Source organism: Dermacentor andersoni, chromosome 6, assembly GCF_023375885.2.
Source record: "Dermacentor andersoni chromosome 6, qqDerAnde1_hic_scaffold, whole genome shotgun sequence".
NCBI lineage: Eukaryota > Metazoa > Arthropoda > Arachnida > Ixodida > Ixodidae > Dermacentor > Dermacentor andersoni.
In genome coordinates this window covers 54062398-54170201 of record NC_092819.1, presented here as the reverse complement: position 1 = coordinate 54170201, position 107804 = coordinate 54062398, and the positions used below count along the sequence as shown (strand labels likewise).

The 107804-nt window shown below is 46.1% G+C and overlaps 1 protein-coding gene across 3 annotated transcripts; it reads right to left on the bottom strand.

Annotated features, from left to right (window-relative positions):
* Window positions 1-3200: 3200 nt before the first annotated feature.
* On the bottom strand, window positions 3201-58363 carry LOC126522872 (membrane-associated guanylate kinase, WW and PDZ domain-containing protein 1-like). Of its 3 annotated transcripts, none has more exons than XM_055066601.2 (26): window positions 57650-58356; window positions 56816-56929; window positions 48943-49062; window positions 47517-47799; window positions 46037-46110; window positions 45766-45823; window positions 45612-45676; window positions 44899-45186; window positions 44479-44784; window positions 40568-40777; window positions 37616-37848; window positions 36695-36982; window positions 35927-36145; window positions 34378-34456; window positions 32889-33155; window positions 29839-30058; window positions 26479-26764; window positions 25821-26003; window positions 24610-24826; window positions 21290-21418; window positions 20506-20673; window positions 20011-20045; window positions 14420-14641; window positions 13289-13430; window positions 11452-11672; window positions 3201-8594 (listed from the first exon to the last, which is right to left on the bottom strand). In XM_055066601.2, exons 1-25 carry the CDS (start codon window positions 57990-57992, stop codon window positions 11530-11532), a joined length of 4692 nt encoding a protein of 1563 aa, XP_054922576.2. In that variant the 5' UTR covers window positions 57993-58356; the 3' UTR covers window positions 3201-8594; window positions 11452-11529. The 3 variants fall into 3 exon arrangements, with proteins under 3 accessions (XP_054922576.2, XP_054922577.2, XP_054922578.2); XM_055066602.2 differs by having other exon boundaries at window positions 24610-24802; window positions 57650-58355; XM_055066603.2 differs by lacking the exons at window positions 3201-8594; window positions 11452-11672 and adding an exon at window positions 18325-18422 and having other exon boundaries at window positions 13343-13430; window positions 57650-58363.
* Between the last annotated feature and the right edge of the window lie 49441 nt (window positions 58364-107804).

The following is a 107804-nucleotide window of genomic DNA, read 5'->3' as shown; positions in this document are numbered from 1 at the left end:
AAAATAACGAACAGAAAAATTAAATCATGCACCAGTATCCCTTGTTCAGGCAGCTCATACATATTCTTGTAAAAGTCTACTTGTCTTTGTCATTCTGCCTCTTACATGCAAAAGCAAAATGTTGTTTTTCAAGAAAGCAATGCACTCAACAGCAACTACTAACCTAATTATGTTTAGCATGAGACCGCCCATCAGATATAAATGCTAGTATAACCTAATTATTAAGAGTGTTCAAATAGTACAATGCTTTCGTCCAGTACAAATATTTGAGAAACATGACTTTTGAATATCAAATTGGCAACCGAGTATTTCTGATTTATAAACAAAGTGTTTCCGTGGCGTCTGTCTGGTAGCAAAAAGCTCGTCGGGGATGGAAATACTGCACCAATTTCGCCATGTTGAAACTCTAGCAGATTGCTGCGCCAAATTGCGCCAAAAGAAGAAAAATGACCGAAATTGCACGAAGCTGCACCAGACCAACTTTGGCAGCTTACATTTTCGCAGGCAACAGCGAAAGATTGCCGGTGTGGTGCAGGCTGCTGTGTCGTTGGTTTCAAAGCGCTTGTAAAAATACATAAAGTTTCTCACTATATTACCTAGAGGGAAATCTGGCGCTGCTGAACTGTGGTATGCAAGGGAATGCCGGTATGATGTCACTTCGGATCGGCATCATTCATTTCCTACTGAAACAGCCCATAAAAAGCTGCTTGAGCCTTATTGTCACACAAAAACTTGTTTTGCTTAATTATGAGGACTTGTTATTGGATGTACAATTATATGAAACATAAAAAATATCAAAGGGCTGCTAAAGTTGGAGGACAGACGAGATTTGCGCTCACTTTGGAATAACTTGTCATTTGGTTTTGCTTCTGAAATTATGGGGCTTTACATGCCAAAACCACTTTCTGATTATGAGGCACGCCGTAGTGGAGGACTCCGGAAATTTCGACCACTTGGGGTTCTTTAACGTGCACCTAAATCTAAGCAGACGGGTGTTCTCGCATTTCACCCCCATCGAAATGCGGCCGCCATGGCTGGGATTCGATCCCGCGACCTCGTGCTCAGCAGCCCAACACCATAGCCACTGAGCAACCACGACGGGTTTGGTTTTGCTTGCTTTTCTTCGCTCAATTATGCATTGTAGGCGAGTAAACTTTATTGAGAGATGTAATATGGGTGAGTGAAAACCTTTTATGCAGATCTTATTCGAAGAATGCATTATTTGTGGAGCCATATGCTTGTTTTAGATGAAGCCTCGCACACCCATATACCCGCACTCTTTAGAAAACTCCCATAGATGGTGGCGCCAGATTTCCCCCTAGGTAATACAGTGAGAAACTCTATGTACAAGTAACTAATTAAGCCCCATCAATAAGACTTATAGATGTCATGTGCATGTGTTTAGGTGATTGCAGTTGCACAAACACCAAGTAAACACAATATAAACACAGATCTACAACCGGAATGGGATCAGAAACGTTGTGCGGTTGAGAAGCAGAGTCTTCTGACGCTACACGACGAGTGAATCCAACTCTCCTTCCACTGTCTGAACTTGCCAAGCTGCCGTCAGAGATGCTGGCTGTAGTTACAGGCACCGCACACGTTCGGCACAAATGCAGGGAAATGCAGACGGCGTCGGCGGTAGTTTTGTCCCATCTTTCGGTGTGCTGCCTCATTAATGCTGCTACAAACTAAAGGTAGTGGCATTCTTTTACCTTGCCACCCAAGTTAGTGAGGTAAGGCTAGTGAGGGAGGTTTAGAGGTTATCCATGCCTCACGGTTGGTGGAGCGGAGTCGTATATGGTTGTGCTGGTACCGTTTCTGCGAAAACGTATGCGAACCTCCGTGCGCTGCTAGCCGTTTCTTTAGTCCTTCAGTAGTTTGTTTCGACTTGCCCACCGGTGCCACGAGAGTCTCTCTTGACCGTGGTGTCGTGATCGCGAATCCTGATATTGCATAGATCAAATTGCTGCATAGCGCAATCACCGCAGTCAAAAAGTGCGGGCTGAGAGGGCGAGTCGTAGGGAAGGCGCATGCATTGAGGGGACTCTGAAAAGAAGAGGCGAAGAGAGGAGGAGCGGTGCTTCCTTTAGCTTATTCAGGGGCGCTTACACCCAATCACTCAATGAGAACTCAAGATGTCTAGGTGCTTCAAGCGAGTGGCGAGGCAAAGTCAGTCACGTGCAGAATCTTGGTTTAAGCTAGTTGGCGCGGTTACATTACCTAGTCTTTGGATAAACCACCGTGGCATTCACTAAATCCAACTTCTTCACTTTTGTTGGAAAACACCTCCAGTCAGTTCACCAGAAAATTAGTATGAGAAATGCCTTTATGCTGTTGTTCAACACTTCTGTTGCAGTAAGCAAGGCTTTGTTACACTACTTAATTATAACAATGCTCTAAATTAAAATTTGCACGCTTCAGACTTCTCCAATAAGATATATGTGCTACCGACTGCTTCAAAATTTGAACTTGTCAGCTGCAGAATAAAATTCCGTCTGCTCTAAAAATTGCTTCAAAATTACTTTGGGCATTCCCACTCTTAATCATTTATGTGATATGATAAATCTAGTGCTGTTACGAACTGAATCTCAGGTCAACTAGGAAGCTTGAAATCAAAAACGAAGAAAAAGTGATTATACCTGGTGAACCATGATGACAATAATGAAAAAAAAAAGTAATGTAACAGCATATCACTAGGAACACGTAATAGAGTGCAGTAGTTTGTTGAGAGGCCTAACCACCATACTGCAACAGCGCACGTAGGTTTTAAGTAATCCAGACACCGAGATTGTACAAATATAATTTGCCTAGACTTAAGAAATGCAATTCGCAGGCTCCCTAAACAGAGACAAGCTTATTTAATAATGAGAAAACACTGGGAAGAGGTGATCCCCTCCAGACATTCTTTCAAGAACTGGTTTGTCTACTTAAAAACTACAATTCCGTTCCAGCAGAATCATTCAGTATAGTCTCCACATGCATCGATCTTTCTCAATGTAGACTGCAACAATTGCTGTCCTTTACATTATTTGAATGGAAAGGATATTCAACAACTTTGAATCATGAATTCTCAAATCGAACAACAAAGACTACTGTCAAATTAATGTTCAAAATTTTGAATGTTGGCACACACCTAGTTATAAAAGCATAATAAACCTAGAAATGGCTGTAAATAGAAAGCGAAAAATGATGCAAGGTCTCTGCAGATAAAATTTATTTCCAGACTTGTCATAGATGGCACACTGTCAAACAGAGAAGAGCCGCACCAACACAAAAAAAAAGTCTGCGGCCAATCTCTCTAACCCTTCTCATGCGCCAAAAAAATGCTCACTGCACCAAAACACCAATCTCCTTTTCATTTTACACTTCTAATAGTTCTTTTCTTGCCTACAATAGACAGCGATAATAACACTTTTTGTATTTACTAGCTAAATTTACACAGTTCTCTCTCAGACACACTAAAGGCTTGTACAAAAAGGTACACGAGAACAAGAGAAAGAGAGAGAGAGAGGGGTGCGAAAAATCCCAAAGAACAAATACCAGTTCGGGATCCTTGTAGCACCGATAATACAGCGATAAAACTTGGCAATAAGAAAAAAACAAACATGCGTGTAGATTCTCCAGGAACAACAAGATCAGGTGGGGGAAAAATATATGCTCGAGAACATTCACCTGAGAGCTTGCTTTATTTTTTTAATCCTTTCTTGGCTGCTTTCCTTATATTACATCTAAGACAGACAAGCTGCTAATTTTGGCAGAAACATGGTTTCTGTGCAGCAATGCACAGGAGGCACTTGTCAAAAACATTTCTCCATCTCAGTCACTACTGCGCTTTTCAAGCAGAAAGCAGTAGCTAATGCCATGCTACTCTAACCAGCAATGGAAGATTCTGTAAACCTTAGGAGGAGGGTGAGGGGGGGGGGGGGGGTGCTTGCCTTATGTAAAGATCTGGTTTCGTTCAAAGCTCTCAAGCTCTTCCGGCAGTAAAGCCACGAATACTGCACCCCTTCAGCTGCCATCTCCTTCGTAATACAATGCTCAAAGCCAACGGCACAGGTTCATTTTGGCATCCACACCACATCATAAGCTTAAGATCACCGCACAATAACACCTATAACATTGTGCTCGTGCTACATGAATGGAAAATTAAAATTTCAGTCAATGAGACTTGAGAAAATGGCATACAGAAAAAAAAAATTAATAAAAGAGTAAATGATTTTATGGCTTACTGCCTAAACTGGAGCAGTACTTTCAACTGATCACTTTCCTTCCGACGTGCCGCTTTTTAGGAGACGGGGCGAGGAATGGTTGTAGGGTGCGGTGGGAAATCCCCTGCCAAGGACCTCGTAGTTCGCTCTCTCAAGATGAACGCTTGAACCATCTTTCTTTGAACCTTATAGCTGGCTGTCTGAAGGCAAACACTTGAACCATCTTTCTTAGAGAGGTAATGCAACAAAGTGGTGTTCTGCTGTCCGTGACATGCCGTCTGTTCAAATGTGAACAGAATGTTCACATTCAAGGAATTTAGTAGCAGTATGTTATATCCTCGCATAAAAGTGAAAGAATCGCTGTAAGTGACCAAATGAAAGCACAGCCCCTATACCAAAGCTGCAGGGGAAGATGATTGTTTGAGCACTGCTTAATTGAAAACCTTAAAAGCTGCTCCGTTAAGACTTGTCAAAGGTTGGAATGTGCTTGTTGCATTTCTTATGTTTTACTTGCACACATCCTATATATATCTTATTATCTTACCCTCCAGATTAGTTTTTACACCATAACAGAGACCACTTTCTTTAAATGTAGGAGTGTAACAGTACCTTTTAAGACAGCAATAGAAGACAGGTCAGATCACACCTATATCTACTCGACCCAGAGCCAATGTAAAATGTCACATATATGTACATGGGCCTTGCCTCATCTGCTCAACACATGTAATTCATGCAAAAAGATGTGAACAGTGGCAATGGTGAACAATTTCTAAGCAGTATCTGCTTTTTCTGGAGAAGGGGACATTGCACTAGCGCGTAAAGAGGGATGCGGACAGGAACATGAACATGACGGTGTGTCTTTTTTGATGTTCCTGTCCTTGCCCTTTTCTGGAAAAGCAATGAAGACAGAAATAATGACAAGATTGGAATGGTTCACAGAGCAACCCTGACAAGTTTTCACTATGGTATGCAGGCACGATCTCAAGAAGAGTGCTGTTTAACTGAATGAGATTTGATTGATGAACTCGCACGTTACCATTTGATGCGAGAAGCTAAAAATAAAGATTGTGCGAAGTAATGCGGGTGTGAAAATAATGGCAAGTTCTTATAAATAAGCAAGGAAAATTTCTAAACAAGACGTGAAAGATGTTTTGTTCCTCTTCCATTATGGTGGATAAATACATGAGAGTTAAAAACAGGTGTGTGTTAAAATCTGCAATTCGAGCCCAGATAGACAATATCTTTGTGGATTCTACATGAATAACAGAAACAGTCCTCCGCCTTATAAAACAACCTCATGTTAAAAGTCAGTGTGGGTGTACTACTAAAAGCTAGGCATGGTTAAGCACCATGAGGATATGTAGAAGGTCCAAAGCTAGGGCTACCCGTGCTTTTAAAGAGGCACTAAATATAAATTCTGATAAGCTAAAGCTTGCCTTAATACCCTTCTAGAGTGCAAAATACATATGAGTGGAGGCAGTGTAAGACGATGCAAGTTTGCAATTTCTGCTCTAATCCTTTGCACTGTAATAGATTTTCCAAGTATGTAATTATGGCCAGTTAATTTTATTATAGAATAAGCAATCTTACATTGCATTAAAAGGTAAGCAAGGGTTAAATATGGCAACTACTATAGGAAACATCCAGTGCACATATTCAGCTAGAATACTACATGAAAATACTGCAGTATTTGTGACATTTCACTGACCTTACCTGCACATAATCTAAAAAAAAAAAATCAGAGGTATGTATGGCCATAGCTTTCTCTACTTCAAATTCATTTTTGTCCTGAAAATAAAAATGAGTAAAAGGAATCCGTGCAAGTGTGTACGAGGTGCATACTATGAGCACAAATGCAAATAATTCTGAAACTGCTCCATCATGTTGTTCGGTTTCCAGTTTCACTCACATCTATAACAATGGTTCAATTTGGACTCCCAAAACGTACCCTTGGCACTAATTGATGCTTAGAAACCGGCTGAAGTGATTACACGTTGGACTTCCACGTAATTATGCGCAACAGCCATTGTTATCAGCTATTTCGTGTTTCAATTTATGCTGATGGCAAAACGCTTGTCAAACTGATGTCACCATCATGCTGTCTAAATCAACTCTATAGCAATCTCCGCGTAGCGCAGCGTGTGCATGCCTCTGTATGCAATCGTAATCAAAGCTGCAATGATCAGAGTGACAAGAACAAACTATACACAGACTCTACAATTGTGTGCACAGTTCAACAGCCACTTTCGTATGTGCACGACTTAACATTTTTCACAGCGAACTGACACATTGACACTTCTGCATGCAAGGTTTGAATTCTTGCATTACATGCAGGCACAACTGGCGTTTTGCTCCGAATCACGCAACAAAACCCCAATTTCTGTCAAGGGCAGATCGGTTCATTTTCCAGGACACAGATCGCTTAACGTGGTGCTGCTCTGTGGCACATTCTGCAAAATCAAGCAAAGTGACGGTGCAGGTAGTGTCAAAACTCATTAACTAACACATGTTATTTGATTCAATAGCTGTTCTTCCTTACCGTCCTTTCACACTAAGCCATTCAATGTGATTCTGAACCAAACGAATGCTTCTCGTGGAGGGAAAAGTTCGGCAATGAAGCCAAAATGGCAAGCGAGGACCCATCAAGAATGCAAACTGTGGAGGCACAAATTGCACCTAAAGGGAAAGACATCCAGTAGCTACCTGCTGACTAAAGCACCTTTCTTCTAAAAGCATCTAACGATCGCAAGTGCCCTTTATGAAAAGTAAGATGAAAGTAAGGCATGTCAATGCCGCAACAATAGAAACAGTTAATGCAAACTTGTGTTCAACTTAATGTTTCGCAACGTCTTCAATGAAGCTAACAACAATTTCAAGCACTCTGCCCATGCTACCTACAAAACAAGTGCCCAGAATTCCAAGCCATGAATGTGCGGTGCTTTCTACTCGTGCTCTATTCTGATCAGAATCTGTTCGTCGTCTGCTGTTGGCTCGAGTACCACTGGGTCATTCTTATCATCGGTATCAGGCGGCCACGGCGGCGATGATTAAAGAAAAATAAGATCAAATTAAATGCATTTGTATCGGCCACAATTGGAAACATCAATAGCCATGACTTAACTCCATCCAGCTACAGCAGCAAGTGAGCCTTCACTTTTTCACTATCATGGCCAGAACATTACAAGACTGGCACATGACAGCAAAACAAGGGCTCGTTCTGACAAAACACAAAAATGCCATAACAAAGGATGACGAATCTGATTGAACAGTATGCCACTGTGGCTTTTACGGGTACTACAGCCATATTGAGCAGCTTGCTCTGTTCCACCAGCCCTGCACATTAGTACCACCTGTGCCAAGAAGTTGTGAGGTTATAAATACTAAAATGCAATCAACATTACAGCCAAAATGGTAGTGATTACTAAAACACTCCCTAAAGGCAAACCTTGAAAATTAAAAACCGACAGTGCATTTACTAACAGTAGTCTTGGCCAACTCCTTTGGCAATAGGAGTGTGCCAGTACCCAGACAGGCCTCCCCAGTCATATTTAATATATTTGTGAATAAGTGTAACAATAGTTTTTTTTTCTTTTTAAGGAAAAGCAGAGAGGTCAGGTTGAGCAAGCGAGCTCCAGCCGTAACCGTTACCCTGCAACAGGAGGAAGGGAGTGTAGTCATTTAAGAGAAAGGAGTGCCAAAGGACATTCTTAGTCAACAACAGGTGCGAGTTTGATGCATTAAATTGGTTTATGTACAATCATAGTTACGACAAACGGATGCAGATGACGGGCGTGCAACAATATAAATGACGAAGAGCCAACACGGAACAAAGAATGCAAGCCCATTATATAACTTGTGCACTTGCATTCAACTTGCGTTAGGTTACTCAATGTAACAGCATAAAAAAAAATGGCGGGGGGAAGGGGAGGAAGCAGAGGCTGCATTTGTTGAATTTCATTCCGAACTTTGGCGAAGCCGCTGAGTTCGTGTGTGTGCACCGGATGCTGAACCCACGTGCAGCGTTGAAGCCTGTTGCAGAAGTGCCATGTTCAACATGACTGTGCGTGCACATTCAAACTGCATGGCGGATGTGGTACTCTGTGTGGCTTGGCATACACACACACATACACACACAAACACGCACAATACAGAGAGTCTAGCCAAAAAACGGCTCTCCAATCGGTACACGATGTGCAGAAAGACAGTCCTCCTGAGAACACAGCTCAGTCCACTTGTGCTGCCTGACCAGCTGTCGTCACCTCCCAAGAGCTGCCTACGCTAAAAATAATCTACACTTTTTTGAGAGAATGGACAGCAAATGTGAAGAAAGACATCCAGAAAAAATTGTCATAGCTTATTGACTCTTTACACAGTGGCAGGCATCTGAAAAAGAAAAAGAAGAAGGAGGAAGGCGTTACTTGCAGCTCTAAGTGCAACAACCCGTAAAGGCACAAAACTACGCACTAGTGTTTTGCATGCAGCTAAACCTCGATATAACAAACGTCAGTATAACAAAATTCTGATATAACGAAGTTTTTGACTTTTCATAGCCTCTTGTCCATAGAACACTATGTATTTAGAACCTCAATATAATGAAGTATGTTTGTATCTAATTTCAGTATAACGAAATTTCACTTCCGCAGCAGAGGGATGCCCATACAATAAATGAAAACTTCCACGGACCAGATGGTCTAACGATTGACTTACAAGCCACTGCACACCTCTCAAATGGGCGCACCTCTCAAATGGCCAGTGGTGCCACAAGAGCGACCCCCGAAGTGGAGCCGCATCATGTTCCATATAAAGTCCAAGTGCAACAAGATCCTATCGGGTCCTGCGCACTTTGTGCTTTAGGTGCAAGTGAAACTGTGCGAGGGTGAGAAAGAAAAATGCTTGCTTTATGAGTGCCGCCTCCCGGCACGAGCAAAGGGAAAGAGGGGGAAGGGAAGGAGCTCGCGGTAATGCTATCAAGCCCGGCCAGGAGAGGAGGGGGGGGGGGGGGGGGGTAAGTTGGGGCATGTCTGGCCCCAAATGGTGCTCTGCGTATTCTGTAGTAGCGCAATTTCTGGCGCACACCTGAGCTGTGCCTACGCATGGCTGTAAGCAAGCTTGGCTGAGCACGTACGCAGAAGCACACTTTGCCTTAGAGGTAATCGGCCACGTGGGCAAAGAGCGCGTGTGCCGAGACAGCGTGGCATCATGTTAGCCGTCTTCCCGTGCATTTTGTATTGAAGATTGCGTAATATAGAGTTTCGGTGAACCGTTGGAGCGAGAGCTGCCAGCGCTTTTGATGATGGCATCGTCCCAGTGTGGCCGACACTATCTGCCGCAGGGGCAGAGTGCATGCAACAGCATGGCTGGCTTTGCTTAATTGATACCGCAGATGTGAAGGTAGCGTCAACATGGCACGAAACCATATCATTCGTCACTGACTCCGAAGTTCATCGAAATGAATTGTTGTGTCATTCAAATTTGCTTTTAAAAGCGATAGCGTTAAGGGCACCGTGTAGCAGAAAATCCAGCGTCGGCGTCGTGCGTCACTGTCCAGCATTGGACGCCGTTTTGGCAAAAATAACTTAGAACCACGCATACTCAGGCCCTCTTTGTGGCACAAGCAAGCTACTGAAATAATTGCATTTATCAAGCTAAAATACGTAGAAAAAATGTAAAGTACGACTTACACACAACTTACACACTGATAGCGTCGAACTGTAATTTGATCATATGAGAAAACATAATTCTTTTACGCAAAAACTCAAAGAAACCCCTTTTCCAGTGCTCCGACCATTCACAGACCGGCCACGGCATCCACCATTTACGCGCGCCGCCATGCGAATATCTTGGAGGCCACGGAGCGGCGCGCCCAGTTTTTTTGCAACACATCAAGATGGTGCTCGCCTCTGCCGCATCACGGCTCACGCAAGAGTCGGCATTTCTACCAGAAAGCCTGCCTTCGTGCATAGAGTTCGCTGCCAGCTTTTGTTTCTCGGTAAACATTACGGTTACATACGCTACAGTTGCCAGGAAGTGCGAGAAGCAGTCAGGGATGGTTGAATGCTATCGGCGCTCCACTCTTAAAACCGAAGCTTAAGCGCCCCCAAATTTTTTTCGATTGCCCGATAAGTCCAAAAATTCTGCAGCCCCTTTCCGTGTAAGAAAACTTGATCAGTGACTATGCTTATTTGCATAAAAGGACGAATTCCAACAGAACAAAATTTCAATATAACGAAGCAAATTGCCAATTTTACCTACTTCATTATATCACAGTTTAACTGTATAAGGCTCGTGCATGTTCTACAAACTGTTATACACACGAACATCTTGCATCGTGCGACTCAACAAACACGTCTCCACAAAAATAGGATAAACCTCAGTATAATGAACTTCAATTAACTAAATTCTCAATATAATGAAGTACTTAGCTTTTTATAACTTCTTGTACATAAAACACTTTGTATCTTGAACTTCAATACGACATAGTTTGTTTATACATGATTTCAATATAATGAAACCTCACTGACACCCCGAAGGAATACAGAGACAATAAACTTAGGCGGATGCACATGGTAAACTTGTTGACTGACATGTGGCTGCTTGCGAACCCACCTTTCAAATCATGCACTACAAGACCGAGAGCGACCACTGAAGCAGAGCAGCATCATGTTCTGTAACACGACCATGCTATAAGAAGGGAAGAGAATTTCATTTCCACTGGTCGATTCGGACAACTTGCAGTGTGGTGGATCACTTCCTTTCACCCTGCGTCAATTCAGCCAGAGGTTCTCGATTGTGTTGCAATTTGTCCACTAGCTGTGTGTCATAATTTCTGGTGTGATCCGGCATGGAGCATTATGTTTTCCTCTGTAAAATTTGAATTTCCAGAATCCGAGCACAGTCACAGCATTAGCTAAAGAAGATTTTGCTCCCTCAAAACAAGTGGAGTTCACCACAAGCCACTACGTGGAACATAGAAGTGCACAGAGCGTTGTGGTCAGAACAATGTGAAAGGCATTGTCTCGAACTTCAAAAGTCACAGCATAATGTGCTATATTACCCAACTTCATTGTCTCTGATTCAACTCTGCGGGGGGCGTACACTTTTCAATGCAAATGGTATCTTTCTTTCTTTCTTTCCTTCCTTCTCAATGCAAAGCTGAAAAAGCGTCACAAGGCCAGGCTCAAGCATGGCCTAAGTTCAGCACAGTGCCAAGTGAAGCAAGAATGACAAATGCGCGGCTCACCCAGGCCAACCGTGGCGGCCCGAGGGCCGTCGTGAACCCTGCGCGCACGGGGAGGCAGGCTCCCCTGGTCCCCCTTGATCACGTGTCCATGTTCCAGTTGTACCAGTCCTTCTGCTGGGGAGGCGAGTTCACCTGGCTTGAACTCCGAGGTGAGCTCTGGCTCAGGGGACCGTTCAGGAGGCCAGACATACCAGGGTGTAGCAGGGACGGTGGGCTCTCCACTAGAAACACACGACGTGAAGCACCAGGAATTGCTATGAAGGCTGATGGCAAGTAAGAACAAATTCAGTAAAAGTGACCACGCACTGAACGGGCAGCATGCAGTCAAGACTGCTTGCAGCATCCACACGGTGAGCCCGAAATAGCAGACTACAGAGTGCGCTGACTGCATCTGTACTCTCAACAGTTCTTGACTTCAGGGACGCAGACGAAAGACCCACGTTCAGGCTTTTTGCGAGTGAGTTTGATGAACTGAAGCCACCATTTGTACAGTTGCTTTGAATCGATCACACGGCTATCTAAATTACAAGCGAGAGAAGGGAGAAAGATGGTGTTGTTGCCTGATTAACAACCGTGCCACACGGGCAGAGAAAATGACATTCACTTGCTAATGCCCTAAATTTTAGTGCCATTTGTGTGATGCCACATGACCAACCTAATGTCATTCATTACCTAATGCATTCGTCAGAACTCAATCGACTGAGAAATGCGTACTTTCAATGCCATAGCTAGCCCGGTGCAGCATAATTGAAGTTTTTGAAACAGTTCCTGTCATGTAAAAAGTGGTTTATGAATAACTTTCAACTACAACGCTCTTGTCGGGAGTTCTACTCGGTGAACTTCCTCAGGTTGCCACTGGAAACAGCTTTGACCGGGCAGGTGCCATTTTACTTTCAAGCTTCGGATCTGACATGCAATGGCTGAAGTTGCTATAATCGGTTGTAACGTTGTAAAATACAGCAACAAACTCAAGCTAACTGCACCATAGTATGCTTGTTACATTCCACGATTCATAAAGAATTAAACTTGTGAGCGCATTTATTTTTCATTTAGCACCTAAAAATTGTTTACTTCAGAAGATGCTGTCATCGAAATCCATTGTGTCAAATTTGGACGTGTGGCAGCGCCGTTGGAAAAAAATTTCGTTAGGGATCTTAAGGCATTCACGGGTGAAGGTCATTGTTTGCACCCATGTGGCACAGGTATAAGAGCCTTCAATCTCTCTAAAAGCCCACGAGGCCCTCAACCCCACGTGGCCTCTGCAAAACTGGAAATGCAGGTTCATACAACAAGAGAAAGTTCGCGGACCAGAACAGTAATTTGGCCCATTGGATCCAGCTTTAAAAGGCAGATGGTCAAGGCCTAGTGAAAGAAATGCTGCAGCATGAACGCACTCCAAGACTATCGCCCCTGTAGAAGCAATAAGAACACATGGTGTGACGTCTCCAAATAAGAGTTCAAGTGGCTCTAAGCTGATGTAGCTTTGTCAACACTTGCATGGCCAATGTAATGTTTTCCTCTAAACACCTCAAAGTTGATCTAGTTGGTTCAAAGTCAACACAATGACACAAACAATGCAAACATGATGACAAAGAAGGACAATGCCACAGTTCTGCCATTGCTTTCCAGTGCTCTTTAAAGTGTATCGGCAGCTGAGAGCTGGCACAATTTTGCACACATGTCAATCTGCAATTAACTTCCTCTTGCCAACAGTTAAATTAACAAACAGCAGACCCCCATGCTTATGGCCAATTGACATGCCAGGTTTCTGAAACATGGGGCACCATTGCACGGTTTAAGCACTTTGCTTTCCTGCCAAGCACTTTGCAGCACTCACCAACAAGTGGCGATGGCACTTTTCGCGTCCGCTTGACCAGGAGCCGTACAGTGTTGCCCCCTTGTCGGATGATGTTGATGGCATCGGCATGCGTCATGTTTTTCGTGTTGATGCCGTTCACTTCCAGGATCTGGTCCCCAACCTGGTCACAGGGAAAGGCAGGATTTATTCTCACATCCTTCATCAGCAGCATGTTCTAACTGGAAAGCACTCTATGAATGGGGCTTCTTCTCCGGCCTTCAAAGGAAAATGCCAGAGAACCACTATCTAATTTCTTAGCATGTAAACAAAGAACATGACATAGGAGAAATCAGATGCAAAAGCCCTAACTTACATGTCCTCGGCTTCCCAATGTGAAGGCAACAAGTTCAGCGCGTGTATTTTCAAAATCCCTCTTACATAAGAGCCATCTATAAATGGCAGTCACCATGGAGATAATCTTGTTATCAAGACAACCGCTATTACAAGTGGCAGGCATCTGAATGCCAGCCAATCAGTAAATGTTCGTACATAAAAGAAATTCCACAAATGTGGGCCCTGCACAGCCTTTGAAAAATGGTGCCTGCAGCAGTAAAAGTAAAACAGCAACACTACACTCTATTTCATACTTGGCAAACAACGTTATGGAAACTAGCAAGCGGTGTGGTCATACAAATCTCGCTCCGTGCATTTCGCAGTGCAAGTGTGTTTGACCTTTGATGCTTTCTGCTGAATTACTACTTCACATGCCACAACTATAACTTGTGGGTGTAAGGTTACGTCAAATCGCATATTATTTGTGCATCTTTATGCTGTGCACAGGTGACACACTATATTTTAGTTGTGAGCACAAGAGGCGTGCAGTTGCCACTGGTTGCAGAAAGATGTCACTCCAGCCGTTTGGTGGTAAATAGATTCAGATCTGTGAAGCATTTCATATAATAAATATGTCATATTTTTATATAAAAGCGCAAGACAGTGCATACCTGTGCTTCCTCTATCATACAAGACACACTATTCTTTAATTGTGAGCGATAACAGTGAGGAAAGTCTTTCAATCCTTCATGGTGTTCCCTGCTAAGTGTAAAACAGAGTACAGTACTCAGGCCAAAACTCCCCGCAATGTCCCACAGAGTGGCTGGTGGCCCTTACCTGCAGCTTTCCCGAGAGCTGGGCCGGGCCCTGGTCGGCGATCCTCAGCACGAAAAGGGGCATGCTGTGAAACTCCCGGCCCCCCCTGATGCTGAATCCAAAGCCCCGCACCCCCCGCTGCAGCTCCACGCTGTGGTACTCCCCCCCAGCGCCGTCGATGGGAGCCCCGCCGCCGCTGCCCCCAGGGGGCTCTGGACCACGGGTGCCCCCCACCTCCTCGCCCTACAAACACACACGAGCAAAGCGAATGGGACATTGCCTCACCATGCACCAACTGCTACTTCAGACTAATAACCTCATGACAGTATTCACTAACATGCATTCACTTCCTTCTTTTTTTCCCTCCATCACTGAGAAAGAAGCAGGTCATTGAACATAGTCAAAACAGAACAACATCTTGATATCAGTTCAGATCACTTGTTCACAATGGGAAGCCAGCTACGCAGAATACTTTTTTGTAAAATGTCTAAACTAATTGTTTGTGGTATGTTACAATTGACTTATCCATATTACTCCCAATGCTGCTTTCTCACAAATAAAAGGTTACGGTATTCTTCTCCATTCCTTCTTTCTTTCTTTTGTCAAATTTTCCACAATGCATGCGTGCCTCTCATTAAAATGTTTGAACCTATGTTTCTGTTATACCTTTTTGATCGTTTGTCTGTCCTCCACTGAGTTAAATTTGCCTGCCTGCCTGTAGTTAACAAATGCAGTACCAATAGGAAATGCCCCTCACAGTTAGGACGTCCTTCTGTAACTTGCATACCAATACACTTCTCTATCTTAAATGCTGGGTTAAAGGACTTCAAGTTCCAGCACAACACACTAGTAGAAGGTTTTCCGCAACATCACCTCGAAGAGGCCAGCCACTTGCTGACCATCGGCTGATGAGTGAATGCACTTCAACAATGCTGATCGGTGATTTGTTGAGCCATAATTTGGTAAAACAGGTATTCTCAGCACCTACTTGAAGACACTCTAGTGAATGGGCGTTCACTAAAGCAACGAAGCCCAGACACATCCACGCCCCAACCACCACTCCCACATCGGCTGAACTGCCGTGTTTGCCGGTTTCATAGACACCAGTGTCAGAGCTCGCCCTAGTAAATTTTGTAGAAAACACTATGGTTACAAGCATGCAGCGAGACTGTAGTCTTGCTGGGAAGACCAGAAAACTGGAGCTCCAGTGTAGCCTGGCAAACTCCGGCCAAGTTAAATTAAACCTGAGGTTTAACATCCCAAACCTGCACAGAGGCTCCGTAGTTTTGACCATCTGGCATTCTTTTGATGCCACACCCACTGCCCAGTAACACAAATATTCTTGCCTTCCACCCCCATTGAAATGCGGCTGCCAGGGCCGGGATTCGAACCCGCAACCTCGTGCTTGGCAGCAGAATGTTTTAGCCATTCAGCCACCGAGGCGGCCTGTGCACTCCAGGGACGAGAGCAATGACCTTCACAATTTTGAAACATTCATGTATGAACAAATGCAAAACGTTTTAGCCAAGCAAACCAAGATACAGTAAAATCTGGTTAATTCGAACTCCAAGGGGACCGGAAATTTATCACAGTAGAACGGAGTATGAACTAGGGAGTGCCCCTTAAAATATAGCGCCCAATCAATTGCGTGGTACCGCGGGCAACACCAAAACCATCACTGGGCTCACATTGAAAAAGCCTTTATTTTGCCTCCATTAGCACACGGCGACATGTGCTGGAAGAAGCCTAGGTTCTGTATGAAGTCCAAGTGGATAAGATCGCGCCTCGTTCACTGCTTGCTCAGGGTGCAAGGGAAAACATGCGAGGGGTAAGCTGAGAAGGATGGTGTCTTAACGCGTGCCCAGTGTTGGGGATGACGTGATCGAGTGCGAGCTAGGAGGGGCGTAAGCGAGCTCGCGGTAATGTGATCAAACACGCACTAGGAGGGAGGAGAGCTGGGGAAGTGAGCGGGCATTAATGTAATCAAGCATGCACTGGGGGCTCCTTCCTGCTCCTTTAAGGGGCAACATGAAAAAAGAAACGAAGAAATATATTTTTTTTTAAATTGTATTTGGATAGCTGCAGGCAGATTGATTACATCCCTGGTGGCTGCAGCTGTCTAGCAATGTAAATATTTAAATATTTTTTTTTGTAGTATTCATTTAAAATTTAGCTTTGTCACTTTTCTTGCATTTTCACAAAGCACTAATTTCTGGCTTTGTGCAATCTTTCGTGAGTGACGTCTCGGCCATCGGCGTACTTAGAATCATTTTTATTCCAGCACGTAGCCAAGTGCATAATGCACAAAGGAGCAGATTTTCAAATTCTGGTTCTAAGCTTTATTTTTTTTTCCTTGGTTGTACATTAAACGATGATAGCTACGTTTTGAACACAATAAGTATCGTATAATTGTTAATACTTGTTAGACCAAAAAAAAGTATTCCCACCATTGTGAACCTTATGCTTCCTAGTATTGAGCTATGTGCATAAAACAATATTTTGGTGAGCAGTCCTTGCTCCATTGCTCCTCAAAAGAACAACAATTTATTTCTAATTAACTTCGGAACTAACTCGCCTATTATAGAGATGATTGTATATTTTCAATTAGCACAAGAAACCGGACAATATTGTGAGTTTCACTAAATTTGGTAAAGGAGGCTTTAAACAAGGTTTTTAAAACCCACTTCCCCCATTATGAGAAAGGAGGGCTCGCCCCACCTCAGCTTGCTTCAGTTCACTCCCAGCTTCCTGTGCCTCTTTCCTCGTTATATTTACGGTGGCGACATTGCACTAGCTAGCAACGCATCGAACCTTTGTCTTTGGCTCGGGTTTGCCCGAAAAGCGGTCCGTCGGGATGTTTGCTCATAATAACCGTTCGTAACAACCGTTGCGTGATTTTTTGTGTTCGAATTCACGGGAGTATTTTTCTCTATTCAAGTACACAGGACATTGCCAGAACAAACGGAGCAGTCCGAATTGTCAGTCAATTCGAATTAAGAGGTTTCAAATTATTGGGATTTCACTGTAGCAACTCAACACACCTGAAATAAAATGTGAAAAGAAAACTGCCTTTTGATGCTCAGGAAATACAGCCGTGTTCGCCAAAGCTGTGCATTAAAAAGAAAGAGAAAAAGAAAAGAAAAAAAAAAGGAGGGAGGAGCAGAGACGGACAGAGAAAAGCAGAATCGGCTACGAATAATGCTCAACGGACCCTTTTCATAATTCGCAAGTGCGCTTCTCCACATGGCACATTAGCCCACGTAACAGTGGCATCTGTCATGGTTAAAAATGAAGACAAAGTGCTAACTGCACATGCTGAGGTTCGTCTCTCGGAAGTGGTTTCACAGCGAGAGCCATGTCTACATTTACGCTGGTTAGGTTACCCTGGTTAGGCCCAGCATGACGTTACGCTGGGACAACAGAAGGTAAACACGAACACCGCTGTCCTCCCTATGTAATGTTACGCTGCCCAAACCAGTCGTTTCGCACCAACTAGCCTAACAAATTATTGTGTTAACCAAATTGTCCATGTGAAAAGACCAGCAAGCTGTGCTTGTACGCACCGACTGCAAAAAGATGACTACACCACCATCCAGAGGGTTTACAGGAAGGCAGAGACTTGAAAGGCATCAACAGTGATCAACGAGAGATGTCACTGTAGCCAATGTTCCGACATGGGCTATTGTCTTCGTCGCCTTGTCAAAATTATGACTGCAGAGCCATCTTTTGGTCGACCACTGCTTATACACTGGCATTAGCTTGGCAAACTGCCTCTCAGGGAAAGGTGGCTTTACAGTTATGAAAAGGGTCCACTTAGGAAAAAACATTTTACGCAGAGGCAAGAGAGATGAAAATACTTCCAGCAGGTGCCAGCAAAAAAGAAAAAAAAAAAGGGCGAGAAGTGAGAGACAGTGGTGGCAGCAGACCTTGCCATAGCATGGTCCACACCGGGAGGAGGAGGAAGCGTCTGGCACCAGAAAGGCGTGGCCGCTGCCGGCAAGTTGGGCACAGAGACGCACGAACTCTGCAGCAGTGACAGCAGCAGCGGCAGTGAAGATGACAGGATGAAAGCGTGTCGAGGAAGGCGTCAAAGGCAGGCAAGGAATAAAGGAAAAGCGTGGTACACGCAGAAACCAGTTTCAAACAGAGTACAGGCGGCAGCTAATATACTGCGCCAGACTGGCACACAACATGAAGATGTTGGGAAGAGACACAGACAAAGCGTTGAACTTCCAACAAGTACGAACTTCAAATGTGACACATTTTATATTGAACATGTAACTGAAGCTTGCATAAGTGCCATGAGCACCTACGGTTCCGCGAATTCAGTTGTGACATAAATGGTAATTTCCTGCACCCGTCACTGGAGCATGTATCATTATTAATTTTGACGATCATTACTTTAATGTTAAGTAACCTTCATTAATTTGGACAAACCTTGAGGTTAATGATGACATTACCCCCAAGTTTAGATTATCGAGATTCGAATGTACGCAAGCAATCAATGTGGACTGCTACGACTCGGCACAGTATTCCGGTCATAGCCCATAACGCTTCTCCTGTGCTGTCTCCTGTCCTGTGTTGTTACCCATCTTTAAAGGGCTTGAATTGGTTACTTTAAATTTAGAAAAATCTAATTGAAAAGTGAGAAAAGAAGAAGATGCCAGCAGAAAACATATACTTGCTATCGCAATAAACGAAAATTAACACCTTTTTTTTTATGTTTGCAAGTGATAACTCATTTTCGATACAGTAGCAACTAGTAGTTAATCATACCGGACACAGAATTTTACCATTTCTAATATGTGTCATCGCAGTCTAGCATAGAAAAGTCCTAGAGAACAAGAAAACTGAATCTGGACCAGCCTTAAATAGTAACTTAGGGTCATTCTCACAAAGACTACTACGCAGTCTACTCAAATTATTAGGTAACGAACAATAAGCTCGCGTTAGCCACAAAGATGCACATTAACCAGCTTTCATCATCCAATTACATAACTAACTTAAAAATTGCAGCACATGCAAATATACAATAACTGCACACCACCAATTTCACTTCTAAAAATTACTGCTTGAAAAAATGAAAGGTACACTTTTCAGCCTTGTGACCCTGGAGAACACCACTATTTCCACTAAAAGTGCAGAAAGCTCACAGGTTTCAATTGGAAGTAAAAAAGCTTTTCTTTTAGCTACATCAAGCCAATTTCAACCTTCTGTACCATTCTATTCCACTTTTATTTTGCGATACACTTAATTCACTGCGTCTTTATTTTCTTCCCCCTTCCTAAATTTTTGTGTTGATGTTCTTTCAGTTATCGAAATATTGTGCCTTTGGAGGTTTTCATTGCGAATGATTTATTCGCTGCCATATGCTGTATTTTAATCATTTGCTTTTATAATGTTTAATACAATTTTAGAGTTGCAAGTTTCGTGTAGTGTCACTGTTGCTTCATTAAAATGATTCTTGTCATGAGGGCACAGGCGGTCCCGATTCAGTTTCCAACAACAGGACCTTCTCTTGTATATATACAACTCTTGAAACTCCTACTTCAGTATGACATGAATAAACCGATTCTGATTCCGAGTGGTTGGCATGTTGCTATGAAACTTACCCTTTGTGAGACAGATGCATTGCTTGAGGTGTCATCTGTGAAGCGAAAAAGATTGCAAATACGTAAAATGTCAGAATGCCAGAAAGGAGCAGGCAGCACCACACAAACGAAAGCTAATCACAGAAGAAAGCAATTAGTTGCACAACTTTTTTCTTACTTTTGGAATGCCATACTTCTATGTCTTAGCGTATTCCAGTCAACACCCATTTAGTGACAGGTTTCAATGTGTGCCCAGGTTAACGAGGACAAGAACCAAGGTATGATGATTAATCACCAACTAGCCCAACTTTCCACATTACAGGACTGAAGTTTATTATACAGGAGGGGGCTGTGGCCTTCTGATGTACCCAGCCAATCAGAACTCCAGCAGAGAACGAATTGGACATGTCAACTAGCTGAACACCTCACTGGCACACCACAAACACACTGGCATTTCTAACACTAAGCAAACAAACAAACAAAAAATAATAACAATACTGAAGAAGTGATGCATACCTAAGGGTGGTCCTATGGTGAGGACAACAGACAGCCCAGACACTTTGATGAGGTTGACAATTTCGCCATGGTGCATGTCTAGGATGCTGACGCCATTGACAGCCAAGATTCGATCGCCTACATGCAGCTGACCACAGCGTTCCGCAGGGCTGTTCTCAATGATGCGGCCTGGAAAGAAGACAGTTGACTCGAAAGGATACTCGTCGACACTACACTTTTCCACAGTGCCGATGAGCCTTCGCTACAACATCAATACATTTCATCACAGAATTTGAGGACGTATTTCTCGAACCTGGCGTTAAGTACAGGATCTCTGCTAAATATATGCTTCATTACTGTTCAACTTCAAATTCAATTAATTTTGTTTTCAAATTCAAGATTTTTAAGAAATATACATAACAAATATGGGTGCGCAAACAAACAGAACATACAATTGCAGAATTGCAACATGTGCCCTGAAGTGAATAATTAAAAGTTAATACTTGTTAATTAGGTAATGCCACAGTGCAATGTTGTGGGAACAATGTCCACCACTTGAAGTAACCTGGCTAATATGACATAACTGCGCTGTGCTACAGGATTTCGGCAAGTCTATATGTGCTAAAGAAAGGATACCTGGATTAAACACTTGAACTTGCATAATCATCATTTGGTTTAAGCTTTAAAAGGGCAGACTTTGGTCTGCATTATTGAACTACCAAAAAAAAGAAAGATTATTATTTAGCACAGAATGTAAACTTGTTTAACTGAATGAATCCCAAAAAAGAAAGTATATGACACCAACCTATTGTGGATCCCGCTTTCCCAACTGATGAGATGATGACAAAGCCAAAGCCTTCGTTCTCATGACGCATTACAGTCACATTGTAGGGATATGTGACTTCGCAGTTGTTTAACCGATGAGGAGAGTCCACTGGAAAAAAATATAAAACAGTCCCATTTTTTTATCAAGGTGCCAATTATATGGCATAGTCACCTTACGATAGAATTTTGATAAAGTCACACATCAATGCATAACAGCTTAAACTAATGTGTTGGATCTGTCACTGAATGTCTGATTCAATTATCATTGAATGTTCAACAAGTTCAGCACAGAGGCTGTCAAAAAATGATCAAGGGCATGAACAATTAACTATTCTTAGCTTTTGTAAAATGATAAAGGACTTTGTGAGATGGTGTGCAATACACAATATCACCCTGAAGGAAGGTCGTCATCCATACGAACTATAAAGAGGCTCCTGTATTCACCTATGTAAAACTTAGCAAACACTTGCTTGCATACAGTGTGTCAGAATGAAATGTTTTTCATTCTGTTTTAGTTTTGTTCCAAAGCAAAAAATTCAGTTCCAATTCCGCTCCGGAAAAAAAAAAAAAAGACAAGATCCGCAACGGCTGATAACGGTATTGGTTCCCATGCAAAAATTTTCAAAGCAAAGTAACAATAAAAAGATAATATTTAATTTTCTCAAAAAGTCAATTATGGATTCTGAGATCATGTCTGGAGTATGGCAGCCCCCTCCTCCGAGCTCCTCCGAGCTGGAGAGCAAGGCCTCCCATCCCTCTTACGGTGTGGTTTCATTAATGTTTTCTTGAGGTGCCTGCGGCCCATTCCTACGTGATGTGGTTCAGCTAAAGCGTGAACCAAAGAGCTCATGCCAGCAGAGCCCCAGAATAGGGGCGCCGGCCAGCCTGAAGACCGGTCGTCATATATTGTACAATAATAAAAGTTTTATACTACTACTACTACTGAGATCATGCCCAGTGCCTTGAGTCAAGGCAACGAGCATGATCTCAGAAGCGGCACGTCATCGAGTGTACTCGCCGAAAAGCGAGACTGCTGTTCCGATAAAACAAACTTAAAATGAACGTAAACGAACAATAAAGCTTTTGGTAACAAAGTGTTGTGCACGTAGAAAATGAAACGATAAGCTCTTCAGAGCCGAAGCCCTGGGTTTTGCTACAATGCCAATCTGCTAGTGCACCAAGCGGTAGGCTTAGATAAGTGGAGGGCTCGACTGGCTATTGCTCGCACTATCCCTGCCTGACGTACGTGCTTATGCTGACATTGCCTGACGTCAGTTGGTTCAGATTGCGGACTTTCTCCTTGAACCAAAACCAATAAAAAAATATTTTGGTTTCACTCCGAAACAAAATAATAAATGATGTTTCAGCTACATTTTCGTTCCTGTCAAAAATACCCCACCCCCCCCCACCCCATTCCGTTCCGACACACTGCTTGCATGCAAAGGTTTTGCTGATGAGGTCTATATAAACAGACTGCCACTGCGAAAAAAAATACAAAAGCGTGCATTCAATTTAGATTAAAATGCTATTGACTTGGTATGTTAGCCATGATACAATACCAGTCGTAGGGGACAGAAGCGAAGAGACGAAGGGGTTGTGTTGTGTCACATTTGTCTTGACAGCAGTTTTGATGCAAAAGCATCAAATGGCTTACTGAGCGAAAAGGCCAGTGTCCAGCGTCTGCAGCAGCCTAAATTCCCATTGGCTGCGACGCCATGGAACGAGCGCGCCTTAACGGAGCAGAGGAGGCAAAACGGAACACCAACATGCCAGGTGTTGCATGAGGAGAGAGGGCATCACCACGGCACTACGCCACCCTCGCTCTCGCTCTCGCCTGCATTCTAACTGCATTCTGGTGAGGTCAGATTGAAACACACCAAGTGTGTCAACACACTTAAGAAGTTTGTAACTCAAACGACCGCTCAGCGGTGTTCAATTGGACATTAATGCTTTTGCACTTACAACTCATAAGAAGTGCTTAGGTGTCTTAAGATTTTTTTTAAGCACAGAGCATGACGATGCACACAGGCCTTGTCACGTACCATTACTCCCGTTCATTAACTACCCTATTAGCATTGCCCTTTTCCGCGTCTCTGGCTATGATGCTCTGCTGTGGAGCCCAAGGTGGCGGGTTATACCGTATTTACTCGCATAATGATCACACTTTCTTGTCAGAGAAATTGACGCAAATTCAGGGGGTGCGATCATTGCGCGGGTTAAATTTCTAGCGAAAAGAAAAAAATTCTTTTTTTCGACCCGCATTTGCTGCGGGATGCAGGTGCGGGACACCAAAACAAAAATGGCGACCGGCGGAGCAAGCCGAACGCATTCCTTTTTTCTTCTCGTGAGTACGTTACGTGCATTGAAACAGTTTCTTCCGTATCAGTGATGAATAATATCGTTAATATCGGCAAGTCTGCGGCAATAACGTAGCCATAACTTTGAGGGGACAGAAACAGATGGGAACGCTTAGCTGCCAATGACATAGAAACGCATGGCCGGTGTGCTGCTGAAACTGCGGCATCTGTCTTCACTACTGTCCTAATACGGCACGTTTCCGCTAAGGGCGGCGAATATCTTAGCTGTGTTACAAGCGTCGGCGTATGAATAGGGTACACTTCTAACGTATCAGTGGGAACGTGGCTACTGTCATTGCCGCGTGCTATTTGTTGCATCCCCATGAGTGCAGATGAAAAGAATCGAAAGGCGCCTTTTTTGTTTTTGTAAAGGCAAGTTTGGTTGTACCTCCTTTTGTCATGGGAGTGCGGAAAGTGATGAAAGTAATGAAATGAGGAATCTACTTAAGAATGTTTGGTGCGTGCAGACCACTTGGCTTGTCTTGAAGAGTCGTTCGCATAGCATTTGACAGATGGTAAGCGCGATCATCATTAGCTAGACTTGGCATACGACATATCGCTGCAGCAAGTTCGGGGTGCGATCATTACACGGTAAATAAAAAAAATCAAATTTTGACGACAAAATTCAGGGGAGCGATCATTACGCGAGTGCGATGATTATGCGAGTAAATACGGTATTATTGGCAGTTGCATTTTGATGGGGAAAAATGCAAGAACACCAGTGCACTTAGATTCAGATGCACGTTAATGCACAGATGCACAGTTGGTCAAAATTAATCCGGGACCCTCCACTACGGTGTCCCTCATAACCCCAGTGCAGTTCTGGGATGCTAAGCCCCATAACTTCATTTAATGAAGTTATGGGGCTTTCGCTGTTACAGAAATACCAACCCGCATTTCTCACTCTGAACCCAAACCAACGAGAAAGCAGTATCCTCCTCACCCAATGAGCGCGCTTTCCGCCTGAGGCCCAGCGTGACACATCCATTCAGAGAAGCGGCCCCCATGAGCTGGACCACGTGGTGGTGAGACGCATGCAGGACGTTCTGGCCATCCACAAAGACTATCTCGTCGCCCGTCATCAGCCGTCCGTCCAGGTCAGCAGCTCCACCAGGCACTATGTGACCAATGGAGACCTGCGCACGCAGCAAGCGCACAGGCTAGGCTTGTTTCATTTGCAGTTCCACTTTTGCAGTCAGTTGCAAAATGCCAAGTGAGCCGAAATTTCACTATGGCAAAACTGATCATAATTTAGTAGTACATATATAGACCACGGATTTCTTATAACGCAAGAGGCCGGAGTTGCAAATATCCGTGCTATAAGCGGTAAATCAATATAACTGAAACAATTTTCAAAGCCTGCACACGTGCTGCAACTGACAATGGCCTGCTCTGAACCGCCTTCAGTTGCACTTCACTCCTCAAAAAGGCAGGACATGTGAGCTCTGGCACAACACTTTCTAATGTGGTGAACACGGGTTAAATCATGGATCCAGAACCTCAAAGAGATACGACCTAATGATCCTCTAAGACATTTTTCTTGCATTTACTGCTAAATCACCACTGATTTTTCTTTTTTTTTTTTTTCTGCTCCTTTTTCATTGGCTACAAATATACTCTACCTCACCACCCTCAGCTCCACTGCCAATGCCTTGCTTGCTGCAGGATTTTCTGGCAGCCACATTATAATAAAACATTTCGTCTTGTGCGGTGGCACCGTGAACAGTATGCATATACATTTTGAGTTTTATAGCAGGGTGAACAGGAGTAAAAAAAAGAAACAGTGTTATATACGGTCGTGCACTATAAGCTGTAATAAGTGGCCTAAGTTGTACTACTGAAGCAATTCTGACAAAGCTGCAGGGCTGGTAATCGTAAAGATTCAGCATTTAAATAGCACCACAGCAAACGACACAGGCAGCAGCAGACATAATGCAAATCTGAGACCACGGTCTCCGCAATCTTCAGCATGCTGTAGGTGCCAACCGATCTCAAAGGTCAGGTGTGCCCTACGCACAATTCATGACTCTCAATTTGGGTCATGACTAGTCAGAAGCATGATTTGTCCCAGCAACACTGAAATGCCACTACAACGTAGCTCTCTTTCAAGCTTGCACTTGGAAAGAACATGAACGGCGGGGAAGCCAAACTCACCTGAGAACCCTCCTCCGTGCCTCCCACAATGCGGAAGCCGAACCCGCTTTCCTGCCGATGAAGCGTCACGACCAGGTCTACTGCGTCAGACGCATGGGTGTCGGCTCCCAGACGCATTGTTGCTGACGTTACAGGCTGCTCGTGCTCGAAGGAGGTCGAGTGCTTGCGGCCCGACAGACCATCCTGTGAAGTAGGCAGGGTGGGAGGGGGAACAGGTACTTTGCTCAATTCTCTAAGCAATGAGGTAATCAAAAGCAGCTGAACAACAAAAAAAAGAAAGCTTGGCCAAGAGCCAGTGTTTCGACAAGGAGACTTGTTAAAACGCTGGCTCCCAGCAAAGGCTGTTCTTGCTCTCTATATTCCTGTGGCTTTCTGTACCTTAGCTGGTCACTCTCTCACAATGGTGCCACTGTGGACATGACTACTATGTATGGTATACAGTAATTATAAACAAGAGAAAAACGACAAGTGTTTTTTCTGTCCTTCATTCACAGTCCGCAAGATCTGTACAGCACACATAATCATGTCCAACCAGCTAGCCTGCTAAAATATGCCAAAATATGCTTAAAAAGCCAATGAGGCCATTTCACTTTCTGCTTCATAACACCAGGATAAAATCAGCCTGCCGCTCAGTTTCTAAATGCAAGAGTCGGCGTACCTGTGCAAAGCTTGGCGATTCCAGTGCCGAAGAACCGTAGAGGCCGTAGTAGGGGCTGCCGCTGCTCACGTGACTGTTGTTCAGCTGCTGCGTAAGCGAGGACAGTGGAGACCGCAGACCTGGTGACTGGTGGCTGGGCAGTCTTGTGTAGCCATAGTCGGGAGAGCTGTAGCTCCAACCCCTGCCTTGTGGGAGGCCGTCCGTAGCCGGCAGGCCCGACCAGTCCTTCTGTGTCGGTGTCAACAGTGCCGGTCGCTCCTCGACGATTGGACTACTCAGCTGCGACCTGGTGGTGGCAATATACAGAAAGCACAAGCTATGGCTACGCAAACTTGGTGGAAGAGATAACAGAGAGTTTAAGCTTGTCTGTAATAGTATCACAGTTTGCAGAATACTGGAATATTGGAGCTGCGTCCAGCAGCATGGGTGGCGCCATCTTTTGATGCAAATAACCACTACACTCCAAGGAAAGTCTGCATCCTTTGAAGCTTATCTTGTCTCTAAACAATAATCGTCATCTATCTTGTGGGCACTTCCTTTTTCTGATACTGCACTCCCAGTACATTAAGTGACAAACGGCATGCACGTATCAGTGGGACATAGCATTCCTAACATGAAAGTTTCAGGCACGGAATGGTAAAAAGGAGTGTGTAAGCAGGATAGATGACAATTATTGCTTGTGGACAAGATAAACTTCAAAGGGTGTAAACCTTTTCTACAATTGTAGAGAGCACAGAACTATAACTAAAGATCACATCCTACCTATCTGCTGGAGCAGATGTATTGGCACCAACAATCAAAATAGTTAAACATTAACGTAATGAACAAGTCTATAACAAATTATCAGATATAACTAAATAAAGCTACACATTTTGGTTGGACAAGTTTTATTTCAATGAGTAATCCACTGCTATTATCGGACTGAGATTGCAAGACGTGAGATGCTATAGGTTACAGCAAAGTGAATAGCTCTTCGCTCGCAAATCAAAATACGTATTTTGGTAGCAAAAAATGTCAAACACTCGTCAGGAGCAACTTGAAATAGCCCATACTGAACACGCACAATGTTACTAAATTATTTTCAGTTGTCAAACTCCGCCGTAGCACCTGGCCCCTTTCTGTCGCGCGCGACACTGTCGGCCCGAAGGCGGACCGCGCAATCAACGTTTGTGCGGGCGGACAGAGACGCCGATGCGTGCAGCAGCGTGCCACGTTTTGCTCGTGTTTCTTACTTGTGTGCCAGGAAAATGCTGCTCACCTTGTGAGCAAACATGCCTGCTATGGAACAATTAAACGGCAATGAAAGGAGAAAAACCAAGAGAAAGAGACAAAATGTTAGCTAGGGAGGGTGGAGCGCCCTTCCTAACTATCACTTTGTCTGTTCTCACTCCTGTTTTTTTGTGTGTGTTATTAAAAACTTGTGAGCATTTTACGACGAAATAGTGTACCAGATCATCGCCTTTGAACTTCGTGCGCATATTCTAAGGGCTATAAACTTGTTACACTAATCATTCCAGGTCATCAAATATTTTTTGGAACTGCTAAACTTGACAGAACAGAATGCCATTCAAAAGAACCTGAAGCTCTTTGCATCACAACAAACGACAAAGTCGCTGCGAGTAACTCTGATGTCGACTTTAGACATTGTCGATGATGTGCCGTGTCCAGGCGCACTCTATGTTTCGACAGCCAAGTTAAATCAAGATCCACTGGAGGTAAGGCACACAGTTCACATTTGTTGTGACTGCATTCACATTGCACTGTTTGCTAGGAAATTCCCTCAATCATGTTTTTTCAGCAATACAATGGATTAGTGCGTTCCTTCGGTTGAGATGAGTCCCATCCTACGATAATCAACTTCATGCAGATATTCCGCCTTCTAAGCCTGTATACACCTGTTAAAACAGCGCTACGTGGTAGTGTGGAAGGTGTGCCAGGCCCTGTGCTCGTCGGCGTCAACGACACATTCAAGCAGACGAAAAAAGCCTGCAAGTAAAGAAAAAGTAGTATTGGCAATGCCATTGAGGCGACGTTGATAAGTTGCCTGGAGCCAAGCAGCTCATCAGAATGTGCTTGCAAGAGCACACTTATGCTCTAGAAAACGTAGGGGACAATGTTGTCTGTTATCTGTGTGGATATGTCATTCATAAAGTCAGAAAGGGCGCACCATGTGATCTATGCATAGCGGACATAAGCTTTGAAATCCAAGCAGTTGGCTGTGACAGTTACTTAATTGAGTGCAGAAGTCTCAAGCAAGGTTCCTTAAAGCACCCGACGCCAAAGACGCTGGGCTTTATGAAGACTGCTAACAAAAGTGAGTCAGCTTCCCTGGATGAGGCAGGCCTTTGCGGAGAGATATTTTGGAAGGTTTTAGATGATCTAGAGGGGTGCTGCCTCCCTCTTCTTGGTTGTGCAGAGCATATGTTTGCATTCACGTGCGAAATACTGAATTTCTTCATTGTTATGCGGATGCATTTTTACTCCAGAGATAAAAACTGTCAACTAGAAAGCAGTCAAAAGGTAGCTGTAGCAACCAAGAAAGCGTGTCTTTTGTGAATATCGATGTAGCATGCTTAGATTCATCAATCCGGCGTTGTACCGGTCCTATTCTTTTTTTCATGTGTACATAAAACAACATGCCACAAACGAAAAGCCTCACTATCCTCTTCATTCAACTATTAACTGCTTTTTACAGAGTGCACCAATGTAAAACGGCTATTCTTTGAATATTTAGCGCCACATAGAGCAGCAAAAAAAAAAAAAAAAAAAAAAAAATCTGGCATTGAGTCGGCGGCGTGCTGCTGCCTTGGGAAGCTTCCGTAGCCAACCGGGCCAACCAAGGCAGCAGCGCCACCTCGCGAGAGGAGACGGCAGAGGGTCACGTTCTCGCGCCGCTCCCAGGTGGAGTTTTACAACTGAAAAGTATCTAGTAGCGATGGAACACGCAGGCATGTTGTGGCCAATGGCTTGGCTTGGCTGGCCCACAGCCGACAAGCCAAAATGCCAATTCCACGTGATCACACGGATAACACCGCTGCAAATTAATGATGCAAACTGCATTTATAGTTTAACATTGTTCACATAACATGCATCGGCACTGCAAAGAGGCCGCAAAATCAACAGAACACCTTTGCTAGGTGGCCCAGCAGAGGCATCGTGTATGCTTGCATTTCTTTCGCAAGGACGTGGCTACAATTTTTTTTTTTCTCAGCCGACACCAATGTGTGCACCTATACAAATGTATTTTCAGGTAGGATATAGCTTTGTTACAACTAGATTTGATTGCAGTATTCAAAGGACACATTAAGAAAAGGAAATGCTCTACCCCTGGTCAAAAAGAAATATATAGTAAGTACTCACGCAGGACTGTTTGCCTTGGCACCATAGACGGACGTGGTGCCATAGTCAGCTTGCGCAGAAGAGTACCACCGGGGTGACTGCTGCTGCTGCTGTTGCTGGGACAGTGCCTGCGGCTGCTGCTGGCTCGGATTTGCAGGACGGATTGTTGTGTCCCGGAAGTTCTGACCAGCCCACTCCGGCTGGCGGGACGCTGGTTCAAAGTACCAGGCCCCATACTGGCCTAAAACGCAAGCAAATAAAGCGAAATTTGTATGCCGACTATTTCAGAAAGTGATCGGCACCTGAAAAATGACTGAGATGCAGAGCTGGGCGGATAATGTAATGCACAGGACAAATAACCAGTGGCCTTTATTGTGTTGAAGGAACATAGATGAAGAGGTTTACATGGTCTGATTAGGTTAGGCAATTGGCAGCACATTTGTAGACACATGTACAAACACAGAACCACACAAACGCTAGTGCTCAGCTGCAACTAAGGATTTGTTGAGAACACAGCTTCCGTGTTTGTACGCTGTGGGGATGCGCCACCGTCGCACGTCCCCTGATGTTTTTCCCGCATAGCGCGTCTCCTGCAGGGCGGCTTCGCCCGCCGCGCGGCCTGGCGCCCGCGGCGCTCGGGAGTGGTTGAAGCGCAGTGCGAGAGATGGCGCTCGTGTTGCGCTGCTAACGCCGCCGACAGGCGAGGTTACTTGGGCGCCGAAAGGAAGGCGCTTGCTCTCTCTGGGTTCGGGAAGCGAGCGCGACGGACGTGCCGCGCCGACCATGCTTCTGCGAGACCGTCTCGCGTGGCCGCCTTGGACACCGTTGGCGTGACTGTACACGCGAACGACCAGGCGTTGGGATCCAGCATGGGGCGAACATATTCGCTCGCAATGCGGTCGCGGTAAGTCGGACTTCTAGATTTGTCGCGCGCCCATCGGCATGTTTTGGGGATATGAACTCGGCTAGCAGGCATTGATCCATGAAAGGTGCAATAAACGCCCTTGTGACTGTTTGCACTACTGTGTTGTCGTTCCTTTGTCCCAAGAGTACGAAGGAGAACCCCGTATCTCCCACAACGCTTGCATAAAGGTGTCGTGCAACAACAAGAGCAATGGCCACCTTGCCCACCAATATCTCCTCAGTGAGATTAGAAAAATTTGCAGGCAATGAATGGGCTCAGCTGACAAAGAACAGGGGCAACAGGCTATCTTTGGCAGAGGCCTTAATCCTGCAGCTGACTTAACATGTTCACTGCAGTAGTACTTTCTATGAGGGTCCAATTTCACATGCTTAAAAGGACACTAAAGGCAAATACTAACTCGATGTGGACCGTTGAAATGGCATTCCAGAAACCTTGCAGCGCCAATTTCGTGCCAAGAAAAGACTGTTTACGATTAAATGGTGATGATGATGATAATGATGAATGCTGCCACAAGCAGGATCCCCACCAGTTCTGACAGCACCATAACTGGTGTTTAATATGCACCAAAATCTCAATGAGACAGCAATTTCAGAATTTGCTGTCACTGCATGTTGAGCCCAGTACCTCCCCCCCCCCCCCCCTAAGACAAACCAATACCCCCGCTAAATTACAGCGAACACCTCAGTTCTTGCTTACCAACCAATAAATCGCAACAAAGCCGGACAGCAAAGCAGCAGAGCAGAAAGCTTTTCCGAAATACGGCCACATGAAGTTAAAGGAGCCCTTAAACATTCTTTTAACTAATCATACAATGAGATCACTATCAAATTACTTCGCCTAACAAATCTCCTGTCGCAAACATTTTTCCACTCCTTCAAGCACAAGAGAAGTTAGACATAGTTATGGGACCAATGAGCTGGTTTCTTTCTTCTTTCATTTCCACTAGCACGCTGGAAGCTACACGGGGGAGAAGGCAAGGTAAAGGGAGACGGTAAGAGAGCAATGTCTCGCTGGCCCCACCCAAAGGTTGAACACCTTGGAGGTGGCCACGTACAGCAGATGCAGCAATGCACAATTGTTGTGCATTCATCGGCAGTGCAGAGATCAAATGGTTTTTCTGTCTTTTTGAGATCGCAGGCATACATATTTTTCATTTGTTTAACTCAAATGAGCAATACCATATATACTTGTGTATAAGCTGCACTTCTTTTTTTGTATAGCGCTCGGGCATGGGTCAACGCCAGTCACGTGTCACGGATCCAGGGTCTAGCCTTGAGTGGGAACAGAAAATTTTTACGGAGACTCCTGCAAAGGAACCATGATGATGATAAACATAATGATGTTACTTGTGATGGATGCCATGTGCCCCTAGCAGCTATAGCTGGAGAACTTTTTTTATTCTTTAAATTGCATGGCTTGCTACATCATAGAAATGCATGAAGAAGCTGCGTAAGTGGTCTGTGGAACCTATCGTACACAATTAACCGTTTGCAGTCTGTTGGTTGGTCTGCCTGTATCCTGGCACCTCTAAGCACTTTCTCTCTTGTGCCCCTTATGCTTAGACGCAGCCACAGCAGATGGCACACATCCGCGGGGCCAGATCACCTTGAGCCCTTCCAAGGATGTTTGTAGCAAGTACATTATTGCCAGAGTAATGCCCAATTCCCGTAATGCCCGTAAAGGCTACTCAACAATAGACCATATTCACACTATCAATCAGGTGATAGAGAAATGTGCGGAATATAACCAACCCTTATATATAGCTTTCATTGATTACGAGAAAGCGTTTGATTCAGTCGAAACCTCAGCAGTCATGGAGGCATTACGGAATCAGGGTGTAGACATATTAGTTGAAATCAAGAAAAAGAAATGGGCATGGGCAGGACATGTAATGAGGAATGAAGATAACCGATGGTCATTAAGGGTTACAAACTGGATACCAAGGGAAGGGATGCATAGCAGGGGGCGGCAGGAAGTTAGGTGGGCGGACGAGATTAAGAAGTTTGCAGGGACAACATGGCCACAATTAGTACATGACCGGGGTAGTTGGAGAAGTATGGGAGAGGCCTTTGCCCTGCAGTGGGCATAACCAGGCTGATGATGATGATGATGACGAATGCCCAATTCGACCCTGCCCCAGTCTTACCTGTCCTGGGTGGCTTGGCTGGACTAGAGCTGCCTGACGATGCACCGGCCACCGGTGTATCGTCCATACTTGGAGCAGACGTCTGCTGTTCCAACCTGGCACTGGTGTTACCCGAGGTGTCAGCGGACGGCGACGTCCAATGCCGAGTGTCTACCAATGGGGTCTTGGGACGGCTCACCACCACGGCTTCCTTCTCGCGTGTACTGTACAGCTCAGCAGTTGGCGTTTTGCTCCGGTAAGGGCCTTGGAATGCTGGTACATAACCGTCTAGGAAGAGTACACAAGGACAAGACTTAACCCAAGCAACAAGATGCCAAAATAAGTGTACCATCAAATTGTTCATCAGCAAAGGAGATGCAATGCTTGAATGTTACACGTGGAAGCCATATCAATCAGACAACAGTATCAGGTTTTTTTTCTTGTTCTGTTTTGTTTAGATACCTGTACAGTATGATCTCGGCATAACAAACATAGACAAAACAATACTTCAAATACAGTTAAACCTCGGTATAACAAACTTTAATACAACGAACTCCTCAATGTAACATAGCATTTAACTTTTTCTAGCTTCTTGTTTGTAGAACACAGTGTATTTTGAACCTCAATATAATGAAGTGTATTGGTACATGTTCCCCTTTCCCTCCCCAATACATGAAAATTTCGCTGCCACTGCAAAGGAACACCAACACAATAATGGAAGCTTTCGACACAGATGGTCAAATGGTTGAATTACATGCGGCTCCTTGCAAACACATCTCTCAGAATACGCACCGTGCTGTGTCGTCACTTCGGAAACTGCATGTAGGTTGCAAAAGAATTTTGCAAGCGCCATTTATCTAGCAGCAGAACACTGCTACCATGGTTGCGCATGGCTGTCAGCGTGGCTGAGTTCATACACAGCTCGTGCACCCTGTTTTGGAGGTGCCACAGGTGCAAAGACTGGGTAAGCTGAGATGGTGCAGCATCGTATGCCGTCTTCCCGCACATTTGGTGGTGCAGGTTGTGTCGTCTTGAGTTCCCGAGGCACATTGAAACAAGGGACAGACGAAGCATTTGCCCCCCCGCTGCCAGAACTTTTCATGATAGCGTTGTTCCACTGCGGGCGACACTATCAGCCGCAGGGACACCAAAACCTGTACATATAATAAATCTGCTACCAATCCTACGGAAAAAGTGCTCAACTGCAAATGAAGCTAAGACACAAAGCCGCCAGCTCACAACTTGAGCATGTCACAAACAACCTTCTGCCTTCAGAGCCAAACAGAGCGAGCTTTTTTTACGTAATGAAGAACAATGCCGAGTATGTGATAGTGATCCAGATGTGGCTGAGACTTTGGTGTTTGCTTCCAACCTCAGCCGACACACTGTTTTGACCAAGGCACTTCAGCGATTACTAGGCACAGCTCTAGCTGCACACAAACAGCTTTACAATTGCATCAAGGTTAGGTATCGTGTTTTCACACCATGGTCAGGAGTTCTTGGTTCTCACCTGAGTGGTAACTTTTGAGGGCGAAATGTGAGAAGGTCGAGTTGGATCCTTTCGAGAGGAAGTCCTCCGAGGGACGAACCTAAAGTAAGAAGGGAAATTAATACGTCTCACACTAAGCCACATCAGATAAAGCCAACAGACAAAGGAGCCAAGGAAAGCATTGGGAAAATCAGCTGTAGTTCAATTTGAAATGTCGAAAATAATGAAGAAACGGGAAATGAAAGTGGACGAAAAGGTAACTTGTCGCTGGTGGGGGGCCAAACCTACAACCTCCATGTTATGCGTGTGTTGCACTGCCAATTGTGCTACGGTGACGGCTATCAATCCGTCCACTAACTTGGCTATTTATGTTTACTAGACCTAGCTCTGGGAGTGTTAGCCAGCACTCGCCTAAGATCGTGCGTTATGTGGCGCCATCGGGCAAAAAAAGAATGTGCCATATCTGCCTGCCATGGCTCTGAGTGGTGCTCGTTAGCACTCCTAGGGCTAGATCTAGTAAACATAAATATCCAAGTTATCGGACAGATTGATAGCCGCCGACGTAGCTCAATTGGTAGTGCAACACACGCGTAATGCGGAGGTTGTGGGTTTGGCTCCCACTGGCGACAAGTTATCTTTTCGTCCATTTTCATTTGCCTTTTTTTTTCATTATTTTCTACATTTCAATTTGAACTACAGCTAATTTCTCCGATGCTTTCCTTGGCTTCATTGTCTGTTGGCTTATGCGGTCATGATTAACAAAATCGAGCCCCTCGATCCCCCTTCTTTCGTTAAGCCACATCAAGGAATATAAAATGCATTGGAAGAAACTCCACAGTTAAAGGGACACTAAAGTGAAAGATGATTTCTTCTGCATCAGTAAATTACCTTTCTACAACATCAAAAACACCACTCTTACAACGATAAGATGTTTGGTAAGCCAGAAAGAGCGTAAGATCGAAATATGGGTGGCGACGCCTACTTAAGTTCCCGCACCTGGTGGCTGTGACGCTTTGTATTTTGATGGCATTTTCTAGGGCCTACTAATTATATATAGCGGTACAGATTGACTACATTGTGTTCTAAAGAAACCAAATATTAAACATGGCAAGTTTCGGGAACCTTTACTCAGCCAACGCGGCCCAAATGCGAAAACATACTTTAGAATCTGTGACGTCACGCTGACGTACTGGCGCTGGGGTTTCGGCGCAAAATTAAAGTACTGATACTTGGACCTTCATTTTCTCATCTAATAATCAAAATATGTTTTTTAAATGACGGCCTGCAGGGTTTTCAAACAATCCTTCATTAGTCTAAACGGATTTATTGTTTCGCTTTAGTGTCCCTTTAAGCCGAGAAGCACTGCTTCTGTACAGCCTGGTCCGTGCACTGCCTAGTCGACCAAACTCGCACCTTCTTCGTAAGCGCAAAACACAAAGTCAACACATTCAGGACATACCAGCTACTTCACTTTACTGCTGAATGGTGCAGAGTACAGGTGGCACAGCACAAAACTGTGTTTTTCAACTGCTTACGAAATGTAAGAAAGCCTGAGAAAAGACCCACACACCTTGGCAGCACGAGCCTTGACTTTAGCCGGCGAGGAAGGCGCTGGCCGCAAGCCGCCTCGGTGCAGAGTGATGCGTGCCGCCTGTCCGACGGGGCAGTCCTTGAGAGCCTGCACCACCTCCGTGTGGGGGCGGCCTCGCACGTCCCGACCCTCAATCTCCACCAGCAGGTCCCCTTCCTGCAAGCCCCGGCAGCGCGGCTCGTCCAGAATCTTCTTCACCTGCATGGGGTTGGACACACAGGCTCAAGACACGGAGCAAGGTATGTAAACGAAGCCGTGTGTGCACTTGGGCTAGTTAGCAGGTTGTGGTTACAACAACAGTACAAGACTAAAGTGAAAAAAAATTTATTCCGAGGTATGATGTGCCAAAACCATGATCTGATCATTACGCATGCCGTTGATTAACTTTGACCACCCGGTGTTTTTTAAGATAGACCTAAATTTAAGTATAGGTGCGTGTTTGCATTTCCCCACAATCGAAATGTGGCCGCGGCGGCCGGGATCGAACCCGCGACTTTGAGCTGCACGATTCAGCCACTAAGCACGATGAATCGGATTCTGTAATGCAACCAACTACAAAGTGCAAAATTAGTCAGCAATGTGACTCCCCCCCATCTCTCTCTCTTGCTTTCACAAACACACACACAATCATTAAGTTTTCTTTTCTCCACATACTTATGGTTTAGCCAATCAGCACTCAGAGATTGAAGCCCCCGGAACTGGTCTTGCAAGGATAATTTGCACAAAAACTAGCTTGTAGTCACCCACCTTCTGGCCATAGGCGCTGTCTGCAATTGTGAAGCCAAAGCCCGAAGTTCCCTTGACGATCTCCACTGTCAGTGTCTGTGGCTTGGCGCCCACTGGGCCGGGGGAAGCGGGCCCAGAGAAATCGAGGATGTCTGGGGCTCCTCCACCGCCGACACTGAGCAGGTCGGCACTGTTGTGCCTTTGCGGCCGTGGCCTGTCCGGACCACTCAGATCTGGCATAGACTTTGCAGGCCGCGTCCGCGTCTCCGTGCTGTCCAGGTCCTCCAAGCTCTTGCTTGAGTAGATGTCCTGGCGAGCCGGTAAAAGTAACAAGGTGAGTGCGAGACAAGCTCCCTCAAGGACATCAGCACCAGTATGATAGATTCAGAGACAGAAAAATAATTATGGCGTTGCGACTCTGCTCTCTTGCACAGTGTGCCCAGCCTTCAGTTAATAAACAATGTAAGTGGGCATTAGATACTCAAATAAACATTTGAGAACAACTTTTAATATTTACATTTAAGTCTACAAGTCCATAGAGACAAATTATTATGGCATGCGACGAAGACACAAACATTTAAGGAAGTCATATGCCATCCCTATGATGACAAATTGACAGGTTTCACAAAGCACACAAGATAAACGCACGTACTGCGTTGCAGCTATGTTCCGCACTGCTGCTGCTTCCATTTTTTCTCTTGCTCCTTTTTTTCCAGCCCCAAAGTAAGGAAGTCTAGAAGTCCTACAGACGAGCAAAGCTAACCATGAAAGTCTGCTAGTCCTGGTTGTTTCACAGGAATCCTGCATTCCTCCGAGAGCTAACGTTGTCCTTTAGTTTGTGCTGTCTTGCAGTCATAAAAATTTCAAGGCAATTTCGATTCATCTTCGTGGCAAGCACACACAGGCAAGAATGCACACGAGTACACACAACAAACGTCGTACCTGGTAATCATCGGGGCGGGGTCGGTGGTGTGCCATGGGGTCGTCGGGAGACATGACCGCCATGGTGGTGACAATCTCGGTGTTCGGATCATCGGGGTCGAAAGGCAGGGCATAGCCTCTGCACACCTGCAGGTGCACCATCTCGCCCGGCGGTATGGACTGGAACAGGCTCACCACACCTTGGTGGGTGTAGCCCAGGACGCAGATGCTGTTGACGTACACCAGCACGTCGCCTGCATTGAGGGTGAACGAAGGAGGGAGTGATGCTGATGATAATGACGATACAGACGTTGCCCCCTCCGCAGCAGGCAATCACACCGCTGGGCCCCCGCTCCAGTGTTGCCACAGGTCATAAAAAGTTACTAGTAGTAGATTTTTGCATGAAAAAGCAGTAGAAATCAGTAATGTTTTTTTTATGCTGGTAAAAAAGGTAATTTAAACAGAGATTTTGCTGGCGTGGATCAATGCTTATTCTTAGTTTTACAATGTTCCATTGGCAATGCAGGAGAGCAATATATGGTGCACAGTGAATTTCAAACAACATGTAACTATTTAAAAATATACCTTGTTCCAAACTTGAAACCAGTTCTGGAAGGTCTTAAGATTACATTTGGTACATGGAGTCTGAAGTGTTCAGTCCATTTTGGACTACAGTAGAAAGTTTATACGTTTTGAAAAAGAAAATGAGAAAAAAAAAATGTACAAACTGGGAAAACATATGATCCGAAGTCACAAGAAGATTTCCAAACTCAACTCTAGTTGACATCCACATAATGTGAACCGTTGAACGAATCACTGCACCACAAGACGCTGATGCACGCCCAGTTGGTGGGGCCCAAGCGGCAAGACACGCGCATTGTCATTTTTTCGGCTTCGGCAAGCTTACATATGCGCTCCTCAAATTCGGCCTGGGCCAGTAACTTCTTCAAGCAGGGCATCTTGATAGGAAGTTATGGCGAGTGCACTTGGTGCGAATGGTTGCCGCATGAAACGCCGCCAACGCAACATGCGTCGAGCTGGTGGGGCCCAAGTGACCCCAAACGCACATTGTCGTTTCTGATTGCGTGGTGTTTCAAGACGGTGACGGGAAACCAAAAGGAAATCAAGCTGGTAGGCAGCGCCGGAACACGATGCCGCCAGAGCAAAACATGACACACACTTCAAGCTTCTTGCAGCGAGAAACGGCGGTGTGTTTGGGTTATCGCCTATTAAATGCGCGCAGTATGCTTCCAACCACATTACACCTGATGCACTGTGAGACAGATTGGTGAATATGCTCATCACAATAGGGTTGGCGCTGAGAGCTGTGAATGTGGTGTGCGGTCGCGCGGGAGGAGATTTGCTGTTACCAGAATAGGAAACTGAGTGCGTGCTGCCATTTTCACATGAGACAGGCGGGTGAGTATGTTGTGGGGAAGCTGCTGCAGCGGGTGGCTACTGTTTTCGATTGTGCACCCCTACCACTGCTTTTTGTTTACACGAGAGCTAGCGGCTGGGAAACATATGATATTATCCCCATTTAGCAATGTACTGAATGTTGGTGCTGAAAGATTGTGTTTTCCCGGAAGATATGTATGAAACAGTAAAAAAGATGCATAACAGTATTGGATCATATTTTGTGTTCTCAATCAAGAATGTTGGTGTTGGGAAATCATATGTAACAGGATCGCATAAACGAGGTTCTACTGTATATGCCTAAGCCTAGAAAAGAAAAAAAGGGTGCATACAGTTTGTCCCTCACGCAAAATACATGCTGATCATGTTTTAGCAGATATCTATTTAAAAAGTAGTATATTTCATAGAAATTAGTAGAAAATTTAAGACATATTTTTTAAATGTATAATTCACTACAGCCTTTTTTTTTAATGCACAAAAATTCAGTAGATTCCAACACTTTCTCAATGAATCACTAAAGATTTGAAAAAGCAGTACTGAGTAATCAGTAACTGGAGCAACACTGCCCCACTCTTTAACACCATTGGTTTTTCATAACTTGTTTTCATAGAACCGAGGGACCTTACAAGCTATCAATTAAGTGCTTGCTCCAACCATCCCACAACTGATGAATTTGATATACCAATGGCAAAGCTTATTCATTTTTTTGCCCGAACTCATCACTAACAGTAATGCCACAGTCGGCTAGTACCACAACAGAACAATCTTAAACCAAACACTTGCTTCATTGCATCCTAAACCAAGAAACTACTTTCTAAGTTGTCCACGTAGCAACAAAAGCTGGCAAATGGTAGGGGGAAAAAAGAATTCACTGCCCTTCCGCTCTGTGAAGAAGGATGACCAGCCAAGCTGTGTATGTGGGCCCCTTAATGGCAAACTGCACTTCTGCCATGAGTTGGCCCGGTATTGCACTATCTTCGGCAATGGCCCACGTATGGGGAGTGCTTCAAGCCTGCTTTACCTCCGCCGCGGATCAGCCCGGTATTGTACTATCTTCGGGATGGGCCCTAGTACGGGGAATACGTAACGCCTGCTTCGCCTCTGCTGCAGGTAAGCCCGGCATTGCACTATCTCCGGGATTTCTTTCTACATGCGGACATGACAGTGGGGAAAGTATCCTTCAACAGCTTCACCGTAAAATAAAGGACAAGCAAAGCTGACAGCTTCAATTAGTTTTGTTTAGGAGGAGTTCATGCGTATCATTACAATTGCTCAAACTGGTGAATGGGAGGGAAGTGGAGAATAAACTGGCAAGAAGCCACGGATGCACAACACAGATCAGTTATCACAGCCTCTCTGCAGTCACATCATAGCGCAGAGGGCAGGAACATGGTCGCTGAATGGACAGCCATACTTAGACATTGATGCTACCTCATTGCTTAATACAACACTGCATGCAGTAAATGCAGTATGCCAGTTCTATCATTCTGGTTGGAATCAATATATGTGTTTATGGTTCCTCTAAACAGCAGCAGGAGTGCTGGTGCGAGTTCTCACCCGTGCGCAGCTTCCCATCGGCCCAAGCAGGTCCGTTGGGAACAATGCTCTTGATCTGAAGAAACTCCTCGGAGTCGTTTTCGTCGGCACCCACGATAGTGAAGCCAAAGCCTCGGGCACTCTTCACGAGTGACGTATGGATGATGTCACCCTGAAGCTCTGCTGGATTCCGCGTAAACAGGTAAGGCAGGCGGCCGTGTGAGCCATGGTCTGTAGACGGACAACAGCAGTAGTGTCAGGCCATGCATTCATAAAACAGTGAAGCAGTCAACATGCACAACACATCGCTGTTAATGACAGGTGTGTTGTTTTCAAAAGCTGTGAGCCTTGTTCGCTTCGTATTTAACCCTGCTGCCTAACTGAATGATTCCCCACCAAGGAAATAAGATGATGGCTGAAAATAGAGAGAACCTCTCTAAGACTATAAAAACTGTGAACAACAGTTTGTGAGTGCACTGCTCTTAGGAGCACTTGAGCTCTGTATTCATGCAACCAAACACTCCTTGCATAACAATTTTATTGCAATAGCAATTACATGGACACTCCAGGCAAGTTTCAGCCATCGCCATCGCCGCGATACGCAGTATAACGTGCAAATGTGACGAGATCCCGACTGCGCGCCGTATTCTGTGGGCGCAAGTGAATGTGTGCAAGGATGAGCTGAGGAGAATAATGGCTTGAGCTCGTGCGCACCCAGGAGGAAGGCGGGTAGGAGGCACACTGCCTTCCATTGCACGTAGAGCAGCAGGAAGGTGGGGAAGAAGAGTTATACTCCGGCCATGGCTACATATGGTGCAGCTGAGGACAGCCCTGCAGGCCTACTTTGAAAGTAATCTAATTTGGTACAAGGTCTAGGCCTGCCAAGGGCTGATGGCTTCATGTGCAGTGTTCTCGCCGCTAAGTTCACGTTAAAGCAAGGAACAGTACGAAGGCAAATTCGCTCGCTGCTGCTGCCCTTCTTCCTCACACCAGCATTCTGATAGCGAGTGTCCACAATCATTCAGTGAGATGTGCTCATGTTTGCCTATGCTCATGCGACACCATGCTAGTTAGTGGCATCGTACTAACTAGTAAGCTGTTTCCTAGCTTACATAGCTGATAAAACTACTAACATCACTTTGTATAGCTGTCTGGAAATTTGCTATTGCAATTTATGCTTCGCCTTTCAGGCAGAACTGTGCCATTTTTCACAAATATCCCTTTGTCCCTTGAGGACTTCAGATAAAATGTTTCAATATTAAACATTTTTTTAAAAAAGATTAGAAATCCTTAAGCTGTCACTTCACTTCAGTCTCACTTACAAACAGCAACCAAGATCACAAACATGCTCACTCGAGTATTTTCTTGAAACACAACACCGCACAAAGAAACAAAAATTATGAAATCCACACACACTCCAACACATTCCCGTAACCATATGAGCATGAAACATCTCGCAGCATGCTTTAATAAAACGTTGACATCACTCATGCACATGCTTTCAGTGCAACTGTCCAAGTACGCCACACATTCCCTTCAGTCACGAATAATGACGCACTGTCAGTAAATGTGTCAAAGATACATAATTTTATTCTAAAGTGCTAAAGACATCACTGAAAAGAAAGTCAAGGCGGTAGGATGATGCTATGTGAATATCCTAGTGAGTCCTCATAATTACAGAGCATTTAAATCTGAATTTAGAGGATAGTTAGTCCTGTCTCACTTCTTCATCAAAAGAATAGGGTGTTTTAGAAATAGCATCCCCAAGTGACTTTGCAAACTCAGAAACCCAAGTTCCTTAGTACACCTTCCGCGTTCTTGTGAACACCTGGCCGACAGTGTCTCCTAACTTTTGGTCTCCTATTTATGAAGATCCCTATTATATCACTAGCTCAATACACATGAGTTAAAGATTTACTGATGGCATTACAGTAGCTTTATGTTAATTCAACTCCGGTCAATTTTATTTTTTATTTAATTTGATTCCGACCAAAAGTCTCAGCCAGTACACATGCATTTCAATGGCCCAAATTTTCATTATTTCGATCCTAAAAATTGGCCTTCACCACATAATTTGAACTTTACCAGTCAGCACGCACGCACCTAATGCCCTATGTGACCCCAATATCGATTGTTCTAGTGGCAGCATGTTTCAGAGGAGCTTAGAAAACAGTGAGTGCATTGAACACAAGTCATATCTCGCCAAAAATGCGCATTTTTGGCCTGCCCTAGGAAGAGTTTCAAGCAATAATGCTAGCACACCGTGTCTGATTGCAATATTTACCGTTCTGATGCCGTGGGTCTTTTCTTTCCCCCCGAGAAAATTGGGTAAAAAATTGCTCTAGAAACCAAAGCCGTGTGAACGGCATTCAGATGCTTTACCACATAACATGGTTCAGTAGCGGCAAAGCGGACTTCAAGAAAAACCATTCAGCGAAGCTGGTGTGAGGAAACCATCCACTATTGTCCAACACATACTGGACCCTTACCAATTCGTCTTGCTAAAAAACTACATGTACATTAGATTTCTACTTTGTTCAGAAACTTCAATGTCAGTTTTACATTATTTTTGTACTTTGGACACATAAAAAGTGGCCAAAAGTTTGATTCAGGGGCATGTTAGAATCCAGCAAATACTGTGAAATGAATCAGCGGTGTTTTTATTTACATTTTCTTTAATCTCGTTCAATTCGGCCAGCCGGATTATTTGATAAATCTTTTCAGTCCCGTCGGGGTCGGACTAACGGAAGTCGACTGCATCAGAAATGAAAAGTTGTTATTTCACCATTGCTGAGTAAACATAGAAAACCTCTTATAAAAAATTTTAGTGCTTTGAGCAAGGTAGTTGCGTATAGTAGCAATACTCAAACTGAAGTGGAGCCACATTGAACATGCAGGGGGTTCCATCTATCCTATAATCTATAAACGCAGGCAGCGCAACTGAAGGGATGTAGGCAATTCATGCACATTTTGTCTCCGGTAGCAAGTGTGCGTCATGCCGCATGCAGCAGAAAGGCCGTGCGACAAGTGCTCCTCTCAACGGGCCATCGCCAGCGAAGGATCGAGAAACAGCGGGAGAAAAATCCTCGACACCAGTGCATGTGGGCAACAGGGTGGGAGTCACAAAAATCTTAAAAGGCCGTGAAAACCATCTCAGACATTGTTTGAACACATTTTGAATAAACACATGAATCGCACGCAGAACGTTGTGACGATCACCTTCCATGAACATGACAGCATGACACGCGGCAGCGAAGCAGGAAATGTCACAAATGCTCAAAGCGCCAGCATGATGACGACGATTTCTGACATCATCCAAGTTGAACTGCGGTGGCAAGAAATCGGCCTGCAGCCTGTGTGACACTTATATGTCACCATATCGTAATCTAGAACTCTACCTATCTGCTTTAGCTCATAAAGTTACCCATGCCGGTGACGATCCCACCCGTCTTTCTTTTGCTTTTTTTGTCCCCCATTGCTCTAAACATTTTTTGCTTATTTCAACCACAGAACAGCTAACTTTACCATCTGCTTTGAACAACAGCACTTCTGGAAGATAGATGTTCCCTAAAGTTCTGGCTGGATGAACACCTTGGCATTCCATTACAATGTACTGAGTCACCTTCGCATTCTTGCTGCTGCAGACATATGCTTCACTGTGTATTGAATTGCAAGCACAGCATGCTGACACCATCTGGTGCTGATGGTGCCTGCACTGTGCTAGCTCATTGCTGCACTCGAAGCCCTTCTATGTAAAACGATGGCACCGGCCTATGCTCCCCCTTTCATACATCCTCTCCGCAATTTCTCCTCTGTGTGACATCACCCGGCAGCCCACATGCACCAGTCAGTAAATGGAGGCCCTTCCTCCAGCCCATCCTTGCGGCAGTGTCAAGATATAAAGCCAGTCAGCCAGCAGTGGCGCGGCCCACCTGAGGCCGGGAGGGCCGCCACCGCGCAAGGAGACGGGCTGTCCTGTGCGGTGGTGGGAGTGGCGGGGGGCGGCCGGTGGTGCGTGCGCAGTGCAGCGGCAGCGGCCGCGGCTGAGGTGGGGGTGGTCGTGATGGTGCCAGCAGGCCGGTGGTTGGCGGAGGGTTGCGGCTGCTGGGGGCTGCCTCCCAGCTGCATCAGCAACCCTCCTCCTCCCTGGCGGTGGTCGGCCGAAGGACCGGCTGGTGGCGGCAGCACCCTCTCGGAGCCAGGCGGCGGCGCAGCTGTCGTCGGGGGCGTGGCCCCTTCTTCAGAGGACGAGGGCGAGGAGGTGTTAGTCTGGGGCTGGTCTCGCAGGCAGGGCAGGCAGGGGAACAGCGGGGAGTGCCGCGAGGGGGGCGTGCGTGGTCGACGGCACTCACGGTTATTGTTCACAGCGGAGGAAGACGTGGAGGCGCCAGCGCTTGTCGGGGAGTGCTGCCGCTGGTGGTGGTGATGGTGGTGGGAGGGGCTTGCCGACGATGCACCGGGGATGGGGCTGGCCTCTCGGGGCTGAGATGCACTGCTGTTGCCCAGCAACTGCTGTTGGGATGACTGGGAGCCTTGCGGACTGGCCGCCGCCAGCTGGCCACTGCCCGGAGAGATGCAGCCGCCGCCCCCGCCGACACTGCCGTTACCTTGTACTGCACTCGCACCAGAGCCTGGTGAACCTGTAAATTACGTGCCGTCACATGAGTGCCACGCATGATAAACATTTGATAAACAAGACAGAAGAATGAAGCCTAGCATAGCACCCGGTGCCGGGGAGTTTGTGACTACCTAGTTTGAGTTAGCAAGATGAGAAAACAACTCTACAGCAAAAGTGCAAAACCATACTCGCAGTACTCATCTGTGCACATGAATGCACGGTATAGTCGCACACAATCTCAAACAGTTACTATTTAATGCTAATGCATAGCAAGATCAAACAAACAATTAACAAAACAAAGGTTAACAATTCATAAATACACCACAAACATGCAATAAAACATAGCGCTATTACACTGCACACATGGCAGCATTTGAACAATAAAACATGGAGATATAAAAACATGCACAAAAAGAAGTGCTAACATAGGTTTCATTCAATACTCACCAGGTGAGGTTTGCAGCTTCAGATGAGGGAGTGGGCTTTCGTACTGTGTTCTCCTGTTAACGTGGCTGCAAGGCATGGCAGTACATAAGGGACACTCCAACTTGGCACAATAACAAAATATGTGCTATAGTTTACAAACAGTAACCCAACTCACTCTATGTAATATGTCCCGTAGTGTGGGTCATCAATCCTCTCCCAACCATATGGTAACTCTGTGTGCAGAAAACAAAACAGAACGAGACACGTTAACCAGAGCCACTGACACGGGAGAGTGCAGCGCAGTGATGCAAGCCTTACGCACCTCAAGGCACTCACCTTTAATGAGAGGAATAGCGACACCATGCAAGTTAGAAGGAAGGTTATTTGCATAAGCACCAAGCCACTAGTACACCGGCGAGCAGGCTCCAGCTTCAAGAGTAACTCACCGTACTCCTCGTCATACGACACCCGAGACTTGCTTAACCTCGGGTCGTGCCACTGCGATGTGTTCGTGTTGTGGCTGAAACAAGAAGAGACACACAGCGACCGATACAAAATCTGCACAAGGACATCGAGATGCAAACAAACAAAAAATAGTATAATGCAGCATGAAAAGGGGCCCAACACAACTTTCAGCAAAGTTTAAACTAGCATGGTTTCTGTTGTTAAGACGATTGTTGTTCGGTGTATGTGAAGGCAATTTAATAATACAATAAAGCAGATCACAGGCATGAACCTAGCCTAACCAAATCAAGATGCTAGTTTTGCCTTATGCCTCTTCCCTCACGGACTATCAAGCAGAATGCTGAATCCTAACCAAGTGACTAAGCAAGTGACTAAGCAAGTGACTCTTTATGGGAAGCAAAGCTATCAATCAGTGCAATCACTAGAAGATACAGAGGGGTGTCCTGCCCCTGCATCCTCTTGAGACATGCCAGCACTTCACCTGACACACAAGATTTGGTCTTGGCACTTTGTAGCGCTGAAAATTTGTGCAATGATAAAATTTATCATGCAGTGAAGTGCGCCTATAAGTATGGTAAAAGTAGAACAGACTACTGCCAAATTGTCGCCCTCCTTTCTCCCCCACAACCTTTTGTTCTCTGTTCATTTTGATGAACCACACCACTCCGGTGCTACCCTGGATCTGCCCCTGCTTGCAATGCGAAAATGTACAGGCAGTGCAAAAGCTATAGAGCTAGCAGTACTTCACTGTGTTTGTGAAGCTATCAGGCAAAGGTGGAAAATGAGGTTTAGTAGTAATTATAACTGATAGAGTGCTAACATTCTAGAGCCATAGCTGGCCACCCGAGGCGATTTAATCTGCATGAAGATCTTAATTTCTGCATCCTGCCCCCAACAAAGTAGGACAACAAGGGCTCCCTTTCCAAATACGTATGCAGTGATATTTTAGACCACCTAAAGAGCCTCGTTTCATCTAGTGTAGATATATAGCAGCCTTGATGCAATAATTTACTTACAGAATACCGGGTGATGGACAACAAAAATGCTCGCAAGAATAGTCATTATTTATAACAAAACTTAAAACATGATGCCATTACCCCGAGCCGAAAATGACACAGAACACAGAGTGTTAAGAAATATTATGGCACCTGGGCACGGCCTCCAAGATAACGTGGCACCCACGGCATGCTAAAGATCTCGGAGGTCATGCTTTGGGTACTGCGTCACACCTGCTAACCACGAGGTGCTTGCATCATCTGCTAAGGTGAACTTAAAGGCCTTTGGCAAAAAAAAAAATTGACCATTACCAGCCCTGAAGCTTTCTAGTCCTTCTAGTAAATGCTATTCATTTATTACCAATTCAGCCAAAGTTAAATTTCATTACAGTTGGCCTTTTTAAACTGAGCCACTTAAAGCCAGTGCGCAAAAGGCAAGAGCTGCTCGAGGGCAAAGTCCACGCACTTGATGAAGTAGGGCTCGCCGTCCTCGGTGTAGGCCTTTTCCCAGCAGGCGGGAAGCGGCTCCAGGTCAAAGGCCCCGGGGCTGGCATCTCGGGGAGGACCGGCCCCATTGGCCTGCAGCCCCTGCAGCTGGGTCGGGCTGGGCGACGGGGCCGGCTCCTGGGACTTGGCCGTCATGGCCTCCACGTTGGAGCGGTTCCTGCGCCGCTTGCCTTCCGAGGACGGGTGCGCCCCGGGCAGCAGCAGGCCTTCCTCCTGCGGCTTGGGCGTACCGTAGTGGTTGCCTGCACGGACCGTGAGTGCACCCTCGCTGTTCATGACACTGAGGTCAACATCAAAAATTATGTGTAAGGTTTGACATTCCTAAGAAACACACTGGGCCCCATATTCACGTGAAAGTTTGCAGAGTGGAAATGTCCTCAGAACATAAGCCAGCCAATCCTGACGCTGGACGTATATAATTAATGAATGCTGTCCGATAGCAAAGAACACTTACAAATTAAAATCGTTGTGAATTCAACCCTTATATATATATATCTTTAATTGAATTACTGGGCTTAACGTCCCACAGCAACAGTGGAGATATCAGAGAGAACACAGTGCGGGTGGAGTTTCAGGGTGAATGTTGACCTTGACCGCCTGGGTATCTAACATGCACCTAAATCTGGTTACGTAAGCATTTCTGCAGTTTGCCCAACTTGGAATGTGGCTGCTAGAGCCTGAAATGAAACTTGTGATTTTATATTCGGCATCTGAAAGTTCTTCCACCTGGACAGAACTTTACGTCTCAAGGCAAAAGACAATGCCTGGGCTATGAAAGACACTGTACATGAAGGCTTCAAACCCAATTTAGCCACTTGCAGGTCATTAACATGCTCTAAAATTTCTACACGTAGGCATTTATGCATTCCATGTGCACTAGAATGCAGCCACTTTAGCTGGTAATCAAACCCACAAACTTGCGCTCGGTACCTCAAGGCCAAAAGCATTGAGGTAACCGCTTGGACAGAATCAGTGCCATAATTTTACTGACTGAAGAACATGCGATTACAGTGAAAGCCTAAATGAACAAATGACCACTGATGTTATAAAGCTTGAAAGGGAAATATTGACGAAGGTGACACCATAATGTTGCCATTTTTACACCACAAGAATGATCTTGCTCACTGCATAAGACAGTGTATCGTTCACTGCCTCAATAGAACAAGCATGCGATACAATAACTGCAAGAAAAAAAGAAATGATCTCAATGCTCCAATCAATGCGTTTCCGTCATGGCCATTTTATCAATAAAGAACTGAAGCACTCAACATTCAGACAGCAGACTGTGCATGTAAATTATGAATGTAAAACCGCCACTGCACATTCTCTTACATTAGACAAAATAAATAAAAAGAAAGATGCCCATGACAAAATCGTGCACTTGCCTTCATATATTCCACTCTCCAGAAGACTCCCGCTTCTTTCAAGGGCCACAAACTCCTCTAGTGTCAGGAAAGTGTAGTCCACACCATTCACTTCCCCCTCCCGGGGACTCCGTGTTGTGCCTGAAAAACAATCCAAGAAGGTAAACTGATTAGCCTCTCCGTGACACCGTCATTGCTGACGATGGCCAAACCGTACAATGCGTGCACTATCTCTCAGTAATGTAGCGTTCCCATACTCATTAACTCAACGCACTCGTCTTCCACTGCTGCTGATTAACGCATGGGCAGTGCATTAAATAATGTACCAAAATGGCTGTCTGGCTAGGCAGCAGACCACAAGTAGTCACAATAAGAAAATTCATATAGCCCTCCATGCTTAAAGGCACTGTCTACTGCTCAGAATGTGACATACTTTTGTTCCATAAACAAGGAATTACTATTTTTTTCAATTTGGCTCTGAAAGCAGTGCAACATGACATGTGGTGTTGCTTGACAATGAAACAGTATAAACCAAACTGTGTGCAGTGGCGTGACCTAAAACTCGTGCTGAGAGTTATTTTTTATTTTGCTTAGATACACAGATGCATTCCTTAAAACTGTATTTTATGTGCTTTTGCTAACTTTGCTTTATGCCACAGAGCAATTTCTTCTTTATTTCCAGTTAATGCACATTAAAAAGTGGCGCTGCCTTTGAGCAGACGAACAGAGCAGAACAGTGGCACGCCCGTGAGCAAAAGTACACGGACCACAGGGTCTCCGAAAAAACCAAATTTCTTTGCAATTAGCATGCATAAACTGAAATTGACGAGTAGACTGGAAAGTTCACAACGTCAAGTTTGGACTGCAGTTCTCAATTTCACGTTGCATTCACAGGCTGAGTAAAAAAAAATGGCGTTATTGCACAATCCCTGGTCCATATACTTTTGCTCGCGGGTGCACATCGGTGTGCCCTCTTGACATGGTGACACGCATTAGCGTGAGTGAGTCGCATTATGGGTGTGGCGCAAGGATCGCTGTTGTATTGAGGACGTTTAAAATGCATTCCATTAGTAAGGCCCGCCGGCGTAGTCACAATACCAGTGTAGGCATTCCTTATGACAATGTGGCTGCTCGAGCATCACACAGAAGGCTTGGATTTTGGCAGTAGTGCAAACACAAAGATGCAGATACACAGAATTCATTTGCAGAAAACATGCGAGGTTACAGGTTAGAAAGAAAGAGAAAACAAAGACTTATTTAACTGTACGACTTACTTAACCAATTTCAGTATTTAAGAAAAGGAACCATTTCTGTGAAGACCCTGTATGCACTTCCACTTCTCACTTTTACCGGCATGGCATTGCCATCTTGTTCAGAAATCAGCGTTGCGGGCTTCCGTACACAGCATTAAGAACAGACTACATGGATCGAAAAATTCTGTTTTAAAAATTTACATTCGCTTTCCGAAGAAGCTACTGCATGTTTAGCCACTTCGAATGGTAGGCTTTCTATTGCACTACAAAATTGCAGGTCCTTGAAAAACAGCAGACAGTCCCTTTGATAAAACATCCACCATGTCTGTAACCGAGTATAAAAAAATAAAATTGATAGCTTATAGCATTATCGTTGACCAAAGTAGCTGTGAAAGCAAGGGACACTTAGCCGGAAAATCTGGGGGGAACACAGGTACTGTGAAACACTGCAGCCTGCACGTGCATATTACAACCCAGAAGTGGGCCATTACAGAGGTTCATACCCAAATGCGGAGTGCATCTCACAATCCCAAAATGCATGTTCTGAATGGGGAAAATTACCTTGCTTGCAGGTGCTGTGTTTCCTAGACTTTTACAACAAACAGAACCTAGCATGACACGATTAAAGATTGCTGTCATTATAAATGAAGGCTTAAAGATTCTATTTGAGGGATGTTTCTCCATTGTTGCCATAAAATCAAGGAATATGGGCATTCCCATCACTTGGTGGTATTTCTGCATAATTTCAGGCACGTTCACATGTACACTTGATGATGCTTTTTCAAGTATGCTGATCTGCACTTGGCTTCAGTTTATTGCCAATTTCCTAACATTTTGAGTAATTTTGTGATAAAAGCAGTTTTACAGCTAAAGGTAAGATGCAGAGGTGTCAAGTGCTTCCCCCCAAACCCTCCATATCCTCCCTTTATTCTCCTGTGCACTTTCATTGGTGTCCTGACCTGACAGGTTTGTACTTATCATGCACAGTGATTGGCTTTGCCCATCAAAAGTCAACAGGTGCCACGCAGCAAACCACAACGAGATGCTAATGACAACAGTTTATGAAGATGCAATGCGCAGAACAAGCAGCATTCTGCTACAGTGACGCCAACAAATCCCAAGCGCTGCGCTTCCATACGCTTTGGCAGTTCGTGGGTGACACATTGTCTCGCCCACGCTTATGCTTGCATAAATTTCCGCAAGCGTTCTTGCAGTTTATTTTACTTGTTATGCTACTCTGCATTTGTTATGTCCAGCCGTTCCTCGGGGCATGAACACCCACAATTACTAAGATGCATTCTGCAGCACTATACCAATCATGGCTCTTACAACTCCGTGACTCAAATGTCATGCGCTAAATCCATTTCGGTACACACGTGGATGCTACGAGTCACCAGAATAGAACTGTTTATGACACATCCTAAGTGGCACGTGCATGTAGGAAGGCCGATTCAGAATTGCAGGAAGCCAACAGCATGACAGTGACAGCAAGCCTAGCCATGTTATGACCCAATTTTAGTTTTGTTTTTCTCTTGGCAGCCGTACTTCTTTTCCTCGAGGCAACCCTGTGTAAGATCGCATCTACTTGGGTCGATGTGTTGTGTATTTTAGTCTCTTAACTGAACTGATGTTCTTAAGCCACCTGCTGCAAAAGACAATGCATACTTGGCAACCTGCAAACTTTAAAAATTGTAAATATCCCCTAGACACAACAGAAGAAGGATGGGTTAATGCACACATTTCTTTTTCTACTTTAACAAAGAGGTGAGCAACATGATTGTCCAACTAACGAATCCCAAGTCATCAGAAACTAAATGAAGATGCCGCTGATGCTCTGCCAAACACACCAAAGTGTGCACAAAATTTGTAAGGACAATTTGTGAACTCTCAATGTGTGTAAAGTGCTTTGCATCTTTTCAATCAATGATGTGAGCTTATAAGCCCTATTGGCGGCGAGGAGTTACGGAGTCGCCATCTATCGGAAGCGCCTCGCTGGCGTAGTATGAGGGATCCCGCGGCGCGCTCCTCATAGGTTTTGCTGTCAGCGCTTACTGAAAACACCACGCGCGAGCTCTCCTGGACATTTCTGTAAGTACTTTCGAAACGAGAGAAGTTTCTTACTGTCTAAATAATAATCTTGGGCAAACTGAAAGCACACAATCGTTTACAGATGCTATCTCTTTACCGAATACGTACAGTGAACGCCACTGCGCGCGGTCGCCGCGATGGAGTCTCCCGAACCGGATTCTTGCGTGAAAGGTAGGTAAACGCTGAGAGCAAACTATGTGAAATATGTTCTTATAGTGTTTGTATAACTAAATGGAGCGTAATAGAACGAAGTCTCGATGCAGCGATCGCGCAGATTCGCAGCGACCGATTGCGCGTCTGCATGCTTGTCCGCGCACTGTTTCGCTTTCTCCGCGCGCGCGTTTTCGCACCGTGCCATGAGCTTTAGGCCGCAGAATATGAGCATTTGACAGTATAAAAGCAACCAATGTTGCGTGGGCGCTATCACAGCTGTTCAAAAATAATTTCATTGTAGGGACTTCGACACCTGCGGGGACTGTCTGTAATGTGCCGTCGCGACGATTCAATCTTTTTTTTCTTCTAAATTCTTTGACCTTTCAATATTATTTCTCGAGTTGCGTTGCACTGTATGTTTATCGGTGTTCTCAGCGAGCAATTTCCCGCTGCTCCTTTTTTGTAATCCAGTGCATTAATTCATAACACAAACGTGACCATATGCCATGCTTTTTTTAAATGTGCTTCTTACCGCTGCCTTTCCACTCCACTGAACTTGCCAGTATCTATAGCATCGGCAAGTTCATAGACCAAACCGTCATGACATTAGTCGGGCAGCGGGCTCGGGCGAACGTCTCAGTGCGCGTTTTCAGGGCGCCGTAGCAGAAATCTTCCTCGCGACTGTGCTTGCTGCATACCCGAGTTGTAGACGATTACTGTTTGCCGGTTTTATGTTTCGCGAGCTAAGCTTCACGCAGCTTCTTGTCCTGCGGCTACGTGTGAATAAGGCTGACACCGGCCTCCGTTAAGTGCGTCCGGACCTGCGGCACCGAGCAGTAGCCTACCCTGTTGCGCGCCTTCAAAGGCAGCCACTACCTATTGTAGAGCTTTGAAGCGTTGTAAAGGAGACACTCGAAGCGGGAAAATTTCGCCTCTAAATGAGGACCGCAGCGTACGAGGGAATTTAAACTCGTCTTCAGCTCGCTTCGGCGCGCCCGAAGCAGCCGACGCGGCCGCTATGTCCACGTGATCCCTCCTAGCACGTCACGCCGACGGTGGCGCCAGCTTTTCAAGTGGTAGAGCTCGAGGCCAATATAACTCCGGCTTGGTCATTGGGACATATGCTGTCCCACCTTCCTTAGTGACCCCTCGTACATAGTGGGACACACCATGACCCATCTTTCGCGCGAAAGGAGCTTGCCAGAAAAGAATAAAAGTTGGTCTCAACTTTTTTTCTGGCTCAATAAACAATTTTTACAAAAGAAAAAAAATTTACTGCGTGTGACCTGGCACTTTATAAAGAGTTCAAAGAACTTTTTTTTTTCATACTTTGAATGCAGGGGCTCAGATGGTTTCTGAAGCTTGCTAAGTTCAGCCTTCCAGTCTCTTTAGAACACAATGTAGCCCACCTATGCAGATAAAACATTAACTAGGCCCGAGCAAACACTGTCAAAACCCTTAACATTATGACTGGCTGGAGCAGGAACCTTAAGGCAGCGTTGCCAACAGTCCTGTGTTTTCTCATGGCACGAGCATCTTCTCATGGCATGAGTAGCTTCTTTCGGTATTGTAGAAGAATTATTTGCTAATACAGCTTAAATAATCTTTCCCTTCAGTAACTGTTTAAACTAGCCATTCCACACAGCTACCAAGGCATACTTTTTTTTTATGCAAGCGGTGTAATCTCACATATGTTTCCAGGCTTCAAAACCAAATGCAGAAGGGTCACAAAACCTCACAACGCTGTCGTTCCAACGAAACACAATGTTGTCAGGCGTGCATTGTGTTACTTTTTGGTGGTGATTGCTTTTTCACCTGATTATCACTGTTGTAAATTTATCACTCAGTGCAAGGAATGCAAACCTGTATCTAAGATTTCTTTAATGTTGTTGCTTATCCTATAGTTAAAGAGTCCTCTGCAATCAGAGTGCGCGCACAATGCAAATAGTGTTGTATATTCTCAAATGTATACAAGCACCATTGATTTTTCTAGAATGTATGGTGATAAGTGTATAAGTATAGTGGACCAACTCGATGCTATTGTTGGGATTCTACCTTAGCTTTTCTTTCTGGGCACAAGTTTGCCCAATAAAGAGTTAATTAATAACTCGCACTTTTGGTATTGTTTGTTTCTTTACTATTACTACAATGTGATACTTGGTGAAAGGTGCCAAGTCCCATGCAAAACGCAAGCATTTTGACAACTGTTGGCAATTGCTTACTTAGCAAAGTGATTTTTCGAGCTCAGGTACATTTAAAGAAATCCAGGTTTTTTCTTTTTTGGCTAAAGTTGACGACCACACGGCTAAAAGACAGAACACTGCTCTTGGTGACAATGTGTACTAATAAAATAAAAGCCAGAACTGAAACAGGCAAGAGACGTTTCCTTAGTATTGTGACACTGGCAGAGGCACCTTAGAACAGAAAGGTGTGCATAAAAATAACCTTATAACATCAATACAGTTGAACCCCAGTACACTGTAGTTATTCAGGACAAAGTATTGTTATATACAACATTTGTCAGAAAAGCAAGTGCCAAAATGGTCACTGCCTACTGCTTCCAATGTTGTGCGATGTGAAGCCACATCCGTTTCAAGAGTGCTCTGTCTGGTGTCACAGAGGGCCAAGCTCTCTCTCTTAAGATGAGCTCCGTTTGCTGTTCACAGATTGTGAAGGCGCATACGCAGATATTTACGTGCACTGAGAGATTCAACAGCACAGCACAATGTGCTAAACCAATATTTTTGAAAATATTTTGCCCTTTTGCAGGCAAATGAACTATTTTTAGCGACATGCAAAAAAAAAAAAATCATGTCACTGCAATCAACAGCATGTCGATGACCAGATTTGATATTTGCTTCACTAACGTCTGAAAGCAAGCTAGTTGGTGAGGCAACATCTTTGAAGGGAACAGCACAAAAATGGGAAAATCAAGCATGTGAGTTAGTTTGCCACTTGCTTGCCCCTTTTTGCACTGTTTGCTTTGAAGATGCTATATTTACTTCATTGTACATTGGATAATATATCATATTAATGCTTACTACATCAAGACTTGAGAACTCGTTAACACTCTGCAGCAGGAGCAGAGGTACTGACTCACAGTGAAAGTGAAGCAATCCCTTTACTTCTGCGGCTCCAAGCTTTCCTCAAGCATGCTACTGAAAATGCCTGCCTGTCTGTACAGAAACACTCAACAAATTTCCACAACAAATGTGTGCCACTTCTGCCAATAAATTGACTCCAGCCTGCAAGTGCAGCCACCACTTCTGAAGCCTGTTTCACATGGTACGACTTTACACCACTTTTTTTTTTGCAGCTACGATTTTCGCAAATGCAAACTTAGCTTTGTCGTTTCCCATGCACCAATTGCGGCAGCTGCAATGTTTACATTTGCGAGCAACCTAGTGGTTCAGTTTCAGTTTCACGAAAACAAATTGGAACAAGTTAGAAACTGACCTTGCGAAGCTTTTTTTGTGTTTGGGCTCGTTACTTTATAAAAAAGAAAATTAAGCATGTAAGCCACAACAATCAGTGTTGTGACTGGTTCCCCATTCTTGCCACTCATGCGTTTTTACAGACAGGTTCTGCACAGCAAACATTGAAAAATCACATGCATAAAGGGGTCAATGGCCCGTTTGATGCACCTGCGAATTCACAAGTAATTTCGCACCAAGTGACACAGGCTTAGCCCTGTTTTCTGTGCTATTCAAAGCCTCTGTGCAAACTGCACCACTAGTATGTCTGCACATAAATGCACCATAAATGCACCACTAGCATGTTTGCACATAAATATAAACTATAGTAAGTTTAAAAAATGCTGAATACTTCACTCCAATTACACGCATTTCAAATGTACTTTTAGAGCAGTTGTCATAGACTATGAGTCTAGTATACTTCAAATGCTATCAAATTCGACATACAACAACTTCCCTCAAATGATTCAGCTGAATGTTTGGGCCAACTCTAAAGTACCCAAAACCTTTTCAGCCATGGCCACTGCCACTAACACATTGAAAGTTCACTATTGCGTGCAAACAACCAGTTGTGCTAGCAGAAAAACACAGCAGGAAGTCAGCTTAGCTTTTAAGCATAACAAAATCTATGCTTAGCGGCTGCATACCCTGATGCCTGGCATAAGCACTAGCATAAAACAGTACATGTTCCTGTGGGTGGGCAGCGCAACCCGGACAAAAGACAAGAGGAAGTACACGATACGAGCGCTCGTATCGTGTACTTCCTCTTGTCTTTCGTCCGGGTTGAACTGCCCACCCACAGGAACATGTTCAATCACCAACTCGTCCAGCTTGCCATGTTAATTCAATAAAACAGTAGCCGATAGGGGCACAATGGCTAGCTCGCTTCTGATAATGCCTAGGTAAAGCACAAAAGTATCATCTTACAAGGCACTGTGCGCAGGTAGAGGTTGTCCCTGATGGTGTTCTGGAGATCATGGTCGATGGAACCTTTCTGGAAGCGGGTGTTCAGGTACTGCCTCAAGTCCTTGGTAAGGTGCCCTGCAAGATTCGACCGCCAAGAACGTTTCGGGTGAGCCTGTGGCCGTGCTGCCATTAGTTCAGGAGGAAGCGAATCGCAGCACTGAATCCATCGGCGGAATCTTCTCAAGATTAACGCACGGGCTTTCCGGTGTTTAGACAGGCCGTACAATGCGCGTCGTCTGTTATGCTTTGAACGTTTTTTCAAACCCAAGTCCTTGCATACAAGACATCGAACACACTCCGAGACGCGGGCAACGACGGGCGTCTTCCTTCCGCAGCCCGTCGGTCGGTCAGAGCGCGCGGACACGCGCGTGTGCCACATTCGCGAAGCGAAACGCTAGTGCGGGACAAAAACCAGGTTTCGATACGGTCGCCACCGGAAACATTTCTTCCCCTCCCATATCAACGGGGAAATAGAGGCTACACGATCGGTTATCGTAGCTTCGTGTTACTTTCTCGCGCACTTCCTCAAGCCGCGCCTACAAGCGGCTTCTGAACGCCGTACACTTCTCTGTTTGTTTACTGCTGCCGTTCTTTTTTAAACACTGGTTGACCTCCCGTGCGCCATTACAAGCGCCGCGACATCCAGGCGCACATACCAAGCGGAGTCTACCGCTTAGATCACCGCCCAAAGAAGGCGCGGAGAGGGTGTCGATTAAACGTTCAGCAAATTAAGGAATGTTTAGATGGTTTAGCGAGCGTGCTGCCGCCACCTTTTTTTCTTTCCGCAACACTCACCTGCTCTGACGCATCGCACTGACACGGCACTGTCGTTTCGTGCGCTGTAGTTCAGTAGCGACAGCACGTCGTTTCTCGTGTAACCAGCCACACGATGTCCTTGGATCTCCAAGATCGTGTCGCCGTCTTCGATTCGGCCGCTCAGGAAATTCACTTTATCGAAATTAACACAACTAAAGTAAGCGAACTCGCCCCGGTCGGAGCCACCGTCGACGGTCAAGTTCAAATTTCCGTTGTCATCGGCGGTCAGCACCGCGTCATAGATGGCCTGGCTCCACGAGCTGTACTCCTTTCTGACTTGGTTCGAGCCTGTGTGTGACTTTGACTCCTGCTTGGACATCATTTCGACGGCGGTGACGGCGCACACTTGTAGTATTTCTCCGGGGCACAACACAGCGAGGCGCTAGGCCTAATGTCGAAACGAGCACCGTCTCCGCGTCTCATGCTCTCTGGCGTCTACACACATCAAAACCAAGCACCGGTGCTGTCGCCGGACAACGCGCGGGTCGTTCGGCGATCCCGTCGAAAGTGATCTTCATCCAATTCCGAGTGGCACCGACCAAAAAAGAAAGAATTCCATCACTCGGGTCTACATAAACAAACCGGACACTCAGATTTCCCCGTCCGGAAAAGCAGGCGCGCCGCTTCTGCGCATGCGCCGTAACGTTTTCCGTCCGTTCCGTCGTCGGCTCCGGCTCCCGTGCTCGGCGATGTGCGGCGGCGTGTGTAGTGGGGGCTTTATTTCGCACCGTTTCGTGTCGCGGCTACGGCGAAAGGAAAGAGGATGCGTCGCTCGACAATGACATCGTTTCTCCCGTCTGACATTTGAACGCGCCGCTTTCCCGCGGCGAGACGCGTGCCACGTCGTAAAATCACCGCCACCGACGCACGGTTGTCTCGAAGCTCGGCGTACTTACTACGCTCCGCCGCCGGTCAGCATGTGCCATTCGCGGTCCTTGACCTCAAACCGCGTGCGAGATTTTTATAACCGCGTCGCATTTTCGCCCCGTCTCGATGCAGGCGGCCAAGGCGACGACAAAATGACTCTTGGGTCGCGCGGTGAGGAATATACAGTAGGCGATTTGGCGGCGTCGCGCTCTACTTACGGCCGGCCAAGGCCCGCTTTCCTCATGCCGCAAGCGACGTCAGCGCATTTATATAATGATGACGTAGCAAGTTTACGTAAGCAACTATATACGGTCATTGCGTGTTTCTGTCGAAAGGGAGTGTTTACGATACGCAGCACAGCGACTGCCACTGCGGAGGAAACCATAATTCGTTAAAGGCGATATTCGCAGTAACGGGACCCAGTGAGAAGATCTCTTTCCTAATTGGAGAATGACGAATATAACACCGTTTACCGGTTTCGCACTACATCATAATGTGAACAGCCACTCTCCTCTGTGCACTGCAAGTTTCTTTCATCTCCTTACGTGGTCATACATGCAACGCCATGGCACGCGCGCTTCGATCATTAGCACAAACATGCTCCTATAGCTTGGACGGCGGTGACAGACGCGAATGTGGCGTTAACTGCAACCCCCTAAAGCTCGACCGAGCTCTAACTGCCGCCAGGTCTGAGAACTTGACTCGATGCCAATGCCGCGCTACCCGTTTTTCTTTCTTTCTTTCTTTCTTTCTTTATCGGCACTTCCGACACGCCCAGGTCGCGATCGGCAGCCAAGACCCAACGAAGCGACAAACGGACGAGTCATTCGGTTCCCAGTTTGATTCCCGTAAGCAGGAAGCTGTCGGAAGTCTACGACGCGTGACGAGACGTACGTGAAGTCTGCCGACGAACCTTGATCGGGGCGGGCCGGCATTCCGCCTGTTTACACGCATCCTGAATTTCCCCGGGATACGCGCGACACCCCCTCCCCCCTCTCCACCCCGTGGCCCTGCTCTCAATCAATCTGCCTCGTCGAAACGATCTCCGACAAGAGAACAACCCTACAACTGCGTAGTTAAATGGTTACTATAGGGGTGTGCGAATATGCGAAACGTTCGAATTCGTAAATTCGAATACTTTTCAAATATCTCGAAGCATCACCTGCGCCCAAATAAACATAAAATTGGAGCAAAAGCACGTTTTTTTTTTCTTGCACCCCCCGTGGGCATAGCATACAAACATAAAATATGAGGCCTTGCGTAGTGGAGCAGGCCACGTCGCTTAGGTAGCCGTACTTTACAGGCTGTAGAGCAATCATTCGCTATCTCTGAAGGGCCCTGCGCATGTGAAGGAACTACTTGTTTGCCCCTAATGCCATATTTGTGCTTTTAATAAGCAAAGCTTCATAGCGCACTATGTAATGACAGAAACTTGCTAACTTTAAGAACACTGGGATGTGAGTATCGTTTTATATTAACTGTGATAACGGCTATTCATTATTCGAAAGCTATTCGAAAAGTATTCGATTCGCTTCTGGCGCTATTCGATTCGTATTCGATTCGGTCTCAAAATTGGTTTAGAGTGGCAAGGCAGTCTTTGAACATCATGTATACATTCACTTGACGGAAAAAGGGGCGCCTAACTTGTTGAGATAATGATGACCGAACATCCTGTATTGAATTTCGCGCCGTAATGTAGGCGTCACTGCGTCAGTGTGACGTCACCGATTTCGGTGCATTCTTTCGTATTTGGGCCGTTTCAGGCCCACGAGAAGTAGCTCAGTATATGCCGCGTCGAATCTTTGCTTCTAGTGTCAATAAGAGGACCGGCGTTTCACTTATATAAGACCCTGTATAGTTGATGCCTTGGACGTATACCATGGAAACCCGTCCTCCGTATAATAACCACTGCGTCTCTATACACCATGCAATGACCTTCGAAGACGGTGGTGTGAGCTGTGCAAACCGGCCGGTTTGGGGGTCGAAGGTACATGATGTGTTGGCTGTAAGAGGTCTATTAGACAACTTCTAGACGTGCTCACTATTGAGCGGCAAGCACACACACACACACGTGTGTGTGTGTGTGTGTGTGTGTGTGTGTGTGTGTGTGTGTGTGTGTGTGTGTGTGTGTGTGTGTGTGTGTGTGTTTGTGTGATGTTTAGGAGATGTTGGCGATGTTGGCGCCCTTAATTGGCATCCGCTCCTTCTCTTCACATAAAAACGCAACTAGTAACAGCCACACATATGGAAAAAGGAAACGTAAAAAACCACAAACTTATACATTACTGCAAAACTATGAAGGACAACTTGCGCCTTTCCAATTTCTCACCGAGACATGAGCAATTCCCGAACTTTGCTGAGAGCCGTTCCATTTACTTGTGTGCTTCAATGCACAAAACGACGTTTTGTTAAGAAAGTAACTGGAACGCCAATGCATTTCTCCGCAAAGTTCGGGAATTAAATATCTCGAAACTGGGGTCATCCTGAGAATTCGTTCCAAGTGGATCCACCTTGCGAACTCCACGGCTAGAATTTGTAAAATGCGATATGGCCCATAATATATATTTAGTTAAGGACTTAATTAGTGACTTTTTGTTAATTAGTCGATTCATGCATATCAATTTCTTGTGCAAGCAATGTACGCCTCTTCGAGTAGACCAGCTCATGAACTAGAACTGTGCTATCTGTCGCGGGCAACCTTCTAAAGTTTTTGAAAGCGTTCACTGAAACACACAGCATATTAATTCCTCAAATTGTTAAAATTTGGTATGGCAGATAGCAAATTTCTAACCATTGAGCTAAATTACTCGATGAAACGTCCATTACTTCTACAAGAAATGAAAATGCTTAATTGAATAATAGGCATATTCGCATCAATTAACTCTTAAATAATTCCTTTAAAGCACATGCATAAATTTACGAGTTGTAGCAGTGAGTTCGCAAGGCGTATCCCATTGGAACAAATTCCCAGAACTGTACCAGTTACGAGACATCACTTTTCAAAGGGTCCGACGAAAATGCTTTGGCGTTTCAGGTGCTTCCGTGCTTCAATGCGAGAAGCAGCATTTTCTTAAAAGAAAGTAAGTGGAAAAACAGTGCATGTTTATCATAAGTTCGACGCCACATATCTCGAAACCGGTGCCATTGTCAGAATTCGTTTCAAGTCGATATGCATTGCATACTCACCAACTGCAATTCGTAGATCGAAATATGTGCTGTAGTATAATCAATAAAAAAGTTAATTCGTGTAATTATGTTGATTATTCAATTAAGCATTTCGATTTCTCATAGAAGTAATGGCAGCCTCATCGACTACTTTAGCTCAAGGGTTTGAATTGTGCTATCTGCTACAGGCATGTCCAAAAAAATGTTGATGCAGCTATAAAAGAAAACGCTATATGTTTAGAGAGAGATATGGTCTATTTCGCACTGCACGATGCACAGTATATATTAGAAACCTTAAAGCACTAGTATTAGAGTACAACTATACAGCATTTGCCTGATACTTAGAGCGTGCTTGTCTTCCGAGATACTCATAATCAAATCCGACCAGTATATACGCTAACTTTGGATTCAGAGCCGGGAGTCTCGACTCAAAGACGAATGCATCAGAAACCGGGGAAAGCTGATAACAGCTGTGCTGCCTCCTTTCGGCCGGCGAAAAGACTAATTTCCCCCCTTTCCCCGGCAGTAAGCCACGCCATATGGTGAGTGAGGGAGTGAGTGAGTGGGTGAGTGAGTGAATCAACTTTTATTGGGCCCAGTAAAACGCGATAAAACGCGCACCTGGTTAATCCCACGACGGGACCGGACAGATCTAGCCTGCCGGCCCGATCGCGGGGGCGCTGGACGGCCATGATTTGGTCCTCAGAGACGGGACTTCGCAGGAGCACGTCCCACTCTTCCTCGGTGAACTTCGGACCCAGCGACCCGCTCTCCCAGAGCATATGAGGCAAAGTAGCAACCTCACCACTGGCCACGCAAGAACAATTCGGATAGATCTCGGGATATATGCTGTTAAGGGACGCCGGATTTGGGTAGGAGTTCGTTTGCAAGAGTCTGAGCGTGACCGCCTGTGGCCTGCTTAGCTTGGAGTGAGGCGGCGGGAAAAGCCTTCTAAGTAAAAGAATTTAGTAAGTTCATTGAGCGTGATGTTCGTTTCCTCTGTAGCATAAAAAATAGTCTAGAATGTCATTATAACGGCACTCTAGACTACACTGTCACACTAGTAGTAACACGCCTGGCTATGGTGCTGGGCTGCTAAGCACGAGGTCGCGGGATCGAATCCCGGTGCACGGCGGCCGCATTTCGATGGGGGCGAAATGCGAAAACACCCGTGCACTTAGATTCAGGTGCACGTTAAACAACCCCAGCTGGTCCAAATATCCAGAGTCACCCACTACGGCATGCCTCATAATCAGAAATTATTTTTGGCGCGTTAAACCCCATAATTTTTTTTTAGTAACGCGCCCATACATTTCTCACTCTATCGATATGCATATTAACACCTTTTTTTTTTTTACGCGCCGTGCAGGCCGACGGACGCGCCACTGGTGGCGGCCTTGCGCAGAACACGCGGGAGACGAGCCTGGCGCGCGCCGTAGTTTGTTGTGTCATTGATCGTGCTTCTCTGTCTTATTCACGTTTTCAGAGCAAGATAGGCAACACCATTCGCACGTGTGGGGTGGCCAAAGCTTCAGGGAATGTCGAAGAAGAATTGTTGCAGGGTGGGGGGCTCAAATACCGGTGAAAACGTGCCGGCGACACGGTTCTAATCATTCCCGGCGGGAGCATCATCAGCGGGAGCAACGGTGGCAAAAATGGATCGTCGCTTCGAAGGGAAATTTCTTGTTCTCATCCTTTCCTTTGTCTCGTCGGTGTTTTTTTCCACTCAATCATGGACGCGTGAGCAACGAAATTCGTCTGCAGTGCAGCATGAGATTTAAAGGCATTTCGCTAAAGTTCGAAATGCTGTTTGCTGCTTATATTGTTTTCCGCTTCCTTACCGCGTTGCGCTAGCTAGGCAGCACGACTGCACGAGCGCATTGCGTTGTATGTTAAAGCTACTGAAGTTTGCAAGAACTGAAATTGTTGGTTTCATGTGGCGCGGTAAATCCTCGCACCAGCTGTCGCGCACTTCATGTTTTTACATCTGTCTTATGCGTGGCTTTGCACATGTTTAACTGCTGCTAGTTGCTCCATGCATAACTCTTGTCGATTCTTTTGAGCTGCGAAGTTTTCACCCTGCCTTGTTTGTAAAGGGTATAAATCACGCTGTGTCTTATCGGAATGATACCAAGGAAGTGCTTCTTTACCAGCTTTATTCTTTTCGCCCGAGGGCATCTTAGATATTGTTTGCGTTTTTGGAAATGTGTTTAGAAAATAGGTAGTTCAGGGCGAGAATTGCTAATAGCTGCTGCATATGGTATTTTTGTTCCATTTCTCGCTGAAAAGTTCGCGTCCCGTTTGGGAAGTCATCACACCTCGATGCTGCCTGAGCAAACCTAACACGCCGAGTGATTTGTTTGTTTCACAACGGAGTCCCTTCTTGCATGTGAGTTTTGTACTCGACTGAATTCTTTCTTATACTTACGCTGCAGACGACTAAACCGGGCTTTGCCACCAGCGCTCATCTACTTTGACTGGCGCTGCTCTGCCTTTAAATATATCATGTGGCACCTCTCTCTAGTAATATAAAAAAGTACTGAAAAGTTAGTCAGTCTTTAGCTTTGTACGTTTCCAAGCAGCTCCCTTGGGGAAATTAAAATTGTACAAACTGCAGCAGGAACGGTAGTTCATCGGCGTATGCAGCAGAATAGCATCGGTGGTACAGCACTAACACGCGCTTTTATTAACCCGCGTGTTTGGTGACTTCGTTGGCTAGTGTACGCGTTTCCATCAATAAATTGGCAATTACTCTTCTTGAGGCGACTTCGACTGCACTTATTCGGCGATGTCATATGTATTCATCGGCAGAAAAATCACAACGGCATATGCGGAGATTGCACCGTGCGGATTTGTTTGATATAAGTCTGCACTTACGACGGGTGCTTATTATTCAGGTACAGAAGCAGCATTCCGGCAAGGGTAGAATAAAAAAAAAAACCATCGAGAGATCGCATCACTCAACAAAATTTATCGGCTAGTGAACATGAGCTCCACGTCATCTAAATGGGGTTCATGGCGTTTGTCTGCGGGACACACCTTGCACGTATGTGGACCATGTTGTCCCAAACACCGGTAACATCGTGTTCATACCCGCTCGCACAGAGGTCAGCATCTTCCCTACAGCTGTCACCGCAGAAGAAGCAGCCTGGCACCCGAACAAAGGAGAAATCGCAGCCGCGAACTTCAGCCATCCTTGCTGCAAAGGGTTGTCGTCTGCTACTGCTCCCGCGTGTACTGTTGGAAGCGTCCACTAGGTGGCTTTCAGTGGCGCCTCTATAGGCGGCGCACGAGGCGTATAAGAAGCGTATTTGTATACGTGTTTTCTTCTTTAAAGGGACATTAAAAAGAAACGCTATAGATCAGTTTGAACTAACAGGGTGACCTTCAGGAACTCAATTTTTCGCTAATTTCGCAGTAAGAACATTGATCTGAATGCTAAAGAGCAGAGGGTGTGCCTATGGGATTTGTTTTGACGACCAACTCGAATACAAATCGAATGTCGAATAGATTTCAAATAGTTTTTGAATAATGAACAGCCCATTTTACAATTATAATATTAAACTATGTTCAGTCACTGGTATTCGCAATGTTAGCGAGTTTCTTTTATTATTCATTGTACGTTACGAAGTGCTGCTTATTAAAAAGCGCAAATGCAGCATGATGATCAAATAGGAAGTTTGTTCGCACACACACAAGGTTAGTCGAATATAGTGCGAATGGTGGCTGTAAATCCCATAAACTCTGGCTCCATGGGCGAAGTAAAGCCTTCATGCTCCACTGCGCAGGCTCTAATGTTTTACGCCACATACCAGGGTTCCCCACACTGGGTTCCGTGAGCGGCATTTTGGGGTTCTCAGAACGATTGGTGCATCATTCCCCCTTTTTGGTGAACTGTTACATCAGAATTTGAATTTAGCAATAAAAGAAAACACCATATCCGCACTTCGGCAGTCTTCGCGAGAAAGTTTGATTCATTACAACAATCATCGCGAGACCGTGGATTAAAAAAAATAATAATATACTATGGGGTTTTACATGCCCAAAAGCACAATCTGATTATGAGGCACGCCGTAGTGGAGTAACTTAAGAATAATATTTTGACCAGCTGGGGTTCTTTAACGTGTACCTAAATTGAAGTATACATGGGTGTTTTCGCTCCCATCGAAATGCGGTATTCGATCCAGCGACCTCGTGCTTAGCAGCCCAACACGTACCATAGCCGCTAAGCAGCCACGTCGAGTGTGAGGCCGTGGATAAGAACATCGATCACCAAAAAAAATAAATAATAATAAAAAGAAATGGGGAGGGGGGAGGTGTTCCGCGGCATTCTGGGAAGGCAGGTGTGCCATGGTGTCTCAAGGTATGCAGAAAGCTTGAGAACCCCTGCCCTATATACTACACCCACTGAACTAAAATTTATCGCACTTTTCCTCCAATTTTATGTTTGACCGCACATATACCTGACGAGGCGCAGCGGTGGCGGAGAGGTAGAGCATCCGCCTCGCGTGCAAGAGGACCGTGGTTCGAATCCCGGTGCCGCGCAACTTTCCACCGGGTTAAAAAATTCGCATGTTGTTAAAATTGCACAACCAGGCCTGGAGTGCGGCCTGATCCCGGTGATCAGAACCGGTAACGCACTCTCTCACCAGATCAGGATTGGCCGCCCTGGTGCAGTACTTGGCCACAACCTCCTTTATGAATACAACAATCAAACCCCGGTCCTCAGTCCCCAACAGCTAGCTGCGAAGAAACTGACCACGGCGGCGGCTAGACATTCGACGCAGCAGAGGCTCCTAATCTCTGGGTCCGGACAGGACGCCATTGGAATCTGAACCTGGCAACGTTTAACGCTAGAACGTTATCTAGTGAGGCAAGCCTAGCTGTGCTAGTGGAGGAATTAGCGGGCAGTATATGGGATATAATAGGGCTCAGTGAGGCTAGGAGGACAAAAGGAGCATATACAGTGCTAAGAAGCGGGCACGTCCTGTGCTACCGGGGCTTAGCGGAGAGACGAGAACTAGGAGTCGGATATCCTGATTAATAAGGATATAGCTGGTAACATACATGAATTCTATAGCATTAGCGCTTGTCTTCGTCGTCCTTTTTTGTCCCTCACGAGAGGGTGGCAGGTCTTGTGAAACTTAATCAGAGGTACGAATTGAAGGTCGTACGGGTCTACGCCCCTACATCCAGTCATGATGACCAGGAAGTCGAAAGCTTCTATGAAGATCTAGAATCGGCGATGGGTAAAGTCAAAACAAAATACACTATACTGATGGGCAACTTCAATGCCAGGGTAGGCAAGAAGCAGGTTGGAGGCAAGTCAGTGGGGGAATATGGCATAGGCCCAAGGGGATTACTAGTAGAGTTTGCAGAACAGAATAATATGCGGATAATGAATACCTTCTTCCGCAAGCGGGATAGCCGAAAGTGGACGTGGAGGAGCCCGAATGGCGAGACTAGAAATGAAATAGACTTTATACTCTGCGCTAACCCTGGCATCATACAAGATGTGGACGTGCTCGGCAAGGTGCGCTGCAGTGACCATAAAATGGTAAGAAATCGAATTAGCCTAGGCTTGAGGAGGGAACGGAAGAAACTAGTACATAAGAAGCCGATCAATGAGTTAGCGGTAAGAGGGAAAATAGAGGAATTCCGGATCAAGCTACAGAACAAGTATTCGGCTTTAACTCAGGAAGAGTAGCTTAGTGTTGAAGCAATGAACGACAATCTTATGGGTATCATTAAGGAGCGTACAATAGTAGTCGGTGGTAACTCCGTTAGACAGGGTACCAGTAAGCTATCGCAGGAGACGAAAGATCTGATCAAGAAACGCCAGTGTATGAGAGCCTCTAACCCTAAGCTAGAATAGAACTGGCAGAACTTTCGAAGTTAATCAACAAGCGTAAGACAGCTGACATAAGGAAGTATAATATGGATAGAATTGAACATGCTCTCAGGAACGGAGGAAGCCTAAAAGCAGTGAAAAGGAAATTAGGAATAGGCAAGAATCAGATGTATGCGTTAAGAGACAAGGCACGTACCAGGTGTGTCTCCCCCCCTCCCCCCCCGCCGGCTACGTCACTGACTTCATGGAGTAGATCTGATATGGTGCTCGTGACTTCACAAATTCGCAACATTTATAAAAATTAAGACAGCGCCAGGAAACTGGAGAAGAAAGTTTCCTGGCGCTGTTTTAAATTTCGACACCATGTAGCAACTAGCAAACTTTCCTGAAGTGCAATATTTGTTAGTTATAATGCGTTCTTTGTCAAGTATACAACTTTCCCAATAGCGATATCGCTTTCTTTCTTTCTTTCTTTCTTTCTTTCTTTCTTTCTTTCTTTCTTTCTTTTTACTGCAGATTAATGCATTTGTAAATTTGGTGCCGCAGGTCCTACCGGTTTTATTTTCTAAAGTTTTCGTATTATTTTTACAATATTTTAATGTATATTTAAGGGATTCGATAAAGATTCGAAGACCTCAGCCACCGAAAATTTTTAGTGCAACAGCTGCGCACCTCCAGGTCCCATATTCTTCACTTTGATAGACAGTTTTCTCTCTCTCTCTCTCTCTCTTTTCTTTCTTGAGCGCATTCGTTCCTGTTCACGGAGGAAGGAAACTAAGGAGAGGCCCTGACGTCACTCTTTGTGAAGCAAAAGTGAAGCCGGAATTTGGCGTTGCTCATGGCGATGCTCCGCCTTTTGGGCCACCCTCCTCTCTTGTTTACATCTTTCGCGAAACCACGCCGCGCTGCGCGTGGTGTCGCGCGCGCTCGCGCAACATCTGGCAGAGCACGGTGCAGGTAACACAGCGCAACAAGACACGGTGACTAACGCAAACCCGCCCACTCAGCGCCTTTGCCACGGCCCGAAACCTACCAGAGCAACACGTGTGAGCGCTCAAAACCATAACAACGCCGCCATTGTGGCCCAAAAAGCGTGGCCATACAACAACAAAAAAAAAAAAAAAAAAAAAAGCAGCAAAAAAATGAGAACCTACTACGTCATTTCCGCCACACTTTTCTCCTAGCGCGCGGAGGGGGTAGGGCCTCTCCTTAGTTTCCTTCCTCCGTGTTCCTGTTTTAATATCGCGGACCACACACCTGACGGTTCAACGTCGCCTTTTAGCCTCGGGAGTCAACCGACAGATGGCGGGACAACCGCGATAGCCCTCTGAATGAAAAGCCAGGAAAGTATTTGAATTTCAGCAATGCTTTGATTTGGGCTAATTGGTAGATACTTAAAGTATTCGGCGTGACACACGAGTAGGGAAAGTCACCCGTGTCTCACGCTGTTAAGTAGCATTATGTACTTGAGATTCACACACAGCGGAATGGTAAAACATACGAGCTTGGTTTGCATGTGCAAGCGATTCCGTTTCGGAAAGGATGTTCATGTAATATCATCAGCAACAAATGCAACGTCGATAACTGTGTAAGCAATTCACGGAGCTAGCACAAAAAAACTGAAGTCTGCGTGAACATCACTGGCCGGACAGGGCAGGCAAACCATTCTGGAGCATTCAAAATTCGCGCATTAGGCTCGTATACGTTGTGGTCTATCTATTCTTCAACAGAGAGCGCCACAAGTCAACTTCCCAAGTGGTCAACGTGTTTTAGAACTCCAAATTTTATATTCTATTTGAGCACGCTACACCATCCTTCTCCCTGATAAAGTTGAAGAGCCGAAGTCCAGGGTGGCGTCAATGTGGCGGGTTCATTACGGCAAGTAGAAAAAACGGGATCTTATATATTTATCTCTCTGTCTGTACGTCTTGCAGTCTTTCATACGTCACCTGCGCTGTTAATGCTCTTGCGATGTACATGCGTTGATTGTAAATTAGGCTAATTAATTTCTACGCACCCACGCGTGATTTTCCCATGCACAGTAGCAGTAAATAAACTGCCGCTCCCTTGGCAGCGATGCTACACGTAGCAAAATATTCTGTCGAGGCGCAGGTTTCTGTCAATATTATTTAATACAAAAATGCAGTTGTGCAGGACGTTGACCAAAGTAGAACCCTCCGTTATCCCTCATTATTAATGACGCACGCGCTAGTCAGCGAGATGGTTGCAACGTGACGCGTGTAATCACGCACGCACTAGGCACACCTTTAGAAAGCCAGGACTGTGGAGCAGCAGAAAGGCGAAGCACCGATTGATAGCAAATTCGTAGATAGCTGTACGAAGTAAGGATAGTAGTTTTATCGGCCGTATAAACTTGTAAACATTCGCTTACTATAAATTAACAATAATAGCATAAGCGTGGCTCGACGAGGACGTAGAAACAGAGACAACACTGTTCTTGTGTGTCTGCTTCTTTCTAAGCCCTTGTTCAGTCGCGCTTACACATTCTATCATGGATTCAAACCAACAAGCCCGCCAACGTGTTTTAACTAAATTAACCAGCACCGTGTCACGCGCGCACAGGTAAACATGAACACATCTCGCTCGATGAGTGGGGAAACTCGCTGTCAAAATTCTGGAGCGAGGAATCGCGGCATCTCTCGCTTCAACGCGAACGAAACGCCTAAAGCACAGCGCACACGAAGCTACCGGCACTACGCGTACTCTGCAAACATCGCAGATCTCTTTGAAGATGAGGCCTGCGCAGGCGCGCACTTTGGTCACGCCGCAGATCGCTTTCAAGACACACGAGCGCCGGCAACGCGTCCCTACGGTGTCCGCCAAAGGCATCTACAACGGCGTCCGTGATTCGCGTGACCAACGCCGCAGTAGACGACGCAGTTGTCTCCACTCTGTACGGAGCGGAGGCGAGGAGGACATCGAGGCACAGTAGCCATCCGTAGAAGCCGCCGGAGAAGAAGGCCCCTCTTCCCTCATCTGACCCACCTGCCCCGTGCGCGACATGAGAGGGCACGCATCCGGGGCCGCGTTCCTCGTTCGAGCACGCGAGATTGAGCCACGTTCGCCGGCTCACCCTCACACCATGCTCACACGCTTTCACTCATATGGAAGTACGTGCTGCTGGGCTAGTAGGTTCATATTGCTGAGTAGACCGTAAATATGATCTCTTTGGCGCAAACAGGAAGGACGGAAGGGAACAAGGGGAGTGCCATTGATACGGAACCTCACGGCGACGCCGACGTCAACGGCAGAAATGCGCCTAGAGTGTCCATATAACTGCTATACTAAAACGTGTTGAAAAAGGTTGTTCGGTAATTTTGAAGGGGATTTCGAAAGAATGGAATTGCTAGTACGTCCGAAAAGACTGCAGCTCAGTTCGTAAATGAAAACGTTAACCTGCGTTGTTGCTCAAGTTTGTTCTGTCATTTTGTGAAAATTTTACGAAAGGAGTCTGAAGAATGCGAATGCATTTATAAAAAAATTGAGTAATTTCCTCCTAGCCATATACTTTCTGTTCTATAGTTTGCCAAAGGCAAGAAAATAGATAAAAAATAAAATAAATTAATCAGAGAATGATCCAATCGGAGGATGATCCAAAGTGGAGCGGTAGCTGCTTTATATATTCTCCGTAACAGGTTCAGAGCACACATGAAAGTAACACAAAAAGAAAAAAAAAGAAGAGAAAAAAACGAAGAAAAGAGAGAGAGAAAAGGAAAAGAAAGAAACAATTCAGTGGCGATTTAGCTGTAAATGTGAGAGAAATGCGTTAGCAATTACGTTGCACCTCTTTGAGGTCCCAGATGCATGATTGAAACCGCGTTCATCACATTGCAAAGTGTTGTTCAGGAGATCACTCGATACACGTGCTGCCTCTTCGAGAAGCGAAGTGCAACTGATTACGGTGGTCCAGAGGAGACCATCAATTGCACTATATGTATACAGATACCCCCCCCCCCCCCCTTCTAAGCTCTCCCATACTCTATCCAGTTCTACCACGTGATCGGCTCCCCCCCCCCCCCCCCACACACACACTTCTTTCCACATTGACACTCCTAATGCAGGACAGAGTGACAGCACTCTGTCCTGTCTCTTCTTGCATTTTGCGTATACCTCTGTGTGCTATGACAGTGTTACGAAGGATACATCACCAACTAGCCCGTCAAACATTGTTGCTCTATATACGCTCGTGTGCCTCTGGGACGACGCAGGGACATGTCGAAGTGCACTGGTAAGGTGTAGTAATCAGTCTCACCGTGAGACGAGACGAACTACACAGGCTGATGTATTCGTTTTCCCTGCATCTACCATCAGATATGCTATTGCCAGCGTATCGAGCTTGAAACCTTTCCCGTGCTTCAAAATTGTTTCTTTAATGAGAAAACATTCGACAAAAGGGTAGGGATGCTTCACGAATGAGGTATGCCGGAAAACCCACTGCGCCACCTCGATGTTGTGGAGAGGAGGGCGGACGCCCTGCGAAGAAGCGCGCAGCCGGGAAGGCGAGGGGTGCTCGAACGCCGCTGGTTAGTTGGAGGAATGAGCAGTGTATAGACAGGGCATTGCAGCGGCGCTGATTGGTTCGAACGCCACCACGAAGTTGCTACGTGGAACTTCGGTAAAACCTCGTTATAACGAAGTTGAAGGGGGAGAGATAATTAGTTCGTTATATTCATTATTGCCTGCATGAATCTTCATGGGGACTTCAAGGGCAATTTCACTTCGTTATATCCAGTATTTCGTTATGCATGTCGTTTCGTTATAACGAGGTTAGACCGTATGTGCTGACGCTGGTTGGTACGCTGCGTCGCGCATCGGGAAAATTTGGTGCTAGGGCAGCGAGGCAGAGGATGCAACAACGCTTCATGAGCGGTCCGCGCATGCTCCGTCGATAACAGGACAGCACGACGTTGGCGCCAGCGGTTACGGCGCGAACGTGTTCTATAATTGTTAACGCGAAAATTGACACTCGCTTTAGCATACGCCAAAGAGGGTGAAGGCCTGCGCGCTGAAAAGACACTCATTAAATTACTTGACATTCTCATTAGAATGCGTTGTTTCTTCTAATTATACTTGTTTGCTCCCACCAAAGGTCGTACGTTAGAGTGCCTTAATTTATGCTACTTTATCTAACTGTGCCTTAATTGACTTCGCCCTAATTAACACCAATGGTCGTGGGTTCGGCTCCCACCAAAGGTCGTTGGTTCGAATGACTTAATTAACTCTGTACTAATCAACAGTGACTTAATTAACTTCGCCCGAACACCAAAGGTCGTGGGCTCGACTCCCACATAAGCTGGAGGGTTCGACTCTCGCCGAAGGTCGTGGGTTCTACTGCCTGAATCATCTCTATCTTAATTAGCCTTGCCTCTCTTTTTCTTTTTTTTTCTTTTTGACACGATGAGCGGCATCGAAGCCAGCTGTGGAAGACGACGACGAACGCGCGAGTAGTGGCACAGGCGTTTCTCTGCGCCAGGCGAGTTCACGTGACTTTCTGTAACGCAAGCCGCGTTTCCAAAGCCACCGTATGATGTTCAGAAACTTCTCAGAAGACATAGACAATGCCCGTCAATGTAAGCAACGTTTTATCTTATGTTATGGCCGCACCATATTACCTGTCAATGTAAGCAAATAGCCGAATGCTTTGAAAACGTTTTACTAAAGGAAGAATGCGATTGACGATGTATGTTTGTTGCAAGGGATGCATTTAGGTTAAATTTGTTGTTTCATTGTGTTATTCTGTAGAGAACAAAGTTGTTAACCAGCACATCTGTGTCTGTTGTATAGGAAAACAAAAAAAAAAAAAGGCGTCTCGAAGCACGGCAGCGCCTGTTCTAAATATCAGCTGGTTGTCTTTCCAAACGCGTACCAGTTACGTCTGTGCTTCAATGCCTGAAAAAAAAAAAAGCCACCTGTTAACAAAGTAAGTGGAACAACAGTGCAATTTTTATGGCGAGTCTGACGGCGCCTATCTCCAAACCGCTGTCATTCTGGAAATTCATTCCAAGTGGTACGGTACGCCTTGCTTGCTCACCGGCTACAATTCGGGAATTGCAATATCTGCCGTAAACTAATTAATTAACAAGTTAATTAGTGGATTTGTTACCTAACTGAATATGTGTTTCGATTACTCGTGCGAGTAATGTCCGCCTCTGTGAATAGTCCAGCTGAAGCACTAGAATCTACAACAGGCAATTTTTAAGAAATTCCGGAAATCTTAAAAACAATCGCGCCCGTACGTTCGAATCTACTGCCTTCTGTTTCACTGCGGGTTCCGCAGAAGTCTGCCGGGGAACATAGATCCGTGCACATTGCTGCCTCTTTCAACAGACACTCGCCTCTCAACAGAAGGCAAAATCTGTGTAACTGTCATTTTCTCATTTTTTATATCGTTAAAAACGTGTTGTTTTCTCTCTTCCGACGCGGTTCATCTTAATTTCGATGTGATACGAATATTGAAAAAAAACAATCCCGGCCAAATTTTTGTTTTGGGATGACTCGAACGCTCTAGCAGGCCTCGACGACCTAACTAAGATTTGGAACTTGCTGAATGATAGCAAGAACCAGGTGACAGAGATATGAATTAAAGAAACAATGATCGCTGATTTGAAAAGCAAAGCACATTTTCATGCTTGCTTTTGTAGTGCGTTTTCGGGCTCCAGGTTTCGTGGAACGCCAAGTGCAGTAGTTTCACCCTCGTCACAAGTTAACTTCATTTCCTAACCCTGGTATCGTTTTGTTGCTTTTAAATATCAACACGAAAACGTTCCCTGGTCCTGAGGACCTACCAAATGTTTTTCTTTGGCGCTTTGCTGACAACGATTGCCAAAGTCCTTGTGATTTTTCGAAGTTCATTGCCTTGGGCAAACTACCGTCGGAATGGAAAACCCCACTAAAAGGGAGAGAGAGAAAAAAGAAAGGTAAGAGTCTATAATTACAAAACCGCCGCCCTACCTCTTTAATATGCGCATGTTGCAAGTTGTTGGAACACACTACAGCTAATCGTATAACCAAATTTCTGGGTCAAATCTCGACATTCACAAATTGACAGCATGGTTTCAGAAGGGGTTATTTCACAATAAAGCAGTTAGTAATAGTCGTTCATACATTTGCTAAAATATTAGAAAACAATAAACAGATTGACACAGTTTTCATGGACTCCAGTAAGGCATTTGATCGAGTTATTCACGAATAGCTTACACTCAAACTCACATAAAAAAAGCTACATTAGTTCAGAGAATTGTCTCTAATGCGTAGCATTCTTTGGCTCGGCTGTTACTTAGCTTTTTCTTTTGTTTCCCAAATTTAAGTTGGCCCACCCTCAAATTTAAGCTGGCCCGCACCCAAACTTAAGTTGGCCCAGCCCGAAATTCCAACTTGGCCCACCCCCACATCACCCACAATTTCAGGTTGGTCCACTCCCAAATTCAAGTTGGCCCGCCCCAAACCCATGTATTTTCTAGGTAGCCGTATGTATTCCCATGGGAAAGGTGTCATGCTTTCTTGCGTCACAGACACGATTTTGCTACCAAAATTGCTGGGGGGGGGAGGGGGGGGGGGCGGGGGGGGGGGTACTCGCCAAAGAATGCTACGGATTAATATTCTCACGGATCATTAACTTTGCGGATTAGAGATTATCTCACGAACCAGATTCAGTTTATTTCAGTTGACATGAACAGCTGTCTTCCTGTCAGGTCAGGTGTGCCTCAGGGCAGTGTTCTGGAGCCACTACTGTTTCTTTTGTATATTATTAACGACCTCATAAGTGTAGTTGCCCCCAAAATACAAACTCGTTTGTTTGCAGACGATTTTGTGTTGTTTCGCGAAATTAAATATCCGCTTGATAAAGGCAAACTGAATTTTAATACAGATAATGTCCCTCATTGGTGCAATGAATTCGGCATGAACATTAACTCTGGTAAAAACTGCTTGTTCGAGAATAGCCTGAAAAAAGAGTCCACTAGAGTATGAGTATATAAGTTGGGAGTATTACCATTGAGGCAGGTCAATAAATACAAGTACCTGGGCAGAACAATCACTAAAGATCTCTCCTAGAATGCACACGCATACAGCATAGATAACATTTGTTCTTCCACATTTCGCAAGCTGTGCTTTCTGAAGTATTAGCGTAGAATTTCTCTGAAAAACCTTTCTTACCTTAGATTCATCAACCCAGAACTCGAGTATATGCTTCTATAGTGTGTAACCCTTATGCTATAAACAGAACATTGACAAACTAGAACGCATTCAACGGAAAGCAGTCGGCTTTATTTGCCCTAAATTTAAAACAACCGATTCTCCTACAGAGCTTATGGAAACTAATAACATTGAAACACTTGAAGCCCGAAGGGAAAGATGTGCAGCTTTGAATTTCTTTGCTTATTTCTTAACCAATAGTTAGCGCTTGACCGCTCTTTATACCTCCAAAGTGCACACGATATTACAAGGCCCACTCACTAACACCTTATTTTGCATATACCGATGCCCATAACTTTTCTTTCTTTCCGTGTACAACAATCTAATCACCTCAGAGAACCCCCAATATTCAATACACCTCAGAATTACCTTCCTACCTTCCTTGTGTATTTATTTGTGTTCTTGTATCTTCTGTATCTTGAATGCCGATTGCACATTTCTATTGTACTGTTGATTGCATATTTCTATAATGTATTACTTCATTAATTGTATTCATTATTGTAATATTTTTACTGCACCTTTTTATATTCATTGTGTATTTTCCCCCTATTTGTTTATCATCTGTGTTGTTGTGGCTAATATCACCATTCTAATGTATCGTTAAATGTATTCATCTTTTTTTTTTTGCTATGATGCGTCCGTTTATACCTTGGATTGTTTATTGTAATATATTTACTAAGACGTGCCTGTCTTGCTTGGACCCTGTTGTGGTCTGCACTATGTACTAAATAAATTTTGAAAAATGTGGGTTTCAAAACCATTACGAGATCACCATCGCGGAGCCCGTGGCGTCAAGTTACGAAGTCAGTGAATGAAATCTCGCTCGTCTTACAATTAATCCTGGCGGAAACCTGCGCACTTGAAGAGCAGTGTATACGGCGGCGTGTAGTGTGATCTCGCTATGCAGATGAGTGAGCGAGCGCGAAGTTTTAACGCATTGCGGAAATTACTAGACGGCTTTTGGTGGAATAAAAGGTCCAGAACACGGTCAAATTAGTTCTTCAACCGAATGTAATAACCATAAATAAACAAGATCCAGGAAGTCTTACCTTCAGCTGGGTGCACTGATTATGGTTTGCTGATTATGATTACGATTATTTCAGATCAGGCTTCTTCAACTGAAAGTAATTACAATAGACTGCAAGACTGAAGAAGTCTTAATTGTCTTCACTTTCGTGCCGTGAGCATTTGTTGTTATAGATCACGCAAAGTTAGGTTCAAGGACTGCTCAACTGAAACTAATCACCATTATTTAACAAGAACGAAAAAGTATTGGTCCTACGCTCACTCCGGTGCTGTGAAATTGTTTTGTCATGGATAATACGAATTTCGGATAATGCAAAGATTGTTTCGAGGTCCCAGAGAAATCTGTGTTATCGAGATCATGTGGGTGTATACTTTTGGGATGTTTAGATCAGAAGATGTGCGTAGCCGACGTTCTTACATTTAAGAACGCCGTTAATCTGAGAACGTCGTGCTGAACATAGCCGTTGGAGCCACGAGTTCTTGTTTTTCATCCGCAACGTTCGCTATACGGACTCTATTTTTTTTCTCTCTACAACATCCCTGGGAATACTTCCTTCTTTCCGTGCGTGGCCACATCCGCCTAAACCCCGAAAAGGAAGCCCGCTCTTCAAGCACGCAACGGGTGCGGCCAGCGGCCCACGCTCAAGCAGACGACACGCGTCTGTCCAGTTTTGCAGACGACAGGCACGCCGCGCCGCTCTTTGTAGAGCAGGAACGATGGCGCCTTTGCGAAACCTCTGCCTTCCTGCTTGTCCATCGATCAAGGAACGGGAGGCCCATTATGGCTACCCACCAACCCGCTCTGCATGCCCGGGCGGCGTTCCCATCAGAACCTCTCTGAACTGGCTTGGCTCCTAGCCCCGCTAAACGTATACCGTATGTCCTGCTTCCGTTCTTTGAGCAGCCCTAAACGACCGGGAATCTCCTGCACTCCAGAGTGGCAGCGTGCTTAGAAATGTCGGCTGCTCGAGCAGCGTTTTGCGAACAGCGAGCGTGTCAGTTGCATTCAGGAGAAACGTCATGAATTCGGAGCTCCTGCATATACTCATTCTGCTGGCGGAGAGGCCAGTTTCACTCGTTCCGAGCTTCGTTGTGCTTTTTCCTCTCTACTGCACGTCTGGCGCGTGCGACAGGAGAAGAGCGTATTTTTGCGCTTCCGCCCATTGTTTGGTAATAGGCGTAGAATATACACGTCATTTGCTGGACATTTAAGAACCATTTTCGGACTCCACCCCTGTAGTGTAGTCATATATGCATGGCTCTTTTTTTACAGTTGTTCTCTCTCTTTCTTTTTAGTAATGATGATGATGAGATGAAGCAACGCAACCTTTGGAAAAACACTAGGTCTTGCATAACGCTATCACATCAGAAGTAAGACTTGCGTATTGCGCTTATTGTGCTCACGTAGGCACCGCGGGAAGCGTAATATGAGCCTAAGCCCTCAGACAATCGGCAATTCCGTGCCACGAGAAAAAAAGAAGGGGATAATAAAAAGTGACAAACACTTATGGCTGGAAATTTCCCTGTAGACAATATTAACACATGTGGCCTATAGTGTTCAATATAGTCATTCGGCAGAAATGACCATCCGAAATGTTGGCAAGGGAAGAAGAGCGGAACATGTCAGCAGTATAGTCATCTGCTCTTTCTTCCTGTATGTACCATACGCGTCCTTGTTTTCAAGTATGCAAATTTTGTTTTCAATACGTGAGCAGAAATTGGAACTTGTGGGCATCTTTACAGCCTGCAATCCGAAAGTCCCAAATACTACTCAGGAGAAAAAAAAAAAAAGGCGTAAGCAAGATGAAAACATATACTACACGCACCATCATAACAAAAGCCGTAAGCACAAGACTATTGTCGCCACAGCCAGCAGCACCGGAACGACGGTCTATAGTTTTTCGGCACAATCACCCCATCACTATATGAAAACACCACACGACTCTCGTCAAATATGAGTAACACCCAAATAAAAACGAGTGCACCTTGGAAGGCAAACTGTAACGTGCAACTTGTCTCTACGCAGTGTAAATAACCCAGCATTCGTTTCTCAAGAACGTCGTCGCGATCGAAGAGTTTGTTCGCACCATCCATTCCCCCCTTCAATTATGTACCTTCGCGATTGAAAGCCGCCTGCGACCGCGCGAAGGACCGATCGATCCCCTGCTATAAATACGGGAAGACGCCGTATTCTCGTATACAGTAAAGGGACCTCGACCTCTCGCAGCAGGAAGCGAGGACAACAGACGTACGACTAGGCGGCGCAGGGGAATCGCCGAAGAAAGCGAAAGTTGCATCACGCGCCGGAGACGAGCGCGAAGGACGTTGCCGACGCGTACATACACGCACCGCATGTATATATATACAGGCTACACACAACCGCCTCAATGACGGCCACCGCGGCACTTGCCCTTACGGGCGGAGAAAGCACAAAGCCTCTCATTAACGTGGGCAGTACATTATGTACGGCTCTCTCTTCCCCTCTCCCTCTCTCTCTCTCTTCCCTTCCATTCTTGGGGCGAAAGACAAGGGCGCGAAGCGATGATGAGTCGGGACATCACGCTACGCGGGCACGTTTCCGCTGTACGAGCACGTACGATGTGTTTGCCGCGTAATACATCTGTCCGAGCGTCCGCCAGAAGTCGAGGACAACAATTAACGTGCGCGCGTCGTATTCAGTCGTGGCGTTATTCGGCAGCGTATACGCAACCCTCCCTATATTGCAGCTTATATCGCGTCTCCCTCGTGGCACGGCGATGTATTTACGCCGCAACACAAGAAGAGATAGGTGATTACAGAAGAGAGGGAGAGAGAGAGAGGAAGGGAAAGGAAATGCAACACCTTGGGGTTCCCGACGGGGCTCCTCAATTGAATACATTGTATAGCCCTTCAGTAGGTCGAAAGACAACACTGCTTGACGTCGGCAGCACGCAGCATGGTGTCAGCCGACAGGTACCGCATAAAATCTGTCGTAAAACGCCTGTCTGCCCTTTCCTTTCTCCGGATTTCAGCACGTTGTACTTGCCGTCTTTACGGGTATACTAACCAAAGCCTTTTTTTTAATGTTTACGCGTCTTTCCTGGTCTCACGGGTCCAATAAACGAAGCGTTTTTCAGTTCAATTTGTCCGAGTTTTTGAATACGATTTATTTGAAACCTTGACATTACTTTAAACGAAGTGCAACCCTCGTGTTCGCTCATTTGTCGTTCCTTCTTATTTTTTTTTTTTTTTAGTTTCTTCTTACCTTCCTGTCCTCCCTTTACCGCTGTTCGGTATTACAACATGTCATAGTTGTATCACACTATATAGGATATATTTTATGTATATTTAGTGGCTTCAAGCTTGTCCCCCATACTTACACCCCCCCCCCCCCCCCCAAGTTCACATTATATCCGGGCTTCTACGGTATACACTGTTGTGCATGTGCATACAAACACGTCGCCGTCAATTCTATCTGGGAAGCCGCTTTCTTCTGACGTCACTGCACGGGAGCTGCATCTATAGTTTGCGGTTCGCCAAGACGACGCGTATACGAAGAAGCTACTCTCTGTCGCAGCCAAGAGGAAAGAATACAGAATGCGGCGGAAAAGGTCGCGCATCCAGCCGTCTCCGTCGCCTCTCGCGTGACGATGGAGGTCAAGGAACTTGAACGCCGCAAGAGTGAATAGTATATACACACTTTCGCAAGGAATAAGCGCCGACGAAGGAAGCGCTGTTGCTGCGAGTGGCCGAGCGATTTGGATGCGGCATACGTAACATGTCCGATTGCAATCGCCGCGGCTGTCTTTATTTACCGCCGCGTTACGCGCACAAGCTGCGTAGAAGCGTGTCCCGTGCGTACAAGCCGCAGACCATATATACGTACTTGTGGAGGAAGCCGGTGATAACACGTATAGTGTGTGGTGCGCGCAGGAGCTGCCGCAACCGGAAGATCAGCTCTGCGAAAAAAAAAAAAAAAAATCGAGGAAGCCGAGTTAACGTGATTGGTGATGGGGGCATATACCCTCCACACACAATCTGTACTTTTTTTTGTGGCGTTCATATGTTAGACAAGGTAATCAAAGACGTTACTTGTTTTCGTATTTAAAACATGCTGCGAATCTGTGCTTGCTTCCTCGGATAACATAAAGATGAACGGTGAGCTTAAATCATCCTATAGCGCCGTGCGCTCAAATTCAGTTCTCACTCATGCCGTGTATAAGAGGAAGATGGGTTTCAGTGAAGTTCCTATTCTGCTTAAGGATGGAGAGAGATAAATAGAGTTTAATGGAAACTTGAAGATGTCAGCCATGCCATATGTGTGTCGGGGTGGGGGGTGGGTGCTTGCTACTGCAGATGAGGCGTTTGAAATGACGCGAAGAGGAAAAGGATACAAGATGCGGAGAGTTGACAAAGAATTAAAAGAAATATAGCGAATAAATAAACAAATCAAGCTCAGTTGACTTAACGAAAGATCAAGGAATGTTCGTAAGCCCTGGCCGGTTTCAGTACTGCACGGACCATATGTGCTTTTAAGTGTATACAATGCATGCGCTGGAATTGTAGTGGACAACACTCATAGAGCCCCGCGGTGGAAGAACAGACTGGACTAGCGCCATCACGCATAGAGGCTCGACGATGGTAGCCGCAACATCAACGCAGTCATCTGTTGAATAAATGGCAATTCTTGTCACCAACTTGTAGGAACAGATGGCGCTAGCCCATTCTCTTCTTCCACCGCGGGCCTCCATGAGTTCTGTCCACTACAGAAAAACGGACGCTGGTCTGTATACGGCACACGTTCGCTTCCTTGCCTCACTCAGCAGCCTATAGGAGGCTTTTGTTTCGACCACTGCGGTTATAGTCGACATAGGCGATACGCACCACTGTCAGGCTCTTGCGTTATCACATAACAGTAACAGTAAGATATAGGAGAAGCATAGGTGCGACGCACCGGGAGAATCGAACAACAAACAGCCCGTACACACGTATACTCGAGCACGGGCACACAGCCAGCCAGCCAGCGAGCAGGCACACCAGCGAGGAAAAACAGAGGCCTTATGACGGGACGGAGAGGTCAAGGTGGTATGTGGCCAGCATGTAAGCACGCGCTGAAGTATACACTTGTGGGATAGGCCGAACGCGGACGGACACAATAGGGCCCTTCCGTTTCCGTCGCGGTTTGTCGGAAGCGATGAGTCAAGGCGTCCCCAGGGACCAATATAGCGGCAGCGTCCTTCCGAAACGCGTAGTATACGCGTTCGCGTGAGAGGAGCATGCGATTGGCTGAATTAACTGTTAATTGTGTAATGAATAGAGATATAATTTATCCCGTTAAGGACGACGCACACACGCACATACACACACACAAGCAATGTTTATTTCCCATCTAAATGCAAAATAAACCGAGAATAAGCACAATCAACGAAAAAAAATATATATAATGTGTGTGTGTGTGCGAGCGTGCGTGCGTGCGTGTATGTATGTATGTATGTATGTATGTATGTATGTATGTATGTATGTATGTATGTATGTATGTATGTATGTATGTATGTATGTATGTATGTATGTATGTATGTATGTATGTATGTATGTGTATTTTCGAGCAGTAGGGAGCGGCTACACCAGGCAGAAAACTGGAAGCGGGCTTCACCCCTACCCGCCTGTAGCTTTGTTTGGAACTTGTAGTGACAGTCTTCGTCATACGTGAACCACAGGTAAGACTTGCAATCGCTTCATATTACGTGTGTATTGCCACTGCAGTCGGAGATCTTGCATCGGTCTGTCTCCTCTGACTGTGCAGATGCATGTATAGATTCAGATGTAGGGCCTAGATGTTATGTTGAATTCCAATGGTAGATCGCGAGCGCTCGGCCGGATCGCGTCGGAGCGCGTCACTCCGACTGAGATCGCTCTCATGTGCGCACACCATATATATCTGCGAAGGGAATGCGTGCGCTCCCGCGGGGGCACTTAGTACAGGAAAATCAAGTAAGAGGGCGCTAAAATAGAGAAAGGAACAAGCGCTTGGAAGCGCAACCCATCACCCCATTTCACTGTCCGTGTCAGAAGAATCATCACTCGACTTGGAAATTGTACTGTCTGGTCGGAGCTGTCTAGGAGCGCGAACAAAATCGCACGGCGCGAAGCGGCGTCCACGTTTCCCATGTCGTCCATAGCTGCCCGCGACCGGAAACAGGCGACCGTGACAGGAAGCAGAGGCGGGTAAAGGAAATACGTCACGAGGACTTCCGGTCAAATCTGCCGATTTCGGCGGAGCAAATATTTTTGCTCCACGGAGCAATCCGGGATCAGCGGCTGGTCCCAATCTGCCATTGGAACACACAGCTCACGTTCCCATTCTGCCATTGGAATAGGATTGCTCCATACAGAGCAGAAAAACTTGATCTGGATCTGCCATTGGAATTCAACATTAGTGTCACATACTTCCCCTAGTGCAGGATAGCAAACCAGAGGTTTTAAGTCTGGTTAACCTCCCTGCCTTTCTCTCATTTGCATCTCTCTCTCTCGCTCTAGGAGAATGGCCAAGAACCGGGTAGTTCAATATAAAATATTTAAAAAAAAGTCATGTAAAAGAATCTAAACATTTGTGAATAGGTAGATGAGAATTAAGGGATAGATATTGTAGCTAACGATTTTATTTAGACGAAGGCTTAAATGTGCTTTCGAAAGAAAGCTAGTCGCGTGCCAAGCCTCTTTCTCGTCCTGTATTTTCGCTGTCAACAACAACAACAACAACAACGACGACGACGACGACAACAAATGACGCTCGCTTGCTGTCATTTAGTGTTGGCCGAAAACATTCAATTTCGAAACTCAGCATGAAAACAATTTTATTTTATTTTTTTCTGGTGTTGCTTGTAGGCAGCACTGGTCCAAGGGGTCAGTGAAAACTGAAGATGTGAAGTCTGACACAGAAAAGAGGAAAGAAAATGTAAACAAAAAATGCGATTGTTTGGTTGGCTCCGTCTTGCTTGACACGCCGCCTTGTTCCCGTCAGATTCAAATCAATTCAGTTTCATTTTTCTTTACAAGAAAAGAAGGGCCGCCCACTAAAGGATATTAAAATGAATAGCTCGACGAGGCGACTGCCCCCGCGACCCGATGGCAACGGACCGTTTCATAAATAAGCAATTACGTACAGACACGTCTCGCGTACATATGAAATCTTTAATTACATAAACAAAATCGAAGCATAGTTTCAATGACTCTCGCAGTTTTCTCGCAGGGCAACAAAGCACCTTGGCAAGCAACAGTCACACGAACGAACGAACGAACGAACGAACGAACGAACGAACGAACGAACGAACGAACGAACGAACGAACGAACGAACGAACGAACGAACGAGCGAGCGAGCGAGCGAGCGAACGAACGAACGAACGAACGAACGAACGAACGAACGAACGAACGAACGAACGAACGAACGAACGAACGAACGAACGAGCGAGCGAACGAACGAACGAACGAACGAACGAACGAACGAACGAACGAACTAACTAACTACCCGCCGTGGTTGCTCAGTGGCTATGGTGTTGGGCTGCTGAGCACGAGGTCGCGGGATCGAATCCCGCCACGGCGGCCGCATTTCGATGGGGGCGAAATGCGAAAACACCCGTATGCTTAGATTTAGGTGCACGTTAAGGAACCCCAGGTGGTCGAAATTTCCGGAGCCTTCCACGACGAATCAGAAAGTAGTTTTGGCACGTAAAACCCCATATTTAACGAACGAACGAACGAACGAACGAAGCCAGTTTCCACTACTCCAGACACCTCTGAACCCGGCGCGCTCAAATGAACAGGTGCGCACGCGGCATTTCTGCGCAACAGCCTCTTTTATTCCAAGACACGGGGTCTTCGCATTCGCTACGCCCTTGTACTATGCGTTCAAGTAGGGAGGTTAGGGATTAAATGGAGAGGCGTGTGAGCGACGCGTCATAGGGCGGACGTACAGAAAGCTCCGGTTGAATTATGCGTGCACGTTCACCTTTTGATGTCGGAACAATGCTCGGACGTTTGAAGCCCGTCTGTTGTGCTGCGGAGCACGGGCTACATGCTTGTCGAGACGACGCGCATGTACGGCACATTGTAATCCTCTTCACCTCCAACCCCCCTCCCCTAGCTCCGAATTGCAGCGAGCTTGCAGAAGTGCTTTTGACAGGCCAGATTACATGTATGCCCGGGCGGAAATGAAGACGATTGAAAAGTTTCCATTAGTGTATTTTTTTTTCTTCTTGTGTATCTAAGCGAACTATCGTTTTGTCCCACTTTCTCTCCTCGACTTGTGTTGTCTTGTGGCTCCAGAAACACAATGCTTGCGCGAAAAAGCGGCAGCATGAGAATCCGCGTTAGCTCGGCAGGGCTGCAATATGTGCCCACACAAGGAATATGACGTGCGCGGCTGTATCGTATGCGGGTGATTGTTGGAGAGGGGGGGGGGGGGGGGAGGGGGGGAGTGCGGGCGCGGGTGCGATACCGGTCATCCAACTGCGAGGAGTGCGTTAAGCTTCGCCAGATGAAGAAAGATATATTTATGATAGGACAACTACGGCGCCAATCCAACAGAGAACGTGTTTCCCGTCACCAAGTGACTCTCTGGGTGACGCAGTTGTAAACGCGGGTTCCTCATCAGCTGCTTTTGAATAGGAGTCTTAAGGCAATACATCTTTCCGCGTATCCCACAAGTTGGCTGCCTTGCAAAGCTCTGCAGACTCGCCCTCACAAAAAACTAATGTCCACAGATTACATTCCTATATACCTCAAGCGCGGAGTTGTCGAGGTAGATAAAGCTTACTGCGGCTTTATGATACCTCCGGTCATTATTTTGTTTTTATTAGTGTTCTATTCGGGGAAATTTCGCGAAGTTCGAAGCTGGACAAGGCAGCCAACGATGATTCAGAGCACAGTGCCTACCGGATTGTGCGACTGCTTTGGCTGTGCGACATTGTGCAGTGAATGATGCTGTATATGTACTCCTCTGCGTGGGCATTGTATGGACTGCATGAATGTGTGACACCTCGACAAACTGTACGCTACAGCGCTTACAGAGACCGAGTCTCAGACAGTTGCTTTTTTCCTTATTTCCTGCTCCTCCTTTTTCTCCTTCTTTCTTTCCAATATTTTCTGGCGACATTTTCTCCCGGTACAGGATAACTAACCAGACACGTCCTCTGGTTAACTTCACTGTCTTTTCTTTTATTTCTGTATCTTGAATCACTTTTGTCTGTCGTTGGATTCTCACGGATCAGGCAAGCTGGAGAGAGTAATGGTTGAAAAATGGCTGAATCACACATAACTAGCTCGATATCACACCTTCTCGCATATCTCGCATATGCAGGGGGTACTGAACAGTTCGATAGATCGTTAATACCCCAGTGACAATGAAAGACACGCTGAGGCGGAGCAATTCCGGGCCCTCTATCGCCAGGCTAAACCCGCCTGCAGCTGTAAAAGACAGGCCACCGCCACCATTTATATAAAATTTTAGCACCAGCGTTAGCGTCATACCATTACCAACTGCCGCCGGTCGCATATGCTCAGTTGGGGGAATCATCGGTATAGCGGTGACACTTAAATGGAGCGGCGGTAATGCTACGACAAAATACCTTATCGCCAAAGCCTGCGCGTATCAGTGATATCACCGACAAGATCTGAAAACCCTGCCCGTCCACTATTACATCCATTGCACATGTGCCAGGCTATAGAGCCTGCGTTCACTAGCCGAGTAGGAACGAAATAAAGAGAGACTAAAAAAAAATGAAATCCGTGGGCACAAACCGTCGTCGCCATGACCGCGATCGCTCTCGGACCGGCGCGGGGTTTGTGAGCCAGCTAGCTAGCCAGCAAGCCACGACTACTACGACGACGGACCCTTCTTTGGTCTCTCAAGGTCTCGGAACGCGCTCCGTCCGTGCTCCTTTTCAGAAGAACCATCGCGCACTGCGCGCGCAGCCACGCACAAGGGCACCTCGACGGTTCATCCGGATGGCCCGGCCCCGCCAACCGCTTGCCCATAGAACTCGCCGCCAACCCCCCTCCCTACGTGACTCCTGATGAAAAGCGACCAAGGAGTGCGGCCGCGCCGCGTCGAGGCGTCGAGAAGTCGACACCGAACCATTCGCTCCTCAACGGCGCGCTCTCTCGACGTGCGCTAATCACTGGAGTGCTTTCAACACATGTAAAAAGGGGCGCGAGGAGCGGAAATAAGAGAGACAGCAGCGCGCTCCGACAAAGGGCGATAGGCCGCTTGTGGCTCGGGGGGCTCGCAGAAGGATTGTGCAGGTCCGTTTCTTGCCTGCGGATTAATTCGGTGCAGCATTCGCGGAGGCGCGCGAGGAAGGCGCATGTTTTGACAGTGCGATGGCACTGTATACAGTACATATGCGTGTGCGTGAGTGTTTAGAAGCAGTTAATATATTTCTGTGGAACGATATGACGTACCGTCCAGCAGTCGGGGTTTAACAGCTCGGAACACTGCGCGGGTGCAATCAGAAACGTCTCTGACGCGTCGTTTTAAACACCCTTATTTTCGTGAGCGCTTTGGGTTTTCTTTTTAGGCGTGTTGTCAGCGCGTGCTGAGTTTGTGTGCAAGGGTGAAGTTACGCGTGTGTTCGGGTTCGGGTTTGCCTTCTGTGGTGGTCACGAAATGGGCCATCGATGTGAGTCCGGAGCAGAGGCATATACTTAACGTTAACTACATGTCTCTGCTCTCTGTACAGAGAGAGAGGCCACGGAACAGGAACGCGGAGCACAGCTCGAAAGTGCAGGGTAATTACTTCACCTCGTTCGCCTAATTTCTGCTGTAAACGGGTTTATCTATTGTTTATCACCGCCCCCGCCGTTAAGACGCCGTTCTTAACACAATCGATTCCGAAGCAGTCGACTAGAACAGGTGCGGAAGGAACACCAAAGAGAGACAATAATGCACACTAAACCGGTAAAATAGCCTTTCAAAACTTTCTATTCATTCATCTGACGGGAAAATGTTCATTACTACAGTGGATAAAACGACAAGGGCGGCAATTTGGGTCGGTTGGTAAAGTTGCATATTGAACATCCTATAACATGAACTTCGATTTTGATGATGAGGCGCGAAATCTAAGCGTCGGTACACGCTAGCGCGACGTAACTGATATCAAAGTATGTTCTCGTACATGTCCCGTTCTGGCACTAAAGGACACCTCCTGAAACTTGCTATAGTGAGCATTTCGATCCTTTGGAACGCAATGTATAGTATATACCTTACAGGTAAGCGTGTGACTATATATATCCGAGGGCATACCCTGACAAAATCGATGACGTCACGACTGTCTATCTGGTATACGGGAACGTCAGTGCGGCGTGGGCTATAGCGTCGTTTCTAGACAGCCTCCTTTCACGGCAAGTATACCGCCGCGCTTCGCTGTTCCAGAAAGCGTGATTTATTAAATACAGCTCGAATTAGCGTTCCTCGTTATCCGAGGCCTGGCTATAGGAGCGTTAAATTGTACTAATCGCACCAGTGAAACTTCAGCTGCTGCTTCATCAAACGCAGCACATATCTGCACGTAACTGAGTCAACCAGTCAAACGGCGACGGTTCCTGAATGGGGCTCCGGCGGCGGTGGCTGCACCGCGAACGCAAGACCATGACGCGCGCATGCCTGCATGCTTGCGCCGCGAACAGCGGGCGTCAAAGCCTCCGCACAAAGAGACACTGTGGCGTAGTGTACGTGTGTGTGTGTGTGTGTGTGCGTGTGTGCGTGTGTGCGTGTGTGTGTGTGTGTGTGTGTGTGTGTGTGTGTGCGCGTGCGTGCTTGCGTGCGTGCGTGTGTGTGTGTGTGTGTGTGTGTGTGTGTGTGTGTGTGTGTGTGTGTGTGTGTGTTTGTGTGTGTGTGTGTGTGTGTGTGTGTAGATGCTTCGGCTTTCACCGACCGCGCCGCTCGTTGTGCCCGACGTGGCCTTGAGGTGCGCAGCCGAGCGTGCGCCGTGCGCACCCAGCAACGACGTTCTCGGTTGTGCCACAGAAGAAGTGTCTCGCCGGATGTTTCTTTCGACGAATAATAGCGCGAGCGTGCATAAGTGCGAATAACGTAACGCCAAATGCACTCTCTCTCTCTTTTCTCGTCTTGTATAACGCCACGACTCTTTCGTTTTCTTTTTTAAATTCCGTTCGTGAGAGCGCGCTGCCCGTGCGTGCAAGCGCAGATTGAATTGCGGAAGGGGGGCGCCGAAATGCTCGCCTTTCTGTTGAACCAAACTACATGGCTGTTAAACCGTGCGTGTAAAGCGGCGCGGACGCTGAGCGCGAACGTCAAGTCACGCAACGCGCTTGTCTCACAACTTGCCTTTAACTAAAACTGTACCAGCCTCAACGGTTGATTTGAGGAAGACGGACGACCGCAGAGGAATTTCTCGAGCAGCCGCCTTTGACTTCTGGTCCACTTAATTTTGGCTCCGGTTACACTTCTTTATCTATATGGCAGTGATTGCTTGAGTCGACCGAATCAAGAGCTTCAAACAACAACTTGATCAATTCGTTTACAGAACCATAACGCTGAAATAGATACCAATCTATTTCAGCGTTATGGTTCTGTAAACGAATTGATCAAGTTCTTATCTGAAGCTCTTGATTCGGTCGACTGAAGCAATATTAATTCAATAAAAGCAAATACATCTTTAAAGAGAAAACTCAAAGCGCTAGAAAGCAGCCTCGGGTGCTGCTCTAACAATTAACCCACTTAATGATCCTCAAGCAGTCGCGCCTCGCCAACCGGCAGCTCTATACGTAACCCAACAGTGCCAGTGGGCGGGGCCGGGTGACAAACCCTATCGAGGAGCTCACTCTGCAAGCGAACTATATTAACAAAGTTTTACAATAGCAGCCCTGTTGTTTACATGTAGATATATAGCCCCTTTCTTTTCCTCCTCTTTTCTATCATGTCTCTCTGTCCTTTTACGGCCCGGTCGATCCCAGTCGGTCACTTTCGGGGGTATACAATCACTCACGCGATACTATAGCACCCGGACGCATCGGCGTCTGCGGGTTACATGTATGTGCAAGCGATTGTGTCCCCAAAAGCGAACGGCCGAAGATACGGCGGCCTAGACCAGCTGGCGAAAGTAATTGTATCAGACTGGAGATCTTGCTCTAATCATGTCCCTGTATAGTAGGGTATGATTCGTTAGATGACGCGTATTTTTTTTTTTTTTTGAGGGAGAGATGCGCCTGAGACCATCAACTGAATAACGTTTATAGACTGGTAACGTTACTTTGTCATCTTGCAGTCTCTTCCACCCTTTTCCCATGTCCGGGAATTTAGAGGACATTGCCGCTTCGAAAATCTGTTGAACTCCACTGCAGTTCACCGGCGTACCACACACACACACACACACACACACACACACACACACACACACACACACACACACACACACACACACACACACACACACACACACACACACACACACACACACACACACACACACACACACACACACACACACACACACACACATATACATAACTTACTAACTCACCTTAGATTCATCAGCCCAGAACTCGAGTATGCTTCTATAGTGTGGGACCCTTATACGTTGTTGCGAGGCATAATTTACGCCACTTTAACAGCACTATTCACGAGGTACTACAGAGATCACTGTCCCCAAGAAAATCGCGCAAGGCTGCTACGACCCTGCTATAATGCAGGACTAAGTGCCGATAAATACGTATGGTATGGTATGGTATGGTAATGCGCCGCCATGGTTCCTCAACACGACTCAATAGAGTATTGTACTCAAGCCACACCCAAGCGCTGAGTGATGCAAACTCCTTTGTGCCATTCTGTGCTCGCTTCGCATTAATTGGGCAGTTTGCCTGCCCCAACACTCAGGCACCCTAATCTAATAGGCCGATCCAGATCGAAATTCTCTACCGCGATTGGCTTCGTCCCGCAGATTGCTCAAAGGAGCCAATCGCGACCGATAAACTCGATCCCGATCATGGGCTCGATAGCGATCGAAAGTGCGCCGTGTGACACCCGCATTAATATTCTCTAATATCGTGAAATCGTAAAACTTAATTGCCACCCGCGCACGTGAGGTCTTCGAGAATTAATGACTCTCAAATACCTCGCACGAACGAAACTGTCCCAGCACTCTTTTTTATTTTCTCGTTCAGTCAGTGATTTGAAATCTTTGCCCTGTTCACGGTAGAGTGCATACTCCTGTTGATGATTTTGAACATTGTTTACTAACACCTTAACTCTCTCCTGCTTGGGCAGCTGTTGCTGCCTGTAAATAAATAAATAAATAAAGATAAGAAGAGTGTTCTTTCTTAATTATAACCTTTTACGCCACCAACACCTTCTCATTTTTCCTTACTGTAATATTGAGTTATTAGTCATTTCATATGTGTATAAGTTAGCTTTTCGTTTCAGAATTTCCAGTTTATTTTCTTCAAGCCCTTCTGTATGTTATTGAACCCTCGTACGGCCCCATTCATGACCAATCCGCCAGAGTTTGGTCGCGCCATTTCACCGAGGAACAAAGCAACCAACGAAGCAACCTTTACAGCCCCTGACATCGTATACAGGTATGCATTGCTGAAGAAGTGCAACCAGGTTTGATAGCGCGTCCTCGGTGGCGGTAAGGGGAGAGGAGGGCGAACGTCCATCAAACAGCGTCACCGCTGTTACGGCTCCTCGGAAGCTCTATATATGGGCCCGCATTCTTGCTCCGCACGGGGTGAAGGCCGGTCACTCCTGCCGCTGTAGTGTGCGAGGGGAATTCGTCGACCACACGCGGAACGGGCGATTTTCGGCGCCTACTCGCGGGTCGCTTCCCGTGTCTTTCTGTCGACCGTTTAAATAATGTATGCACCACGTGATAGCGCTGCCGTTCATTATGCAGTGCCGGCGGGGAAGGGTGCGTGGTGTAGTGTTCTTGGAAGCAGTTACATGCCACTTCCACGTAAGCTTAGATATGTAGGGGAGCGTTATTGTGGAGGCTTGCGTGCTGGGGAAGCCCCAACAGCGTGGTGTTTGGGAATGATATCTTTAATGGACAGCTGAAAGTGAGTGAGTGAGTGAGTGAGTGAGTGAGTGAGTGAGTGAGTGAGTGAGTGAGTGAGTGAGTGAGTGAGTGAGTGAGTGAGTGAGTGAGTGAGTGAGTGAGTGAGTGACAGTAGTGATAGTGGGACGCAATATATACGGAGGCAGGATAAGGTTCGGTTTTGCCCGAGTGTTGAATGCCGCCAGGGAAAGAAAGAACAAGAGTTAGGTTGTCGTAACTTGTACCTGCGTTCATCGTAGCGACATATGAATAGGAAACCATAGCAGTGAAGAAACACACGCACGTCAATTTAGGAGAGAAAGATAAGAGAAAACTTCAGCTGGTTCTGGCTGTGCTCTTTAGGCACATTAATATTATCAATAACATACTAAATTGACTTTTTTGTTTCGCTTTGGGCGCACTCTTGCTTTGACGCAAGTAGCGCAAGTCCCGTGTGACAAGCACACGCTCAGCTTATATGCTAACTTAACGCTGGGCATGCAAAAAAACAAAGAAACAAGCAAGCGAGAGCGATGAAGCCTTGCCAAGGCAGGAGCGTCTCATGTCTCGAAGGCAACAGCATCACACGGGGACATGACCTACCCTCAATCTCCCTATGTAACAACATGTTTATCATCACCATCATTATTTCCACCACCACCACCACCACCATCATCATCATGATCATTCTTCTCCGTTTACATGTGTACCATATAGTTTGAGCCACGCAACTAATTGTCCTCACAAGCGAATGCGTCGATCTGCACAAATCCTTGCATTTGCGCTGCTGTGCACCCTGAACACACGTCATACTAGACGCTTTACATCCGTGAAGCAGCAGTAACTCAAGCGCACACACCCGAGGTAGAGATCATCCGCGCTGATAAAATCCGCCTCTGTCTGCCGACGCGGTATATAACCTTACCGGGAGGGATCATTAAGCCTTGCCGTGACGCAGTCGATGGCATGCGGCTATTAATCTCATTTTGAACTCGTGTGAGAAGAGAGCGGGTGAGGCCAGGGAAACCCGGCCAAATGCTGTTCACCCCGCAAGAGGGCGTGCAACCAGCAGGCTTCCGAGTCGACCTAACGTTTAAACGAAAGTACGAAGTCGAACTGTCAATGCCCGCGCGCAACAAGACGGAAAGAAACATTCCGGGAACTACAGTCGGAGAGAAGGTATAGAATATGAGGCTTCCTGCTGCTTCATGCGGCGAAACCCCGCGAGAAGCAAAGTTTTTATAGTCCCACAGCAGCAGAGACAGAGCAAGCGAGAAAAGAAAGAGATATAGTCTTATAATTGCAAAGCGAGAGAGGGGGGGAGAGGGTCAGAAAGGCGCCGTGCTGTCTCATCCGTGAATTGGGAAGGCACAACGCAGCGTCATAATTGGGGAAATAATAACCGGGGAAATACCCTGATCGCCTGCACATCTTCCGAGAAGCTAATTTCGTGCTACTCACAAGCGTTCGTCTGGTGTTAGTTCTCGCGATCACGAGGTCCAGTTGCCGGAGAGCTGATTCTTGGGGAAAGTGGAAAGGTATGTTGCTAAAGGGCTCTGCGCCAACGGGGAGGGGAAGAGGGAGGGAAGAAAGTTACTTACCGGAGGAAATGAATTATTGCGGCGCCTTAAGATCTCTCTCTCTCCCTCTTTTTGCATCGTCCGCCTACTCGGATTCACAACTTAACGCTGGGCGGCTGACTACTCAACTTACGTTGGTGCCCATTGTGTGCACGCGTGCGTGTCTTGGGATAGTTGGCTCTAATGCAGCCTGTCTTCATAAGACAGACAGACAGACAGACAGACAGACAGACAGACAGACAGACAGACAGACAGGCAGGCAGGCAGGCAGACAGACAGACAGACAGACAGACAGACAGACAGACAGACAGACAGACAGACAGACAGACAGACAGACAGACAGACAGACAGACGGACGGACGGACAGACAGACAGACAGACAGACAGACAGACAGACAGACAGACAGACAGACAGACAGACAGACAGACAGACAGACCAACATGTTAGAAGCCAGTGCTTGCCCCTTCTTCACTTGAAATAGAGCCTTGTCGGGTGATGTCCGCTTACAGTTTAAGTGATTTGGCTCTGTGATTTGTAATGCTACAGGCTAATTAGAAAATAAAACCTGGTTGTTTCCAACGAAAATAGTAATATCTCCTGAATATTAATGATGTTCTCCCCAATACAGTATGCCAGGATATTTAGATTTCACACTAAGAACCAGTAATACAGAGACACATGTGGATAAGTACCTATCAGGTAAAATAAGCCGTGATTAACCAATCAGGTTGATTAACTCGTGTGAAGCGTGCAAAAAGCGCTCCATCATTTTCATCATTTATTTATAGTTTTACCGTGCCCCTCCTGTGCGGCTTCACCTTCGGGACATATTTTCCACTACAGCAGATTTTCTTTAAAGGGACGCTAAAGCGAAACAACAAATCAGTTTAGATTAATAAAGCCTTGTTTGAGAACACTACAGGCAGTCATTTTCAAAATAATAGTTTGATCATTAGGTGAGAAAATGAAGGTCGAAGTATCACCATTTGAATTTCGCGCCGCAACCCCGATGCCGGCGCGTCAGTGTGACATCAGGAATTCCAAAGTATGTTTCCGCATTTGGGCCCCGTTCGCTGCAGTAAAGGTTCCCGAAACTTGCCACATTTAATATACGGATCCTTTAGAACACAATGTAGTCAGTCTGTACCGTTACATAATCAAGTAGGCTCCAGAAGATGCCATCAAAATCCATGACGTCACAGCGACCAAGTGCGGGAACCTCAAGGAGGCGTCGCGCCACCCGTCTTTCGTTCTTGCGTTTTTCTCTGGCTTACCGAGCTCTTATCGTAGTAAGAGTGGTGTTTTTGGTGTCCCAGAGAGGTAAGTTACTGGTGCAGAAGAAATCATTTTTCTCTCTAGTGTCGCTTTAACCTCATTGGTTAAACCAGCGCACGAAAGACGCATGCCTGCAAAGTCGCCATAGCTATAGAGGCGAGTCTATGGTCGAGACAGGTCACGGGCGCCGCCGAGCGGCCGTTTCCACTGCGCCGGCCCCGGGGCACTGACTGCCCCCTAACTGCGGTGGCCATTAATGCGCGGACTGAATTCCACCGAAGGCACGCATCGTCTGTCGAAGGTACAAGTAAAAGCTACGAGATATGCCTTTGTGGGCACCTTCGTCGCTCGCCACGCCCCTGTAATGCACTGATAAGCGGGGGGAGGAGGTGGGGGCACCATTAATGTATGTGTCCGGAGAAAGATAAAAGATTTATAACGTACGTGCGCAGATGTTCTTTTTCTCCTTTATTTTACTCAAAGGCAGAAACGAGCCGAATTCAATGCGATTAGCGTTGTTTGCGAACTTCACCCGGTTTTTGGTGCGCATATCTAATCTCTTTCACCGTGCCCAGTGACACAAGTTGTCTGCGATAGCTTGGGTACTGGGTGCGTGCTGTTTTGCCGGGCAGACAACGCGGGCTGTTCTGTTGATGTGCCCGTAAGGTTTCGTGATTCATAGATGGCTGAGGGATGCGGCAGTACAGTAATAATCATGATAATCATCACAACATATAAAACATGCCATCACCAATTACAAACTCATCATATGAAGCATTGCTAATCGAATTAACATTGAAAATCACCTCCAAAGGAGGGATGCGCCAGCAATTCCTTTTTTTTTCTCAATGTTTCTTAGGCTGCAGCGCTCTGCACTCATAGCGCGAGAATTGCGCTCCTCGTTCCGCATAAGTTCCATCAAGCGGAATATTTTATTGCAAATGTATGCCACTTCTTCGTCCGTTCATTTCTTACTTTTCCCGCCTGTTCGTTCGTCCAAGCGTTCGTTCATACATGCTTTCATCTTTATGTTAGGGCGTTCGTTCGTGTGTTCGAACGTTCGTTCTTTATTTTGCCCACCTGTACGTTTGCCCGTTCGTTCGTTCGTTCGTTCGTCCAAGCGTTCGTTCACGCATGCTTTCGTCTTTCTGTTAGGGCGTTCGTTCGTGTGTTCGAACGTTCGTTCGTTATTTTGCCCACCTGTACGTTTGCCCGTTCGTTCGTTTGTTCGTCCAAGCGTTCCTTCATGCATGCTTTCGTCTTTCTGTTAGTGCGTTCCTTCGTGTGTTCGAACGTTCGTCCGTTACTTTGCCCACCTGTAGGTTTGCCCGTTCGTTCGTTCGTCCAAGCGTTCGTTCATGCATGCTTTCGTCTTTCTGTTAGGGCGTTCGTTCGTTCGTGCGTTCGAACGTTCGTTCGTCCGTTGGTTCGTTATTTTGCCCACCTGCACGTTTGCCCGTTCGTTCGTTCGTTCGTTCGTCCAAGCGTTCCTTCATGCATGCTTTCGTCTTTCTGTTAGTGCGTTCCTTCGTGTGTTCGAACGTTCGTCCGTTACTTTGCCCACCTGTAGGTTTGCCCATTCGTTCGTTCGTCCAAGCGTTCGTTCATGCATGCTTTCGTCTTTCTGTTAGGGCGTTCGTTCGTTCGTGCGTTCGAACGTTCGTTCGTCCGTTGGTTCGTTATTTTGCCCACCTGCACGTTTGCCCGTTCGTTCGTTCGTCCAAGCGCTCGTTCATGCATGCTTTCGTCTTTCTGTTAGCGCGTTCGTTCGTGTGTTCGAACGTTCGTCCGTTCGTTCGTTATTTTGTCCTCCTGTACGTTTGCCGGTTCGTTCGTTCGTTCAAGCGTTCGTTCATGCATGCTTTCGTCTTTTTGCTAGGGCGTTCGTTCGAGTGTTCGAACGTTCGTCCGTTATTTTGCCCACCTGTACGTTTGCCCGTTCGTTCGTTCGTTCGTTCGTTCGTTCGTTCGTTCGTTCGTTCGTTCGTTCATGCTTTCGTCTTTCTGTTAGGGCGTTCGTTCTTGTGTTCGAACGTTCGTCCATTCATTAGGCGTTTTGCGCGCCTGCAGCCGTTCGCTCGTTTTCGTTCACAGGGCTTCAAAGCAACAACTCAATGATGAGAGACTACGTCAGCCCCCATTAGAACGCGGTGCCCTGCAGCGGCCGTGAGTCGAACCTGCGACCTCGCGTTCAGCCAGCAGTGCGCCACTACACCCACTGACCCTTTGCGACCGGGTCCGTGACGTCACGACACTCGCGGTGACCGTGGCGAAGCGCATTCTTTCGCAAAGGACCCCGACAGTGAGACGCCGCCAGGATATAAAGCTCGACAACGCGACCTTTGCAAGCACCATGCACCGGTGAGAGAGACAGCTAATGAAATCGACGAACACATAAAGGACGCAGGACGGCGTCGGCGAGCCCGAGGTGCGGCTCGATCGCGAGTCGTACAAGAACATACAACAGCGCGAGCTGAGTGAATGCGCGAGTACAAAGAATGTAGGCGACGCAAGGGGAGGGACAAATAGCCCGTGAGAAAGGGGAAAGCTTTTTGCTTGTCTTCCTTTCGCTCACAGCGCAACCGGGGGGCTATCTAGCGGTGCGTGAGAGCCCAGCGCACAATAACCACGCCCTTTCCAGGCACGTCCGTGCATACGTCTCCCCCCCTTTATGCATTTCTCTCTCTCTCGGTCGATGCGAGAGCAGGAAACACATCGCCCAACGGGAACAGGCTGTGCTCAACGACGCCGAGCAACACGGCAGTGCAGATAAACGGCACGAATGAGTATACATCAGCCAATGCGCTTTGGGCGCACGTACACATGCGGGTTGCCTTTGTGTGTTTGGGTTCACGTGTGTGTGTGTGTGTATGTGTTTGTGCGTGTCATGGCAGGAGTCCGACGAAAGGCGAGAGGAGCAGGAGGGGAAGGCATGACCGGGACCCGAATATTCATGCAAAGCCGATCGGCCCTGGCAATCCGTATCGCGAAACACGATCGAGAATTGGTCCTGCCGATCGGCTGCGCATTCGCGCTCTGAAGTAGTAGCCCGTTTTGCGCAACCGAGCGGTGATTACGTGGCTACTACACGGTAATGCCGCTTTGTGTGCTTTCCCGCCGACAAAACAAAGTGTGTGTGTGTTAGTCGAGGAGTGACTCCGGCACACGACCCGGTTTGCGGGTCGTGTGCCGGTGTTAACCAAGTTAACGCAGTATAATCTTTTGATTCTGCTTGCACAGGTTCAACCTGGCTCGCGGCAGGCACAGCATGGGGTTTTGCTGCTGAGAACGATGTCACTGGTTCAAATCCCGCCCGTGGAAGTCGCTTTCCGATCAGGTAATTATTGCTATGCGAAGAGTCTATAAACAGACAGCCTGCTATATTGGTGCACATTCGCGAGCTGCACGCAGTATAGAAATTAATCTGCAGCACTCCATTACAGCTTCCGTCGCAGTCAATGCCACTAAATTTCCGTGCCTGTCAAGGAAATCATGTCTGTGCACTTCAGCCTGCACGTGCAACAGAATGTCCAATCAATCAATCAATCAATCAATCAATCAATCAATCAATCAATCAATCAATCAATCAATCAATCACGGAGCACTTCTTCGGTTTGGCAGGGATACTAAAGCTTGAAGAGGAAAAAAAGACATCGATTGCTGGTGTCCAGTGTCCTAAATCTTGACTTGTCGCAATCTGCAGTCTTGAGGCACGCCTTGGTAGAGGACAGCGGATTATATTTGACCACCTGTAGTTCTTTAACGAGCACTTGAATGTTACTACACGACCGTTCAGAAAGCGGCTACGACACGTCCGGAGTTCGAAGCCGTCACATCGTGCTTAGAAGCGAAGCGAACTCAGATACAGCACTAATTAGAGAAGGTACTCTTACTTACTTGTTTATTTATTCATCATACCTTACAGACTCCTATGTGAAGCATGGACTCAGGAGGAAACATATGATGAAAAAAAAGTCAGATGGTTAGGAAACAGAGTAACATAAAATAATTATATGCGAAGCTGTATAGCATTACACTAACGGGAAAACTTCAGCGCTACAATCGTAATACAATTTCAACAGCACTCGAAGACGAAATGTGACAAAGTGTGACATATATAAAAAATAAAGCACGCTCATGCAAGAAAGGAAAAAAAAAAACGCGACTCTCAACAAGGAGCACAACGTTGATATATAAACATTCGCAGAAAAGACCACAATTTGCAATGGATAATGTGACATCAGGAAGGTCGTCCCAAAGTGGAATCACACGAGGCAAAGCAGAAAGTTAAAAGGCATGCCTTTCTCCTAAGATACGTTGAAAGCTTTAGTGATTTCGGAGTATTCGTGACATTCGTTCGAGAGGAAGGAACGTATGTGACGGCATACATAGACGTATTTAGGTTTATGAAACATAAGACGGTAGCGCAACGGCGGGTTTCGAGGTATCGAAGGGGAATGCTTAGTTTTATTTCTGCAACGCTATAGGTGAACTTCGCTCATTTATGTGAAATCTAGCGGGCGACGCTGTTTTCAAAGGACTGCAAGCCACCGATCAGGTAGTTTTGATGCGGGGAGCTGACTGGTGATGTGAATCCAAGCTGCGGTCGAACGAACGCGAGATTTGAGAGTCTGCGGGTGTCGGCGGGCGAGTTGCATGAGTAACGACGGGCATAAACCAAGTGTCTGAGACGCCTTCGCGCAGATGGTGGTGATATGCGTTCACCATAACAGGTTAAGAAGAGGCCTCAAGTACACGCAACGGGAAGGCCCCGAGATATGTGCGTGACCCTGGATTCCCTGTACACGTTGATGATAATGACGTTGTGTGGGTTGAGACCACCACCGGTGGAGCAGCGGTTATAAGCTAAGCAAGACTGCCAAGACAAGTCTGCATAGAAACATCAATATACCGCCACGATACTCAACCCGCTCAAGTGTAGTCAGCATAAGACAGTTTGCGGGGTAGGCATACACAGACTAAGAACTTTTCATCCAAACATATTTTTTTTTCAGCAGTCACGTTTTAATTTACTAGTTATTCATCAATATTTCATTATTTTATCAGCGAACAAGAAGAGGAGCCACCGTAAGCGGGAATTCATGAAGGGAACAAGCGCTGCAACAACAACGACAACATTTTCACATCGAACTATAGGCTGTTAAGAACGGCCGGCTGACGTGCACGTTTTGCCAGCCAGGTGCGACAGCGGCGTCGACTTTTCCTGGAAAGCTAAACGGCGTCACTAAGTCTATTGTGTGGCGGACGCGACGTATCGATACGTCGCGTCCGCCACTCTGCGTCGCGCGAGTGCCGAGATGAGTTCGACGAACCAGGCTTTGTGACGGAACACGTCACCGCCGATCCGGTCTGCTGTGAACAAGGGAGTCCCCGAGGGAACATAGTTAGAGGTCCCTTCCCACGCACCGTTCCTGACGTCAGCCCCGAGTTCTGCGAAGACCGTCTGACCTCGTTGGGGACCGTGAACCTGTGCGTAAGTGTGTGTGTGTGTAGCCCTCGCGCAAAGAGGCGGCTCGTCTACGGTGCCTGGTCGAACGTTTCCCTCCCCTTGGGATCGAGTGAGGACCAAGTGTTTATAAACCGCTGTTGTGCGGCTGCTCAGTGTACTTTGTCTCGCAGTCATGCTAGACTGATGTACTTTCTCTCGCAGTCATGCTAGACTGATGAACTGCAACGTCCTTATGTAGATACTGTAAATAAACCCATATTACTCGTTCTCGATGAGAAGCAGTCCTTCCCTTCAACAACGTCCTCAGCGTGGATAAGTTGGACGACGGCATGGGCCAGCTACAATCTAATTCATGCCCGACTCCAATCTTGACAACTGGTTACGAACGGTGGGATTGACCTCCCAATCCTTACAAGGCTACATATCGCGCTGTATGTACTTCATAGTCGGTGCCGGCCAAATATCACATCATCCATGCTAACATCAAGGTATGGACAAGCTTCACGTTTGTAAACAAGAAACCTATGACATCGCCAGCGCTTATGCGCACGGGCACGGGCTGCAGGATAAAAAAAGAAGCATTTCTTTTTTGCGATTTCTCGTCGAGTCACTTGAATGCGTTGTCGCGGAAATGTGTGGCTTAGCTTGTGCTCCTATATATATATATATATATATATATATATATATATATATATATATATATATATATTCAGGCGGTCTGCTGCGGTTGCGTTCGTGTACTGGAGGCCACGGCATCGAGTCTGGGCATGTGGCCGAGCGCATACGCTGTCAGAGCGCGGTCGTTGGATGAACTCTGCTCGCGTGAGTCATCGGACACGGTACACGACGCTTGTTTAGTCAGTGAGCAAATGTGAGCAAACTACCCGCAATATTGCGAGCCTTACTTCGTGTAGCGATCTAATACATTGCTTTCGCTATCAACGTGTGACTTGTCGGGCGTGCGCTTTTTTTTTTATCGTACATTAAAACTTTCTCAGCGGTTTGCACTCACTGAAGCGTGTTCACGCAGAGTTACGTGAAACGTTGGTGCGATCGGTTTGAGGCGGTATAATATATGCATACGTACGCATCATTACGTCCCGCTCAGTTCGCTTCAGTTCCTTTCCGTTTCACCGCTTTGTTGTTGTTTTTTTCGTTTTGCGCACATTCTGGTTCGACGCTTTCATCAGCCTGCGCTCGGCGTCATCGCCTCTTTGCTTTCCACCGTCCGCATGCATAATTTCTTGTGCGCGCAGCCTGTAATGGAGCGACGCGGTTTCCCAACAACGAATTCGCCCAGTCAGCGGTGAAAACGTAAGCCGAGGTATACGTATACGGTCACTGCGAACCCAACAGAGCGTGCGCCATGCACGGGAACATAGTCGCCCGCCGTTCTTATACGCTCCGCTGGTCTTTTATTTTTTTATTAATTTATCCTAAAGGCCTGAAGACATTACAAACAGATCAGAAGATTGGGGAGGCAGGGTGGGGGAGGGGAAAAAAGGGTTAGAACACTAACTCATGCAAATGATACGAAAAACGTACTATGCTGTAACACAAAACATTTTACAGTCTGGACGCATATACGCAAACAATTTAAACAAAAACGATCTTACTAAAAAGGCGGGCACTGCGTCTTTTCTTTATTCCTTCTGCCATAAACTTTCCTCCCCTCCTTCCTATCTTCCACTTCTGCGTTGCTGTCACCTCCCTTCAGAAGAGTAGGCAGGCGTTGTGCACCTTCCGGTGGCAGTTGCCAGCCTGCTCCTCGCTTTCCCTTTCCTGTTAACTGTGTTCAATAATAATAATAATAATAATAATAATAATAATAATAATAATAATAATAATAATGCCATAGACTTCTCACGAAGCACTTTTTTTATTTCCTGCGATGGTCACAGGCAGGCACCGGCGGACTTCGACGTCAGTATAGGGGTGTGGGCGCATAACAGCTATCGCTGAAACAATATGATAAGACACTGATATTGATATAGATTTCAAAGAATACATAAAGCTTATGCATAATATAACACGAAGCTGAACCCTCAATAATCAAACACGTAATATGATAGATAGATAGATAGATAGATAGATAGATAGATAGATAGATAGATAGATAGATAGATAGATAGATAGATAGATAGATAGATAGATAGATAGATAGATAGAGAGAGAGAGAGAGAGATAATATACTCAAAGTAATGCACGATATGCTCTGGCCGTGTTTGTGAAACCGTGTAAGTGAGTAGGCGTCTCGGAATAAAAGGGGCGCGTGTTTGAGGCAACGATCACCGATACGCAGTGCAGGCTTGTACACAAACATTGTGACGTCCCCAATGACGTCACAAAATGACAATATCGATGGCGGCGGAGGTATGATAGGACCAAAGAGTATTATACAAAGGGTACTATAGGGAATCCTGGATGAGGGGGCTGCTAGTTTATGACGGTTGAGACAGCATTGTAATAAGGGAACACGAATTTGCCTCAGTTTCGCCCTTTTCGCTTCACACATTCTTTTTTTTTTTGTGTATGTGTAGGTGTGCGTTTTCAAAATTATTACTCTAATCGAAATACTGCGTTATAAATGCCACCATTATCAACGATTACGCATGTTGTCAGTTACTTATTGCCTTGCTGTGTTTAGACATATTATGATTGCTTGGAAATTTAGAGCCACAAAGCGTAATGTAATGCCGCCGCAAGAATGTCTGAAGCCACAAGTACGAAGATTACAGAAATCCATGTACTACGGTCATTGCTACGGTATATACGAACGATCGCAGCGCCAGATTTTCATCTGGTGGTGTTTGAACGAAGCTTTGAGGAAAGGACAGTCCAACTCTCAAGTGCGGGCCGGCTGACGAATTCTCTCGAGGAAGACACTCCAGAAGCTAGCCATGGATGTTTTTTCTTTTTATCTAGTCACTATATTGTACATATGTAAACAGTTCTCCTTTACTTTATCCTCTTTCCATATCCTTTTACTCCGCTCCCCCCTTCCTACTCCACTGCTGATCGCGGTTCGGGTTTGCATGGTTCAGGTGTCGTGACACTGCGCTAGGCAGTTACTGCGGTCAGTAGCAATTTTTCCTTCCCTTTCCTTTTCTTTATTTATCTAGTTGTGTAACATAAACAACCAACTACTACTATCACTTCAGATGCTAAAATTTCTAGCTTATTATAACGCCGCCGACACAACCGAGACCTCGAGATGACTTGTGGAGATGTTAACGCAATGTTTACATGATTTAGGGTATACAAGTGAATAGTGCCGCTTTATGTAAGTGTACCGAACTAGAGCTCCTCTTTTTCTTTCTTTTGAAATGATAAATACTTTACAGCGCGTCCGGTTCGAAATAACGTTGAATAGGGTTAACTTTCCTGCGCAATGACCGAAACAGTTAACCTAATTTTATAAAAGCCTTGTGTTCTTCTCGGTTGCGTAGCAAGAGTTTTGAAGCGGTCGACTTAAAGCTCACACATATTTAGTGTTTTCTTTTCGATCTTACTTTGATACACCTTTCTTTCTTTCTTTCTTTCTTTCTTTCTTTTCACGCCTATGCGACGCGAACGCTAGCGGCTGGCTTCACTCCCAGATGTCGTCCCCGCAGGCATCGTTTAAAGGCATGTATACTTCACGCGACCGAAAACAGGAAAGAGGAATAATGTCGCTGTTTATTACTCTTCTCCCAATATTTTATTACTTGTAGCTTTAACATCGGTTTTACCGTTAACATGTCGAATAAGAGTACTAGCCGACCTCTGCTTATAAGCTAATATAATAAAGAATACAGAGTGGAGGTCATCTATAGGTACGTCGCGATCGACATCGTCTGCTGGCATTCGCCAAGTGTAATTTCCAAATGGTCGCGAAATCTTCAGCTCGCGATGTCGCATTGAACGCTGACGTAGCGTTTCACTCATCCCTATATAGACGTCTGCGTACTAGCAGACGAAAAAAAAAATACGAAAAAGGGTGATGAGTCAACAGCACGCGACACGCTTGCCAAGTGAACCTTTTGCAGGTGCGAATGATGTGCTTTAAAGAAAAGAGGATGCTACGCGGAAATTGTGATCGAAATGCTCGGTGCAGTCGCGTAATGAACGAATAAAGCGGTTGATGCTGATATGGCATGGCTCTCAGGCAAGAAAGAGAAAGGGAAATATGAGGGAAAGGGTTTGGTGTGTTTTCGTTCGCGGCTAGGCGATCTTGCCGCCCAAGACACGGGGAACGATGTCGCTATTCCGAGCAACGACGAGGGGCCGAATCAGCAATGCTTGCCGTTCGTAATTGCTTTATTGCAAATGGCCTGCCGCCGTCCGATATCGTGGTTGGAGGACGTCCGCTCTTACGAACGGTTTAGTCTAAGACATATTTTGTTCATATGGGTGGGTCCCTGAGGCATATGGAGGTTTTTTTTTCGCTCTCGTCGCGTCCGCTGTTGAGACACAGACAGACAGACAGACAGACAGACAGACAGACAGACAGACAGACAGACAGACAGACAGACAGACAGACAGACAGACAGACAGACAGACAGACAGACAGACAGACAGACAGACAGACAGACAGACAGACAGACAGACAGACAGACAGACAGACAGACAGACAGACAGACAGACAGACAGACAGACAGACAGACAGACAGACAGACAGACAGACAGACAGACAGACAGACAGACAGACAGACAGACAGACAGACAGACAGACAGACAGACAGACAGACAGACAGACAGACAGACAGACAGACAGACAGACAGACAGACAGACAGACAGACAGACAGACAGACAGACAGACAGACAGACAGACAGACAGACAGACAGACAGACAGACAGACAGACAGACAGACAGACAGACAGACAGACAGACAGACAGACAGACAGACAGACAGACAGACAGACAGACAGACAGACAGACAGACAGACAGACAGACAGACAGACAGACAGACAGACAGACAGACAGACAGACAGACAGACAGACAGACAGACAGACAGACAGACAGACAGACAGACAGACAGACAGACAGACAGACAGACAGACAGACAGACAGACAGACAGACAGACAGACAGACAGACAGACAGACAGACAGACAGACAGACAGACAGACAGACAGACAGACAGACAGACAGACAGACAGACAGACAGACAGACAGACAGACAGACAGACAGACAGACAGACAGACAGACAGACAGACAGACAGACAGACAGACAGACAGACAGACAGACAGACAGACAGACAGACAGACAGACAGACAGACAGACAGACAGACAGACAGACAGACAGACAGACAGACAGACAGACAGACAGACAGACAGACAGACAGACAGACAGACAGACAGACAGACAGACAGACAGACAGACAGACAGACAGACAGACAGACAGACAGACAGACAGACAGACAGACAGACAGACAGACAGACAGACAGACAGACAGACAGACAGACAGACAGACAGACAGACAGACAGACAGACAGACAGACAGACAGACAGACAGACAGACAGACAGACAGACAGACAGACAGACAGACAGACAGACAGACAGACAGACAGACAGACAGACAGACAGACAGACAGACAGACAGACAGACAGACAGACAGACAGACAGACAGACAGACAGACAGACAGACAGACAGACAGACAGACAGACAGACAGACAGACAGACAGACAGACAGACAGACAGACAGACAGACAGACAGACAGACAGACAGACAGACAGACAGACAGACAGACAGACAGACAGACAGACAGACAGACAGACAGACAGACAGACAGACAGACAGACAGACAGACAGACAGACAGACAGACAGACAGACAGACAGACAGACAGACAGACAGACAGACAGACAGACAGACAGACAGACAGACAGACAGACAGACAGACAGACAGACAGACAGACAGACAGACAGACAGACAGACAGACAGACAGACAGACAGACAGACAGACAGACAGACAGACAGACAGACAGACAGACAGACAGACAGACAGACAGACAGACAGACAGACAGACAGACAGACAGACAGACAGACAGACAGACAGACAGACAGACAGACAGACAGACAGACAGACAGACAGACAGACAGACAGACAGACAGACAGACAGACAGACAGACAGACAGACAGACAGACAGACAGACAGACAGACAGACAGACAGACAGACAGACAGACAGACAGACAGACAGACAGACGGACGGACGGACGGACGGACGGACGGACGGACGGACGGACGGACGGACGGACGGACGGACGGACGGACGGGCCTGAGCCAGCCACTTGGCTCGGGCCACGACCTCTGAGGATCAACTGTACCTGACCACTTACAATCCGACCTTGAATGGTACGAGTGGCCATCGAGTCCATGGACCGATGATCTTGATCAATTCAACGGCGCCTGACCGCTTACCATGGAATATTCAACGATACGAGCGGCCATCGATCGAGTCTTTGGACCGAGGATCTTGATCAATCACTAACCTACATTAAATAAGGCCTTCTCGGACTCCCTCGATCGCTCCCTATGTCAATGAAAGCAGACGAACTAACATCGGGACAGAAAACCGTTTGATTATACACGAGAACACCGTGAATTCAAAGCGCGCCGCCATATTGATGAGCGCCGGTCGCGCCATCTATCCCAAGCGCCGCGAAGTAGCAGGCCTGGGCTGCCACGCCGGGAGATGCGACCCGGCGCGAAAGCGAAACTTGGGCTTTTTAGCTGGGCGGAAGGCGTGTTTCGCGTTTTTTCTAGCCTGTCATTTTCGCTGTCTCGATTCAATCAAACTTCAAGACCTCATGCAAGTCCGCAACGGCCACACTGAGTGATGTGCAGACTGCAGAAGCGAATACACCGGGTAACCACGTAAGCACGTAACCTGTGAAGGATTTTACAGCACTGTGTTGGTGCCACATTTTATTAAAGCACGCAGAACATTGTCCTCTGCACTTTCAGTTTGGCCTTGTTTGTCATGGTCACTACTGGGTTGGCCGCGTTTGGCAACCAACTGGCGAGGTCGTTTGACTGCCTGATTAGCAGACGCCTGCCCTTCACCACCTGCACATTGAAAACAATATATATGTTATAGTAAGAAGGGCTGTAGTTCTTTCCCATGCCATCACTGTTGCGAAGACATAAAGTCCTCTCAAAATGAAATAGAAAATGCACCAGGCCAATTGTATCGTGCAACCCCTTAAGAGTACAACATTAAGAACACAAGCCTACAGTACTCGAACAAGCAGCATGTGATGCTAAACCTGCACATGCTAAACCAGCCAAGGCGAAGCACCGGCGCGGGATTCTGCTCTGTGGGCTTGACCAGAAAGTGCTCGGAGTGAACCTGCGTGTTACACATATTACGTTCGTAGGGCGCAAATTTGAACGTGGCACCAAAATATACACAGATAGAATACTCACTCATGCATTTTCACTGGGTTGGTAGTTCTTCCTATTCACTGCAGCTATCCACCGGTGGCGCAGCTTGTCATTCTTCGTTGCGGATGGAAATCGGTGCAGGCTGAAAACACCGCACCGGCACGATTCCCTACGTGTATTGTGCTCTTCGCAAACAGCGCTAAGCAACCTGCTCCTTTTCCGCTGGTTATTTTGGCATCCAAACACGACGCAACGATGCCCAGATGACTTCT

Coding starts and splice junctions, on each gene's coding strand:
- LOC126522872 (XM_055066601.2), bottom strand. CDS start 57,992: ATGATGTCCAAGCAGGAGTCAAAGTCACACACAGGCTCGAACCAAGTC. Junction 49,063..56,815: donor CTACCTGCGCACAGTGCCTT/GTAAGATGATAC, acceptor ATTGTTTTTCAG/GCACAACACGGAGTCCCCGG. Junction 26,004..26,478: donor AATCGCCAAGCTTTGCACAG/GTACGCCGACTC, acceptor CCTACTTCACAG/GATGGTCTGTCGGGCCGCAA.